The sequence below is a fragment of the Nyctereutes procyonoides genome, unplaced genomic scaffold (genome assembly GCF_905146905.1).
Source record: "Nyctereutes procyonoides isolate TBG_1078 unplaced genomic scaffold, NYPRO_anot_genome, whole genome shotgun sequence".
In the NCBI taxonomy this organism is placed as follows: Eukaryota; Metazoa; Chordata; class Mammalia; order Carnivora; family Canidae; genus Nyctereutes; species Nyctereutes procyonoides.
The window spans coordinates 28,751,064-28,882,939 of NW_026575132.1; the positions used below are offsets into that span (position 1 = coordinate 28,751,064).

The 131,876-nt window shown below is 42.9% G+C and overlaps 2 protein-coding genes across 2 annotated transcripts; one reads left to right on the forward strand and one right to left on the reverse strand.

The window, feature by feature from the left end:
- Positions 1 to 1,914: 1,914 nt before the first annotated feature.
- FARSB (phenylalanyl-tRNA synthetase subunit beta) lies at positions 1,915 to 68,889 on the reverse strand. The gene is made up of 17 exons (XM_055344971.1): positions 68,803 to 68,889; positions 62,132 to 62,187; positions 59,458 to 59,612; positions 57,600 to 57,669; positions 56,912 to 57,027; positions 51,517 to 51,667; positions 50,643 to 50,751; positions 49,680 to 49,750; positions 48,199 to 48,260; positions 47,241 to 47,292; positions 43,178 to 43,239; positions 42,326 to 42,533; positions 41,745 to 41,825; positions 38,273 to 38,365; positions 34,130 to 34,247; positions 23,486 to 23,641; positions 1,915 to 2,187 (listed from the first exon to the last, which is right to left on the reverse strand). Exons 1-17 carry the CDS (start codon positions 68,858 to 68,860, stop codon positions 2,036 to 2,038), a joined length of 1,770 nt encoding a protein of 589 aa, XP_055200946.1. The 5' UTR covers positions 68,861 to 68,889; the 3' UTR covers positions 1,915 to 2,035.
- A 14,656-nt stretch (positions 68,890 to 83,545) lies between these two features.
- On the forward strand, positions 83,546 to 116,584 carry MOGAT1 (monoacylglycerol O-acyltransferase 1). Its single transcript, XM_055345426.1, has 6 exons — positions 83,546 to 83,684; positions 100,068 to 100,246; positions 100,684 to 100,888; positions 105,071 to 105,245; positions 106,227 to 106,426; positions 116,208 to 116,584. Exons 1-6 carry the CDS (start codon positions 83,591 to 83,593, stop codon positions 116,360 to 116,362), a joined length of 1,008 nt encoding a protein of 335 aa, XP_055201401.1. The 5' UTR covers positions 83,546 to 83,590; the 3' UTR covers positions 116,363 to 116,584.
- The last annotated feature ends 15,292 nt before the right edge of the window (positions 116,585 to 131,876 follow it).

Consider the following 131,876-nt stretch of genomic DNA (forward strand, 5'->3'; position numbering starts at 1 on the left):
CCCAGGACACAGGAGGCTCCAGGACACTGAGGCTGCGGCCACTGAACGGAGGCTCCAGCCCTGTGGCACCGTGGGGTGCATGGGGAGGTGCGGGCAGGGAGGTACCGGGGTCCTGCGTGGCGAGGCGTGGCTGGCTGGAGAGCCCCCAACACCTGCAGCTCTTCTAGGGAGAACCCGACCCAACCAGGCTGGCGATGGTGTAGCAGTGACAGTGGCGGCAGGGGCGGGACAGAAGGCGAGCAAGGGCACCTTGGACACGCAGAACAGAGCCACGAGGGGGGGGGAGTGGGGATGAAAGGGGGGAGGCTGAGAAAGTCCCTCAGTCCCTCCCCGGCCATCCCTGTGGGGCCATTCCAGAGACGGTGACATCCAGGGGCGACGTCCAAGTGCCCTGCGCCGACCCGTTTGGATCCCGAGGAGCCGGCCGTGGGCGCCCTCCCTCGGCCACCCTGGTGTAGCCCCCCACCCGGCGGCGGGGTTCTGGGGAGCCTTGGGCTGTCCTCGGTCCCCGCGGCCAGGTCCCCGTAGCCAGGTCCCCGCCTCCAGATACCCGCAGCCAGGCGGGTCCCCGCGGCAAGGCAAGTTCCCGCAGCCAGGCAGGTCCCCGCAGCCAGGCAGGTCCCCGCAGTCAGGTCCCCATGGCCAGGTCCCCGCAGTCAGGCAGGTCCCCGCAGCCAGGTCCCCACGGCCAGGTCCCTGCCACCAGATCCCTGCAGTCAGGCAGGTCCCCGCGGCCAAGTCCTTACCACCAGATCCCCGCAGCCAGGCGGGTTCCCGCGGCCAGGCAGGTCCCCGTGGCCAGTCAGGTGCCCACGGTCAGGCAGGTCCCCGCGGCCAGGCAGGTCCCTGCCACAGGAGTGCGCGCCCACCGAGGAGCCGCCGGCGACCTCACAACATCGTGGCTGTTTTCCTGGAAGCTGCCTGTTTTGATTTTTTTTTTCCAGACTTGAATTTCTTTGGGGAGGCGTCTGTTCAAATCTTTAGGTACGCTGCATGCAAATCTTTGCGTGCGTGACAGCGTATCTCATTCCATGTCACTGCTATCAGGATCTGCCTACGACAGATTTGGGAGGAACAGAGAATAGTCTATGTTCACAGGTCTTGCAGGTTCACACCGCTGCCCTGACTCCAGGCATGTGGGGACTGGGTTTTCTTCGTAGTAGGCTCAGCAAAGCCCCATCAACTTAATTCTCACTTTGCATGACAGAAGAGCGAGCTAACAAAGTTTTACCCTTTGTGTTTCATGTCACCTTATCAGTCACTGAGAACCTCTCAAGCACCCAACTTAGCTTTTTTCAATCGGTATTGGAGGAGTCTTCTGGATCAGAGTCTAGAAGTAGCTAGGAGGCAAGACAAGACAGACTGACAGAAACTTTGCTGCAGAGATCAAGACTTCCCTGCAAGACAGAACCTAGTTGCTCAATTAAGTATTTAAAACCACGATTTTATGGTATTGATTACAGTAAGCTGTATGGCCTAGGGCAAAAATGATTTTTCCATGGTTTCCCCACGTTCACACTGCACTATCAGCATGTCGAACTCTGCCGGCAGGACATAGATGTGCTGTATGTGTTCTCCAGCTCAGGACATTAGTAAAAACACCCACTCACCTTCTAATGCTTGTGGGACAGGCTCTTCTTTCACTTTAAAATGACCTCGAAGTCCGTACCTGCCGGACCATCACCACTCGTGAATGGTTTCCCAATGCTGCATACACGTCAAGCGCCGAGAACTAACTAGAAATCTCCCATTCTCTCGTACTCGGCACCGTACACCCTACTCAGCTATCCTGTTTCATCAGTAAGACTCGGAGCCTGCATCCTCTGGGCTTTTCCTAGCGTGCACCTTAAGACACAGTGTTCCCATGAGCTGGCCTAATGCAGGGGGCGGGCGGCACTGACCCACGGAGCCAGATATGGCTTTCTCCTTTATTAAACATTAAAGCACAAATGGATGGTCCCTGCGGGGAGGACTACAGGACAGCAGGGCAGGAGGAGGGGATACTCGGGGAGGGTCACACAGCAGAGACCCATCTTCACAGAAAAGGCTCAATATTGATTTCCAGGGAGGAGCAGGGCATGGTCAGCTCAAATTTGGTGATGACATCAGGATGAAGGACCCCAAGCTTCCCGATGCTCTGACCCCTGGCCAAGATCTCCGCGCATCTCCCGGGGAAGAAAGCAGAGCCTGAAAAAGAGAAGAGAAATCAATGTTTCTCTTGGTAAACGTGTCAACAGACATTTAACACCTAAGGCTCACTAGTCTGTGAAAAATGACTTCTTTAAGCCACAGGCTAGGAAACCAGAGTGCTGTCCTCACACTTTCTAATCTTAAAAAGAAATATTTGATATTACAGCAAGGAACTCTTACAAGGAAAAGGCTAAGAGAAAGATCAAAGTCAGGGCCCTGTATGGGTTTTTGTTGATTGTGGGGTTTTTTTTTATTTTTAATCACAGGGCTCTAAGCAGGAAGGATCAAGAAAAGGAGGCTGGAGGAGCACAGCTGGAGAAGTCCTGGGGGAGCTCCAAAGGGAGGAAGGACAAAGGGGAAAGACGAAATGTAAAACTGATGACCTTGCATGGGAAGAACCTGTTCTGAAACAGGTTTTTCCATAGTCATCCCTGCTGGATTAAAAAGTCCACCCTGAACTCAGTTACTATCCAAAGCTCACTCTTTTCTACGTTATTACAGAGAGAAACACAATCTGCATGGTCCTCGGTGGCCTCGACCCCCATTCCTGTTGGAGGAAGCACCTCCTCAGCAGTTTCAGAGCATCGTCTGTAAAACCACAGCAAAGGCCAGCAGCAAACAGGTCTGGGCTGACCCAGAGTTACTTCAAGACACGCAGAAAGTACTCTTCCTCCGGGCTCACCAAACTGGTAACTGTTACTGAGGTTCAGGCAGCTAAAGACAAGCACTCGCCGGCTGGAGAGAGCACAAGAGTTCAACGCTCACTCCCTACTCAAGTTTTAAAAGAAAAAAAAAAAAAAAAGCTGACTCACTTCACTTGCCACCAACTTGAAAAGGGGCTCAGGCCCACAGCTCCTGACAGATTCAATGCAAACGTTTACTGGCATGAACTATAAATACCCAGCGGGCTGGGCCGCAAGCCTGCAGCTGCCGGTTCAGTCAGTGCATTATTTATGAAAGGATAAACTGCTGAGTCTCTACTACCGGCTCCAAGGTCAACATGATGAAGAAATCCAGCAGGGTGGGGGCGGCACGCTGCTCACAAGTCAGTACCAGCCACACCATAAAGACACAGGACCATTACACATACTTCCCAGTCAGCCCAGACGGATGTGTTTATATTCCCAAAAAACAGTTTTAATCATCATTCTGAAATAACTCCAGAGCTCCCCTCGGCTGAAATATAAGGTGGCCTGTTCCTCACACACACACTGCCCCCCCCCCCCAAACTAAGCAATTCTCCGCTGTCTCAGGGAAGCCAGACCTTCACTGAACTGCACCTGCAACTCCTATTTGGCTTTGCACGCTGCTCCACACTTGGGGGCGGGGCGGGGGCTGTGCGGGGGCTGTGCCGGGGCTGAGCGGGGGCTGAGCGGGGGCTGAGCGGGGGCTGAGCGGGGGCTGAGCGGGGGCTGAGCGGGGGCTGGAACACAGAAACCGAATGGCTAATGCAGAGCCTCAGTGACAGGAACTCACTGCACCTGATGACGGGGCCTATTTTAACACTATCAACACAAAAACCCAATTTATAAAACTTTCCCCCACCTACATCTCTGAATGACAGTGAGGCCTGTACAAAGGGCTGGTGGTCAGTGGGGTGACCCAGACTTGGGGAACCCTCCTCCCACCATCCGTCACCCCTTCCTACAGAACAAGAGCTTAATACCCTCCACTAAGTGGAAAAACCCACCGGCCTACTTTTAAAGGCCATCCAGAAAGGAAGCTTAAGACCTCCACTGGTAACCCTGCCATGTTTAAGAATCCTCACTGTGTATCAAAATCCTTCCTTTTTATCTACAAATTCCAATTTGATTGGATTCATTTTAACTGAAGCATAAAACCAGACTATTTTAGAATCTAAGCCAGATGTGCTAGTTCTAAACAATGTTAGCAAAATAAAGCTTAAGAGATAAGAACTTAGGATTTTTACTTCATAAAACAACTTTTGGAATCAGCACTTTTTTTAGCACAGTTCAGTTACATTCTTCTTTAGTGAACAAGCCTGATAATGCCATCTGTCCCTTTCTCCGGACATTTGGAGCACACTTGGCTTCAGGTCATTAACCAGTCAGGTACTCAAACAAAAATGTTCCTATCACTAACCGCAATTTTCCCTCTTTCCAAAGAAAACTGAAATTCATATTACACATTACTTAAAACATTCAAGTAGAGAGCATTTTAAATAACGCGAATACCAAAACCCTCAGCCCAGCGCACAGGTCCGTGGGAGCCACTGCACACCCTAGTCAGCCCCGGGCCAGGGCCCTTCCCTGCACCAAAGGGGGCCTCTGGCCTCACCTCCAGTGTTGATCCTCCCCTACGCACCGACATGTAAAAATTAAGTTCAAGAATGGATTTCTGTATAAACTTTGCTGAAAACTACACACTTCAGCCTGCGATGACCAGGATCATTTTCTTACAATTTTTCATTTCTGACAAGGTCAGATTAGGACCTAAGCACTTATGACCTGCTTCCTCTTCGGTCGGTTAGAGCAAGGCTACAGTTCGGTTCTTCACAATCACAAGTTGAGAGCGCACAACAGGGACTTCAAAGGCTACAGAGAGAAACCCGACGGGTATGGGCTAAAAACACGGAAAGAAAATATAGACTGTGTGGCTTAAACCCATCTTCGCAGGCAGAAACAAAGCGCTCCAAAGAAGGTAGCTGAGAGCACTGCTTCACTGCCGAAGCAAAGGGAACACAGCCGACCAAGCTAGCCACCAGCCCGAGCTCAGAGACCAGAGCACCTCCCGGCAGCAGCACAGTGCTTGGGCTCAGTAAGTCCGGCAGATGGATGGGTCGTAATGCTCGAGCTGGAACTGGATGCAACTTAAATCGGTCTTTCCAGAAGATGTCACGTCCAAAGAGAGGCTCAGTGTGGGTCTGGGCTTGTAAGAAACCAGACCCGGATGGCAGGCAGAGGCCACTTTAAACTCAACAAAAACCAAACAGGCACCTCTGGAGAAAGAGCAGCCTGCTGGGTCGGTCTAGAGACAAAGTTGCCAATTCAAGGAAAATCCTGTTGCCCTGTGAATGGAATTCTAAAATTCAAATTGTAAAAACTGTAGTTACTACTGTTCTTCACCTGCCTAAGCCAGAGTCCCTGGTTTGTTGTAAACGCTCCAATTTTCAACCTGTGCCAAATGCTGGCTGGCACAAAGCCCTGAGCCCACTTTTCCACCTGGTTCCCTACGCGGATTAAACACTCAGCTGTGCTGGTATCCATCACAGCGAAACGGCCTCCGACATGAAACAGACCCGGGGGAAAATAGTGCTCTCTTGCTGGAATCCATGTGGAAGCCCAGACAAAAGAAACATCAGTTAAGCACAAGCAAGAATTTAATTTCCAAAACTTAGTGGGGTGTAAGTAAGTCCCTTAATTAAAGCTTTTGTAGCATCTCCTCAAGGTCTGTAATTGTCTCTCTGTGCTCAAGCGGCAGGACCACTTTGAGGACCTTGGGGGTAATTCCCGGCCAGTAACGCAGCACAGCACCCAGTCTTTAGCACATTTTCTGGCTAATTGACCTTCAAAGAGTTTGTGAGCTCCTGCTCTTGCTCGTTGCCAAACACCTTTCACAGTTTCTTTTTGCCCCGTCTTTCTTTTCGAGTAATATTATAGGCCCAAAGTTTGGATAAGCTTTACACATCGAATCATTCCTATAATTTTATGAAGCATCGGAAGTAGAGGTTTAAGGCGGTAACTGAGCAGACCCCTAATCCCAACGCAGGACAGTGTTATCAAGCATGAGGCCCTCGATGCCTTAATCTTCAACCCCCTGCCATTGCCTATATTCAACTAATTCCTCTGGTGCTTTATGTTGACCATCTCTTACAATCATCTACGCATAATTTTATTTTTGCCTTTCTTCACATCACTAAGACATGCTTTGGGGTTCAAATATGCATGCTGTTAAGTCCCTGCAATCTGGTACTGAATCGCCCCAAATTTTCTCTGAATAAAAAGGTAAGAACAGGGATCCCTGGGTGGTGCAGCGGTTTGGCGCCTGCCTTTGGCCCAGGGCGCGATCCTGGAGACCCGGGATCGAATCCCACGTCGGGCTCCCGGTGCATGGAGCCTGCTTCTCCCTCTGCCTGTGTCTCTGCCTCTCTCTCTCTCTGTGACTATCCTAAGTAAATAAAAATTAAAAAAAAAAATAAAAAGGTAAGAATAAAATAAAAAGGGACAAGGAACTCTGGGAAAGGACTGAGTGTACTGCTCATACGTCACAGCAAATAGCAGAATCCATCACTGTCAGCTTAGTACAAATAACCCATATGCACGCTCCCAAACCCTGGGACAAAACACAAAATGCAGGATCCCTGGGTGGCTCAGTTGTTTAGCGCCTGCCTTCGGCCCAGGGCATGATCCTGGATCAAGTCCCACATCAGACTCCCTGCATGGAGACTGTTTCTTCCTCTGTCTGGGTCTCTGCTTCTCTCTCTCTCATGAATAAATAAATACAATCTTAAAAAAAAAAATACACAAAATGCATAGTCCTACAGATACAGGAGACCACTGCGCCAACTAGTGTGTTTTAAATCTAAGTGACTGATTATGTAAATGGGTAACGGGACAGGAACACCCGCTTAACAGGCAGATTCTAGGGCTGGCACCACCAAACCTGACCCCTCCTCTTCTAAGTGCCTAATTCGAAATACAGAGAGAGATAAAATAATCCATTAAGTGGTATAATAATCTAGCCTAGGAAAACACAAAGGACAAAAAAGTCCCCAGCATTCCATTCTGGGGTGAAGGGTGGGGGTCGGGCAGAGCTCAAGGGGCCGAGACTCCCTACACTGGACTCAGCGCCTGGTCTCCACCAGCGCTCTGACAGGCAGCAACCTTGACTGTCGAACTCTGCCGCCAGCACCTCAACCTCCCTTTCATTTTCTGAGTAGCATTAGTCTAAAGGAAGAGGACAGACAAAATATAGGGCCTCTTTTTAAAAACTGAACACACACGTACACCAAATATGGGAGTATGGGAGTTGTTCTCAAAGTTTTAGAGCAGGAGTTGAAGTGTCCCAGCAGAGTTCTACAAAGCGCGGACAATCCGAGAGGCCGGGGGGAGGCACGAGGCAGGCAACACATTAACTTACAAAAAAGAAAAAGCTGTAAGAATAGATGAGGAAGCAGCGTAACTATAGAGCTGTACACCCACACATTTTTTTCCCAATCTCAGTCCACTACGGGTTGGGAGAAAATATTTCTAACAAAGATCATTTCATTTGCAAGTGGAAACTGAGTAATTTCCAACTGGTAATATAAAATACCCATTTTCCCCCAGATGTATACAATTCTTCACCTTACATCTGAAGTGAAAATATTTATGGTACCTAAAAGTCTTTAAAGAGAGGGGACCTAATCCCTTGAGTTTAATGGCTATCTTTCATCCCTTTCGGAAGATCAAAAGAAAGAAAAAGCCCTTACACAACTTTACAGTGCTAATCCCAACACACCTGCAGACATCATTAACTCTTAAAGCGAAGGCAACCGGACGTGAGGGGAACCAGTGGCTACTTAACCCCACAGCACGGAACCGGGGAGGAAGCCTGTGCTCACGGCGACATCCTATCGAGACAGGGCATAGCAAAACCCCTACTGCAAATAAGGACTGGATCCTGGAGACTTTATTCTTAAGAAGTAATCAGCAAAGCCCAGACTATCTAGTCTTCTAACGAAAAGGAGAAAGGTCTTCAATAAAGGACCTTTTAAAATCAATCACCACAATCAACGATACATACTTAGAACTCCAAAGTTTCCGGTTTTACTTTGTACAGACAAATCTCTAACTTCTTTCCATGGTTATCACTTTTTAACGTTAACATCTACTTTAAAGTCGAATCTTATGTGCTTCTTATACACACATACACATATTTAAAAACCCAAAGGAGGTCAGCAATGTTAGAAGAATTTAAATGTGATCCATCCAATTCCAATTGTAAATCAGTCTCAAGTTTACTATTATAAAACCAAAGGATTTTTAACTTCAGGTTAAAGAGTGCCCTGTCTACTCATTTCAAAAAGTCCTATTCTAAAAAAATGCCATTATCCTGCATTTTCCTGACACTTAAATCATTTCCCCCAAATGGTCACATTTCTTAAACATTCATAGGATGGTTTTAGAGTAACAACATCAGAAACAAAAGGTATGGATCTCCTGCCTTCCTGGGCCAATAAAAGGATTCTTTTCTTGTTTTTCTACCTAATAAAATCCTTTAGGAGACAATTTCTCAAACCAAATATGAACACCTTTAAGAGTCTCCACAATTATAGTGTAACAATACTAATGATGATAACAAGACTATTGTAGGGCTAAGTGGGAAAAGAATGGGGATATGGACTATAGAAGACTGTACCTATAATTTCAAAGTTAGTTAACTTATTATTCAAATTGAGACCACTGGCCAACCTCACACGTGTAATTATGATGGATGGGCTTAAGTTTCAGAGTTAGATTTCTGCTAATAAGTAGGGAGGGCAGGAGAAAAAGGAAAGAACGCGGACACCGTTAAAGGCAGTCTGCCCTGCCTTCTATTCCTCTCCTTCTATCCCCAGGAAGGGCAGGGCCTCAGTCCCCGGGCAGCCCTGGCCGAGCCCCTGTGGACAGGCAGGGTACAGATGGGAGAAAGTGGAGCACAAGGGGATTAGGGGACTTGCCCAAAGGCAAGCAATAGTAGAGGCTCCAGAGCGCGCCAAGGTGCCGGCGGCCACTGAAATGGGGCGCCCTTTTGTGTGTGGCCCAGAGGCACAGATGGCCTCGAGGATAATGTTTTCAAACTTGTGGTCAAGCTGTCCATTTCATGTTTGCAAACTTCTGGTTTAAAATAAATAAACATAACTTAAGATGAAAACAAAAAACCAACCTGACCCACCTCTAACCTCATATCCAAGTATGCTCTGTAAAATTAATAATACAACAGAATACTAACGAAACCCAACAAAACCTAGAGCCTTCCAGGGAAAACAGAACTGTTTTTTAGACCTCACACAACCACAGGCACACTTAAAGACTAAATTCCAGATTCTTGAGACAAAGCTTGAACATGAGCAAATAAGCACCAAAGTGATGCCATCTAAAAAGGCAAGGACAAAGAGCACATATGTTAGAACTGGCGGTAGAGCCTGCTTTTGAAGCCTTGAAACTCCTGCAGACTCTGAACACTGGAAATGACTTCAGAGAAGATCTCGTCCATTTCTTTACTTTAGAGATGAGAAAATGGATACCAGAGAGGCTAAGAAAACCATACAGCCAGCTAACAGCAGAGCTGAGATTAGAAGCACAGTCTGTGACTTTTTTATCCGGTGCTAATTTTCTGAAGGGCAAAGGTGAAAATCCACCCTGTGTTTACTCTGGAGAGTATCTATTTCCAAAATGCCTTCCCAAACGGACCTGCCTCTCAACAACTCTATGATACAGACGGACAGATCCCATCATTCCCACTTTAGAGATGAAGAAGCTGGCACGGAAGGATTAAGTCCTAAATCATTGGAAGCAACATGCCAGGATCTAACAAAATGGACTCTTTCCCATCATTTTAACCAGTGTCTATACCATCTTGGGGTCTGTATTTCAACTTAGCTTATATTCATATGTCTAAAGACATTTTTAACATTTTCATCCTATGTGTCATAGTTTGCCAAACTGTTCTTATTTTATGTTGGAGTTGTTTCCAATTATCCAGTTATACACAGGGCTTCTATAGTACATATTGGTTTTTGCTCTTTCTTGATTTCTTTCCCTTTGCCAAAAGCAATACCACACACACACACAAAAAAATCCTTGTCTAGCTCATTATATATCAAAGTGTTAAACAACAGACTTCTAGCAATGGTAGTTGCAACAAACCACAAACTTAGACTAATAAGCATGATGTTGATCCCATCTCGCACAACACTAATTAGCAACTACTACTTATTTTAGTTCTACTGGTAGAGGGGGAAAAATGCTTCAAAGAAGCCTCGGAAAATAATTCCAAGAGAACATCTCTGTTTTCTCTGTTCAGAAAATATAAGTCAAATGAGCTAGGAACCTACAGAAATTAAGAGAATAATCAGACACTTTTCTCTTCTGGAAGGAGAGTGCCAAAGTACAGCGGCTGAGATAACAGCATTGATAAAATATCTGCTAGCTACCAGTGAGTATCCAACACATCAAAACAGGTCTTACTGTAGAAACAGGAAGTTCTGGAGCCGTTTAGAGCAAGGCCTTTTATCTGAGAGTTTTGCTCTAGTGTTTACTCTTTACGGCCTTCAACATCACTCAGAAGAAATAAAAATCCTGGAACTACAGTCACATGGTTTTCGTTTACAGTAAGGCAAGTAAACAGCTGCCTGTATTTGCTGTCATGCTGGGCAGTGTTGCTGTTCCTCACATTTCTCCTTTTCTTCCTGAATATGCTTTTCTTGCGTAAGAGCATGGCTGTCACCATGGCATCATTTCAGAGGGCGGGGAGATTTTTCTATTGCACTAAATTAACCCATTTTTGTTGTTGTTTTTGTTAATACCTGAAATTGTTACAAAGGGACCAAATTTCTCTTCCTTCATGATTAGAAAGGCAGCTAAAAATCAAAGCATCTCTTAAGTTCACATTGATATACATCAAGTGAACTGAAGTCAGATCCTTTCCTGAAAAGAATGTTTTTCAAGGAACAGAAGGGGACAAGTAAGAGTAAGAGGAGGGTAGGAAGCACACCCGAAACACAGAAGGGCTACAGGGACTGCAGCATGGTGAGGGCGAGGGGTTCTAGGTACAAGCTACCCACCTCACCCCTGGCCTGTGGAGCCGAGAATAACCCTCGGCAGGAAGATTACATTCCTGACCCCCAACCACCTGAGCCTGTAGGTCTCCAGGTGTTTCCAGGAAGGAAAGGGTGCCTGCATCACCCACATGACTGTTAGCATTGCCTTCTCAAATAGGTCAAGATCAGACCAGTGCCATTGAACATCAGTGTAACGCAAAATAAATCAAGATCCAAGCTCTCAACTGGGACCTTGGTGAAGTTAAACTGTCCTATCTTTTATATAAAAGCAGTGGGAACACCTTAAATGAAGGTCAATCTGAGGGATTCCTGCAATGATGTAATAGAGGATGAAGCTAAACGGCAGAAAGGAGTCTTCTCTAAATAAAATACGGGAAAGGACCTCTGGAGAAGACATATCTAAGGAACGTCTGATTACAGTTCTGCTTCCCCAATGCCCAAAAGTCCACAGTAAAATATTCGTTTCTCTTTTTTTTTCTTAAAGATTTTATTTGACAGAGCGCACGAGACTGCACAAGCCCGGGGAATGGCAGAGGCAGAGGGAGAAGCAGACTGTCCACTAAGGAGGGAGCCTGATGTGGGGCTCGATCCCAGGATCATGAGCCGAGCCAAAGGCAGACACTGAACATACTGAACCACCCAGGTGCCCCCACATTAATCATTTTTAAACAAAGCAGATTATGGATTAATATTTTTTTAAAAATCAGTAAGCATTAGACTCCCAGAATCTTGCTTGCTTTAAAAAAAAAAAAAAAAAGAAGAAAGAAAGAAATGAAGATATTTGGTCAGTGATTCTTAACCTTCTAATTTCCTAAACCAAGCTACTAGCTCCTGAGCAGTGGGAGTTACAACACAAACTATACCTTTTGGCTCAACTAAGCAAGGAGGGAGCAAGATGCAAAAGGTGCTGGCATTCAGTGGAATGACTCTGTTATTCTAAAAGAATAGAAGTAAACCACCATCACCACCCCCCACCCCAACCCCCAACAATCCCACAAATACCTCACTCTGAGTAAATTCCTTGGATGGGAAATCTGGTTACGAAATTGCAAAGTACTTTGAAAAGATGATAGATACCAACATTTGCTCCAGCTCCAGGGTAAATATGACCATATACAGAATCCTCTACTTTGATACATAATGCATTTTTGAACAGTTACCAAAAAACCCAAGTATAAATATACCATCAGCTAAAGGTTTTATAAACCCGTTATGGCAACAGTGTTTCCTTTTAGAATATCTCCGAATCTTATCAATACGATGTGATTAGGGCCACACTTCAATTTCTAATTACCTTTCTTTACATATAAATAAGACATGTATTTTAATGTTGGGAAAGACTGCAAATGAACTAAGAGGGCTGGGCTAATTAAGGAGACAATCATGCCAATTCTGTGGTTGTAAATTTCTTGAAATAGTTCCCAAGACTTGAATAATAAGAGGTTTTCTTTTCTTGAAGGAGTCTGATCGATTCAGATATTCTCAAGTTTCTCCTGTACCTGTTCAATCTAACTAAAGGACTTCCAAAAAAAATCATTCCATTTTCTAAAGATATCAAAGATAAAAGTTTAGATCTCTTCTATTCCTTCATGGATTCCAAAAGGCATTTACCATAAATTTAGGTTAAGTTAAATAGTACCATTAAAAAATTTTAAGAAGCACTGATAAATAGCATGTATCAAAATCTCCAAAGCACACAGAAAAAGCAAAAAATGGGATCTATTCCTCAAATGTACTTAGGATAAATTACAAACAGGTAAGAGGTTTAAATGTAAAATTATGAAACACTGGGATCCCTGGGTGGCGCAGCGGATTGGCGCCTGCCTTTGGCCCAGGGCGCGATCCTGGAGACCCGGGATCGAATTCCACATCGGTCTCCCGGTGCATGGAGCCTGCTTCTCCCTCTGCCTGTGTCTCTGCCTCTCTCCCTCTCTCTGTGACTATCATAAATAAATAAAAATTAAAAAAAAATTAAAAAAAATTATGAAACACTTAAGCACTAAAAGAAGCATGGGGAATTCCTTCCTCATCATGGAGTGGAGGAAACATTAGGATTCAAAATTCAGAAGCAGTAAGGAAAAAGATTAGCAAGTTTTACTATATAAAAACCTACATGTCAAAAAAAAAAAAAAAACGATAATTTAAAAACTGAAAAATGGTTGGACATAGGGGCCGCTGGGTGGCTCACTTGGTTTAGTGTCCGCCTTCAGCTCAGGTCATGATCTCAGGGAGCTGGGATGGAGCCTCACGTCAGGCTCCCTGCTCAGAGGGGAGCCTGCTTCTCCTTCTGCTACTTCTGCTCATGCCCTCTCAAATAAATAAGATCTTTAAGAAATGGTAGGATTTATATTACAAAGGGTTAATATCCCTAAATGCATAAAAAGTTTCTAAAAAGAGAGAAGAAAAAACCCAACACACCTAAAGAAAACATAAGCAAGACATATGAACAGGCAGTTCACAGAAAAGGAAACAAAATGTCCTAAAACATGAAAATGTTTACTTGTTCATAAGAGCACCAATTAAAACTACAGCAGACATCATTTTCCTCCTGAAAAGACTGCCCCCAAAATACAGAAGTCTGACAAGTCTGGGAACAAAACTCAAGGGAAAAAGTCTTCTTGCTGGTGCTCCTAGGTTTGTGTAATGTTAGAACACAAGTTCTCTGGGGTGGGGGGCGTAGGGGTGGGGGTTGTCACTAGCTAACAAAAATATGAATTTATCCTTTGTCCCAATAATCCCACACTTCTAGGGATCAGTCCCAAAGAAACAGTAGCAAAAATACCAAATGACATATGCACAAGGCTATTCATCGTGGCATTATTTGCAGCAGCAAAAGACTGGAAACAGCCTAATTATGTCCATCGAGAGGGAATTAATTGAAGAAACTGGCACTCTAGTACAGTGCTCTGCAGAGGGAAAGTGCCAGATGTCCATGTGTGGCTGCGGTGACCTCCAATGTAGATTAAGTAGAAAACAAGGTACAGAGCAGTATATGTAAAGTATCAACTTCCCAGTTGAGAATGTGGAGAATACACACACAGATTTTTAGAAACTACAGAAAGATAACTGAAAACTAGTAAAAACCATAACCTATACAGGCAGTGAGGGAACAGTGTGACGGCAACAGAAATAGAAGCTAGAATCCTTGGAATAGACTTCATTTTATAAGCTGTATCTTAAGTACAAAGAGAACTGCACATAACATTTAAATTGTTGTAAAAATAACATTGGTTGTCATTTTGAAAAACAGGTAGAGTGAGCAAACAACATAAGCTCACTAGGAACCAAGATTTTCAATGTAAAGAAGAGCTACAAATATAAAGCCAAGTATATTCAATAAAAATCCTCTAATCCTAAATATAAATTAGAAAGATGCATAAGAAATCAATGTTTTCTCGTTTAAAAAGAAAAAAATTTTCCCAGCCCTACACACCAAAGTCCTAGAAATGACTTCTTCAGTAGCAGTAAGCAACCTCAGCACCCAAAGATCTAAATTTGATTTCTCACTAAAAAGAACCAGGGCCACTTGGGAGATATACCGGCTTCCATGTCTGCCACAGAAAATATACGTGAGCCTGGAAATGTTTTCTACATTATCTCCGGCTTTAGAAAAAGACCCCTATATCCAAACATTTCTCCCTCTTCATTTTAATAAAAATCTCCTGACATAGGTTTCTCAAGACTTAAAGGCTTTTCCCTTTTCTTCCAGAATCTTTCAAAACCCTCAAGAAGCTGAGGAAGACAGAAATCCCCACCCCAGGGCCTGTGTGTCCCCCAGACCAGGAAAGAGAGAGTCAGCATGCAGTCTCAGAGCCTAAGTGGTTGGGGGGGGGGGGGCGGGGGTATCTGCAGGTGAGCAGGGCACAGCCTTAGGAGGCAGAGTGATGAGCAGAGCAAACATGCAGGGGAAAGACGAGTCAGTTCACAAACAGGAGCACTGCTCAAGTAAATTAAAAAGTTAGGAATAATGAGAGCCGGGTTTCCCCTCTGTTGAAGAGATGCACAAATATGGAACAAGCGAAGACTAGAGTGAACCCTGAAGGTCTGCAAGGAATTGGGGGCACTGCCATGAATGAACTTATCTCAAAATACATACATTTAGAAGAAAATGTGTGTGCATGTACATACGCATGTAACTCGCACCAACAGCAATAAACACACCCTAAATATTGGCTTTTACACACCATTCCCCAAGAAACAGAACCAGGAGAGAGACACGGGACAATGGAAAGTCCCAGATAAGCCTAGGAATATCTTCTTGTGCCCAAAGCAAGAGAGCGGTACTAAGGAATAGGAACATGTTGAAAGGATGCACAAGCCAGCTTGAAGGAACACTCACTGGCCAAACAAACTGGGGACAATGTGAGCATCACCATAAATGGTTATAATGGATTAAAATATTGAATAAGAAAAAAGGAGTCCCTACTGATACAAGTAGGAAGACACATTCAGAACAGGACATTTAAACAGTTTCAAAGTTCTTCCCACAAAATGTTCGCGATAACAGAGGGAGGAATAACTTTACAGGAAAGCCTAGTACTCACAGCCTCACTGATTAAAGTAGACAGCATCAGTTATGAAATAAATGGAGACTGTGTGCCACTTGAGAGGACTGCGTTGTTTCTGCAGCATTCCTCCAAAGATGCCTAACCTGAATCTAACAGTGAGGAAACCACAGACAACCCAAAAATCAAGGGGTGCACTAACGTAATCACTGGCTTGTGATGTTCCAAAGTGTCAAGGTCATGAAAGTCATGTAAAGACTATTCTAAAACCCTTCAGAAAGAGACCAGTGAGACATGGAGGCTGCAGACAACCCAGGAGTCTCCGATGGAAAGGATGATAAAACTTGCATGGGGTCTCAGGATTGGGTGGTGGTTAGCATTAAGAAGAATGAGGTTTTCCTGATTTTGAGGATTATATTGTGGTTCTACAGGACAACGTCCTTTGAAGGAAATACTGAAGCATTCCGGGTAATGGGGCATCAGGTGGTAACTTACTCTCCAACAATTGAGGAAAGACTGTATTTGTATTTTAAAATAAGCTTGTAACAGTTTCAAAACTTTAAAAAACAAAACGGGCCTTAAGTTATAGGATGCACCTCTGAAGGGTGCCTTCATCAGATTCTCAAAGTTAAAAATTACTGCCCCAGTTCTATACTTGGAAAGAAAAGGGAATACTAAATTTGAGTACATCAAGGGGAAATGGACATTTTGAAGATGGGTAAATTCAACATATTTATTTGCTTAAACCACATCTACTTCAAAAGAAGTGAGAGTAGTTGCTGGTTTTAAATAACTCCCAATTATTCCTTAAGAACAAACTCTTTTCAGGGCACCTGGATGGGCTCATCACTTAAGCATCCAACTCTTGAATTTGGCTCAGGTCATGATGTCAGGGTCCTGAGACTGAGAAAGGTGGCAGGCTCCTTGCTCAGCAGGTAGTCTAAGATTCTTTCCTTCTACCCCTCTGCACTCACTCACTCTAAAAATAAATACATCTTAAAACAAAAAAAAAAAACTTTTGCTTTTAGGCCACTCCAATAGCTGGATGGACAGATCTTAAGAAGGAAACAACCTACCTAAATATATGCATACATGTTTTGTTCTGTCATAGTATTTCCTACTGTTTTGGAAAACTCAACACCTTATTTCATTTTGTTCCTTTATTCTGACAAAATATTAGATATCATGGGGATCCCTGGGTGGCTCGGCGGTTTGGCGCCTGCCTTCGGCCCAGGGTGTGATCCTGGAGACCCGGGATCGAGTCCCGCGTCGGGCTCCCTGCATGGAGCCTGCTTCTCCCTCTGCCTGTGTCTCTGCCTCCCTATCATAAATAAATAAATAAATCTTAAAAAAATATTAGATATCATACATTATTTTAAAGTGACTGTGTTAAGGAATTGAGTTTATCAAAATAAAAGTCACTACCATATTATATTAACTCGTATCATTAACTCTCCAAATTACCAAAGAACTTAAGAAATATGAGCTGAATCAATGTTTTAGCAGATTTTGCCCTTTTAACTCAGTGTTAATGAAAAACACTCTGAATTTTGCAGTACTTGGAAGTGTACAACAGCATGAGATACCTGGTTTTCCTGAGCAATAAGACCTGGAGGGCCATCCAAGTCCTGACATCTGACTGCTGATTTAGGAGCAGCTGGACTCACAGCAATCATGTCTCATACTCACAATACACCACTCCATGTGACAGCAGGACCTGCTGTTACTAAAATCTTAGAAGCCACGTACCCTCTACCATATTTCCTGGGAACGGTCCAGGTCTTCATTAGCTGTTAAAATACACACTGGAAATAAATGCCAGTGGTTAGCAACAACAGCCTTCAAGACAAGATCCAACAGCGTCCATGAGATGAGCGATTGTGAAGGCGGCTGGAATGAAACCTCTCCACATGTGGACAGGAGAGGGGATCATCAAAACTGTGCTCAAAAGTCAAGAGTAAAGGGATGTAACAACTGAGAGAAAGAAAAAATGATTTTGCTAAGAGTTAATTTTAAAATGATTTAGAAGTTAGCTTGAAACATGAGATTCTATCATCTTAGAGCTGGACAGCACTTAATTCTGCCAAGGAGTTCAGGCAGGTAGAAATTAAAATAGATCTTGTAAGGTAGGATTGGTTTTATCTTTGAAAAAAGAAGACTCCAAATATCAATGGCTTAAAAAACAGTTTATATCAAAGGCAGAGTTAAGTGCTCCAGGGAAATTAGGCCTTTATCCTGAACGGCCACGTGTTCAGTGGACTACTCCACGTTAGCCCTACCTAGGGATTTATTCAGTAGGTTTACCTATTTTCTATCCACCCACCCATCCATCCATCCTTTTAATCTTCTGGATTGGCCAGAAGGTTGACATTTAGCTTACCAAAATACATCGCTCCTAGGATTCACAGGATAGTGTTTGTAACCAACACGCCACAGCATACCCACCATGTGCCAAAACCAGCGTACCACCAAAGTTTGACCAATGTGTCAAACTGCTACTACCTGAGGAAAGCAAAGCTTTCTTATATGTAACATGAAAACTGAGTAGTAAAAGGTACCCTAAAAAAAAATCCTCTAAACTTGCAGCATCTGGGCCCCTGAAATAAGGTAAAAATGAACTTCTTTGTATTGGGGCCATGGTCTTTTCTATAGAATAGCAGAAGCTAGGTTCTAGTTTGGAAGCAGGAAAAAAAAGGAATACAAGGTGGCAAATAGACGTTTTCCCTACTATATAAATAGCTGGATTTAAGTAACTCTGAAGAATGGATCCATTTACAGCCTACATGCTTATAAGGGTAAAAATTAGTCCTTGGGGGCAGAAAAGGAGGTATGAAGAAAAATCTTATAAATTACAATGGTTTGTGGCCCTCCAAAGCTGAACCCAACCTGACCATCTTACTCCCTAGTATTCAGTTTCTCTCACTAGGTTGTCTTGGGCATCATAGGAATAGCACCGACACGGAAGTTAAAGTAAATGTACGCAAGACCAGTCAGTACTACAAACCATGGCGATAGATGGCTGTGACTCTGTGACTGCAAGACTTTTTACAGATCATGAAGCCATGTGGACAGGTGGCCCGCACATGCGTAGAGGCCGATGGCAGCTGCCTTGAGGATGTTGTTCATGTCTGACTCCAAGAGCTTCTGTGCATGGCTCAGACTTTGAGGAATAAAAAGTTTCTAATTCAAAGTTATTCAGCACATCGTTAATTACATCATGTGCCAAAAGGAAAAAACAATGACAATATCTGACTACCAGCTAGTGATTTTCTCTCAAGGGAAAAGCTAAATTCACTAATGATTAAGAAATTAATTTCAGCTGTTTTACTTTTGCTGTAAAAATTTTTTAAATTTCAAAATGTGATTAATTGGCATATATAATTTGACACTATAGTTTATATAAGTAAAACATTAACAGTTATTCAGTAGATAGAACTTTTAACTTAGAACTTTAAGGTAACAAAAATTGTATTTGAAGGCTTGCCTCAAACATGAAAAAGTAGAGAAGCAGAGGAATAGGATTGTTTTTACACAGAGTAATATGGTCGGGAAGCTTAAAAACAATTCAAACCTTTTTTTCTTTTAAACTTAATGCCTTAAAAGAGTGATGCCTTTGTTGGTGGTAACTAGGTGTGGACACATCATATGGTTCCCCCCTTTATTCTAGTCCAGAACATTTGTGTAAATCAAACCATAAATGGAACACCTTTACTTCAACAAGTTGTTCAACAGATCTTCTATTTCCAAGCTCATGTTACACTAAAAAGCAGTGCGAAGACCCAGCAAACCTCACAATTTCACCCGTATTTTTCAGCATCTGAAATCCTTCACAGGTGTCCGAAAAGGTCATGACCTACAGGTCAAGTCAATGATCATTAGGTGTTACTGTAACAGAAGGGGCCTAAATAACCACTACTATGGGTACATATGGTACAGGATTAAATGTGCACATCACTTACACGGTTATTGTTCATTTCACAAAATGAATTCTGAGCAGCTTGAAAACTAGAATGATCAAAACTGAAAGTTGTAAAACCTGTCTCTCAGGGATCTTGTCCCAAGTTAACTGAAGTTTTCTGGAGAATTATAAATACATGAAAACTGAACTAGGTAACAAATTAAAAAGGGGAAAAATACACACCAAATGCAGCCTACTGTACACAAAGCTTACCACCTCCTACAAGAAATTATTTTTGCCACAGATTTGCCCAGCAACCACGTAACTGTCCTAAATACAAAAATGTTGAGTTTTTTTTTCTTGTCCAAAAGTGGTTTCTGAAAAGGATAAATGCATTTTGACATACATTATTTAGTTTGCAACAAACCACTAAAGAGAAAGAGCTGAGGGGAAGGTGAGAGGCATAAACATATATGCTGCAGTAATCTGATCAAATGCCATTAAAACACTGAGCTGAACCCTTCTGAAACCCTCAAAAGGTTCTATAGCCTGCTAAAAAGTTCAAGGTTCTTTTTTTTTTTCTCCTACCACTTAACTGCCCTTGTTCTATCATCAACTCTATAGTCTATCTCAGGCTATGTTAAGTGCAAACATGCTCAGCAAGTGAAAACTCAGACTAAGAGACCACAGCTTCTACCTCTGGCTGCAGTCATGAGCCAGTAGTGCTCCTGCACCACAGACTCGTCAGGCTGCAGAGAGCTACTGCCTTCATAATAAATAAGGTTACACTCCAGTGTCAACAGAACACTTTGGGATCAATGCAATGATCGATCAAATGAGCTTCCAGATTTCTCTCACAACAGACAGGGCCACATTTCTCAAAGGGGAATCAAATTCTGTTCCACTCACCATGACCACCATACAGCACAGCACAGCACAAAAGGAAGGTGGTGGCATTCATTAGAAAAGACAGAAGAAATTAGGTGTAACTGCCAATGAACTCACATTAGCAGGAATCTCTGGTGAACAGACTTAGCTCAACTATAAATGCAAAGCCACCAGGGATTTTTAATTATTAAAAAGTACACCATATGCCAGAGTAAAAGAAGACAACTCAGTAATCAAGAATGGTAGTTCTTAATCTGCTTCTATTCTTTTTGTTACTGTGAAGACCAATTCTTTGCAGAAAAAGCTATATGCAAAATAACAATAAATCGATGGAAATGATGTAGCCAAACACACGACTACTACCAAATTCCTGTGTTCACATATTTACTTAGGAGATCTATATGTACATCTACATGATCTATGTAATACATACATGAAGTTTTAGATGAATACCAGCTTTGCTACTGACTTTATTTTGACAAACCACTTACTTTAAGTGTTGATTTCTTTAACCATAAAAAAAGATCATGTTTGTCATCAAACAAAATAGACTTAGAAATGCCTATGAGAAATGAGGAACTATTATTTAGAATGACAGTAATTCATTTTGGTTTGATGGTTCTTACAGAAAGCACTTAGAAAAAAAAGATGTGGCCAATGCTGGTGATGGGGCAGCAGAAGTAAATACCTTGTTTTATTTTCCCAAAATAGCCAGTTTAGATATACTTAAGTATGTATTGGTCCAGGCCACCCATATACATAAAGAAGCTATACCAAAGCTTTTCAAACTCCTAAATCTAGGGCATTTCATAAACATAAAACTTTAAAACATTAGAATATTCTACTATGAAAGCCTAAATAAATTCAAAAGGAAAGAGAATATTGACTCTGTCCTCATACTAAATCAAAACCATAGTAACAACTTGGTCTAAAAAACTGAACATGAAAATCTACAACTACATGAAAAGGTTGAAGTTTATGAATGCATTTTCTAATAATAATAAAAAAAAAAACACTCCAAACCAAAACAGACATCTACATATTAGGGAAATTAAGTACTAAGCATTACATATTTTAACACCAAAACAATAAAGGATTTAAATATTATTATAGGCCTAGAATTATAAAAATCTAACTTTTAAGAAGATTGACACATTCTGGTTAGTATTATAAAAGGTTCCAAGCAGCACATATCGATGAAATTTCCCAAATGCTAAGTGCTGTAGCTCCTACCCTTCAAAAGTTTAAGTCAGTCTTCTCCTTGACATAGCGATGCCCGGTGCTGATGTTCCAGTCCACACCCTCACACTATAGTTTAGTATAGGCTATATGACAGTATATGCTCTAATACCTTCCAAACATTCTTTACCCCTATTCTCTATGCCACCCAACCTCCATACTGCTGCCAGATTAATCCCTCAGATGTATGGATCTAAGTCATATCACTTACTTGCAAAACAAAAAACAAAAACAAAAAACACCCACTTCAATATTTTCCCCGATTAGCTAAAATCCTTCTGGCATCCAGAACTCTAGCTGTAGTCTTAAGCTTCCTCCTGACCTTATAGTCAGACCACACTGACCTAGACCATGTTTCCCATTATACTTATCTTTGCTCATGCGGCCTGTCTTGCTTTCTGTCTCCACCTATTCCTTCTTTCAAATGCCCATCTGACTTCCCAGAAGCTCATTAATCCTCTCCCAGGTGCTCTCCGTTGCACTATTTCCCTCTTTGGAAACTTCAAGGCACTCCATTAATATAAAAGTTATACATAAGTATCCTATCCATAACAGTCTATGCTCCAATTTACCACTTCAGCTCTTTGCAACCTTTGAAGAAAAAAAATCAAGGACTCCTATACATGGCATAATCTGTTTCAGAGAACTGATTTTTATCCAGTTAATCTGTTTATGAAGGGAAGTTTCTAAGACTTCAGAAGGTAAAAAGATGTGCCACATCAGCTTTCAGGTTTCTATTCACTTGGATGACCGCATCTTGAAAGAGAATGCTAGAAGAGCAAAGCGGTGAATGAGTTAGTAAAGGCACTGTGAAGGCAGGCAAGTTGGTGCTGTAGGAGCAGCACTGGGCAGCAGGAGCCTTGACACGCAGCTGGGCTCACTCGACCTGCCCAGTCCTGGTTCCTTCACTGTCAAACCAGGAAATTGTACCTGCTCAACTCCAAGATCCAGTTCTAAACTCCAGAGTTCTAGAAGAATAACACGTTTTCATTGGATAATTACTAATGAGAGATGTGGAAGAAAACGTAACTCTCTGCCATATTTAATCTCTCAATTTCATTTAAAAAAATAACCAAAAAATAAATAAGTAAATAAATAAATAACCTCATACATCTTCAACCTAAAAGGCCCATGTTTCAGGATTATTGCATTTTCAAAATAAGTCTTCAAGTTAAAAAAAAAAAATCAAACCAATAAAGAAAATCTATGAGGACTAAGAAAAATCTAACAAACAAAAATATGTCCTCTAAACTTCAAACCACTATATGTGCCAACTAACACTTTTAAAAAAATGTTTTGTTAGAAATTTAAGATGCCAAATAATTATAAAAACTTGTCAGGTAAGCAGTAGGAACAAGTGGTCAAATATTTCTTTCAAGTTGTTTCTGGATCCCTAACAAAACAAAACTCAGATTCAAACTCTAGGGATACGAAAAGCAAAAACTTCAGAACTCCTCACATGATGCAAAGCCAGGTGCGTTAGTAATACATATACCCTATCCTGTTAGCCTAACTTAAACCCTCCAACACATTTTACTGCACTTGGGCTTTTATACAGGATTCTCACTCTTCCTCATTCAACCTTATGACTTAATTAACATGTGAAATCTCTCAGGATAATTTGTCAGGCTTTTTGCCTTAAAAGCTATAGACATGTAGCTAGCATTTGAGCAAATAATCAGTTTAGGTTCTCCAAGCTTCCAGTCTGGACTTCTGAGTTCAGAAGTCTCACCATAGCGCTGGTGGCTTGATGGTGCCAGTTACTGAGGGCTACCACACCCAGCTGGAACAAAAGTATTTTGTGTAGTACTAGAAAGAGCTCTACAAGCATTTCTCTAAGATGCTGCAGGGAAAAGGAATGTTTTCTGGAAAATACTAAAAATTAAATGAAATGAAGCTCTATTTCCCACTTCCCCACCCTAAACTGAAAAACTATCAAAAAAAGAGCCCTGGACCCTTCATTACATTATCACTAACTCTGGTTTCAGCTATCAGTCTTACCTTCTGATGCCTTGATCACATATCCGCCCTTCTTTTCACCAGGAGGGACATTAAGCAACTGCATAATTCTATCCAGTAGCCCATGGATTATCTCAAACCCAGGATTCTTGTTGTAATAAACAGCACAGAGATGCCTGTAGTTTCTTGCACCTACATCTGAAAAAAATAAAAGAATTGGCCACAAGGCCATAGTGACCATTACTTAAGAAAGTACTCTGGGGCTAAAAAGCATCTTTATGAAACTTAAGAGCTAGAGCAAATGCTTATCATATTGGGGAAAAAAAAAAAGACCATTAAGTTCAAAAAGTCTAAATTATATTGTTTAAAGAACACACATAGGTTGGAAAACTGAAGCGAAGAAGGGAGTAACTATCACTAAAGTTAGGAGAGTGATTACTCTAGGTAAAGAGTAGTGATATGATGGGGAAGAGCCTTACAAGAAGCTTTAGATACTGGCAATACTCTGTTAGTTTGGTCACAGTAATGTTTGCTTTACAGTCTTCTTAAACCATATGTTACATTTATATTAGTACGTACTGAGCTAAAGTTCTTCCATAGATTTATTCCCTTAGCCATTCCCATTGACAAAACATAAAAGGTCTCTTACCTTCCAGGTCACCAAATAAAACAAGGGTATTTTAAGACACTATTAAAGTAATATAAAAGTGAGCACATAAATGGGGTGAAAAGGGAAACTAACAACCAATTATCTTAGTACCTATCATTCTATCTCTAATCTTATTTAATTTGCAAGACAACCATGTAAAGTGGGTTTTATTATCCCTATAAAATAGGACAGGAAAAAAAAGATGGAGAAACAAAGGCTCAGAAAGATTTTGCCCAGCGTCAAGCCAACTGGTTAAAGCAAACTATAGTTACATAGCTAATAAGTTATAAAAGCAGAATTTGTCCAGTATTGACCGGCTCTACAACACATGTTCTTTCTACTAAACTCTGGAAATCTCTAAGTCTCTAAAGGATTTAGAGGAGAAAAACCTCTAAAGAACTTAGATGAAAACAATCTAAGAGCAAACTTAAGTATGGATATATACCTACTTAATATAGTCAAAGATGTACATTCTTGAACTGGTTTTGATAGGTCACCTACTTTAGTATTCTCAAGTGTTGTATTTTTGAAGTCCATTAACTATAGTTTCTAGCCATCAACAGGATTGTTAAACTCATGGAAAGTGTATTTGGAGTTAAATTTCTGACCCAACACACGTGAGAAATAATTGTTCTTGCCATGTAACATTTTAGTGCCTCCTGGGTTCAGGGCACTCCGCTCTAGGTATCCCTAGAGGGAGATGGTCAAAGCCTGCACAGGGCCTGCAGACTAAACCCTCAACAATTTCTGAATAAATGACTAAAGCCTAGAAAGGGAGGTAAGCACACACACATACTATTAACCAGGTCCAGACCCAGACAGTGGGTCACATTCGAAGTCAGCCAGCTGATGCTGGAAAGGAAGTTCTGTATCACTGTCACTATCATTTCCATTTGCAAGAGTGAAGAGATTTGGTATATCTAAATGCTCTAATTGAAGGTGTAAGAATAAAGGTTAATATTAAAACCAGGCAGGCATAAACCTCACTAAACCAACCACATGCATAAACTAAAATGAGGGGCTTGATTTCTCTGAAGGAACACACACGCTCACGTATACACGCATACTCCCTGAAGGGAAAAAAATGAAATGAAACAGAACTAAATTATCCCTTTCATATTACTGACTTGCTCCTGGGTATCTTTGCCATGTGGTACCCATTTGTTGGTGTCACATGCTTCCACTTTAACACACAGACATGTATTCAAACTACTTTGTTGTTCCATTTTTGCTGGGAGAGAAGAGCCCAACAGTAATGCCAGCTTTCAGACAGCTTAGCAACATACTGGAAAGCTTTGTGCCTTGAAATACTTCTTTCCTGATCTCCAAACTATGTAAAACTTACCTTTCTGATAAAAGGAGCAACATCTGGTTTAAAGACTTAGAATTTAGAACAAGTTGACGGATGAACTTAAGATAAAAAAAATATAGGACTTAAAATTATACTCTATTCAAGGAAGGTTTCAAGATGTTTGCATAACACACACACACACACAAATGAGCTATGTATTTCTGGACTCGATTCTCCAATATTAAAGAAAAGCTGCAGGGTTTTTAGGGCCTTGTAAGAAACTATTTAGGCTGCCCCTCCAACACCCACCACTGATTGGCCATTTATTCCACATTTCCCAAGTGTTACTACTCCCTCTAGACTTCCTTCCTCCCATCTTGCTGATATATCCCTTTTACTGTAGCCGAATTGAATTAAAGGAGGAAATAACCACATATTCAGTTCCACCCATTACTCCCTTGGAGAAACTGCTAGGTATAGTAAAATTCTCATTTCCTAGTATTTTGCACTGAGGGACCATATTACATCACAGGAAGTTCACTCACTGAATGCCACAAAGTAAGAACTATTTAAATTTCATGCCAAAATAAGGGTTTGTTGGAAATGCCTCAGTTCTTTAAAACTCAGTTAACAGACCTCTTGTGTCATGCCATCAAACAATCCTCCTTTTTAAATGGGCCTGCCAAGTATGTCAGCCTAAATTACCAATGTATTTTGCAGACTTCAAAGTACTGCCTGGAGAGGCTGATCTAAACCACCCAAAGGACAGAGGGGGGTGGCCGGCTACAAGTTTATAAGCTGAAAGAACACGCCAAATGATTTTTTAAAAGAGGAGGAAAAAAAAAAAAAAAAGAATGGTACATAATGTCCCTCAGTAAAGTAAAACTATTGCTTACAACTCAAATTTTTCAAATGGGCCCCTGCTTGGTGTAGATCCTCTTTCACTACTAAAGTACCCATGATAAGAAGCAAATTAAGGGTGTTAAGGTTATATTATTCTATATGGACAGCCTGGAAAAGGGCAGAGTCTTCAAGAAAACAACTCTATCTCTATTTTCATATTCACCTGAAGGCCTAAATATAGATGCCAGGAGAAAGGCTACTGAAAAACCAAAAAGGCTTCCACAGTAATCAGTGGCTGACAGCATGAGATTAGTAGTCTGTAGTCTGGCCAAGACTGAGAAAATAAAATGAAGCACCCTGATTTTTAATGCATTCTATCCAATCCATTTCTTTAATACTGGTACCTAAGAGATTATAGCTAATGTGGCAAATTTTACATATTTCCCTAAGAATTTCAATGTAATATTAAATAATTCACAGTAGCTACAAGAATCCTGTAAAGACATACACCCTAAAAACTAATATGTGAAAAAAGGAACCTTTATACACTGGTTGGTGGTAGGGCTATAAGTTTGTTAAAAAAAAAAAAAAAAAAGGAAAAGAATTTAAGACAGCAAGAATTTAACGTGTTTACCTATGGAATGACCAATCTATTTCTACAAATATAAATTAGTACAAGGGTATAAGGATATTCATTACAACAGACATGTTAGCAAAAACCTGGTAGCAACCTAAATATTCATAATAGTCTGGATTATAATGCAGCTACACAATGGAATATTACATAGCCATTAAAAAGAATGAGATGGACAGAAGGTGTTCATAGGGAAAAGGTAGGTACAGGACAGGTAAAGCATAACTCCCTCTGTGTGAACACTAGAAAGTTTTTTTTTTTTTTTTTTTTTTTTAAGATTTTATTGGAGAGAGAGACAGAGTGGACAAAGAGCACAAGTGGGGAGGCAGAAGCAGATTCCTCACTCAGCAGGAAGTCACACAAAGGGTTCAAGCCCAGGCCCTGAGATCATGACCAGAGCCCTCGCAGACACTTAACCAACTGAGCCAGCCAGGCGCCCCAACACTAGAAGTATTTATCTGTTATCTACAGCTATACAGGGAAATGTAAAATAAATGGTCGTATGTGCATAGAAAATATCTGGCAACTAATTTTAAGAAGGATTTGGGAGAAGTTGGATACGTGTACTTTAATATGAAAAGAACAGAATTACTCTTAATATATATCCATGAAAGTTTTAAAGGTGGCACAAATAAATTTAAGAACATAAAACTTAAGAATAATTTCCCTTAAAATTTCTGTATTATAAAAAAAAAATTCTGTATTATAACACCAAAGTCTAGGTTGTTTTTTATTTTGTAATGCTGAAAGCCAATAAATTAATGTGTGGGGGAGAATCTATGACCTTCTCAATGCATGAAGGAAAAAGTTATAACCTTATGGGTTGGCTTTTAGTTAACATAAACCTGGAATGGATTTTTATCTATTAAAAAAATATGATATGCAATGCATGACAGAGCATATTATACTCATGTTTGCAGATTTTAACTATGTGGAACTAAATGTACTAAAATAACTTTCCATATTAAAAATGATATTATTTACAATTAAGATGCCATCATACAGGAGAATGATGCTACTTCAAGTATTGTTAATGTCAATGTTCCTTACACCCATATTTTTTGGATTATTAATTAGAAATTCTACATGCCAAAAATATGAAGTAGTAAAATTAAATTAAACCAGACTGATGACATAAGCTCTCCTCAGAAAACTGCATTCCACATGTGGATGCTAAATAATCTTCCATTATTTGATGGCTACAGAATTAATGGACAGTTTCTCAGATCTTAAGCATTTCACAAGCTCACAATGAAAACACTTACTGAGCTCTTTATCAAGCAAAGAATTACAGAAAAAACTATAAAGATCTGGTCCTTATATTCAGTAGGTTACAATATATAACAGATCCATGAATGGTAGAAAGAGCAAACTGGAAGAACAAACCAAATCATAGAACAGTGAATTACTTATGTTCTATGCAGCCACGGTGGCCCAAGGAGGAAAAAGGAATTAGAATCTCATATATTGTGATTAACATTAAAAGATTTGATTTCCACATTTAAACAAGTCAGGGTAAAAAATAGATCACTCTGATTTAGAAAAACCTCAGGAAGGGGGTGCTGGGTGGCTCAGTGGGGTTAAGCATCTGACTCTTGATTTCGGCTCAGGTCATGATCTCAGGGTGGTGGGACTGAGCCCCACACTGGGCTCTGTGCTCAGCGGGGAGCTCTCCCTCTGCCCCTTCCCCTCCTCTTGTGCGTGTGCTCCCCCCTGCCCTCCAATAAATAAATCTTTAAGAAAAAAAAGCTTCAGGAAGAATGTGACATTTTAGAAACTACCAGAACAATCTGACGGGCAGATAAAATGCAGCTTATACCGGACTGTAGCAATGCTTTGGAGACAGCAGGAATGGTCTGCACAGGAAGCAAAGGCTTGGAGTGAGAATGCCTGCTAAGGCAAGTGAGGGAACTGTAGCCTTCCACGTCGTCAAGGGCCTGTAACCTACTACTCCATCTGCTAGAATACGAAAACTCAAAGTCTTCGAGTAGTTCACACTAAAGTGCGTGGTGATTTGACTACCAGGATTCTCTACAGATGTCGGTCAAACTGACAACTGGACGACTCTATCATGCTACCTTTAAATGACCTTATACCCTTTACAAAGCCAAACTAAGTTCTCTTTCTGAAGCTATGGTCCCTTTTAACCTTGGGCTCAACCCAGTGACGTGTTCTCTTCTGCCATCCCAGGGAGCTTCTAGGCATGCTGGCAGTCTCAGGGACCATCAGGAAATAATCCGTGGAGGCAGGATTCAATGTGCTTTTAATATTAAAAAGCCAGAATGTTGGACTTTGCAAAATATAGTTGCTTTTCTGGGCACACAGATTAGCAATTTATAAGTAGGTCCTTTGCTCCTCTAAAGTAATTTGCTATTTTGTTTATAGTTTAGTTATTCTTGACATCCAACGAAAGGATGGACAACTGAAACCAATCAATAACTCACACAGCAGCCTTATTTGATAGCTCCAAGGTTGCTTCTATTGACTTCCGTTATAAAGCTGAAAATTTACCCCACAGCAGAGTCCACATTTAACTTCTTGTTCCAAAGACACATGCCACCCTTCCCAAAAGGTATAAATCAGCTTAGTTGCCAGAGTCATGACTAATTTTTAACAACACTGCAGCAACTTTGGATCTTACAAAGATTTGCTCAACAAATGCAGTGACTGGCTCAGCCTCAAAGAATTGGAATGTGTCGGACTTCAAGTGGAAGTCTTAATATCCGAGAAGTGTGCCTGACTTAGTTGCTAAAGAGGCTGCTGGCCTGACAGTCTCACAACATGGACAGTCAACCAAAAAGTCCACCAGAGCATAAGAAACTGTCTGATGAGGTCAAGCATGAAAACAGGAGCTAGGAGGCTTTCATTTACACTTACAGGAATGTAAATCAAACAAAATTTGTGAGAGGCATATTGAAATCCAGCATAGATTCCTTCTTCGTTTCCATTGTGGAAGATACGCCTGCCTACACAAAACTGACAGGAGGCTGAGAGCCGGGATTTTCCTTAATGTTAGAGAACAAGTCAGTGGCAATTGTCACTCCTGTGTGCTATCAGGGAACCCACCTATAAAAACCCATTTACCAGTCCGTCTTCCTCAAGACTGGAAACTCTTTCTCTTATATTCCAACCAGACCCTAGCAAAGAAAAAACAAAACAAAAAACACTTTTTTTGCTAGTACAATGAATTAGAGTGTCCTGCTCACCCTTGCCACACATCTCTCCCCTTCTGAACCAGCACTTTGGGTATGGCCCCCACTAATGAAAATCGAGGATGTTAACACATTACTGGAAATCTATCATTTCACTTTTTAATGGTCTAAATTCTTTTTTCAAAAGTTTGAATATTTAGGAGGAAATGGCTAATATAAAATCCAACAGAAAAACGCTTACTGGTTTGAAAGGCAGTGAAATATATGTATGTGCTCCATTCATTCATTCAGGAGAAGTAGGTAATGAATGACTAAAAACATAACATTCCTGTTTTTAGTAAATTGCCCTATCAGTATATTTTGGTTTTGAAACCCTAAAAAAGATAAGCAGAAGTCAGTTAAATCAAAATTTAGGATAAAAATGAGTTCCGAGTGCCTCATTTTTAGTGTCCGCAAGGGGACATTAACCCTTTAATGGCCAGAAGTTTCCAAATCATTCTCGCAGAAAATTACCATAGACCAGGATGCTACGTATCCAGCCCTAGGGACTGCTAACACTCTAGCAGTAAAAAAAGACATGAAACAGTGCTTATAACATGGCTAGAACTTTTAAAAATGCAATTTCATTTAATTCTTACAAAAAATCTAGTTAGTGCTATTGTCATCCCCATTGCAACAGATGAGAAAACAGGCACACAGAAATTAAATAAACTCTCGAAAGTTAAGCAGCTCATTAGTGGCAGAACCATGACTCAAAACCAAGTACTCCTGCTGGCTGTACAGTCTTAAGTAAATCCATGATGTGTTATGCTGCCTTTCCTATAGAATCCTCTATGTACACTGAATGACAAGTAGGGAGTCCACTTGTACATATGTAGAATAATCCATCAGAAAAGCTATTTGTTATGACATAAAATCCAGGTCTACTTAAAGAGAGAAAACACCCCAAAGCAATCTTAGGTTTTTAAGATGGTAAACTTACTGAGCACACTGACCTCTTCTCATTCCTCAAATTTTACTAACAGGATAGAAAATTTTAAAGAAAATAAACCATAAGTACAAGACAGCAGGCAAAAATAATGTCAGATAAAAATGTTCCCATAGGGAAAACAGTGGAATAATCAAAACTAAAAACGCAAATAAAATAGGTCTGCTACAGAGACGAAAACTATTCCTTCTGATGAAACAAAGTGCAGCAGAAATGGAAATCTGAGTTAAAAAGTATACAGAGTAGGGAACCCTGGGTGGCGCAGCGGTTTGGCGCCTGCCTTTGGCCCAGGGCGCGATCCTGGAGACCCGGGATCAAATCCCACGTCAGGATCCCTATATGGAGCCTGCTTCTCCCTCTGCCTGTGTCTCTGCCTCTCTCTCTCTCTCTCTCTCTCTCTCTGTGTGTGTGTGTGACTATCATAAATAAATAAATAAAATCTTTAAAAAAAAAAAAAAAGTATACAGAGTAGGTTTCTGGGGTTATCACCAGGATGACTTACTAAACGACGGACTACAGCACCTGTGCAGCACAACAGCTTGCTCTCAACAGGCGAGGCTATCTACAAGCATGGGTCTCGGGGCAGAGTGGAGTCTATGTCTGGGCCTTCCCAAAAGACACGATAGAAAAAACAGTGAAGATATCCCTACCAAGGACTTCAATATAGTCAAGTGCTGCGCACTTACAGTGAAAATTTCCTATGGTAATCATGGGGACCCCAGCTTGTTCCTCACCCTCCAGACTCTGAGCTGCTTGCTTGTAAGCATGCCCAGCCCTGCAGAGCCCTGTAGGGAGCCCTTGCCATTAGGAAGGAGGCCTACTACAGAAATAGTACTATAATACTTCTGAGGAAACAGACTCATTTTGTACCTAAAAACACCTGCAGATTGAATGTGAGGGGATGGAGAAATATTTATTATGCAATAGATGTTACAAAAGCAAGCCAGAGTAGCCATACTTCTATCAGACAAACTAGATTTTAAACCAAAGAGTGTAACAAGAGGGGAGGAAGGGCATTATATCATGATAAAGGGGTCTTTCCAACAAGAAGATCTAACAATTGTAAATATATCCCCAACTTGGGAACACTAAAACATAAAACTTTTGAGGAAACTCAGTATAATTAACCCTACCCTATATTTATAAATATGCCTGGATCACCAAGGATCAAAACCTACAATTCAAAGAGCTAAGATGAAAGGAAAGGAGTTGAAGTTAACAGAAAAATTTGACACTAAAATTCTAACAAGTTCTTAGTTATCTGTACCAATGGAGGATTTGAAGAACAAGAACACTCAGAACTACTTATAGCTGGCCCTATAAATGTTTTCTGATTTCTACCACAGACTGGCTACCCAGAGAAGATTCTATGTAGATGGATAGTAAAATAAACTTTTATTCTCTAAGGATATATGCACAGAGACCAAATTCTGGCCCTATCTCTAAGTCCAAAATTTATGCAGCCTCGGGCAAATTACTACTGGTCTTAGTTTTCCTATATATTAGGTGGGGACAATGTCTTTTGGTCCTATCTGCCTCAAAAAGATAGATTAACAAAAGAATAACGGTATATTTTTTTAAATTCTTGAAAATTATAAAGCACCATACAAATGCAAGGCGATGCTGTTAACTGAAGACAAGGCTGCATCCTGGGGAGCAAATGGAATCCAGCTTTAGCTGAAAAGTTTGCTATGGAAGGTCCACATATAGTCAAGTGGCATGGCTCTATTACCTAAGATAGGCTGATTTACAGTCCATAGTTGTTGACTACTCAGGGTAGTCAGAATAATGCCATATTATCTTCTTCAGGAGAAGCTGAGAAAAAGGCCTTTGCTGTTGACAGCTGATAAAGAACACACTCCGAATTTTGCACTCTGGAGTAAAACTCCTGAATAAACATGGTTAGGACTTAGAGAGTTAAATCCAAGGAACCAGAGAAATACTGCCAGGAATTCAGTCATTTGATGGCACTGCTCACCAAGAAATGATCTCATATGCAGCTCCAAACAGACTTCTGTAAGTCTGACAGACATCTCTGGCAATCCGGTTTAAGTACTACTCTAAATATATGTCTATTAAAGAACCTCAGAGTTCAAAATGGTGGGCCAAGCAACAAGTCCAGCCTGTAGTCAAGACAAAACCTGGTAAAACACATTTACAATAACTATTACAAGAGTGATGGTGAATAGCCACTGCTAAACTGGAATGACAAGATATCTAATACTTAAAAATGATATGCACATAAACCTCAAGATAGAAGAAAATGTTTCATCGTACTTCAAGCTGAGGTTTTTTTTTTTAAAGATTTTATTTATTTGACAGAAAGAGAGCAAGCAGAAGCAGGAGGCATGGCAGAGGGAAAGGGAGAAGCAGGCTCCCTGCAGAGCAGGGAGTCAGACATGGGGCTCAAACCCAGGACCCTGGGATCAAGACCTGAGCTGAAGGCAGACACTTAACCTACTGAGCCACCTAGGTGCCCAAACTGAGGTTTTAATAGGGTTCTTCATAAATGTTAAGTTCTTTAAGATTTGTTTTCCACTAAAAGAAGAGAGAGCAACCAAATATCTCAATATCTTGCTTGGATGGATTTGTATCAATCATGAAATCTAAATTTATGAAACAATTGGGAAAATTTAAACACAAAGTGGATGGGTTATTATTTTTTTTTTTAAGATTTTATTTATTTATGAGACAGAGAGAGAGGCAGAGACACAAGCAAAGGGAGAAGCAGGCTCCATGCAGGGAGCCTGGTGTGGGACACGATCCCAGGACTCCAGGATTAAACCCTGGGCTGAAGGCAGTACTAAACTGCCGAGCCACCCAGGCTGCTGGATGGGTTATTTTTAAGAAACAAAAGTGGTATCTTTTATCTTTTAGATACACATATCTTTTGGAAATACATGATAAAGTGTCTGCTAGTGAAATGGTAAGATGTCTAGGAATTACATCAAAATAACATGGGGAAGTAGGCTGGAGTATAGATGAAAGAAGACTGGCCATGTGCCAATAAAACTGCTAAAGGTAGGTACTGGATTTATGGGGGTGATTATACTATTCACTTTTGTACAGAGGTGAAATTCTCACAATAAATTGCTTTAAGTGTACAAATGAAAGGTGACTCATTCTTACCTCTGCTAGAATCTTTGACTACGATGTCAGAGATTTCAAACAGCTTCAGAGGAAGGGGCATCTTCCGATTTGCAGCGATGGTCTTTAGGAGGCCAGGAAGAAGGGTAGTGCGTGCCACCTACAGGAGAAGACACGAAATTGCACTGACCAAATAACCCAAGCTAACTTGGCTCTAAGACAAGGCCAAAAGAACTCAGCTTCATAGTAATAGGACTCCTTTGGAAAATGCAATGTGTAAATATCCAAATCATTTATAATTTTCAATTCCAAGACAAAAGAAAACTGAAAATACTCTGGCTTCCAAAGTTACAAAATGAAAAATCATAAAATGTGATCAAAAACTGAGAAAATATTATAAATACAGTGCCAGTAGCTAGGATCAGTTATTTTAGCATCATATTTAAAATTAAAAGTTAGCTTTTAAGATTGCAAATATATAAATTTTCATATCGATTTATCTTATAAATTAAATGAGATTATAAGAAATACAAGCATTCAAATATATTAAATATAAATTAATCAAATCCTTTAAAACCATGGCCAGGGAAAATGTAAATGCAATTAAAATATAACAGTGAGAAAAGAGAACACAAATATGTAAGCACTAAAGAAATAAGGCAGCCACTAAGGGCAAGCTGTGCCTATGGTGTTCAACTTAGTACCCAAAGAAATATAAACATATATTCTACTTCTAAAAAGAAAAAAAAAAAAGAAAAAGAAAAACCTTCCCTGCTTCTGTCTTAAATAAATTTCTCACTCTAAGCTACAGGAGATAAGTCAGCTTTCAACACATCATGTTCCCAGAAGAGATTTATGAGCAGTGATAAGGCATCATTGTTAAGATCCTGGGCTCACAGCAGACACCAGCACCACTACACCCTTTGCCCAGACTACTGCATGAGCTTAAGCTGGTGTCCCTGCTTCCACTCCTGGCATCTTATGGCCTGTTTTCCACACAGTGATCCTTTAAGGCCTACATCAGATCACGAAACTCCATGCTCAAAACTCCAACAGCTTTCTATCATTCTGAATAAAATCCATGCCCTGCATTAGGTCCTACCTGAATGGCCCTGGCTACCTTTCCACCCTCCATACCTGCTGCTCCCCACAGGCTTACAGTGTTTCAGCCACGCTCTGCAAAACAGCGTTCCACCTCGGACCTCCACACCCCCTCCCTTCTTCTACAGCATACATTCTTCCTCTGGATTCACATGTGGTGGTCTTACTTTCTTCAGGTTTCTGGCTAATAGGTCCCCACAGAAGGCTGCTCTGACCACCTAGGCTAAAACAGCAGCCCTTCCTAGATCATACAGGCATAACAGGAAGCCCCGACACAGACACTCTGGTAGAATGTGTGTCTATGGAAAGAGAACACCTTTCCGATCTGGTCCCTCTACCACCTGCTGCTACTGGTCTTCAACTCTATTATTTCGTAAATATCACTCCCATTCACAGCTGGAGAGAAAGTGCTCAAACCACTTATACAAATGAAACTACAATGTTAAAAGAAGGCTTAACTTACTGGAATATAAATAAGCTATCTTTGTAAATAGGTTTTCCTAGTGTTCCCCACCCCCCCATTTGATAAATCAGCCTTACTTGCTTGTTTAAAAACTCACAGCAATACAAAAAATTACATCTGAATCCAATCATGCTTCTAGATCTACCCACCAATTTACTACAAACATAGGGACCACTGGAATGTATTTAACAAAATCCTAACTGTAGGAACTACAATACAAATGACTCAGTTTCTTCAATGAAGAAAGCACAAAGAAGACAGACACAGAGGGGACAATCTGTAGATTAAAAGAGACTTAAGCACATCAATTTTGACTTGGGATTCAAATGAAGTTCATACAAACTATTAAAAAAATTGAGATAACCGGGAAAATTTGAACAATGACTGGACATTTAAGAATATTAAGGAATACTATTGCTAATTTGGGGGAATGTGATTAATATTCTGTATTTTTTATCATTATAATAAAAATTTGTATCTTTTAACTGACATTTTTCTTTTCATCCATTCTCTAACATATCTGTCAGAAAACAGCCCCAAATTAAGAATTATGCAAGAGAAAGAATGGGCTTAGGCAATAAACTGAGTTACAAGCCCATAAACAACCTTACGTTTAACCATAAATAAACAGAAACCTGTTAGCCACATTAGTAATGGTAGGACATACCTACTAGAAAAGCAGGAGGGAAATACAGAATCTGTCTAGTCTAAAAGATGGGCTCATCTAACGATTTTATGCAAAAATACTGATTCTGAAAGTGTATTAAAACTATAGCTATTTATAGTATATTTAATGTGTTTCTGATTTTCCTTCCACTTAGATATAACAGAATACAGGATGTAAACCCTACAGAACATTACCACATTTAAGAAATCTATCAGGCTTGATAAATGAAACTGGGTAAAAAAGGAAAATTTGGAATCAACTCAAAAATTCAGTAAGATTTACTGAAAAATCCGTCTACCAAATGGATTTGAGTGTCTCTTATTGAAAAGAACCCCATGAGCATCTTTCAAGAGCAGTAGAAAAGCTAGTGGACCTTATTATTACAATCCTTCAAATTGGCGTAAGAATTCTTCCAAGTTCTGACCCTGAATACAGAGAAATAATTTATGTACTTGATGAATATTATCAGTTATTTCTTTAAATAGTAGTCTAGCCTAAATCTACCACATTAGTGAGGAGATTGAATCTAACTTTTAAAATTCCAAATTTTAACATTTTCAGAGCTTTAAAAATTTTTAGAACTTATTAAGACTCCATCCCCTACATTTACAGATGTGAAAAATCAAGATTCATAGAAACTATCTCAAGTCAGAGTTCACATATTATAAAAGCATTTATTTTCTCGAAAGCATTTCCTCCCAATTCTAAGATTCCCCTTGAATCTAAGCCAGTGTTAAAGAAAATCAAAGAATTGCATGTGTAAGAAAAAGAGAATGAGAGCAGACCAGTATGAGAGAGGAGATGGTTTGAAGTCCTTCATGAACAAAGACATTATAAACTATAAGAACAGCACTTAAAAGCAATTTCCTAATGTAGTAATGTATCATTTAACATTTAGAGTATTCTCACTGAAATATTCCTGAACTCCATGTGAAACTGCCATTGAACTAGAGGATTACTGTGGAAAAAAAATGGAGGCAGTATAGTCAAGAACTGAGGTTGCAACTAATTTCAAGGTAAATGACTTAATGGAGATGCTAGGAAAGGGCTGCTGACTCACAAAATGGGTAGAAAAGATGAAATCTGAAAATAGTACTAAAATCAATTGATTTGAAGTGAATAAAATGGAAAGTTCAGACAAGAGGGCTAGATAGCACAAAGGAAGCAAAACACAATTGTAAACCAATCAAGAAAAGATTAAAAAGTGTTAAGAATTCATCAACATGGGGTACCTGGGTTAAATGTCCCATTCTTGGTTTCAGCTCAGGTCATGATCTCAAAGGACCTAGGATAGAGCCCCAGTCAGGCTCCTTGCTCAGCAGGGAGTTTGCTTGTCCCTCTCCCTCTGCGCCTCCCCCCCCAAATTTGCTCTTTCTCACTTGTGCACACATGCTCTCTAATAAAATCTTTAAAAAAAAATTTTAATTGGGTGCCCGGTGGCTCAGTCAGTTAAGCATCTGCCTTCGGCTCAAGTCATGATCTCAGGCTCCCTGCTCCGTGGAGAGCCTGCTTCTCTCTTCCCCGCCCCCTGCTTGTGCTCTCTCTCATCCTATCTCTCTCAAATAAATATTTTTAATTAAAAAAAATTTAGGGGCACCTGGGTGACTCAGTCAATTAAGAATCTGCCGGCTCAGGTCATGATCTCAAGGTCCTGGGACTGAGCCCCACTCAGACTCTGCTTCTCCTTCTTCCCCTGCTCATGCATGCACACACTCTAATAAAATAAAATCTTAAAACAAAAAACTAACTCTGCTCCTTCCCGATGTGCTAATAATTTAAAAAAAAAAAAAATCTTGGAAGTCTTTAAAAACAAAATCCATCAACAAAGTTATGTAAGAACTATAATCTTATCCAAGAAGAGATTTTTAAAAAGCTCTAAGATTGTCATCTTAAGTATAACTTATGTACTGCCTCTCAGTATTTACCCAAATTCTTACCTACTTAAAATTCTCACCTGAAATTCAGCCGTTTTAGGATTACTAATGTGGACTGCCTTTGTTGCAGAGATGTCCAAACCAAGTTTATCAGCAATATCTTCTTGGGAGCACTAAGAAGTACATGCAACATAAAGAAAAACAATGACTGAACTTAATATACAAAGTATTTAATGCTGTAAGTCAATTTATAATCTCATAATAATGTAGATTCTTTATATAAAGAAGTTAATAATAAATACATCAACTAATTCAGGGCCACTGCAGATCTAATTTAACATGAACTCTTATAAGGAGTTCCACCTATGATAGAGAGGCAAGGGAAGTTTTTCACATGTTGATGGTACAACTGTATTTGGGCCCTTCGTAAGCTAGCCTTCCATTTACCTTTCCAGTCTAGTCTCTTACAATTAGTAACCCATTCTTCTCTGAATCTTACACTCTTCCTTACTTTCACCAGAAATGCCTTCTCCACCCTACCCACTCCCATCCCCCAAGGTCTACTGCTTCCATAAAAATATTCCGAATGACTCCTGTCAAACTGTCTCCCCACCTTGGTGTTCCTATGGCTTTGATTACCGTGATAAGCCCTGCTAGATCCATACTGACTTGTGGTAGAATGGTAAACTCAAGTGGCCCGAATTCTGCCCAATGTTCTTTCTACTTGATCGTTTAACTTCTTTGCATAGGGGCTTGATAAAGCTCTGAGCAAAAAACTCCTAAACTGCTCACGCTCCAAAAAAGAGAAAGATATCTGTGACACTAAAAAACCAGGATGACAGAATTATGAAAATAAAACTATTAGATGCATCACATCTAATAAATGAGTTAACAAGATAATGCAAATAAAGTACCTGGCACAAACCATGCTCAAAAAATATTGATGATTAATAAATTACTAAGAATAATCACATATTAATGCTAACTGTTGCAAAAGGAGTTTAAAACTTAACATAAAAACTGATACACCATCAGATTACTGAATGATTTTCCAACATTAGGGGATATTGCCTATCGCGCTATTCTACAAAGTGGCCTTCAAGGACTAGTTTGTTTTTCCTAGAACACACACACACGTTTAGATTTTTATGTCAAAGCCCATTCTAATGATTCCTGCTGAGCTCTCTTGGGAAGGATACTGAAGCTGCATCCAGGCAGAGCAGACAAGAGCTCTGTGATCTGTCAGGCTGCAGAGGTGGAGAATGGTGGCAGGCCCGCTGGAAATAATCAGATTTTCTCCCCAGCATGGAGGAGTTTTTATTACAAGATATAATGTGATTAATTAGGAAGTGCAATTTAAATAATGCAATCTATTCTCAAGCAGAACTAGTACTGTGTATGTAAAAGAAGTGTTCTACAAACTCACGGCAATGTGGGGTATCTGAGTGGCCTCATACTCCATGATGACAATGGAGGACAAGGGACAGATTAGAAGCAGTGTGAAATCAAGGTGACAAAGTGGCAGGAGCTAGCAAAAAACATTTTTAAATATTTTTAAATGTTAAAGTGTTTCTTTTAAAGTGTTAGAATATAATAGGTCAGTGAAGCCCATGATTTTTATAAATATTCTTATACTAAGGCTATAAGTAAATATTTAGCTTTAAAAGTGAGTTAATTTAAAATATTACAACTAGTATGCAGACATAGTAAAAATCATGATGAGATAACAACTACTTGTATTTGGAAAATAAAGGGCTACATTTTAGAAACAGCTCTGTTTCTCTCCTACAAAACTAGATATGAGGCTCAGAGATACAGAAATTTCAACATAAGATCTAAGTAAGAAAACTGTAACATGTAATGTAATGACATTGAACCTCTAGCACCCACTACTCCTTTTCCCAATGGTGATAATGTGTTGAGAGGACTTCGGACAGCCGGACAGATGGTTTCTGGTACTACTTGTGGACAGCTCAGCCACAAGCCTTAGGTACACACAGGCCTGGCCCGGAGTCCCTGGCCCACAGCAGACTGGCCGTAAGGAATGGGACAGGCTACCTACATCACCTGCTGTGTAAGATAGGAACACGTTCTGCAGGGTGCTGCAGGGAGATGGAATCACATGCATGAAGCCCTGGACAGAGGATAAATTCTCCCTGCAGAGCAGCCACAGTCAGGCAGAGTATATGTACACAGGGCCACATGGTCACAAAATCAAAACTCACTAGTTATATACAAGGGCAGGGAGGTACACACACCAATGTTTGAACAGCAGTTAGTTCTGGGGAGGAAAATAGGGTTGGAATCTAAGGGGAAATGGAGGGGACCGATCATGGGTTACTCTACATGGTTCTGTACAGGTTGAATCCTTTCAAATTAATCCTATGCTACTTAGTTCTTAAAAATGAAACACATTTCTCAGTACTATTTTCTCTATTTCATTGATGTTCACAACTGTACATATACATACGAACGGCATGGTACTACGAACCAAGCACACACTGGCTGAGACAACAGAAAAGCACTGCTCTAAAAGCCAAAAGGCTAGGACTCCGGTCCTGGTCCTCATGCTGTCCGTGTACACTTCATTAGGTTCTTCTCCTGTTGACCTCAGGCTTCCTTACTCCTACTCATGCCTGGCATACAACAGATGCTCCATAAATGCGGAATAAAGGACTGCTGAATCAAAAACATGACAACGCTGAACTAGAAGATCTCAAAGGTCCCTTCCGAGGTTAGCACCCTATGAATTACGAATGCTCAATCAAGGGAGAGAAGCTGCATCTCCTTTCCAACTACCCTCTCCCCACAAACTGGTAGTAATGTAATGCCCACCACCACGTTCCCTGTACATCTAAGATAGAGAAGTCTGTCTGGAGTTGAGTTGGAGGGAGAAAATGGAGTCGTTCTGCTTGTTTGGTTTTGTTTTTTGCCCTACATCATTACGCTGACACCTACTTGAACACTCCAGAACAACACGTCGACTCCTCACAAATGCTCACTACGAGAAGAGGAAACTATAAATGGCACAGGCTTTTTATTCTTTTCAAATGGTCAATCTGGTGGGGGAAGGACATTTCCTTCTTCTTTGTAATAAAATTCATTTCCTGATTTAGGCCTTTTATGTCAGCTTTCCAACTCAAAGCAAATGTCGTGAACATGTTCAAAGACAAAGAAGTTTAATGTGGAACAGTCCACAAACCCTTAACTAGGGCGGCATCTAGTGGGCACAGACACAACCAAATTAAGGCTAAAAATTCTAACTTCATCAATTTGGTTATGAAATTTATTATGAATTCAATACTTGACACTTCCTTAAGAGTACAAAATACACTGTTATCTGTCATTTAAGACTTTTGACCATGATTTTTTGTAACTAAAAAAGGAAACACTTCTTCACTAGAAACTGTACAATCTCAAGTAACAAGTTATTCTTCTAGAACCTGGAAAATTTTAGCAATCTATATGTTGTAAAGTCATAAGGAACCAGAGTACAACAATTCTGAGATTCTGTGTCAACAATCAGCTGCACAAACAGCACAGGAGACCTACCAGAGCAAAGGTCAGCGCTTCCGTGAATCCAGCAGCTGCCATGTCCTGTCTTAAGAGTTCTGTGAGTTTATTAAGAGGAAACTGAAAAAAAGATATTAAACTTTATGCCACCTCAATGAAATTTCCTGTAACAAAACGTGCATACAGAACATGTCATTAAAAGGCAAACCCTCTTCCATCCTTACTGATACTGCTGGTACACCACCCCACTCTGCCTCCCTCCCCACTACCCCGATTCTCCTTCCTATACAGATGGCACAAACCCCCACTTGACCTCTTCCCCACCAAACTACTTCTGCCCTCAGGCCAAGTTCGGAACATGAATTTCCCCAGTTCAAGATTCAAAAGGGCTCCAAACTTGAAACCTGTCTTTCTTCAAGTACTAGTCATCACAGGTTTTGAACTTACTCTAATCCACACCGGGCATCTGTTTTGTATCCTCTCCATAGCGAATGGCTCTTCATAGCAGAGCACGTCCAAATACTACTTAATTCCTATGTGCTGTTTTTCTGGAAGCCTTCCTGGCATTCAATAATCAGTTTCTAACAATAAGGAGTATTTATTTAAGGGTGCAATCTTACTTGATTAGCTATGGTGTAGGTTTTCGGGAGAGTCATCTGAATGTTGTTATAACCATAAGCAATAGCTGCATCTTCTACGATATCACAGGCATGGATAATGTCAGCTCTGGTTGGAGGGATTTCAATCTCAATCTGATTCCCATCACCTATTACTTCTGACTTTAAATACATCCTGGTTAGAAGCTTGGCAATATTTTCTGGAGTTTCTCTGAAACAGGAATGTACAATCCATAAATTTCACTGGATTACTTAAAATGTGCTTATATCTTGTTTTAAAATATTCCATTATCTGAAATATATTTTTTTAATTTTATTTATTTATTCATGAAAGACAGAGAGAGAGAGGCAGAGACACGGGCAGACGGAGAAGCAGGCTCCATGCAAGAAGCCCGACGTGGGACTCAATCCAGGGTCTCCAGGATCATGCCCTGGGCTGAAGGCAGGCGCTAAACCGCTGAGCCACCTGGGCTGCCCTGAAATATCATCTTTCTTTCTGAGTTCCATGATATCAGATACCCTAGCAGTTGATTTATTATCACTTACTCTGAAAAGATATCAAAATCCTAAGCATTCTTTCCGGATAAAGTGTTGTACATACTTTATTCTTTTTTTTTTTTTTAATTTTTATTTATTTATGATAGTCACAGAGAGAGAGAGAGAGAGAGACGCAGAGACACAGGCAGAGGGAGAAGCAGGCTCCACGCACCGGGAGCCCGACGTGGGATTCGATCCCGGGTCTCCAGGATCGCGCCCTGGGCCAAAGGCAGGCGCCAAACCGCTGCGCCACCCAGGGATCCCACATACTTTATTCTTGAATTCTCCCCAAGAGTAAATAAATGTTTGCAAACATACCTGATTCCAACTTTTTTGTTAATTAGATCAGCTCTCACTATTTCCTTTCGGTAAGCCAGTTCCTTTAAAAAGAAAAAGTTTGAGAAGCTTTCATGAGTCCCTGTCAGCTACGTTGTTAGACTAACTTTACCTCATCTTATGGCAGTTTCACTGCCCTCCCAAAAAACTGTTGTTAGAGACACTAAAAATAAACGTTTATGTTTCAAAACATTACAGAGGAATAAATCTGCTACAACAGGTTCATAACGGAACATTCTATTTGCTAGACAACTGGAACTGCTCAGAAATAGAAAATGCCAAACACTTTTCTCTCAGATGGCCAGTCACCATTCTCTGCAGTAAAACCCTGGGGCATTATGTCATTTCTAAGATGTTTATAAATCCTAAGGCTTTTTCAGTCTCCTCTCAAGCAAGCAGGTTTCAGGACCAAGAAAGAATAATTCAGATATCACCATGTACTATAAAAAAAATCACCATTATACAAAGTCCAAGTGTTACAAAGAAATTCCTTTCTTATCATTCATCCAGGTGGGGGAATGCAACCACGCCCCCAGACAGTCCTAGTGATCATCAATCTGGTCCAGGGGATGGTAGGACTGGGAGCAGCTCATAAATCAGTACTCATTCTCCTTCAAACAGTATATAACCTTACCATGTTAGGTAGGAACAAACATGTATAAACCCCAGGCTTTTCAGCACCTCTGCAAACATATCTATGAATGTTTATCATTAACTTACTCTCAAAAGAATAACTACCACTGGCAAAAAGGCTATAAATCTAAAACCCTGATCGGACTCAAGTCCAATGAGCCAGAGCCTTGCCACTCAAAATGCAATTCTGAAGCAGAAGTTATCATCACAACTCGAGAGCCTCTTAGAAATGCAGGCTCTAAGGCCCTAATAGCAGTGATACAAGACCTACTGAACCCTGAACGGAGGGTTATCAATATCCTGAGGTGCTGCGACAACACACTACGGCTTAAGAAGCATAAAACTCGATGCTAATGATGGCAACAGAAACTTTTACAAGCAGTTACATGAACAGTACGAGACACTTTCAAGATAATCTTAACCCAGACAACAGATACTATTAGATTCCTTATCAGTGAAGTGAGAATACTAAAGTTTTAGATGAATAAATATTCCTAGATCACAACAATGGTAAACTGCTGGACCCTGCTGCTACTATACTCCCAGTGCTTACAAAAATGCTTGGCAGATAATAAGTACTCGGTATATAGTTAATAAATAAATGTGTCAAGTAACAAATGAACAAATTAATGAAGTAACAACTTCAGGCAGCCTAATTCTGAAGCTCGCACCATTAACCATTGGTCTCTCTGGCTACCTACCCCGTATCTCCTCTGGTCCTCTTATTCCAAACTCCATTCTTTTATATGCAATAACAGAAGACTAGGAAAGAACTATCAAAGTATTTAGAAAAATATGCTATTTCATGTGAGGAAGAATCAGTTCCTCAAAGGATCATTCTATTCTGGGAGGACAATCTGAAAAGAGCAATTCTAATCTACATTCAAAAGGAAACAAATTAACAAATAACAACACTGATAATGGTACTCCTTTTCAGAAATCCCACTACTTCAAATTTACAAAAGCTCTTTATAATTCAAATGATTTCAAGGACTTACCTACGTGAGAAAAATGAACCAAATTTTAAGGTATCTCTTTCCTCCCCAAAGTACCTATTTCACTTTTACTAACACTTGACAATTCCTCATATTAAAAAGAAAAAAACTTTTCTCAAGTCAGACATCATTTTAAAATGGACTAAAAAGCTATCTCTGGCCAAACCAACTACTGCTGTGGTAAATCATATAGATGGCCACATTCTTCCCTTCTCTGCTGTACCCATGGCCTCACAATATGACACTTGAGGTCTTGGCATTTAGAAAAGGGAGTCTATTTGACCCCCCCCCCCCACTTGAATCTAGCAAAATGGCCAAGGCCAACAGGACACCTTACAAATACTTAAGCACTGGACTTGCTCTCATGCTGTTGGGAATCCTGCAACCACCATCATACAATGAAAACCAAGCTAGCCTGCTGGATGACAGACACTTGTGACTCCAAGGCTAAGGAGACTTGTGAGAGTAGAGGCTAGCCTATCAAATGGATGATTACACAGGAACAAGCCCAGGAGAGGTTGGCCAAAGCACACTAGAGCAAAAAAACTACCGAGCTGATCAACAGAATCATGATAAACAAATCACTGTTGTTTTACATCACTAAGTCTTGAGATAACAGTTTGTTACACAACAAAAGCTAATAGGCACTACAAAATTTTTAAAAACGGAGACTGCCCATAATTTCAGTTTTCTAAAGTTACAGACTTATTTTGAATTATGATCAATATTCCAGAATAAAATATGAAGCTAAATGCTCAAGATTTTGATCTTGGCAGGCTTTATCAACTTCAGAAACTATTTAAACAGTAGAAACGATTCCAGGCTATGAGTCACTTAAGTGACAGAGGAATAATGAAAAATCTAAAGAGTTTGAAGAATGGCCTCACTGAATCATAACCACAACTAAATGACTAATACAGTCATGTGTTGGAATAGCCATCTTTATATTAATAAAATCATCTTAGGAGAAGAAAAAAAACAGATTAAGAATGTTTTTGTTTTACCAAGATTCCATGTCTTAAAAATAATTGTGCTTACTACTTAGTCCTCTTAATACATCTGGAATTATTAGCTACAGTGATGGCCTTCAGCAACTGTTAATTCAAGTATCAACAGACTAATTAGATGCGGAGGGCTGAGTAATCTTAAAAGGGATGAGACTATAAATTACCCATTTAATTAATAAAAGAATAAATCAGAACCTGCACCCAGTGTTCATAGCAATAATGTCCACAATAGCCAAACTATGGAAAGAGCCCAGATTCATTGAAAAATGGATAAAGATGTGATATATGATGTGTGTATACACATATACACATGTATACACACACATACACATACAATGTATTCAGCCATCAAAAAAAAATCTTGCCAATTGCAATTACATGGATAGAACTGAAGGGTATCATGCTAAATACGAGTCAATCAAAGACAATTATATGATCTCACTCATATTTGGAATTTAGAAACGAAACAGGATCACAGGGGAAGGGAAGGAAAAATAAAATGAAATCAGAGAGAAAGAGACAAAGCATAGATATTCTTAATCATAAGAAACAAACTGAGGGTTGCTGGAGTGGAAGGAGGTAGGGGGATGGGTAACTGGGTGACAGGCATTAAGAGGGAACCTGGGTGGCTCGGTGGTTGAGCATCTGCCTTTAACTCAGGGCGTGATCCTGGGGTCCTGGGACTAAGTCCCGCATTGGGCTCCCCCATAGGGAGCCTGCTTCTCCCTCTGCCTGTGTCTCTCATCAATAATAAAATCTTACCAAAAAAAAGGAGGGAACCTGATGTAACGAGTACTGGGTGTTATAGAAGACTGATGAAATCACTGAACTCTACCTCTGAAACTAATAATATCCTGTGTGTTAATTAATTGAATTTAAGTTAAAAAAGTAAAAGTAAAATAAAAAGAATGTATCAGAGAAATTATGGCCACCTAATGCAGTAGTATAGTGGAGCATGTTGGGAGGTGAGCCCAGACTATCACCTCACTCCACCACTTAATAGTAATAGGCAAGCTACTGAATATCTCAAGATCTCTATCTCCATCTGGGAAAGGGCCGAGGGGATCCCTGGGTGGCGCAGCGGTTTAGCGCCTGCCTTTGGCCCAGGGCGCGATCCTGGACACCTGGGATCGAATCCCACGTTGGGCTCCCGGTGCATGGAGCCTGCTTCTCCCTCTGCCTGTGTCTCTGCCTCTCTCTCTCTCTCTGTGGCTAGCATAAATAAATAAAAATTAAAAAAAAAAGGGGGGGGGGGCGAAGAGAACATTCACCTTCATAGGGTGACAGGATTAAATCCATTTAATGCACATAGTATAGTGCCTGGGCATGTGGGTGGATGGATGGACAGACATGTAATGAGCACTCTATAACCATCATTATTACTAGTATTATCAAATCTTAAATACTTACTGGAAAGGTATAGGATTTTCCATTAGGAAAAACTACCTCAGCTGCTTCAACCCTTTAAAAAAAATTCAGAAATATTTTTTTAAAAAGGAGCTACAAATTCTAGAACTGTGTATGGTTAACAAGTCTCTCACTTGTTCTACAACAGTAACATATTCAATATTCAACATATTCAATCTATTCAGGTTCCAACACTGTCTGGATTAATCCTCTTAAATACACCACCCTGTATACTGTCCAACCCACTATGGCTCCCATAGCTCTTGAGGCAGTGCACATCTGACGTTTACTTCTCAGTGCTACAAAGCATGCATCCTCTATGTGCTCCCTGCCAACACGGATACACATGTTCCAGGCTTTACCAGGGTTGTATGTTACACCATGAAAGCTGGACTACACAACCACTAACAGGCAATTCAATTTAAAAAACAGACCCTGCCAATTTCAGTCCTGGGCTCTGCAGCGATACGGCTATTGAATTTTAATTAACATTCTGGAATAAACTATGATGCTGATACACAGCAAGGACCATTTAATTAAATATTTTAATTAAAAAATAAGCTTTGGAAAAAAATACAGGAATCCTATAGATACATATGGGATATATATATACTTCTCTACTTTTGTTTAACTGTTTGTTGTCTGTCTTTCCATGTTTACATCCTCAAATCCAATGATCCTTAAATACAGCTTAAACTTCATTGCCTCCATGATGTCTGCCCAGGCGCAATAACTGATCCAGCTAGCAATAACTTGCCCTTACACCCACAATATTACTGAAACTTTTTAAAGTAGTTCTCACATTTTATTTTAAACAGTTATGCATAGACCTTAGCCCCCCAAAGAGAGGATATGGTTCTAGTCACAGGAGCTGCATTTTTCATCTTTATATTTAGTTCAAGGTCTTAGTGCTTTGCCTTCAGAACAGGTTTCATTCAATAAAACCACTGAAAAAACTTACATAAACTGATTCTCACAATATTCACTGAACATGGTGACAATAACATCAAGAACTATTTTTGCCTGCAAAAAAAGAAAAAGATATTGTAATCTAAAAATACATTCTCTTCACTCAGATGAAGTGAAAATTTAGTCCTCAAACATCTAAAACATCTAAAAATGATGCATATATGTGTTCAAAAAAAAAAAAAAAAAGGAAGTGGAATAAAAACTTGTGAGCTAAAGTAGGCCTAGCCTTATCTTCAGGTGGTCTGCATTTATTCGGTTCTCTGAGAGTTAACAATCCATGACTGAAACAAATCATTTACTTCCCCTGGCCCTCTCCCTTGGGTTCACCAAGTTTCAAGAGAGACAAATGGCCAACACACACACACCCCTTATCAATCTTCTAGATCTCTACAGCCAGTTACCAGGCTCCTGGCTCAACCAGAGTAGTTGAGTAAACTGACTTGGTAAGTTCCTTACCACATCTTTGTACCGCATCTTTATTTGTTAAGTGGAGATTATAAAAGTTTCTAAAGCTCATTTGGTTATTATGAGGATTAAATGTATTAATACATGAGCAATGCCTAGCACATTTAAGAGTTGTATAGAATAAAATTTTAAATTGAAGAAATATTCTTAGGAAAAAAATACAGTAACCTTATTGGGATATATCTAGGCTTTACTTTTATACATATACTTCACTATTTAAAGATAAGCTTCAGGGAAAGTATCTAAGGTCTGTTAATACAGGACTTTTTAAAAAAAAATTATAAATAGTATAAGCTATATTTCTAGTATTTCTGAAGGTAAATAGGGCCATAAAAGTTACAATGGGGTCCAATCCTGTAAGACATACTGAATGCCATTTATGGCCCTATTTCTATAGGCCAGCCTTCTCCTGCCATTCAAGCTTATCTTATTAATTTGCTTGACTGCCACCTCACCCTATGCCTTGTTATCTGAAAAGAATCTTATGCTGTTAAAAAGTTTCATAGCAATCCAATCCAGTTACTAAAAGTGAGTGAACTAGTATTCTACATATTGTTGAGATCGTGTGCACAAACCCTTTATCAATTTTGCTAAGTAAAACTTTACAGGCCGTTTCATTTTTAAAAACTTATTACTAAGTACACACAGGTATCAAATTACTCAGCATTTAAATTAAGCCCACTAAGATAAAAAAAATTTATACAGCACTTATTCCATTCTCAGTCTTACAGTTAGGTATTAGCTGATTCTCCCACTAGAGTAAGTTCCTTGACATGAAGAAACATGTAACTCATTAAGTCACAGCACTGGAAAGACAGGAGGTGCTCATTAAAGATTTACTCATTAAATGAACACACCATAACCAGGGAACAAAATATCTGTATCTTCCTAATTTTTTAAATCCTGAAATACATTCCCACTTACAAAATAAACACTTTAAAGTTCAGCCATCTAGTCTTGGCCCTGAACTAAAATGTCCTGTCTGGCAGTACAAAGATAGAAATTTACCTTAGTGAAGTCAGTTCCTGTGCATTCAATGAATACATTTCTAGTATTTACAGTTATTTTGGAATGATTTCCTATAACAAACACAACACAACAAAACAATCAGTTTCAGAAATGTAGGTGCACTAAAAAGACCCCCAAAACAGAGAAACTACTTTTTCACTTAGAGTACAGTAAATAGACATCTCAGAGGTAAGGTGATAATGCAATATTCAAGCCCCCACTGCAATCAGGAGAATAGAGAGAAAATAGTAACAAGCCTTTACTGCATTCAGTGTGTCAGAGCTGCTCTGCCCAGCCCTACACAGGTTTTCTCATCTCTTCTCCACCACAACACTATGATAGAGCTGTAGGCGCGACTAAGATTCAGAGCTTTAGCTTGTTGACCTGATCACATGGTCTATTAAGCAATAAGGCTACGACCTGGGTCTGGATACTCTGAAGCTCAGGTTCTAAAGCTCTGTAACAGCTAGAGTTCAACCTCAAGGAGGAAGAGACTCCTCCCATTGTGAATCATCTCACCTCCAGGAGGGTCAACATCTAGGACTATGACATCCTTAAATTTTGTATGTACATCCAAGTTGCCTCCTCAAGAGGGTCTTCACAAAGGAGGTAACAGTTAAATTCTGTTTAAAAGTTTTAACTATAAAACAGCAGGCAAGGCAGAATTTGAACCTAACCAAGTGAGTCGTGGGCTAAAACCAAAATATCAACACTCTTTGGAGGAATATAACAATCTAGAGACTGGCACCAGTAAACATCTATGTGCTTATGATGAAAACTTAAACATTTAAAAGTTACATAAAAATCACCTGTAAAATGTTGAAAAGAACTATTACACTAAAACCTACAAAAACCAGAGATCGCAGATTAAGATTTGATTGAGCCAAGTCTAGAGTTCTATAGAAATGGTGAAGGATAAGAGAAAAAACAAAACAAAAAAACCCTGATGCTTAAATAACTCACCATTGATGATTGGAGGCATTGAAAGGACAACACCGTTGCTATCATAGATAACTGGATATAGGGGTTTATTTTCAATGATATGTAAATAATGTTTAAGGTGGTTGTCAGTCTGAAAAAATTAAGACAATCAATGTACTTCTAATGCTAATTAGTTTATATACTTATCTAGTACAAAAAATAGGGGGGAAGTCAGAAAAACAATAGAACAGTCCCATATTACAGACAGCCCTACATTTGTAAGATTTTCTAAATATTTCAATATCCTTATATACCTCATCTCCTAGTAGGGAGATATGAGAACATAGCCAAGTCGCTTTCCAGGAGTGAAAATAGATTTGCACTGATAAGCCTGAATCATCTCAAGCAAAACACAAACCATCACAAAACTGTTTACATAAATAGGAAGAAATCAGTGGGCAACTCAGGCCAAAGATAAAAGCTACTTTTTCTGAATGATACTCATTTTTTAAGCACCATTAAGTAACTTTGGAATCATTTTAACTCCCAGAATCTAAAATGCTAAATAGTAGGAAGTAAACACATCATAATACTGTTTCCCACAAAAATCTACTTAAATTTTATTCTTTATGTGCATGAGCTATAATTATACCAAAATACGAATATAATGTGGCATGTTCTACTTCAGTGGTTCTCAATTCCAGCTGTACATTAAAATCATTCAAGAGGTTAAAAAAGTAATAAAACTATGCCCAGGCTCCTCTCTACATCAAATGAAACAGCAGCTCTTGACTGGAGCATAAAAATTGTTTTTAAAAAGTACTCATTTACATCTCCCAAATTCCAAGACTTGACTTTGAAAGAATTTTCTTGATTTATGGAGCGCTATTTGCATAACATAGAAAAAACAATCTACCTTGTATATGTTCATCAGTTCACAGGCTGTATACTCCTTGGTCTTATTTAGAGGCTTGAATTTGATATCTGAAGGTCGCTTTGCAGTATATGTAAAAGGGCCTGACAAAGTGTCCAAATCATGGGTACCAATAGCAACCAAGGCTCTTTTCCTAAATGTTGAGGGAAAAAAAAAAAAAGAAAAGTTTTGGATATTCAAAAGCAGAAATTCTAGAGCCCAAAGACCTAGGTTTCTTACTGATATTTCCCTATAGTAGCCTATTACTTTAAAGCAAACTTACAAGAGTATGATGAACAAATTCTCATAGCATTGAAAGTAATGAGAAATTCTACAGCTAATTAAAACACATTATTTCAGTAGCTACAGTAAATTCCTTGCCACTATGCTTTCCCAAATACTGTGTTAATTAGGACATTTTCCAAGTGAACAACCCCTTTTTCTTTTAACCCGTTTTCTCTTAGGGTCCTCAAGTAAACAAATGTTTTGTTAGAATAAACTACTAAATTGCTGTTTTTTGGGTTTTGCATATTTTCCTAAATTTTCTGTCACAAAGCTGTATTACCTTAATCATGGAAAAAAATTAAGAACTGTGAATTACACTTATAATTTAATATGTAAGGGAAGTTCAAAAGCTATTAATTTCATTCTTTCTACAGTTTATGCAGAAAGGACTTAAGGTAATTTTAGGTACTTACAGCAAGTTAATATTAGGAGAAAAAGAAAAAAATAGGGATATAAAACAGAGCTAGGAACAATGTTAATACTAAAGCAGAATCTTTTAAAGGCATATAGCTTTAGCACACAGGGTCACAAATTTGGCTCTAAGATTTCTAAGACAATTCAAAAAAAAAAAAAAACTCGGTCAGAAATTATGGCTTTTCTTAAAATTTTATAAATTATGGCAGTAAGATTTCTTGGAATTAGCTTTAGGTGTATGTACAAATATATTTGCTTATCTATGCATAAGTACATATATACACCAAACAGATAAAATGCATTAGTAATCAAGGATTTTATAAAGTCCGTTATTACATGAGTTATGAAATAGTTTTCAAAATCTGTAAAGAATAAATCTTGGTCATCCTTCAAGACTGGTAACAAAAACCTTAATAAATATGGTTAACTCAAAAAAAAAAAAAAAACCTGTTAACAAGCACAAAAGCAGCACTACTTAGTGAGTTACAGCAAAGGTTGAAATATAGAGTTTGGTAAATATAGATACCAAACTCTAGATACCATTGTTTAGATACAATTGACAAATCCACGAATATGAAGGTCTGTTTTGTTTTTTAAGACAGTAACGGTGCCTTAATTCTAAAACAGTATTCCCATAAACGATCACTAAATCTCAATTTCAAACCAATCATAAAAATAAATTCGAGAAGAATCAAAGAGCTATGTATTTTGAAAAGCAAGAGACAAATATGCATATACTTACAGAAGGAAGCAAAAAATTATTCAAAGAAAATATAGGACAATATGTAAAACTGGAGGATATCATCCCTTGACATGACACATAAGAGTCATAGGAAGACTGATAAATGGGACTATCCAAATTGAAAACTTTGGGGGCACTGGGGTGGTTCAGTCAGTTAAGCGTCTGCATTCAGCTCAGGTCATGATTTCAGGGTCCTGGGATTAAGCCCCACATGGGGCTCCCTGCTCAGCAGGGAGTCCGCTTCCCGCTCTCCCTCTGCCTCCATTGCCCTGTTCGTAACCTCTCTCAAAGAAATAAAATCTTAAAAAAAAGAAAAAAAGAAAGAAAGCTTTATATACCCAAAGACTGCAAGAGTCAAAACAAACTGAGAAAATGCTTGTAATTTATGGATAGAAAAGGATTAATATCTCAGACATATGAAAATACAAAAACTAAAAATAAGTTAGAAATCAAGATTTTACCTATTGTACTGGCAAAAATTTTAAAGTCTAACTGTGAAAAGGCAGGAGGAAGCTGAAAGAATTGAGAACACTCAGCTGTTGCCAACTGCAGAGGTCCTACCTACCTAGCCAAGTGTTTCGAGTTTGAGTCTAGCTAAGTATTCAAGAGTCTTTGCCTGAAAGACAAAACCACTCCTCAGAGAAAAATCAAGAGCCTTATCCATAACATTCTGTCCCCCCTCATGAAGGGTACCTATGTATCCAAAAAGCAGTGGACATGAGGGGTACCCAGCTGGCCCAGTCAGAAGAGTATGCAACTGGGGTGCCTGGGTGGCTCAGCAGTTGAGCATCTGCCTTCAGTTCAGGTCCTGATCCTGGGGTCCTGGGATCAAGTCCCACAGGGAGCCTGCTTCTTCCTCTGCCTACATTCTCTGCCTCTCTGTGTCTCTCATGAATAAATAAATAAAATCTTAAAAAAAGCATACAACTTTTGGTCTCAGGGTCGTGAGTCTGAGCCCCACGTTGGGTGTAGCGATTGCTTAAATAACTTAAAAAAAAAAAAGCAGTGTACATGAGAACGGAAATGTGACAAAACCAGTCTATAAAAACCAATGCTAAGATGACCCAGATTTTCAAATCACCATATAAATTTTAAAGTTCCTACCATAAAAAATATTCAAAAATTATGTGGAAAAGATGCACAGAATAAACAGATGAGGAGAAAGAAAGGAAAAAGGAAAGGGGAAAAAGGAAAGGGGAAAAAGGAAAGGAAAAGAAAGGAAGCGAGCGGCCTCAGTGGCGCAGCGGTTTGACACCGTCTGCAGCCCCGGGTGTGATCCTGGAGATCTGGGATCGAGTCCCACATCGGGTTCCCTGCATGGAGCCTGCTTCTCCCTCTGCCCCCACCGCCAAATAAATAAATAAATAAAATCAAGGAAGGAAGGAAGGAAGGAAGGAAGGAAGGAAGGAAGGAAGGAAGGAAGGAAGGAAGGAAGGAAGGAAGGAGAGGGAGAGAGAGAAAGAGAGAGAGAAAGAGAGAGAAAGAGAGAGAGAGAGAGAGAGAGAGGAGAGAGAGAGAGAAAGAGAGAGAGAAAAAAAGAAAGAAAGAAAGAAAGAAAGAAAGAAAGAAGAAAGAAAGAAAGAAAGAAAGAAAGAAAGAAAGAAAGAAAAAGACAGACTTTAATGGATTCTAAGATAACGGAGGTAAAAAATTCACTGGACACTTCCAGCCAAGATGAAGTAACAGAGACTAGATTTACTCTCTTGCCCAAAACCACTATAAAAGGGACAAAAATCAGGAAATAGTTTCATGGGTGGCCCTGAACATCAGGCAATGAAGGGCAGCAATCCCTGACAGATAGAAAATAAGTGAAGTGAGCCCCAACACTGCCCCCAGCTTACTGCCTGGAGGGGTTTCCACACTAAGTTAGGAAAGATGGATAAGGTTGGAGCTCAGTGGACTTCCTAAGTTGACAGACATAACAAGAGTCTAGGGAAGCTAAGACAACTGGAGTTCACTGGAATAAGACTGAAGTGGAGAGAGCTATGAGAATTCTGGAAACTTGCAGAGGTTCCCCACCAACCCCCCCCAAAGTGTTCGGCTGAGTATTGATTAGTGCACGCAGTGAGAAAATTACCCGCAGCCAGAGAAAGACTCATCGGAGAAACAGTGTTCACGCAGACTGAAAACCTCACTACTTCATATGGGAATGGATCAAGTAGGCAGAAGAGTCTTGCCATAGAATTAGCAATTAGCACTACACAGAACATTGCTTAATCAATGGAGGGAAAAATAAGTCAATAAAACCAAAAGCTGGTTCTTTGAAAAGATCAATACAGTTGATAAACCTCTCCAGTCACCCGGATCAAGGGAAAAAAGACCAATGAAAAAGGTGGTATCACTACAGATACTAGATTATTAAAAGGATAGTGAGAACATCATAAACAACTTTATGCCAATACATTGGCTAACGTAAACAAATGAATAGATTTCTTGAAAAACACAAGTTTCCAAAACTCGTGCAAGAGGTTAATCAGGATTTACTGACAGGAAAGGACTCTAGCACACCCGAGTGTTAGGATGGGATTTATTTCTCCCTTTCAAAAAGCTTAGGATTTCCAGAAATACCACATAATCAGAGGTTAAAGCTGAATTGAGTAAATGCCTTCCAATTTACATAAAAAGATTCTTCAAATAAACTTGGTCCAGAACAGATAATCACCCTCAACCACTTACTAGCTTGTCAGAAATCTATTTTTTCTTCATTTGAGATTATATTTAAATTTTTGTTTTGATTACTAGCTAGCTAACAGACTTTTTTTATATAAGTACTAGGAATATTATTTAGAATCTGAAGAAGTTTCTTTTCCCACATAAACAAAGATGTTTCTGGAAATAGAGACCTACTGGTGTTTTATTTTAAAATATTCTACTCCAGAAGAAAATGTCCAGGGTCCCCTCCAATCGTGTCCCTAGACCATCACTTTACATAGAAGCCTTTTCAGTTTACCAAACTGAAGTTACAATAAAAACTTTTTCTATTTTATTCAAGGAATCTATAACTTAATCATATCTTTTGAACAGCATGAGATATGCTGATGTACTTCAGGACCAATACAAAAAAAAAAACCCTAATATGTTGGCTAAAGCTTAATGTTTATCAGTAAGTAAATCTAGAATTTCCATCAGGATTTCTTAAATACTGAAGTTAGTTTAAGGACTCCCACTGTTACCTTCCTTGACCTTGAGGAGTTCAGAAATTATATAGGTCTGAAGATCACTGTGTAAAAAGAGCACATGGAAAATGATGGATAGTAATGTTGAACAGTAGTAAGAAAATTCAGTTATTCAGAAGTCAAGTTTCAGGGCAGCCCCAGTGGCTCAGTGGTTTAGCGGTGCCTTCAGCCCAGGACCTGATCCTGGAGACCCGGGATCGAGTCCCAAGTCAGGCTCCCTGCATGGAGCCTGCTTCTCCCTCTCCCTGTGTCTCTTCCCCCCTTTCTCTCTCTTCTCTGTGTGCCTCTCATGAATAAATAAAATCTTAAAAAAAAAAAAAGTCAAGTTTCATCTGTAAATTCCTAATTATACTCAAGAAGTGACACCAAAACCAGAAATTTTTCCAAAAATGACAAGTCATATTTTAAATTACTATCATTTAACACTTAGTAGATAATCCACTAATAATCTGAACTAAACAACAAAAACACAACATAGAAACCAAGAAAATCTCTAGAACTAGATATTTCTTCTCTATATAGTACTCCAAACAGAGCTCTTATTTCTACATACATGTACTGTTTCATAACAGTAACAAACAGCTATGGGGTAAGATGTAAGCTTATTTAAATTTAGTTAAGCAAATTTAAACTCTTGTTATTCTCACATATTTAGAAATGTTCTGAAAAAACCTACAGAGGAAGAAAGGAGGGAGGGAGGGAAAGAGGGAGAAAGGCGTAAAAAGGAAAAAGAGGGGAAGCAACAGAGAAGGCAAGGGGGAAAGAAGATGCCACCACAAACCTGCAAATATTCTGATGTAATTTCTCCTGAAGTTCAATGAAGCTGTCGTATCGATCTTTAGTGAACTTTATGTTTCGGAGAACTGCTGCCACAGCATAAGGACGTATTTTAGCTGTCTGAAGTTCATTGTACCATTAGAGATTGTCCATACCTGGGCTTTTCTAATAACATCTTGTGAAAGAAAGTTAGCTGCATTCTGATACTATCGCAAATTCACAAACAAGCATATGTACTCTTTCAATCAAACATATAGTGGTGGCAAGAGACAGTCACCCTTCCCGTGCAATTTACATTTCAGTAAAATTTCTGAAAATTTACTCAACAGAAAAAATTATCAACTATGAGCAAACTCCTTACAGGCTAATTTTATCAAAATAATGTCCCCCAAAGTTTCTTTAAACTTTATTAATATGCCATAACTTAATCTATGTCAAAGTATTTTAAATAAACACTTTTTGTTATTTTCCAAAATGATTCAAGAAAACAAATGCTTTGCTTTCACCAGTAAATGAAAGGAACAAATTGATAGTTTTTAAGAGCTAGAGGCTAAATATAGGTCTATTTTTGTCCAAGTGATCAAAGAAAATTATATTTGGCAGAAAGACCAGTTTTGTTCCTTTCTCCTCCCCATCTTCTATACACAAAGGATACTTTTTAAAAAGGAAAATAAGAATCTATCCTTTATTACCTCTTCTGTGATTATCAATTTCTGGATTTCTCCATTAGGTGTTACCCGTTTATACACTGGAGCCTTTATCCTAAAAGGAAATAAAACAAACTTGATTTTTAACAAAAAATGGTTGGCAAACTGCATTCTGTGTAAAAATATAAAAAATGAACAGAGCTAAGACAGTAGGTTGAAGTTATAGCAAACCAGATTTAGGCTAAATATTAAAAACAAAAATCAAACTTCCTAACATTTAAGGTTGTCCAACAATGGTATAGGATGCCTCCCAGTAAGAAGTGTCCAGTCACTGGAGGGTCTGCAGAGGCTAGAAAAGCACCAAGCAACCATATAGGGGGCATTTACATCAGCTGAGGGGCTAGACTTATTAACTTCTGTTTTTAAAGATTTGATAGCCTTTAAAGTTTTATTCCAACCATGAGACTCTGAGCTTCTAAGGAAAGCAGGGTTTATTAAAAATACAGATTGCCTGGTCCCATCTGGATATACTGAATTAGGATATCTAAAGGAAAGACCCAGGAAGTGGTACATTTTGAAGGCAAAGTGCAGGTAATTCTTATCAGGAGAGACTGAGAACTACTGTTTTAATTCAGTGCTTCTCAAACCTGAACGTGCTTACAGTCAAGGGGGGAATCTGTTAAACCAGACTGATTCAATAGGTCTTGAGTAGAGGCTGAGATTTTGCATTCCTAACAAGCTCTCAGAGGACGACAGAGAGGATGCTGGTCCACAGACCACACTTTGAATAGCAACAGGGTTAAGTCACTTTCCTAATTCTGTCTGAGCATAAGAATCAGGTGCCTGCTAGGAGTAAAGGACTCCCATCAAACAGATTTGGAAAATGCACCTTAAGGGATCATCCCTGGCCCTAAAATATGTCACACACAGAGAAGCAACGGAGTCACTTTCCAAATTTTAACCACCTAAACCAAATGCCTAATTATCACCCTTTCACCCATACCCATCAATCACCCGAAACCTCACTGGTTCAGAGTCTAGCCCATCGGCCAGACACTCTCATTCTTTTGCAGCTCACCAGATGATAGGTCATCAAAACCAAAAATAATTATTTTTGATAAGTGCTCTTGTTTCACCTCTTCTTCACTTTATATATTCATTACATGAGTAGTTGGAAGGGGACTTAAAAATATCCATTATAAACCAGGAGGCTGAGGGGCGCCTTAGTTGGTTAAGCATGTGACTCTTGATTTTGGCTCAGGTCATGATCTCAGAGTTATGAGACTGAGCCCCGTGTAGGGCTTCACACTGGGGCATGGAGTCTCCTTAAGATTCTCTCCTCCTCTCTCCCCTTTGGTCCCCTCACTGGCTCGAGCAGGTGCACATTTGTTCTCTCTCAAAATAAATAAGTAAATAAATAATTAGGAGATTCAAACTACAGAGGCCACTGAACTTGTCCAGGCTTGATCAGAGAGCCATCGTAAGATCTTCAGTTTTCCAGTTAGAAACCTCTACTCCCAAGCTTCCTTAGAGTTCTTAAGCAAATAGCATATAAAGTTTTGTCACCTCTACTTTCCTCCCACCGTTAACAAATCAAATTACTCATGTATTTCAACTGGATTACTGAGAAAATTCACATGAATCCCCTTAACTTTTTTTATAGAAGGCCATAAATCATTAACTACTCCAGCTTTAAATAGTTCTCCAGATGGAAAGCTAGGACTCAAAATGCAAAATTTTAAATGGTTATAATCTGCATGAATCTTATTCTAACTCACCCTCTATGCAAACTTAAAGCTGTATACCTGCCCAACAATTTTTTTTCCAAAGACCTAAACAGGGTTGCTGATAATGCCAAGCAAAAGAAATCTGAGCAAAGTATTTAATAGACCTATTCTCTTACCTTTCTTTGAAGACTTGAAGTCCTCGAACCAATCCTTCCAAACATAGGAGATCGTATCTATTGGCAGGGACGTCAATTTTGTAAAGAACAACATCAGAGGCTCCCTCTGCCTTTTCATTACCTTGTTCCTTACTTATGATTTCTTTCTCAGAAGTCTAAAACAAGCCCAAAAAATAAAGCACAATAGATCTAAATTCTTTTGAAAAATTAGTTGTTAGTGCTCCAAAGTAGTAACTACAGGGGCACCAGGATAGCTCGGTTGAGCATCTGGTTCCTGGTTTCCGCTCAGGTCATAATCTAATGGGTCCTAAGATCAAGCCCAGCATCAGGTTCCCTGCTCAGCAGGGAGTCTGCTTGAAGGCTCTTTCTCTCTCTACCCCTCTCCCACTCACGTGCGTGCATGCACTTTCTCTCAAGTAAAAATACTCAATTTTTTGCTGAGTTCGGATATCTAACATCCTCACCACCAGCCAAAATCATGCCCACCACCTATTTTTCTAAGTAGTTTTAATGGGATATCACCAGGCCCATTTGTTTACATGTTAGCTGTTGTGACTTACATACTCTTAACAGCTGAGTTGTGATAGAGACTACACCACCTACCAGGCTTACAATACCTTTACAAAGAGTTTGCCCATCCCAGATTTAAAAGAAAATACCACTACCAAGTACTTAGAGCAGCAACAAAAAGTGTCAAAGAGGCAAAATAAAGATGATTCACCAAATAGAAGAAATTGGACTTCTTATAATGACTCTAAAAGCTAAATCCAGTAAGCACCCCAAGCCTAGAAGCAACAGGAGAATGAGTAATATTTAAAAAAAAAAAAAAAACTCACACAAAAAAAAACATCTGAAGAGATCAGACCTGTGGTGTAAATCAGAAGAGATTATGGCACAATGGGAAGTGATCTGATAATAGTAAAGGTATAGAGAAGTAAGAGTAAAGGTAACCAAGAAGAGAAGAAATACTAGAATAATTTTAATCCAGTAGCCAAAAGCTTAAGAATATCTCAGTCACCATATTATAGCAAAGAATAACAGATCTTCTCAAAGATAACCATTGGCAAGAAAGATAAGAATCACTACAACATACACCTGAGATACTATATGTCGCTTATACTTCAACTTAAAAAAACAGCAATTTGGGACGCCTGGGTTGCTCAGTGGTTTAGCACCTGCCTTTGACCCAGGGCGTGATCCTGGAGTCCCGGGATCGAGTCCCTCATCAGGCTCCCCGCATGGAGCCTGCTTCTCCCTCTGCCTGTGTTGCTGCCTCTCTGTCTCTCATGAATAAATAAAATCTTAAAAAAAAAAACCAGTAATTTTATTGACCTCTTTGAGCTTTATTTAAATTCTAATTCTTCTTCCTCCTTCTGCCTCCCTTCATGTTATGCTCCCATCATTGCCATCACAGGGAATGTGATGTTTCAGGAGGGACTCATAGGAAGGGGAGAAAATGTGGTAAGCAGAGAAATTAAGACATCTGAATTAAAAAAGAAAAAAGACTAGAACCTTTGCAGAAAGGACACACCAGCTTAAATCTTTCATTTCAGTACCTCAATTCATACAAAGACTGTATCTGAAAGCTGGGTTTGTGAGGGCTAACAAAAACCTTACAGAAATCAAAGACCACAGAAATTTCAGAGCTGGAAAGGATCTACAGAGATCATATAATTCATAGCCCCCACTTCATAGATGAAAAGGAGGCCAGAGAAGCAATGTAGTTTACACAGCTCGTAAATACAGGAGCTTGAATACTCAGATTTTCTGATATCCTGTCCAATGTTTAGATATCCTACAGCCTGAAATGTAAGTCTTATTAATAAGCAACTTAGAGAAATCTTAGCCAATTTCAAGCATAAAGATGCTCATTAACAAAAACAAACCCTGTAACATCAGTAAAAAAGCAGAAAAAAACGAGGCAAGTCAATGTATGTTTTTGTCAGCCTAAACCTCATAGTATTTTAACACTGAATAAATCAAATAGAAGGCTTAAGAAAAAATAACGTTACAAGAAAAATATAAAAATATTTGTTATAAATACAATGTCTTATGTAACCAATGATGTATTTTGCAAATAAACTTTTTATAAGTATTTTAATTAAACAACTAAAAGACTAGGAATATGCTTTATAAGGATTTTTATAAGCAACTCTTCAAAAAACAGATCATTTTACAAGGTCAGTGTCTACAGTAATGATTAGGAATGAATTAATACTGGCTAAACAGGAACAGAGGAAGGTGCAGGAGGGGCACAGAGGAAATGAAGGAGGGGGACCTACCAGCCAAGAAAGCATGAGCTCTCACTCTGGCTAAAGTAATGGTTCCATTGCTCCCCAGGCCTCGTTTGCTAATTAATTTGTAAAAAGGCACCTCACTGCCAGGGAGCACACTGCCATTCTGGGTTACTCAAGATGGTCTATCCATCTGCACAGCATTAGGTCAATAACTCAAGGTGACTGTACACAACTTAATGCATGAACCCTTTCTAAGACTTTAAAGAAAGCACCAGATACTCTAAGAACTGGAGCTTAGCTTCTGAACACCAAGAACACAGAAATCACCAGAGCCCACAAATGTTCCATCTTGCTCTAACCATAAGGTAACAAAATATAGTATACTTCTGAAAAACGCAGTTATACATGAAATATTTTTAAAAATATTCAATACATACAATTTCATCAAGTTCCAGACCAAATTCAAAACATAGTTCATCAAATTCTTCGTCAGCTGGAAAAAAAAAAAAGAGAGAGATTGCTAATTTTAATCTGCTCAGTTTAAATGAAAGTAGTAGGGATGCCTGGATGGCTCAGTGGTTGAGCGTCTACCTTTGGTTCAGGGCATGATCCCAGAGGCCCAGGATGGAGTCCCACATTGTGCTTCCTATATGGAGCCTGCTTCTCCTCTCCCTCTGCCTATGTCTCTGCCTCTATGTCTCTCATGAATAAATAAAATCTTTAAAAAAATAAATGATAGTAGATAAACTGCATTTTATTAATAACTGCTCTATACCAAGCATATTACTTACCAGGCATCAGCACCATTTTAAAACCAAAAAAAAAAAAAAAAGCAACCAAAAAACACACACCCCTGAAAAGAATTATTTAAGGGCTAATTCATTTAACAGCAACTACAGAATTAGGTTACCTACTCTGGGAAGTTCACATTTTCTTAGAAAAAGAACCTGTTAAATAGGTATCAAGTATAAAGTAGGCTCCAAAACACAGTCCTACACAATGGGATACGGTCACGTAAATCCTATCATTTAAAATTCTGTAGCCGGGGGATTCCTAGGTGGCTCAGCAGTTTAGTGCCTGCCGTCGGCCCAGGGCGTGATCCTGGAGTCCCGGGATGAGTCCCACGTCGAGCTCCCTGCATGAGCCTGCTTCTCCCTCTGCCTGTGTCTCTGCCTCTATCTCTTATGAATAAAATCTTTAAAAATAAATAAAATAAAATTCTGAGGCCTGATTGGCAGGCTTTGGAGATAGGCCAATCAGAGTCTGAACTCCAACTCACTCACTAGCTCTAAGAGCTTGGCACTTTATGTAAAATTCCTGACTCCTAGGCCTCATCCATAAGATAGCATTTTACAGCCGTTTATTTTTAGCATGGAACTCTGGGAAAGATTTCAATGACATTATGCAGGTAATGGATTGGCATAGCACCCTGAAACTAGTAGGTCTGCAATAATTAACAATTTTCTTCCTTGAAGTTACATCCTACTTTGCTACCTCAAACAGCATTTAGGGGGATTTTGTCGTTACCAAAAACTGAACACAAACCATCATCACCAGTATATCCTAGTGAGAAGCTGGTCTTAAGATTCTGACCTTCACAATGAACTTTAACTTAACACTTAAGAGTTATCTACTATATGCCAGGCATTGGACTAGGTGCCAAGGCTATGGGAAAAAAATTCCTACTCTAATAAAGAGGTCAGATGTGTAAATACAGTTAAGTGCAAGGTACAGAGATGGCACAAAGGAAGTAATCAGTTTCAGTCAGAATCAGCTAAGGCTTCACACAAAGGCTTGTGGGGGAGTGGGACAACAGCACAGCAAATTTGGAAAGTTCAATATGGATGAAGCGTAAGGATAAGGTGAGGAAGAGATACGATGCTCCAGCAGAAATATCGCACATGCCAAGGGACTTGCTCTGTCCCGCCTGCAGGCAGCGGGGGTTACGCCGAAGGATTTTCCACAGGGCAAAAGCACAGTTAGATCTGCATCCTAAACAACGGTAGCAGAACGGTGGATAGATTGGAGCAGGGAGGCTTCTGCAATGGTACATGTGGTATGGCAGTGAGGACTCTGCTGAGGGAGCAGCAGTGGGTCAGAAGGAGGAAGAATGTGAGGAATGTCAAAGGCAAAATCTGGAAGGCTCAGGTGCTGTATGGGAGGTGGGAAGGTTGAGAGCAGGAAGTCCAGGACTCCAGGCCCTGTGATCCCCACTCCTGGTACACCCTTGTGTGAAAGGAGGTCAGAAGCAGCAACACGAGTGATCCTGGAAGCATATTCCTCAGCCAGCCAAGCCTGGAAAGGACTGCAGACCCAGCTGACAGCCTGCCTGCAACCTAGTCAGGGCCCAGAGCCACAAGCACCCAGCTCAGCCACTCCTTGATTCCTCTCTCAAAACCTATGAGATAATAATCACTTGTCTTACACTCCTACGCACTGGAGTATTTTGTCGTGCAGCAATAGAGAACAGAAGTTCGTCCCTGGAAATGGAGTGCTGCCAGAACAAAACACGGGGAAAATACAGGGATGGCTTTAGAATCAGGGAGTGGGCTCTGAGGAAAGTGTAAACCAAAACCTCAAAGGTCTTGAAAGAGCTGTTACAAGAAGCCTCACAGTCTTTAATAAGGATGCAGGTGAGGATATGGAGGAAAGGGAGGTAGTGTACCAGAAACTGGCAAAGGAGAACCCTTTGCAGGTAAAGGCAGAAGTTTAGCAAGCGACGCTATTGACCAGTTACGTTTTCTACGGTCTGTGTATTCAACTGGGTGATGTAGCTAAGATTCCCAACAGTGCTGTGTCACCTTTTTTTTTTTCTGCTTATAATGTGAGAGAAGTGACAAAGTAAAGACCATTAGAAAGGAGCCAAGACTAGATGGTTTTAAAAATTCTCAGCCTAAGATGTAAAGCAGTGCTAAAATTCAGAAAGGACTTCTAAGCAAAGAGTAAATCCACGGCATTGCCAGGAAAGCACGTTCCAAAGATGAAATCAAGGATATGATTGCAAAATCTTAAGATTTTGGAAAAGCTTCGAAAAGATTAAAAGTACTATTCACTCACGTAAAAGGCACTATAAGGGTGTGCCTCACAAATTCAGTCACACAACTGAGTTTATTTTTCAAAGATTTTATTTAGAGAACACAAGTGGGGGGGGCAGAGAGAGGGAGAAGCAGACCCCCACTGGGCAGGGAGCCTGACGCGTTGCTCGATCCCAGGACTCTGGGGTCATGACCTGAGCCCAAGGCAGATGCTTAACTGAGCCACCCAGGTGCCCCATGCACAGCTGAATTTAATCAAGGTCACTATCAGCAAAAGCCCAAAGTACAAAACCCCTTATTTCGGAGATTTGTGAGTGGTGTGGCTATTCGCTAATGAAATGGAAACCAGCAAAATCCAATGAAGACCCACAATGTTTCTAAAGGAAATACATAGGCAGGAACATTGTAAGCCTGAACTGAAAGGGACAGAACAAAATGAAGTCTCAAACCACCAAAATTCCATTAACAAGTAACAGACTGAAAAAACTAATTCGATGTAAAGCACCTGCCTTCTTTCACCAAAATAATTAGGTCACTCAGCACAACCAAGAACCTAGAATACGACTAAAAGCCATGGATGATGATCCCAGGCCTTCAGTCCTACTAATCAAGAAGATCCAACAAGTGCCAGCTCAATTTCAGAACTGCCATGGACCGAGGGCTCCTCTGTGTTTCCCATTTTCCCTTTTGAAAAGGACTATGTATAGTTCTTACCCTACGCCTGTCTCACCACTGGATGGGGGTGGGGGGGCGATCACATGTCTCTCTTTAGTCTCTGAAACCAAGAGTAACTATTCAAGCAGCTGTACTTAAGGAACTACTACACCTAAAGAGCCTCATCCACACCTGGGCCCAATTCAGAGGAGATTCTGGATTTTGAGCTGTTGCTGTAATGGATGACACTTCTGGAATCCTTGGGAACGAGTGAGCAGATTTTCATGTGGGAGGAACAGAAGTCACTGGGGGCCAAGTACAGGCTGGTAGCCAGCCTCTAAAACTACCTGCCTCCAAAAAAAAATAAAAGTGAATAAAAAATAAAACTACCTGCCTCCTGGTATTCACTCCCCTGTGCAGGCCCCCTCCACCCTGTGCTTAATCAGTCTGTGTGACCTAAAGAACATTGGAAGGGATGGCATGTCACTTCTGAGACATCACTCTAACACTCAATTCCCTGCTCTCTTGGGACCTCTCACTCTGGGACAAATAAGCCATCCTAGGGAGACATCAAGGTGGGAGGCACTGAAGTCTCTGACCAAGAATGTGCAAGGAGCACAGGCCTGCCCACAAGTGCTCGAGTGAACGTGGAATTATATTCTCCAACCCCATTTAGGCCTCAAGAGGACCACAGACTTGGCACAGGTGGCTCTGGCAGTACTGTCAGCGATCACATCGAGGCAGAGCAGGACTGGAATTGAACAGTGATCACAAATCAGTTAACAAGAAAATAAGTGGCAAGAGGAAAACACCTGAGCAGAAAGGTGATTAAAAAGGTAGACTAAAAGGGATCCCTGGGTGGCGCAGCGGTTTGGCGCCTGCCTTTGGCCCAGGGCGCGATCCTGGAGACCCGGGATCGAATCCCACATCGGGCTCCCAGTGCATGGAGCCTGCTTCTCCCTCTGCCTATGTCTCTGCGCCTCTCTCTCTCTCTCTGTGTGACTATCATAAATAAATAAAAATTAAAAATTAAAAAAAAAAAAGGTAGACTAAAGAGATAAAACTGCCCCCAAAAAGCAAAATGACCAGAACAAAAGCACCTCAGAAATATCCCATGTAAGTAGATATGAAGGGGAAGCCAGTGACTGGTAGTAACAATGGAATTTAGGACAAAAAGCAAACCCCGGAGGGACTGAAGAAAAGGGGGGTACAAAAGAGTGAAATGAGGTATTATCTGAAGACCAAAAAAAAGAGGGCAAGCAGGGATCCCTGGGTGGCGCAGCCGTTTGGCGCCTGCCTTTGGCTCAGGGCGCGATCCTGGAGACCCGGGATCGAATCCCATATCGGGCTCCCGGTGCATGGAGCCTGCTTCTCTCTCTGCCTCTCTCTCTCTCTCTCTCTCTGTGACTATCATAAATAAATAAATTAAAAAAAAAAAAAAGAGGGCAAGCAGACCCATACTACTTGGAAACTAGATACTTGGCTAAACAGGCTTTTTCAACTTTAACCTTAACCCAATTAAATCAAAGGTTTCAAGAGAGAACACATGACATGTTAACTAAAGATTATTTCTGATCTGTCTTAAGTAAATCTCAGTATCAATCTTTCTGCCTGGAATTTTAAAGTCAGTAGCCGATGGATACTTGGAGGGGGGAGGAAAAAAAAAAAAATCAAGCTTGCCTGATGGTTCTCAATAAGAAAAAAAAAGGAGGGGGCAGCTGGAGAATATATCTAAAAACATCAGATGACAGAAAATAGATTGTCTTACCTTTTTTTTTTTTTTTAAAGATTTTATTTATTCATGAGAGACACACACACAGAGAGGCAGAGACACAGGCAGAGGGAGAAGCAGGCTCCATGCAGGGAGCCTGATGTGGGACTCGATCCTGGATCACGCCCTGGGCCAAAGGCAGACGCTCAACCGCTGAGCCAGGGATCCCCAAGTCTTACCATTTTAAAAAAACCTAGGGTAGGGATCCCTGGGTGGCCCAGCGGTTTGGCGCCTGCCTTTGGCCCAGGGCGCGATCCTGGAGACCCGGGATCGAATCCCACGTCAGGCTCCCGGTGCATGGAGCCTGCTTCTCCCTCTGCCTGTGTTTCTGCCTCTCTCTCTCTCTGTGACTATCATAAATCAAAAAAAAAAAAAAAATTAAAAAATAAATAAAAAAAAAACCTAGGGTATTTACTCTCCCAGAAATAGATACTTGGGTGGTAGCTGACCACGGCGGTCTTGAACGCGTATTTGCCACAAATGTCTTGTGCGACTCAGGCATACACCATTGGAGAGGAGAATGCGATTTACAGGAATGGGTTAAGAAATATAAATATGCACAATGATTAAGCATATCATAAGATGTGTAGGAAATTAGAGCTAAATTCAGAGGTCTAGAGTATTCAGGGACTCGCAGCAGAACCCTGCCAGGAATAATGCTTCAAGAATACGTAGCATCTAAATGCACACCTTCAGAAACGTTATAAAAGCTATTTGGGGCGCCCGGGCGCCCAGGGGTGGAGCGTCTGCCTGCGGCCCAGGGCGAGATCCTGGAGTCCCGGGATCGAGTCCCGCATCGGGCTCCCCGCAGGGAGCCTGCTTCTCCCTCTGCCTGTGTCTCTGCCTCTCTCTGGGTCATACACAAATACTATTTTCAGGTCACATGCTGAGAACCAGTACCTGTTAAACCGCCTGGGACTCCGCTACCATACTAAGCCCTAAAAGCCAAAAATGCCTGTCGGGCTCCAGCTGCCACGGCCCCTGCATAGGCCGAGGAAGGACCATGCGAAGCAGACCCGGCCTCCACGGCTGCATCCGCACGGTCCCCGATAACCGCACTTCCCATCTGCTCCCTTCTGAACTGGGGAGGTTTCCGGAACCCAAGGGGAGACCCCGCCCAGTAGAGCGCGCCGGTCGCTCGGCTCCGCCAGGTGCCCCTGCAGTGGTCCTGACGGCCTGTAACAGCCCAGAACCGTTTTACCAACGTGGTTAGTCCCCGTCGGCCGCCTCCTGGGTCACGGGCCGCGGGGTCCCCAAGCGCCCAGAGCAGGGCCGGGCACACGGCCGGGAGGGGGCAACAGGACAGCGGCGTCGCGGGCGGCTGCACCCCGCCCCCCCCCCCCGCCTCGTGGGCCGAGTTCCCGGGGCTGAGCGTCTGCCCCCAGCGCGGGCCCCGCATCAGGGGCCCCGCAGGGAGCCTGCCTCCCCCTCCGGGTCCCAGGAGGAAGGAAGATCCCTGACGAGACGCACGGAGCCTCTGCAGAGCCCTCCTCGCCGCACCGGGAACGCGCCCGGGGCTGCTCCTCCCCGCCCCCCCGCCCCGGGCACGGGCACAGGCACGCAGGTGCCCCGGGACGCGCCGCCGCACACCCCGCGGGCGTCCCGGCTCCCCGGGACACACAGAGCCGGGACCCGGGCCAGCACTTACTGTAGTTCCGGCCCAGGGCTTGGAAGAGCAGATCCCGCTTCACGCTGACAGTCGGCATGGCGAGTCAGGCCCCACTGCGCCTGCGCCCCGAACCCGCCGGGGCTCCTTCCCGGGGCGCCTAGGACCCCGGCGCCCGCTCGCACGGGCTGCCTTCAATATTGCCGGTCTTCTTCCAGTTGCTTCTGCCTCGTTTTTCATCTGGAGGCAAGTAAATTGTCACAATGAAACCCTGAAGATCCATCGGTGTTGTATGAATGACGTGCAGGCTCAGAAAGGAGACAGAATCGGATAGAATGTGCTACGATTCGACAGGCAGGAGAAAGGCCAGACTGCAAAGGCCCTCACGCTGCTCACCCGCTAAGGGCGGAGGACGCCACGCTAGTGGGCGGGGCACAAGGGGCGGCACGTCGGGGGCGGGGCCTGGGGGCGGAGCGTCCCCTCCGGGAGGCGGGCGGGTGGGCGTGGCCTGAGGCATCCCTCGGGAGAGCCTGCGCGCACCTGAGCTCCGGGAGCCGCAGGGACCCGCGCTCCGCAGCGGGGGCCTCATCCTCCGCGCTTACGTGCAGCCTCCCTGTGTCCTTGTAAGTCTTACACCTGGGTTTCAGCTTAGCGGCAGCCATTTGCAGGAGGCTTCCTTAGACACCTTTTTAGAAGAGGAAAAACTGACATTAGACAGTGCTGTCTGCTGGCAGATGCCGTGCTCCGCGCTCTGGCCGCCCTGAACGTCAGAGGCTCGGTGCCCCTTCCCCCCGCCCCAGGCCCCTGCAAATGTGGCCTCGCTTGGAAACAGTCTTTGCAGATTAAAGATCTGCACGTGGATTATCCTGGATTATCAGAACGGGCCCTCCGTGCAGCCACGTGCATCCTTTGAAAACGGAGGCAGATGGACATTTGACAGAAACAGAAGAGGGACAGTGTACCCAAGAGGGCAGAGATGATGATAATGATGATGTCGCTGCAAGTCAAGGAATGCCAGCAGCCCCGCGACACGGAAGAGGCAATAAAGGATTCTCCGCTGACCTCTGGAGCGGACCGATGGGATTTTGGGCTTCCGACCTCCCCAACCGCGAGAGAATAAACTTGTTTTAACCCGCCACGTTTGTGATTATTTGTTACAGGAAATACGCCAATGCAGGTGATCGTTATTCCCATTTTACCGCTGGTGAGACTGAGGCACAAGCACTGCGGTACCCGACCCTCGAGGCAGAGCCGAGGCAGTTTCATGGGGGAGACCTTCCCCTCTTTCTACCCTACAGGGAGGGAGGCCTCCGAAGCTATTCAGGTGAGGGCAGTAGGTGGGTGGCACTTAGGCTCTCTGACTACCATTCAGGCAGGCTTTCGCTATATCAGCTTCCCCCCATGACTGCAGGCAATCCCTTCCCAGTGCCCAACATAACAGATGGGCAGGGGCCCGGTCAGTGGCAAACATCCCCGCTGCCCAATAAAATCTGCCAAACTGGTACTCAGCTCTCCGCGAATACAGGCCCTCCTTCATTATTGCTCGCTGACCTGCTCTCCGCCGGGCAGGCCAAAGTGTTCTGTTACTGCTGAACCTCATTTGCCTTATTTATAAAGCAGGGATAGCCTACACCTTAGAGGATTATCCTAAGGATTACAAATACTCATAGGTGATTAACACAGTTCTTACCACGGAGGTCCTCGAAATCCGGCAGCTGTCCGTCATCTACCCTCCTGGCCTCACCAGGGCCTTCTCCTCTCCCCATAACGCCCATCACAGGCATCCTGCTTTTCATCTTTAACCTGCTCCAGGACTGAACATTTAGAGGATTCTAATGGAAAAGAGGAAACTGGACCACAAGTACTCCTCACAAGTGCTCAGCTGACTGATAGGAAAGATAGTTGGAAAACACTGAGCTAGTATATCACAAAATGCGTGGTAGGGCCAGCTGGAGAGCAGGAAGGAGATGGTGGCGTTTCCTAGAAATGAAACAGGCTGGCCAATCCGCATGAATAAAGTCCTCCTTGCATTAGAAATTAGGGAAAGGCAAGTTAAAATCATAATAAAATACATTTCCATACCTACCAGACCAGTAAAACCATAGAAGTCTGACCAAACCAGATGTTGGCAGGAATCGACAGTATAAATTGATGCAATCACTTTGGAAAATATGTGGAAAAGATGCCTTCCTTAGAAAGGCAGAACATGTGCGTACTTGACTACCGTTACACTCCCAGGAATATTCCCCAGAGAAACTCTTACCCATGTGCCCTAGGAGAGCGAATAAAAATGTTCAAGGTCACACTGTTCTTTATTTAAAAAAAAAAAAAAAACTGGAAACAACCCAACGTCCATCAATGCTAGTACACAAAATTAGGATAAATCCACACAACGAAACACCATGCAGCTGTGCAGATGAACTACAGCTGTATGTGTAAACTTGGATAAGTCATAAAAATAGAATTTTGAGAAAAGTGAATCACAGAAGCATGTAGACAGTATGGTGTCATGGATATAAAAATGAAAAACAGGCTAGCCTAGGGAGTATATTGTTAAGGCATGCATAAATAGATGGTAAAACTAAAAAAAATGGATGTAAATATGAGAGTAGTTTGGAGTGGAATAGAACAGATGTAGCCTGGGCATATTTCAAAAGCATTTCAAAACTATGGGTAATGTTCTAGGGGTGCCTGGGTGGTTTAGTCGGTTAGGTGTCTACCTTTGGCTCAGGTCATGATCCCAGGGGTCCTGGGATGGAGCCCCAGCTCTGCGGGGAAGGCTGCCTCTCCCTCTGCATTTCCCCCTCCCTGCTCAGGCTGGCTCTCTCCCACACTCACACTCTAGTTAGTAAAATCTTAAAAAAGAAAAAAAATACTGGAAAGGTTCTATTTTACCTAGCAGACCTTCATGGGCATATTTTAAGAAAGCTTTGTATGTTTTATTGGAGTTCAATTTGCCAGCATATAGTATATCACCTAGTGCTCATCCCGTCAAGTGTCCCCCCCGCCCCAGTGCCCATCACCCAGTCACCCCAACACCCCACCTACCTCCCTTCTACCACCCCTTGTTCGTTTCCCAGAGTTAGGTGTCTCTCATCTTCTGTCTCCCTCTCTGATATTTTCTACTCATTTTCTCTCCTTTCCCCTTTATCACCTGTCACTATTTTTTACATTTCCCAAATGAATGAGACCATATGATGTTTGTCCTTCTCCGACTGACTTACTTCACTCAGCAGCATACCCTCCAGTTCCATCCACGTGGAAGCAAATGGTGAGTATGGTGAAAATTAACAAGACAGGAAAGAAATTAAAAATGAAAGCAAGTGGGATCCCTGGGTGGCGCAGTGGTTTGGCGCCTGCCTTTGGCCCAGGGCGCGATCCTGGAGACCCGGGATCGAATCCCACGTCGGGCTCCCGGTGCATGGAGCCTGCTTCTCCCTCTGCCTGTGTCTCTGCCTCTCTCTCTCTCTCTCTCTCTGTGACTATCATAAATAAGTAAAAAATTAAAAAAAAAATAAAAAAAAAATGAAAGCAAGAAACAAGAATGTGGCACTTTTTTGAGGATGAAGGGGGACAAATGCATGGGGCCTTTAAACAATAGGAATGGTTGACATTTGATTTTATTTTTTTCAGAAAGACCTTTTTTGAAAAAACGTTTTAGTCTCCTAATTCTCTTGCTTTATAGATTCTGGGCTTTAGGTTACATTTTATACAGTCTTTCACCGCCTCAAGGATGTTTCATAAAAATCATGTGTGCTTCTTAAAGGGCTTGGATTTTTTTTTTCAAGGCTTTGTGAAATTTATTTACGTTTCAGAGCAAGTGAGTAACCAGCCTTGTTTTCAAACAGCAATCTCGTTAACCCAACACAATTTGCTAAGATTCTTTTTCCCCACAGATGTGAAATAACTTCTTTAGCCCATATTACGTTTCTTTTTTTAAAGATTTTAATTCAATTAGCCAACATATAGTACATCATTAGTTTCAGATGTCCGTCAGCTGCTCGTCAGTTGCATTTAACACCCAGTGCTCATCAGCATATATTACTTTTCTTTTTTTTTTTTTTAAAGATTTTATTTTTATTTAGTCATGAGAGACACACAGAGAGAGGGAGGGAGGCAGAGGGAGAAGCAGGCTCCATGCAGGGAGCCCGACACCAGGATCACACCCTGGGCTAAAGGCGGCGCTAAACCGCTGAGCCACCCAGGCTGCCCTATTACTTTTCTTTACACATTTAGGTGTTCTGCTGAATTTTCTCATTACCAGTACCTAAGTTCTAGTTATTACAGCTTTATAATGCATTTTAATATTTGGAAGGGTTAATGTATCATCAGTGTTAGAAGGTGAAGGAGGGTCAGTATTCCCCAGGCCAAGAAGGCACTTTAACAAATAACGAAGCTACCCATATCCATCAGGTTTTATTCAGGGTACCTTTCTGGGAACCAGGGCAGTCGAGCAAGCAATCCTAGTGGCAGCAGTCCTCCTCCTTTTAAATGATTAAAAGTTTGGAATCAAATGAATTACCCAACTCCTTATCAACAGTTTTCTAAACCATATTTGATATTTTCCAGAACTGTAGATTTATCGAAATGCTTTCTTCAACAACTTTTGACTTAAGGGATCCCTGGGTGGCTCAGTGGTTTGGCGCCTGCCTTTGGCCCAGGGCGCAATCCTGGAGTCCCAGGATTGAGTCCCATGTTGGGCTCCTGGCATGGGAGCCTGTTTCTCCCTCCGCCTGTGTCTCTGCCTCTCTCTCTCTCTGTGTCTATCATAAATAAATCTTAAAAAAAAAAAAAAAACTTTTGACTTAATAATTTAAAGTCAAAATGTTTTATTGTTGCCTCCGCTTTTTGGCAGGAAGGTTGTAAAAAGTGCACCGGCTCTCAGTTGATTCCGTAAAAATAATTTTAGAAAGAAAGCTTTTTCATCAGTGCTGTTAAAACATTACAAGGTTTATTTGCATAGCTAAAGTTGACTCCAGGATTTGTCTTCCCTTTATCTATCTTACAAAGGCAAACAGTGTAGTTGGGCTAATATTAACACCAGAGGCAGTAAGTTGAGAGCCGGATTGTATTGCACTTGCTATTCCTTTCCCGACTACACCTTTGCATTTTGTAGTGCTGCCCCCAGGGCCTGCAGCCTCAGCTTTTACAGAGCAAGGGACATGGTGGTGATGAGGTCAGAGGGCAGTTATCTAAAGTGCTGCCATCTGTGCACCAGGGACGCTCTCCTAGTCACCTCGAGTCATCTCCGCCCCTTCCGTCCAGCGGTGCCTCTGCACTTCAGGGAGGATCACGAGCCTTCCTGCATACTTGGCTCACGGCTCATGTCAACTTCCAAGGTGGCTCGAGGGAGGTCATTGGGCGGACATGAACAGAATGAAGGGCCAGAGATGGAGTCAGTGTTATCAACACCCATTGCTTTCTCTTGCAAAAATCCCTACCTCTCATGTTAATTTTTCTAGATACACTTCAGAATTTTGTCAGGTTTCAAAAAACTTTTGGGGCTATTTTATTAGGAATCAACTGTAATGTATGGATTAATTTAAGGAACTTTTTTTTTTTAAAGATTTTATGTCTTTATTCATGAGAGACCTAGGCAGAGGGAAAAGCAGGCTCCCTGTGACGAGCCCGATGTGGGACTTGATCCCAGGACTCTGATCACGACCTGAGCCTAAGGCAGACACTCAATTTTTCTAGATACACTTCCCCAGGACGTTGATCACGACCTGAGCCGAAGGCAGACACTCAACCACGGAGCCACCCAGGAGCCCCAGGAACTTTCTATCCAAGAACAGACTGCATGTGTTTTTGAACATGCCAGTCAGTGACCCACCTCAGAGCCCCTATCCAGCATTTCCCTCTGCCAGAATGTCCTTGTCCTCAGCCTCCTACAAGGAGAGCTCCCTCTGTTCATACAAGTCTTCTCAGATCTACCCCTGAATATGCAATTTATTATGCTTATTAGATATAAACATCTCTCCCTGCTAAAACAGAAGTTCCGTAGGGCAGAGATGCTCATGTTTTGTTCACTAATATACGCCAGGAGCCTCAAACAGTGACTGGCACAGAGCCGAGACTCAGTAAATATATGAAGTATTTTTTTCTTAAAGATTTTAAGTAATCTCTACACCCAACATGGGGTTCAACTCACAGCCCTGAGAGCAAGAGTTGCACACTCCACCAGCAGAGCCAGCCAGGTGTCCCTGAGGTTTGATAGAAATGCTTGGTGTATTTTGTTGTATGTTTTTATTTAAATTCCCGTTATTAAACAATGTATTATTAGTTTCAGGTGTACAATACAGTGATTCAGCACTTCCCTACCATACATATGCTCATCACAAGTTCACTCCTTCATCCCCGTTACCTGTTTCACCCATCCCTCCACCCACCTCCCCTCCAGTAACCATCTGTTTTTTTTTTTGTCTACAGTTAAGAGTCTGTTTCTTGGTTTGCCTCTTTTTCCCCCTTTGCTCATTTGTTTTTCTTAAATTCTACCTATGAGTGAAATCACATGGTACTTGTCTTTGACTTATTTTGCTTACCATCCTCTCTCTAGTTCCATCCACATCGTTACAAAATGGCAAAATTTCATTCTTTATGGCTAATATCCCCTTCTGTATATGTATGGATATGGATATGTGTGTATATACATATATATTCCATTGTGCATGTGTGTGTAGATAGGCTTCCCAATTGCCAATATATATATACACATACATATACGATGGAATATTATGTGTATACATTATATACACACACAGATACATATGTCACATCTGCCCTGTCCATTCATCAGCCAACAGATACCTGGGTTGTTTCCTTAAGGCATATTTTTTAAAACAGATACTTCAGTAGGAATAAATGGGCAAAGGAAATGAACAACCAATTTATTAATACAAACAAAAACAAAGTGTGGGGAGGGAGACAGAAATGCGAATAAAACCATAATGAAAGCAGAGAGATTTTCTCCAAAAACCCGGGCAGAGGTTAAAGAGATAAATGACACCACCTTGTGTTGGCAACAATGTAGGAAGCAGCCACCCTTACACACACCAGTCCGAAATATAAATAGTAGTTTGACAGTCTGAATCAAAATTTTAAATATGCATTCTCTTGGATCCTGAAATTCCACTCTTGGAAGTATTTTAAGGGAAGCAAGCAAATATTCTTCTGCTTGTAATATAAAAAAATCTTGAAATGACCTAAATGTCCAACAATATGGGCTGGATTAAATAAAGTCTGATACCGCTGTACAATAGAATAGTGTGTAAGCATTAAAAACGGTATTGGAGAACTACATTTTTTAACATGGAAAAAAGTCTACATTATCTGAAAACAAGTTATTAAACAATAGACTTAAAGTGATCAATTTATTTTTTTAAATGCACGTCATGTATGTGAGTGTGAAGAAACAAAACAGCTGGCGTGCTATATACCAAAGTGTTAATGGTGGTTATCTTAGTCCTTCAGTTTTTTTTCTTTAAATGTTTTCTTCCTATTAACATTTTTCTTAACAAGGGTTATCTTCAGATGGTGAGATTATTTCCTTTATTGTACCTTTTGTTTTTAACAGAATTATAATTAGCAAGAATACTTCTGTTATGAGGGGGAAAAAAACCAAGTTTATTATAAAACAATCATGGGCCATTCCCCTGCCTACTTACACACGTGTAGACAATCCAGCTAGTTTAGGACTGACTACGTGAGATGACATCCTGCATCCAGCTGTGCGACCACAATTGTTTTTTCCTGTAAAATGTGTTGCACATAGTGAAAGCTTCTGAAAGGATTGTACCACCTTCCTGGAATGCTTATGAGTCGGGCAGCAATTGGACGAGAGATGTTACGACGTCTGAAATCCTCTCAACATAGATCCTAAAGATGCAGTCCTGGGTCTAGCGGCCTTCCACTCTGGCAGCAGGCAGTGGTACGCCAAACACAAATATTGTCCATTCTCAGCCTCAGGTTCCTCATCCATAAAATGGAAACAGAACCTCAGCGGACGCCTGAGTGAGAGTAAAGTACCTGGAAACAATTTGAAACCGGCAAATTGTTAGATATTTATACCCAAGGTAACAACCCAGTGATCTGAGACCATAAATTTGCTCTGGTATTAAGCTTAGTAAAATTTGGGCTGATGATCCTCCAGGAGGATAAGACAGGGCTGTAAGCTCAGGCAATAGACGATACAATTCACCATGACCGCCCTTGTTTTATTTGCAGTATATCCGACACTGGTCCTGTTCTGGCTAAAAACTTGTATATCTTTCCTATAAATTTCCAGGACACTCGAACTCCTTTGTAGATTACCCTGAAACTTTTAGAAAGTGACCAAAGCCCATCATTCTTCTTGGGTTTCTATTGATGGATCTATCTGGAACCAGGAAGGTCTGCTAGACCTGCCAAGAGTCAGGTTGACCAGTACTGACTTCCCAATTGTCAAACCAATGGTTGTTTTAAATTGTATTTTAAAAATGAACTTGATAGACACTGGATATTATTAGCATCTCCTCATTCTCGAAATTAGTTTTCCTGACTCTGGACTCCTCTATTTAGCTCACTGGATTTTTCTATCATTGCTCTGTGAGAGAAAATACACGGTAGTGGTAAGAGTTCTTCTGTAAGTTAGTAACAGATTAAAACCTTGTATTAACTGCCGACTGAGACCTTGGACTAATTACTGATTACTGATAAGCCTCAGTTCCTTGTAAAATGAAGGTAATAATAACATGTACACCATAGAAATACCATAGAATGTCTATGCAAATTTTAAGAATAGTTCATGTAAGGTTCTATCACTTGATAAATATTAACTCCCAAAGCTTCTTCTAACTTTAACACTACCCTTCCCCCACCTTCACTGTAGGATACCCTCTGGAGTGATGTCTGGTGATCTTTTCCGCAGTCTCCGCTTCTGTTACTACCGAAACACAGATGGTGCCCATCCTAACCTCCAGCTCATCTCTTTCTTTTGTGCACATTTCTTACCAACTTCTGAACATCTGCACCTGGATGTCCAACAGGCTGGCATGTCATACTCAAACACTGAACTTTCTCCTTACCCCTAAACTTACTCTTCCTGGTGTGCTTCCTACCCTTCTCAAAGTCACCACCATCCACCAAGTCACCCAGGTCAGAAACACTTCACTTGACCTAACTCCTCCTTCACTTCTCTCTTCTAACTTGGGATAACCTGCCCAGCATGCACAAGGTAAACTTTTGAGTCACCATGCTACAGCAATGGAACCCTGCATCTCATGCAAGTGTAACAGGGGTAAACACTGATCCATCCTGGACCTGGGACCACTGGGAACTTGAGTTCCATATTATTCGATGGTGGAAACAGTAAGGGAGAAATCTGGAGCCGTTGGCGGCCGTGTTTCCCACCACTCAGAGAAACTCATCTGCTTGTGAGATAAAATGCTACTGACACCAAGAGAAGAAATAGTAGAGAGAAACCTAGAAGCTTGTAAAGGGCTACTCTTTTTTTTAATTTTTTAAAAGATTTTATTTATTTATTCATGAGAGGCAGAGACACAGGCAGAGGGAGAAGCAGGCTCCATGCAGGGAGCCCAATGTGGGACTTGAACCCAGGTCTCCAGGACCATGCCCTGGACTGAAGGTGGTGCTAAACCACTGAGCCACCAGGGCTGCCCTACAGGGCTATTCTTAAGACCCAGGTGTCTCCCTCCTCTTCCTGAAACTTGGTTGCTCAACTGAATGAAGTTCAGATGGATTAAGTGTGAGACGTGGAGGGTTATACCCAAGACTCAGGAGGTAAGCAGGTGCCCTGTAAGGCAGGACCCCAAACTATATTAAAGAGTTTGGACTTTATCTTAAGAACATTGAGAAGAAATTCAAAGATTTTAAGCAGACAAATAACATGACTGATGAATTTTTTTGGGAAGATCACTTTGAGTATATTATGGAGAAGGAATTAGGGGTCTTAGTTCAGAGGGCAAAACTCAAGGCAAGGAGCCCAGTTAGGAGGCTGCAATGACCCAAGGAAGCAATGATAGCAAGACTGGGGAAATGGCATGTGTCCAAAGAAAAAATAAATAACAGTAGACTAGAAGAATTAACAGGTCATATGCCAAGTAGCCATAAGTAACCAGAAAGATACAACCATGAGTGCAAGCCTACCCACTGGGTTGGATCTTCTTGGAAACTGGGAGTGGTGGAGCCTACTGTGCTATACCTCCAAGGACACTTCAGTCGAACACTGCTGACTGCCTCTTTCAAGAGCTGGCCCTTGCCCCAGTTGGTAGCAGTAGACCTTTCCAGTATCTTTCTCCTCATTCCTCCCTCACTTGGGTTGCTGGAATCTCAAGTAGGTTTCAAGACCAACTGAAAATAAAAGTGTGGGTGAGGATCACGAGAAGAGAAATCTGGGTGGCTACCAAGTCTCAATATCTTGGGAAGACTCCTGCAGCTCTGCCGTGTCAAATTGATAAAATAGAGAGGAAATAAGAAAACAGAAGGCCAGGGCAAGTTTCTTGAACTTAGTTCAAAAGAGTGTTAAGAACAGAACTTCTTGAAGGACATTCCATCGAAATGACCATTATGATGGCCTTCTATCGATGTTAGCCAGGGCTGGTCACTCTCAATGAATTACAGTAATCATGATGTTTGAGTTTCATGAATATGAGAGAGAGAGAGAGAGAGAGAGAGAGAGAGAGAGAGAGAATATTTACCTTTATGATGAATGTACCTTATGAAAACTGGAACAGTGACCTTTGTCCTAAACTATCCCCTCTCAGAACTCTCAATCCAGGAAGAATACGATTTCCTTTTCAATTTAAAAACAGGAACATATTAAGCTTAGGCTACAGTAAAATGTCATGTTGTGGCACAATATTCTCTTCCTGTTAGTAGAAATTACCTGTCTCGAAATGCACAGGAAAAAAAAAATTAAAACAAGGAAGTGACTTTAAAGTAGTCATTTCCATGGGTAGGTTTTGTAACCTGTGAGGCAATCTCAACCGTCATCCCCCTACTCCTTAACTAGAGCTGAAACCTAGAAAAAGGAACCTTGCCTAGTTGGAATCCCAGACCTCCAAGCGGGACAATGTTGACTTCCTATCCCCATGGTCTCCTGAGAAGTTGCCACAGCACAATTGTTTGATATATTTTTGTTGAATTTTTGAAAATGTATATGTTTTATTAACTCACATATACCCAATGCCAAACCCACAGTATGTGGTTGGTAAATATTTGATGACTGAATGAATAACTAGACCCCACCCAAACTATGACACACTGGTCCCCTGAATTCTTTTGCTCACTGTTCCATGCTTTCTCCTTTTCAATGCCATTCTCTCCCTTCCTCATTGCTATCATTTAAGAAACAGCACTGGTGCTCAGGCTCTGGGAATCGACAAACCTATTTTCAAAACGCAGGCACTTAGTTCTACTACTTACTAGGTGAACCATTCGTTTCACTTGTGGTTTCAAGTCCTTCACCAGTAAAGAAGAATAGTATCTAAACTGGAGAGCTCTTGTGGGGTTGACATTAGACGTAGCATCATAAAGCCTGAGCACAGTGCTTCCGAGGCAGTAAGCACTCAGCAACACTGACATATATGGTTTTTTAGCTGCAACCCCATTCAGATTTTGTACTTCTCCAAATATTAGCATCCCCCACACACACAAAAAAGGGCAAAATAAGCGGTGGCTTCCAACCTGGGTTTTGCCGAACCCTCAGAGCTGCTGAAACTGTTCGATGTCAATTCCATCTTGCTACAAAATACAGTCGCTCTGGGAAGGAGGGAGATGCTAGGAAGATGGGGAAACCCCACCTTCTTTTCCAATAAGAGAGGATCCACTTGGATTTCTTTAATCAGTTGGAGTTCTTTGAAGACTGAAAACAATTCGCCTGCTGGAGTAAAAGTTAGGAACCGTTATCGCATACCATGTTGCTTCCCCACATCTGTTTTAGTGTGGCTGTGAAGACAGCTAGTTCCATTTCCAGTAACTGGCTGGGTTTTCTTGGGCAAATCACTTCACTTCTCTCCTCTCAGCTCCCCATCCCTCGAAATGCGGACTTTGGAAAGATAATGTTGACGGTTCGTGTTTTCATGTTAGTTTTAGTTCTGGAAATCTGAGAAGAGTTATTCTGAAAGGCTTAATAAATTAGAGCTCACCATTTAACTCCAGTCATCATTTAGCTGTATTATCCTGGGGCACGATACATATGCAGACACGTGTTGAATATCAAATGAGCGAGTGATTTAATTGTTGCTGGAAACGGTGACAGGCTGTTGCACCGACTGCGCCCTGGTGGGGCCCGTGCTAGGGGACAGCAGCTGTCTTCTAACCAGCCGAGGGCCTGGGGAAGTGACAAGAGCATGACTCAGTAGAGTGGACTCCACAGTTTAGAAGTCTGGATGTCTTGCTTTCCCTATGACCCAAGAAATCGTAAATCCAATTAATCAACCAATCCTACTGATGATGTCACCCGTGCACATCCCAAGTCCACCTCTAGCCTCCTCAACTACCACAGGAGACCACCATCCCAGCGTCTGCCCAATTCCACCCTTACTACTTCCAATCTGTTCTAAAGGGGTGCTCGCTATTCCCTGTGACTGGAACGGGCACGCTTCTCTCAGGCACTGTCACCCATTTCATTCTATAGCTAGGTGTTATTTTCTGTTTCTCCTGGGAGGCTGTGAACCCCAGGAGGACAGAGACCTTTCTTACTGCTATAGCCCAAACCCGCTTCCCACCTCATGCCCACCCCAAGAAGCCTTTTCAAAAATAATCAACGAATGAATGCTCAAGGCTGAAACCACGTCTTAAATACTTAAATCTCATGTCATCAACACTGAGGGCAAGGCCGATGCAAAGCAAGCACGCAATAATGGATCGTCCCGTGTGAGACTCATTTAATGAAGGGATGGCTCTCCTCTCTGGGTTTTATTTTTAAAGACTGTTTATTTGACAAATCGAGAGAGCCAGAGAGGGAGAGGGAGAAGCAGGCTTCCTCCTGAGTGGGGAGCCCGATGTGGGGCTTGATCCCAGAACCCCGGGATCAGGAGCTGAGCCGAAGGCAGATGCTTAACCAACTGAGTCCCCCAGGTGCCTCTCCTCTCTGGGTTTTAGACAAAAGTAATTGAGTCTTTTCCACTCTTCCAGTTGTGTGACTTTGAGCCTGGATCTCATTAACTGTAAAATGAGCTAATGCTTATTTCACAGGGTTGCTCTAAGATGAGTGAAGGGTTCTGCAGAGCATCTTAGTGTGCCTTCCCAGTAACCCCACTAGCACTGGGGAAAGGTTCAGGGAAGAAGTCTAAAAAGAAGAAAGCAAATACTCAACTAGGAAAAAACAAAAAACAAAAAACCTCCAACCAGCAAGTCTTGTGTACAAGAAGTCACAAACAACTCCCTTGAAGTACCTTGTCTTGGTATAATCCAACTTGCTATTAAAATGTTGATGGAGGGATCCCTGGGTGGCGCAGCGGTTTGGCGCCTGCCTTTGGCCCAGGGCGCGATCCTGGAGACCCGGGATCGAATCCCACGTTGGGCTCCCGGTGCATGGAGCCTGCTTCTCCCTCTGCCTGTGTCTCTGCCTCTCTCTCTCTGTGACTATCATAAAAAAAAAATATATTAAAAAAAAATGTTGATGGAGAAAGGGGCATGGTGGTGGGGGTGGTAGTCAATTTTGTTTTGCCCTATTGCAGATCCCTTCTAGCAACGACTTGACAGCCGTCTGCCACTTGGAGTTGTTCAACTATGCGGTAAGTAGTATTCATAAGAGAAAATGCAGCAGGCGCTCACAACGACTGGGCAACTATTTGGAATCTCTTCAGAGCATCGTAACTGAAACCTCTCAGTGGCAAGTTTTAGGATAAAGAGTTGAATCCTAAACATGGCCCGCAAGGATCTGCCCTTTGACCACCATTTATGCCTCTTTCCAATCCTAATCTCCTCCTTGTTCCTGGAGCTCTCAGTCGGTTAGTTTTCTTTCCATTTCAGCCACAGGATCTTTACACAAGTGCTTCCCTTTGCCTAGACCCTCCCTCAGTTAACTAGATTCCCCTTGATAGCGCAAGGTCACTTCTTTAGAGAATGCCCTGACCTCCAGCCTAAGTCCCAGAATCTTCCTTCCATCATAGGGTTTCCCTTTGCAGTGATATGCCCAATCGTGTGGATATTTTTGCCTACGGCTCCTCTCCGCCCATAATTTGTACTCTAAGAACAGAATCAATGAGTGACTAGGCTCAGGGCCCGGAAAGTTCCCGGCAAGCGGTAGGTATTCAGTCAACAGCTGTTGAATAACCGAATAAATCAAGTTTCCAGGACTCGTGCGGGGATTGAGGACGCAAGCGGGAGGCCAGATCCCTGCCTCCCCTGTGCGCCCGCGGCAGAGGGCCCCGCGCCTCCTTGCAGCAGGTGGGCGCCTCCTCCACCTGCCCCTGCCCCAGCCGCAGCCGCAGAGTGTGCGGAGGAAGGGGTGGGTTTAAGGGCGGATGCTGGAGGCCATCCGTCCGCAGAACGGAGGGCAGGTCCCGGTGGGCGCCCCAGGCCCCCGCGAGGCCGCCCGCTGACCCCTCTCGCCACCCCCGCGGCCCAGAGCGGCGCGCCCACCTGCGCCGGCCCATGCGCCCAGGGCGCGCGCGATCCGCAGCTTCAGCCGCAGCCTCAGCCCCCGGCCGCAGCCGCAACCTCAGGCCCCAGCCCCCGCCCCCGCCCCCGCCCCCGCCGAAGTCCGGCCCCGCCGCCGCCTCCTCCCCGCCTCCCGGGTTTGTCCCGCCGGGGCCCAGGTCCCCGCGCCGCGGAGCCAGCAGGTGCCGGACGCCCGAGAGGGCGCCGTCCTCCCGCGGGCGGGACCATGAAGGTCGAGTTTGCGCCGCTCCACATCCCGCTGGCGCGGCGGCTGCAGACGGCCGCGGTGCTGCAGTGGGTCCTGTCCTTCCTGCTGCTCGGTAAGGACCGCGCTCGGCCGCCCCGGACCCAGCCCCACTCCGCGGGCTCCGTCCCGCCCTCGCCGACGGTCGCCGCGCGAGGACGCGCCGGGGTCCTCCAGGCCTCCCTCCGTGCACGCCGCGGCGGGCAGGTCGCGGGGAGCTCCCGCCCCCTCGGGGCTCCCCTTCTGGCTGCTCCCCCGCGTGCACGCGCTCACTCGGGGGCCCCCCTTCTGGTTGCTCCCCCGGGGCCCCCTTCTGGTTGCTCCCCCGCGTGCACGCGCTCACTCGGGGCCCCCCTTCTGGTTGCTCCCCCGGGGCCCCCTTCTGGTTGCTCCCCCGCGTGCACGAGCTCACTCGGGGGCCCCCTTCTGGTTGCTCCCCCGGGGCCTCCCTTCTGGTTGCTCCCCCGGGGCCTCCCTTCTGGTTGCTCCCCCGCGTGCACACGCTCACTCAGGGCCCCCCTTCTGGTTGCTCCCCCGAGGCCCCCTTCTGGTTGCTCCCCCGCGTGCACGAGCTCACTCGGGGGCCCCCTTCTGGTTGCTCCCCTGGGGCCCTCTTCTGGTTGCTCCCCCGCGTGCACGAGCTCACTCGGGGGCCCCCTTCTGGTTGCTCCCCCGGGGCCTCCCTTCTGGTTGCTCCCCCGCGTGCACGAGCTCACTCGGGGCCCCCTTCTGGTTGCTCCCCCGCGTGCACGAGCTCACTCGGGGGCCCCCTTCTGGTTGCTCCCCCGGGGCCCCCTTCTGGTTGCTCCCCCGCGTGCACGCGCTCACTCAGGGCCCCCCTTCTGGTTGCTCCCCCGAGGCCCCCTTCTGGTTGCTCCCCCGCGTGCACGAGCTCACTCGGGGGCCCCCTTCTGGTTGCTCCCCTGGGGCCCTCTTCTGGTTGCTCCCCCGCGTGCACGAGCTCACTCGGGGGCCCCCTTCTGGTTGCTCCCCCGGGGCCTCCCTTCTGGTTGCTCCCCCCGCGTGCACGAGCTCACTCAGGGCCCCCTTCTGGTTGCTCCCCCGCGTGCACCCGTGGCACACGACTGCTGGCCAGCTGCTCTGCGCTGAGCTGCTGCGGGCCTTACCTACAGCCACGGGCTCGGCTGGCAGTTACATAGCCTGGTGAGGCCTGGCGCGTGGGTGCACCCAGATGTAACCAGGACCCAGGTGAGGCCTGGCGTGTGGGTGCACCCAGATGTAACCAGGACCCGGCCCAGCCACGCAGCGCTGCTCTCTAGCCCCACAGAAGGCAGACATTGTCTATCCGCAACGCAAGTTACTACAGCTAACTTTTGCGTGTTCCGGAGCATCTCGGGGCAAAAAGGTACCTTTGTACAAGGAAGGGCTGCCCCAAATATCAGATGGGGTCGGGTGGCTTCTGTATGTAAAGAGCTGGACTGCAGGCTGTGTTCTAGCGGGTTCCAGAGTCAACTCCATCTAGAAGGAGGCAGTCACTAGATGGAGCCGGTGCTTGACCTGGGTGCTTTGTCCCCTGCATGTTTGTTCAGCTCTTGGAGTAAATGGGGGATGATATGAACGAGGGAGGAATTCTCAGGAACTTGCCCTCTTCTGAAGGCTAACGTCATTTGTGTGCCACAATGAGGTCATGGGTCGTCTGCCGTAGAGGCCACAGGGATAACAGTAATAAACTCATCGCACTGTAGACCTCTGCATTTTTGAAATGGTTTCAAATTTTTGTTTTGAAGATTTTATTTATTCCTGAGAGACATAGAGAGAAGCAGAGACATGGAAGGAGAAGCAAGCTCGTGACACGGAGCCCAATGCAGGACTCGATCTTAGGACCAGGATCATGCCCTGAGCCAAAGACAGATGCTCAACTGCTGAGCCCCCCTGGGGGGCGTCCCAGGTTTCACATTTTGAATGCCTAGGTCAAGTGGCTCTCCACCCTGCATTCACATTAGAATCACTGGAGGAGCTTCTAAAAATTTCAGATGCCTAGGCCCTGTCCATAGAAGGTCTTGTTCATCTGTTAGAGAATGGAGCCCATGCATCAATGTGGTTTTTTTAAAGATTTTATTTATTTATTTGAGGGGGAGATAGAGAGGGCAGGTGCGCACACAGGCGAGGGTGCAGGAGCAGGGGAGGGAGTAGCAGACTCCGTGCTGAACAGGGAGCCCCATGCAGGGCCCCATCTCAGGACCCCAGGGTCACGACCTAAGCTGAAGGCAGACACTTGCCTGAGCCACCCAGGTGTCCCTCAATATTTTGTGTATCTATGTAAATATATAAATATGTGTGTGTGCGTAAACACAGACTCTCCGAGTGACCCTAGTGTACGACTTACGACTCGGGTTTACTGAAAAAGGAACTTCGAACCGTTAACACATTAAGTCCTCCCAGGCCAGACTGTGGACACAAGTGTGCCAGCATCACACTCCATTTTGAACTAGAGCAGAGGAGCATTGACATAACACACTCACTGCGGGCCTGGTGTGTGCCGGGTCCCTCCGCGCCATACGCTCGTAACCCTGCAATCTTCACAACCACGCTCTGAGGCAACGGGTGTTGGTTCCTGCCCTCGTTGGACAGATGAAGGGACCGACAGGTGACATGGGCTGTTGGAGGTCACAGGGCTAGTGGGGGGCGGGGGCTGGATGCAAACCCAAGTGTTGCACCCGGGGTCCCTGCTTTCACCACTGTGCCACCTACTTGAATGGCTTGGACTCGGAGACTATCTTCCTCGCTGATCAGTCACAGCTCTGGTGGCCCACTGTCCTTTCTCTCGTGGCCTTCATCATGGCTTGTCATTACCGTCCTCGCCCGGAGGCAAGCTCTCTACCCCGTGTGTGTCTCGCTGTATTGACCAAGGGACCCTCACAGCCACCTGTAAGGTGGGTGCTACCCCTGTGGACCTTTTACAAGCGAGGGCGCTCGAGGTGGAGCGAGTTGCTCAAGGTCACAGGGCTCTAAGGTGGTGAAGCCACAGATGTCAAACGTGAATGAACTGGTGACTTAGGTTTATAACTAATGATTCTTAATTTGGGTCCGACTGGAGTGGCTTGCAGATCATTTAAGTGCTTTTATTGCATGAATCTGATATTTGTCTTACCAGGAGCATGTTATTTTGTACTCTATATTTTGGTAATTGTATTTTTGGAAACTTTCAAACACACGGGGGCGCCTGGGTGGCTCAGTCAGTGAAGTGTCTGCCTTCATCTCAGGTCATGACCTTGGGGTCCTGGGAACAGCCCCATGGGGGGGGGGCGTCCTGCCCAGCTGGGAATCTGCTTCTCCCTCTCCCTCTGTCCCTCCCCCTGCTCGTGCTCTTTTCTCACTCACTCTCAAATAAATTAATTAAATATTTTTTTAAAAAAACTTTCAAGCATACAAAAAGCACAGAGAAGTGTATGAAGTGTCCCATGCCCGTTACCTGGGTTTATAGTTATTTTAACAATTTGCCATATTAGTTTCAGCTGTGGTTTTTGCAGAACTATCTTAAAACAACTCCTTATATTTTAATCCCAAGTACTTTAGTAGGCGCTTGTAAAACTGGCTATTTTTTATGTAATCATATTACATGTGTAGTATAATCACTTAAAATCACTTGAGCTAAGTTCACATTTCCTACACTATGTCAAAAATACACTTTTATTGGTGATTTATTTGAACCAGGTTCCAAGCAAGACCCTTTGTGTTGCATTTGGTTTTTACCTGTCTTTTGGTTTGGAACTATGTTCCTGGTTTGTTTTCTTGTCAGAATAGCACCAGGGAAACCAGGTTGTCCTGCAAGATGTCTCTCCCCTTCAGGGTTTTCCCTGATCGTTTCTTTGTTGTGTTAACCTGTGCCTCAACCTCCTGTTTGTCTTCTATAGTGGAAGTTAGATCTGAGGCTTGATTAGATTTAGGGGAAGACCTTTGTGGCAAGGTCTCTTCCCACACCCTGCCGTGTGCTTCATGTCACATTATGTCAGGATGTACATCAAGTCTAGTTGTCCCATTAAGAGCGTCTAAGAGTAATCAGGGTGCAGGCAGGAAGTGATCTGAGGGCTGGTAATTGGCATGTGCAAACAAATTCTCCATTGACTGTTGTTGCCCTTTCACCTTGTGGTTTGAGTCTCCATCAGTGATCCTCGCTATTTGGACTCCAAAATTCATCCTATCCTTCATTCTTCACATACTAGCCAGAATTTATGCAAAGAATAATCCGCCCCCCCAATCATCTAGGGCCATTTGACTATACCCTACAATTCAATTCTTACTGGGAATGTAGGATAAGAACTTACTTACTTCCATTTAATTATCAATTTCAGAGGAAGGAGTCGATGTAGTAGCTACTTCCAATGGTGACAAGAGTCTTTATTAACGACGTTATTTTAAGATCTCTAAATCAGAATCTTGGCATGCATTTTCTTTCCAGGAAATGACTTTAAGCTCTTAGACATTGAAATACATTTTTGAAATCCCAAAATGTTTCATTTAGTCATGAAACCAAACACTCTTTCCTTGAGATAAATGTTAAATACCTGTCATCCAGCATTATAACATTGTATTCGTTTCAGGTGGATGACATAGGGATTTGATACGTGTGTGTATTATGAAATGATGGCCACCATAAGTTAAGTCTATCACCACACATAGTTATATTTTTCCTTGTGATAAGAGCTTTTAAGACTCACTCTCTTAGCTTTGAAATACAATACAGTATTGTCTCCTGTAGTGACCATGCTGTGTGTTACACCCCCAGGACTTATTTATCTTATAAATGGGAGTTGGTACCTTTTGACCACCTTCAGCCATTTTGCCCACCCCTCTGCCCCCTGCTTCAGGCAACCACCCATCTGTTCTCTGTATTTATGAATTAGTTTGTTTCTGTGTTTGTGTTTTTAGAGAGGGAGGGGAGCCTGATGTGGGGCTTGACCTCACCACCCTGAGATCATGCCCTGAGCTGAAGCCAAGTCTGATGCTTCACCAACTGAGCCACCCAGACACCTCTATGGATAAGTTTTTTTGTTGTCTTTTTAACATTTCACACACAAATGATATCATACAGTGTTCTCGGTCTCATCTATTCCACATAGCATAATATCCTCAAGGTCTCTCCAGTGGTATCACAAATGTCAGGATTTCCTTTTTTTTTTTTTAATGACTGAATAATATATATATATATATTATAGAAAATCACATTTTCTTAATCTATGGACACTTAAGTTGTTTCCGTGGCTTGGCCACAGTAGGCAATGCTGCAGTGAACACAGGGGGTGCAGATGTCTTTTTGAGACAGTGATTTTATTTCCTTTGGATAAATACTGAGAAGCGGGATTTCTAGATCAGCTGCCATCCAATCTTAATATTCAAGAACTGAAATGGTATATACTAGCTTGTGTGCTACCAGCCTGCTAGCTAAAAAGTGGGAAGCTACAAAAGAGGGAGCCAACATTTATTGACTATCTTCTACCTATAACAGGTTGTGGCAAAGATCACCAGGTTTCCTATTTATTTATTCATTTATGAAGATTTTACTTATTTATTCATGAGAGACGGGGAGAGAGGCAGAGATACAGGCAGAGGAAGAAGCAAGCTCCCCTCTGAGCAGGGAGCCCGATGCAGGACTCGATCCCAGGATCACACCCTGAGCCAAAGGCAGATGCTCAACCACTGAGCCCCCCAGACACCCCAGGTTTAACTTTTTAAGAAAGTGCCAGACTTTCTTCCCAAGTACTTGTACTATTTATATTCCCACCAGCAGCACATGAAGGTACCACTCTTCCAGATCCTAGCCATCACTTTATATAGCCATTTATTAAAAACTTTGTGAATAAGCACGCAGTAATGTTTCATCGTGGTTTTAGTTTGCATTTCCCTAATGGCTAATGATGATGAGCATCTTAGGCTTATTTGCTATCTGTATATCTTATCTTTGCAAGTGCCTGTTTAAATCTTTTGTCCATTTTTATTTTTTTTTTAATTTTTTTTATTTATTTATGATAATCACAGAGAGAGAGAGAGAGGCAGAGACACAGGCAGAGGGAGAAGCAGGCTCCATGCACCGGGAGCCCGACGTGGGATTCGATCCCGGGTCTCCAGGATCGCGCCCTGGGCCAAAGGCAGGCGCTAAACCGCTGCGCCACCCAGGGATCCCTCTTTTGTCCATTTTTAATTGAGTTGCTTGTCTATTGGGTTTAGACAGTTGGCTGTGTTCTTCTGGATCCGAGTCTTATCAGGTATATACTTTGTATAGAATTTTCTTTTTTTTTTTAATTTTTATTTATTCATGATAGTCACATAGAATGAGAGAGAGAGAGGCAGAGACACAGGCAGAGGGAGAAGCAGGCTCCATGCACCGGGAACCCGATGTGGGACTCGATCCTGGATCTCCAGGATCGCGCCCTGGGCCAAAGGCAGGCGCTAAACCGCTGCGCCACCCAGGGATCCCCTGTATAGAATTTTCTTACACTCTAGGGATTCTCGTTTCATTGTATAAACAGAGTCATTAGAAGAACAGAAATTTTTAATTTTGATGGAGTTCAATTTACCCATATTTTTTTTGTGAATGATAGGTTTGGTGTTTTATCTAGGAATTTTTGCTTCATCCAAAGTCAGAAAGATTTTTTTATATTTTCTTCTACGTGTTTTATAGTTTTAGGTTTTATATATAGGTTTGTGGTTCATTTGGAGTTAATTTTTGCATATGCTACAAGGCCTAAGTGCATTTTTTGCATATATATAATCCAGTTGTTCCAGCTCCATATGTTATTTTTTTTTATTTTTTTATTTTTATTTTTATTTTTTTAAATTTTTTTTTGTTTTGTTTTATTTATTTATGATAGGCGCACAGTGAGAGAGAGAGAGGCAGAGACACAGGCAGAGGGAGAAGCAGGCTCCATACACCGGGAGCCCGACGTGGGATTTGATCCCGGGTCTCCAGGATCGCGCCCTGGGCCAAAGGCAGGCGCTAAACCGCTGCACCACCCAGGGATCCCCAGCTCCATATGTTAAAAAAAAAAAACAAAATGTGTTCCTTCTCTGCTGTCACGCCCTTGTGTCTTTGACAAAAGTTAGTTATGCATACGTAGGTGGGTTTATTTCTGGACTCTCTGTTCTGTTCCATTCATCTGTCTGCCTATCTTGATGGCAGTACAATGCTGATGTGATTACTGTAGATTTATCATAACTTGTGGAATCAGCTCTTGTTAGCCCTCAAACCTTGACACATTTTTTTTCTTCCAGAGTTATTATCCTATAGATTCTTTGTGTTTCCGTTTGCACTTTAGAATCAACTTGTCAAGGTCCACACACAAGAAAATCTGCGATTTTCATTGGGATTGATTTTTGATTGAGATTAGCCTATAGATTAATTTGGAGAAAATTGAGATCTCAAAAATACTGAGTCTTCGCTGTGTGATTTTATTTATAGCAGAGCATGTTTAAGAATCACTTGGGGATTTTTGTTGAAATGCAAATTCCCCCAGAGACTTTGATTCTGCAGGTCTCAGGGCCATTACATTTTCTTAAACTTTATTTTGAAATAATTTCAGAAATACTCATTGTAGAAAATTAAAATTCTGGAAAATTACAAAAACTCTAATATTCCTTCATCAAATTCCCCAATTGTCAACATTTTACCATGTTTTCTTTTCTTTCTCCTTGCCTCTCTCTCCACAAACACAATTATTATTTTTTTAACTCTTTAAGGATAAGCCACAGACATGGTTTCTCTTTATTGTTAAGTACTTTATATTTCTTAAAACCAAGGGTACTCTCTTACATAACCACAGTATAAGTATCCAAATGAGAAAAATAACAGTGATACTGTTTAACAGTCTAATTCGTACATAGACCCTATTCACATTTCAGTAACTGCCCCACAAATGTCCTTTATAGCAAAGGAACCCACATGTTGTATTTAGTTGTCTCTTTTATTATAGTTTTCAGTTTGTAGCTATTCAAAGTAGTTGTGCTTTTTTTCAGATTGTAAACATTTCAGAAATAGCAAGAGCATGGAACTAGTTTCAGCAGGATCCTGTTAATTTATTTGCATTCATTAGGTGAAGAAGTAGGTCCAGTAATGGATTTGCTTTTAAGCAAGAAAAATGTAGTTCTGTCTCCCTAAAACTTTTTAAAAAGCGTGTGGAACAGACCCACATGTGAGGAATACTGAGCTGCACCATTCTGCAGAGAGGTCTGAGGTTTCTCTTTTAGCACCATCCTAAGAAACTCTGGGAGGTAAGTTCCCTTCAAGCAGGAATTTTAAAATCAGGGATCCCTGGGTGGCGCAGCGGTTTGGCGCCTGCCTTTGGCCCAGGGCACGATCCTGGAGACCCGGGATCGAATCCCACGTCGGGCTCCCGGTGCATGGAGCCTGCTTCTCCCTCTGCCTGTGTCTCTGCCTCTCTTTCTCTCTCTCTGTAGCTATCATAAATAAATTAAAAAAAAAAAGGAATTTTAAAAATCAGAAGAATGTTACCCATACATTCTTATAATTGATAGATGGCCCTGATTGTGTTTTGAAATATAATGCCTCAGGAACAGGAAAGAAAAGAGTGTGATGTGCTAAACTCTTGAGTTCCATTTTCTTCCTCCATCCCGTTACATGGTTAAAATATGTATAGGAAAAATTTGTCATAGAGGAAAAATGAAAACCTCTTGGATACAAGTGGGAAGGATACACATACAAATTACATGTTTTCAATTATGTAATTATTTAAATATTTAATTATTTCTTAATATTTAATCCAAGTAAAAAAACTTAAGTGGTTTTTGCAATATTTTTCTGATGCTGTTGCTCATGGAAATTTAATAGAATCATGTTCAAGATGAAAATATTCTTACATAAGTAGATTTGTTCTACAGTTTTTTCTTTTCTTTCTAGCGGAGCCATTTCTTTTTTAAAAAATAATCTTTTGAGTATAAGATAATTTGGACTAATTATTAGAAAAATTGAAAAGTGTAGAAGAGCTTTTAAAGACCCTAGGAAGGGGATCCCTGGGTGGCGCAGTGGTTTAGCGCCTGCCTTTGGCCCAGGGCGCGATCTTGGAGACCCGGGATCGAATCCCACGTCGGGCTCCCGGTGCATGGAGCCTGCTTCTCCCTCTGCCTGTGTCTCTGCCTCTCTCTCTCTCACTGTGTGCCTATCATAAATAAATAAAATTTAAAAAATAAAGACCCTAGGAAAATTCCATATTCTCATTCATAAGTAATTATTATTAATATTTTGGCATATTTTCCCCTCCTGTTTATTTTTTTAAAATTAATTTTTAATGGGAAGCCCAGGTGGCTCAGTGGTTTAGCTCCGCCTTCAGCCCAGGGCCTGATCCTGGAGACCTGATATTGAGTCTCACGTTGGGCTCCCTGCGTGGAGCCTGCTTCTCCCTCTGCCTGTGTCTCTGCCTCTCTCTCTCTCTGTCTCTCGTGAATAAATACATAAAATCTTTTTAAAAATTAATTAATTTTTACTGAAGTTATCTACATACTGGAGAATAAAACAAATAACGTTTTGGATTGAACTGTGTGCCATTGGTGTTTTTGTTTTTTAAGATTTTATTTATTTATTCATGAGAGGCACACAGAGAGAGGCAGAGACACAGGCAGAGGGAGAAGCAGGCTCCCTGCAGGGCCCCGATGCGGGACTCGATCTCAGGACCCTGGGGTCACAACCTGAGCTGAAGGCCGATGCTCAACCGCTGGGCCACCCAGGTGCCCCACCATTGGTGTTTTTGAAGGTCTCAGGCAGTCAGGGCTAATAACATTTATTGAGAGTTTCCCATATACCATCACTATTCTAGAAGCTTTCTGTGAATTAACTTTCTTTTTTTTTTTTAACTAAGTTTCTTTAACCAATTATTTTTCCATGGTATAAATATCACTGTCTTAAATTTTGAAAAACCGATAGATAGTTAAGCCTAGAACTTATAGGGACTTAACCAATTTATCTACATCAGGTCTTTGAAGAAGTGCCTATAAGGCAAAACACGTTATTAAGGATTCATCGACTTTTCAAATTCTGCCAACACTGACGAGCATCTGCCCCGGCTTAGACACTGCACGGTGCCCTTGCACGCGTACTTTCTGGCTCAGCGCCCTTGCACTGATTGTCGGCATCCAGGTGTGTGCACTGGGTCAGAATGGGTGGGAGCCGCAGGGGAAGAGCGGTAGTGCCTGCAGCAGAGGTGGCTTGTGGCCACCACCTGAGCCCCGAGGGGCCTCCCCCCACCCCAAAAAGTGTAGACCCTGCCCCGACTCCTTGCCAGAAGCCTTCAGTTCATGGAAAGAATATAATCTTCATCCCTGGTTGTGCTAGAACCCTTCTTTTCTATAAAGCTGGGGAAACCCCAAGGCAGCTTTGAAGCCAGAGGTGAGTGTTGAATCCATCATCCCGTCTGCACCACATGAGAGTTTGAAAGTCAAGACTGTTTCGAGGCTGCGGTGCAGGCTCCGTGAGGCTCCCACGCGGTCCCAGCCACGCAGCAGCGCTTCACCTGCTGTGATCACTTACATGTGTGGTTCATGCATTTCCTCCCATCTTTTAATTATGGAAAGTTTCAAACCTGCAGAAGAACTGAAAGAATAGTTCAGTAAGCATTTTTTTAAACCTGGATTCACCAGCTCTTAGAGTTTTTCTACATTTGCCACCGTCACGTTCTGTCCCTCTCCACACACTTTGTTATTGCTGCTGTTGAACCATTTGGAAGTGAGAAATTAAGCTGTAAACATCATGGTACTTCATGCTAAATACTATAGAATGTGCCTCTTGAAAACAAGGATTTTTTTTTCCTTTTTTAAAAAGATTTTTTATTTATTCATTCAAGAGAGAACAGAGAGAGGCAGAGACTCAGGCTCTCTGCAGGGGCCTGACGCGGGACTCGATCCCAGGCCTCGGGATCACGCCCTGAGTCAAAGGCAGACGCTGAACTGCTGAGCCAGCCAGGCGTCCCGAAAACAAGGATTTTCTTCATAATCACAATCCAGATATCATACCCAAGAAGTTTGTCAGTGATATAATAATCTTATTTAATATATGGTTCATATTCAGATTTCCTTAACGGTCTTCAAATTTTCCTTTAAAGACAGACCAGCTCCTACACCTTTGGTTTTTTTGTTTTTGTTTTTTTTTTAAGATTTTATTTGAGAGAATGAGCAAGGGGGACAAGCAGACTCCCCATTGAGCAGGGAGCCCGACAGGACACAGGCTCGATCCTAGCATCCTGGGATCAGGACCAGAGTTGAAGGCAGATGCTTAACCGATGGAGCCACCCGGGTGTCCCACCTCTTGTTTTTTAATCTCTTGTAACTCTGGTATTTTTCTGAAGAGCCCCAGCTGATTATCTTATAGAATGTCCCAGAGTCTGGACTTGCCTAATTATGTTGTCATGATTCGAGTCAGGTTAACCATTTTTGCAAAAAGATCACAAAGGTGAAGAGGCGTATTTCCCGTTAGGTCATATCAAGAGGCATCATGTCATTTTGTCCCTTTATTGGTGATGTTACATTTAACGACAATGCCCTACATTTTGGCCGAGCCTCATTTCTGACGTTTAGTACTGTTGAGGCAGGTGGGGCATGCGGCATTATTCACAGGAGCCAAAAGGTAGGAACTGCCCAAATGTTGAATGACGACTGTTGAACAGATGAATGGGTAAACGAATCGTCATATGGCCCATACAGGGGGACATCATTCAGCCCTAAAGGAGAACGAATACATACTCATACGATAGGTGCGCACTGATACATACTTCAAGATGGATGAGCCTCAAAAACCTGATGTTAAGTGAAAGTCTACACAAGCTTACATATTGGATCATTCCATTTCTATGAAATACCTAGAGCAGGTAAATCCTTAGAAACGTAATGCAGATTGGTGGTGGCTGGGGCATAAAAGAAGGGAATTGGAATAACTGCCTGATGGGTTCAGGGTTATATTTTTGAGTGATCTGAGTATTTTGCAACCAGGTACATGTGGTAGTTATACAGCATTGTGAATGTATTAAGTGTCACCAGATTGATTTCTTGAAAATTGTTAATTTATGTGAGTTTCACCCCAATAAAAAGTGAGGGGGAAGCAGCTTCCTGATGATGTAGAGGAAGTAGAATGTACGGGTGTGAGGTTATAATGGAGGATGAAAGATAGAGGCTGGCGAGGGGCTTTCCATTCAACATTAGCCTCAGTTGAAGCAACTGAAATGTCAGGCCTTCGGTGCAGCCTGGTTGGTGGATCAAGGCTGTTTTCGAAGGTATCAACCTCAGTTTTGAAAACTGCACATTGTGCTGGAGTAGACTTTTGTATCTTTTTGACCTCCAATTCAGGAGAGTCGTGTTACCTGGGATTGCTTAATGAGCTAAGAATAGAAAAGAGAGGTGATCTGGTCACCTGGTTTTTTTGATGTTTTCTTCTTTCCATCCGACTTAGGATCATGGGATTTCAAAAGCTATTTTGGTGCTGTTCATGATACGGAATATTAAAGAATGTATGCAATGTGTGGAGTGGGAGTTAAAATTAGAACAGCTCCTTTGGACTGCGAAGGATCAAAGTGTATCAAGTGACAGGTGTTGATGCTTGGTGATCCAGGGTTTTACTGACCGACTGTCCACTAGAAATAAATTGAAATGTGGGGAAATGTTATGCGAGATTATGTTTAGAGAGAAAATCTGCTAGAAGCCCATGTTTTCAAAAAGAAAAGAATGGTTGAATTGGTATTCCCAGTCAATGGAATGTCCATCAGCCATCAAAAACCATTTATGAAGAGGTTTTAATACCAGATTTATGATATGAAACAGTGTGAGGTCATCACGAGAGATACGATATGGAAATTTTTTTTAAAGATTTTATTTATTCACGAGAGACCCACAGAGAGAGGCAGAGACACAGGCAGAGGGAGAAGCAGGCTCCACGCAGGGAGCCTGATGTGGGATTCGATCCCAGGTCTCCAGGATCACACTCTGGGCTGCAGGCGGCACTAAACCCCTGGGCCACCGGGGCTGCCCCAGAAAATTTTTTTTTTAAGATTTTATGTATTTATTCATGAGAGACACACAGAGAGAGGCAGAGACACAGGCAGAGGGAGAACCAGGCTCCCTGTGGGGAGCCCATTAGGGACTCGATCCTGGGACCCCAGGGTCATGACCTGAGCCAAAGGCAGATGCTCAACCACTGAGCCACCAAGGCGTCCCCGCAATATGGAAAATTTTTTTCAAAATGTGATCAACCATGTTACGGAAACAACCTGTTCATAGGGGAAAAAAAAAAAAAGACCGCAAGGAAAATTTTAACAATACTTTTTTTTGTTGAGTGACAAGAAGGTGGGTGATATTTTACCTGCTTTTACTTTTTGCACTCTCTGCAGGTGTAATGGTGTAAAGGTGAACACGGTTGCTATAATGCTGGCGCCCGTTGGTCAGGTGCTTGCTGCGGGCCAGGCCCATGACGTCTCTACGTTTATTTCCCTGCAGTCCCTGGAGGCAGGTGATGTGCTGGGCTCAGGTCACAGGTGCAGGGATTAAGGTTCAAGGAGTAAAAGAACCCGCCGCAGGCCGGGCAGCTAGCTGCTCGGTGGCAGGTTCCAGCGTGAGCAGCCCAACTCCAGATCCTCGGCTGAACCGCCATCCAGGTGGCACGTTTAGTGGCTGCTGAAGAGACACGCGTTCAAGTAGTGCGTGTGGGGTTGGGTTCAGGGGAACGCTGACCCGGCAGCCGCGGACTCTCTTTCTGGATCTGCTCTTGCCTCTTCTTGGTTCAAATTAAGTTCGTGTGCTTTCGGTCTCAGTTTCTCTATCATAGTGAGGAAAACAGAAACCTCTCGTTTGCCTGATTTTTTTTTTTTTTTTTTTTTATGCCTCTGAGCCTGCTGCTGCGCTTGTGATAACAATTTGCTAGTTTACGGTGCTGTTGCCATGAGCTAAGACTAGTTTGGTTTGGTTTTAAAAAAAAAAAGCATATGGGTTTAAGAATTCGGCAGATCCAGGTTCAAGCCCTTTGGATCCTTAAAAAAAAAAAAAAATCGCTGAGCCTCAGTTTCCACATCTGCAGAATGGGAACAGGACTGTGCGCCGTGAGGGTTGGGAGGAGAGAAACAGACGCTGCTCGAGGGAGGCAGTCGCCGCCAGGAACTGTCCCCTTCGATCCCTCCTCCATCAAGCCTCCCCTGATATAGCGTAGAGCCCGGGGTGATGAGACCTTTCTGAGTTTCTTACACATTTTTTTTTTTTTTTACACATTTTAGTAAAATAAAGGGAACATTAACCAACAGTGGCGAATTGTCAGCCCTGGGCCCTGGGCAGAGGGAAGCAGGTGAAGCAAAATGAAATGATCCTGGTAGGAATGAGGGCAGAGGACACCGTGTTCGGCTGTGCTTCTGGGGCCGTGGAAACTTGGCCGACTGTTCCAGAATGCAACAGGACACCCGGGAGGGGAGAGGGCGCATCCTCCCTTAACCTTGCACGCGGCCAAAGTGCACAAACTTTGGCCTACCGTAGACAGAGCAGCCCGGTCCTCTCATGGGGGTCCACTCTGTATTTAGGTTAAACCGATACTGGGCTCTTTATTGATTTCTGTGTCTCCAGAAATATACGTGGGGTTATTTTTGGCAAAAAAAAAAAAAAAAATTCATTTCCCAAACTGTAATAATAGGTCAGGGTGCTGTTAATCAGGTACCATGATGGTTTGGAACAAAAGTCTCTGTAACACAGTTGACAGGCAGTAGGCAGGAGTTTGGGGGATGGAAGTCAGCTCCAAAACCAAGACTACAGCACGTACCGGAGGAGGAAGAGCCAAGGATACTCCTTACAGGAGCAGGTGGCATTTATTGAGAGCATGCTGTGTGCCAAGCTTTATGACTTTATGCTCCCCTTTCTCTCTCATTAATATAATTCTCTCTCCCTCTTTTTTTTTTTTTAAAGATTTATATATTCATGAGAGACACAGAGAGAGGCAGAGACACAGGCAGAGGGAGAAGTAGGTTCCCTACGGGGAGCCCGATATGGGACTCGATCCCAGATCCTGGGATCACACCCTGAGCCAAAGGCAGATGCTCAACCCCTGAGCCACCAAGGTGTCCCTCTCTTTTTCAAAGATTTATTTATTTATCTAAGAGACAGCATGCAAGTGGGGGTGGGTGGGGGAGAGGGAGAGGATGTTGAGCAGACCTCTGGCTGAGTGTTGAGCTGGAGACCTGGGATTCAATCTCAGGATCCTGACATCATGACCTGAGCCGAAATCAAGAGTCAGACGCTTCACTGACTAAGCCACCCAGGTGCCTCATATCTTTCTTTCTAGAAGTATTTTTTAGTGTCTAATAGCACAGACATAAGAGGAAAATGTCTAGCTTGGCTTACTGCATGCAGTACCTTAAGGCAAACATTCTCATGACGACTACCCAGGTCAGGTTTTGTCAATTCTTGCTTCATGTATTTGAAGTTATGTCAGTAGGTGCATAAACAATTTGGGTTTTGCTTTGTCATAATGAAATGTTGCAAGTCGTGATAGATGAGCTATGATATAAAGAGTTCCTCCTGGGGCAGCCCGGGTGGCTCAGCGGTTTAGCGCCGCCTTCAGCCCAGGGCCTGATCCTGGAGACCTGGGATCGAGTCCCACGTCGGGCTCCCTGCATGGAGCCTGCTTCTGCCTCTGCCTGTGTCTGCCTCTGTCTCTCTGTCTCTCATGAATAAATAAATAAAATCTTTAAAAAAAAAGGGGGGGGTTCCTCCTATGCTATTTCTGTCTCTGGCCATAGAGATCCTGAAAACAGAGTTTGTTGCTAGAATGTTCCTTCTGGGGGCACCTGGGTCGCTCAGTGATTGAGCATCTGCCTTTGGCTCAGGGTGTGACCCCGGGGTCCTGGTATCGGGTCCCACACTGGGCTCCCCGCAGGGACCCTGCTTCTCCCTCTGCCTGTGTCTTTGCCTCTCTCTGTGTGTCTCTCAGAATAAATAAATAAAATCTTTGGGGGAGAAAAAAAAGAATGTTCCCCCTTTGTGGGCACACAATTAACGGCTGCCCAGCAAGGTGAATACTTGTAGCAGGGACTCCTTTGCGTTCCTTGTTCAGCAATGATTCCTCCAAAAATTATGTCAGGGAGGTGGTATAGACCATGGGCTTGGAGAGTGGACTGTGGATTTAGAACAACCACTTCCTTTCCCTGGGGCTTGGGCAATTCATTCAACCTCTCTCTGCCATTTTTAATTCTTTGGAAAGGACTGTGGCTGCTCCATTGATACTGCAGCTGCATAAGGATTAAATGAAACTATTTCGGCAGAGCACACAATCCAATACTTGGCATGTAGGAAATATCCAATAAATGTTAAATGACCCTATATCATTGCTGTCTTGTTATATTACCTCCCTCGAACTGAGGCTCAGTTTAACACACTTTGTGAATTAAGTCCCCCTGCCGTGGACCCCTGATTATATAGTCCAGTGAGCAGATGCTAACTGACCTGACCCCTGAGGTCTTCCCTGTTCCTACAGCGCAGGTGTGCATCGGAATCATAGTGGTACTGATCGTGCACAACTATTGGTTCCTCTACGTCCCTTATCTAACATGGCTTTGCCTTGACTGGCGGACCCCAGAGCAGGGAGGCAGGAGATCCAACTGGGTCAGAAGCTGGACCGTTTGGAGGTATTTTAAGGACTATTTTCCAATTCACGTGAGTACATTGGTTTTCTGTAGTATTATTTGGAGCGGGGAGAAGAATGGAAATTTGTTTTCATCACAGATAGGTCAGGCTTTTCTCCTTCCAGAGGGAAAAAGCCTTTTTTCTTTGACCCAAGTGACTAAATGGGACCTAAGCTAAATTGACACCATTTCGAAGGCTTTGTGGAGAGAGAGAATTTTCCAAGGTCTTCCAGGTTTTCTATTTATTTCTATTAATTTCTCAAGTCTCTGGGCTCAGGAAACAGTTTGTAAATTTGGAAACAGCTCTAACCCAGAGAACAACACAAGTCGTATTTCCCGTTTCCTTTTGACATAAAAACTAATCATGAGATTGTTTTGTTTTGCTTTGTTTCTTACTGGAAACTAATCTGGGACTGTGTTTTTTTTTGTTTTGTTTTGTTTTGTTTTTAAACTCATTATATACTGTAGCTCATCAAAACTTGGGATCTGGATCCAAGTCACAACTATATATTTGGGTTTCACCCGCACGGAGTGCTTGTTGCTGGAGCCTTTGGAAATTTTTGTACGAATCATTCAGACTTCGAGGAGCTGTTTCCTGGCTTCACTGCGTATCTTCACGTGCTCCCATTTTGGTTCCGGTGTCCTCTCTTTCGAGAATATCTGATGACTAGCGGTAAGTGAAGGCAGGTCACTGTTCCTACAGCGTTGTCAGGTGGCAGGACTACACAGGGTGTTCCCTCCCAAACACAGGTTTACAGTTCCTTCGTCAAACCCTGTGTCTGCAGCCCTGTCTGGTGCCTCATATGCTGCTCAGATGATTCTAGGCTCCCCCGCTGGACTGGAAGCTCCAGGAGGACATAGACTGTGTCTTTCTTTTCCACCCCGGGTGTCTAGCATAGTGCCTGGACTCCACGAATGTCCAGTAGATGTTAATTCAATGAAAGCATATAAATTGATGAATGCATTTTGTGCATCCAGATGTGGGGAAAAAAGGATCCTGGGTCAAACAAGCGAGAGATTACACCTTTGGGGAGGCACTTTGCATGTGTTTATGAGCCTCAGAGGTGGGAAATGTCCTCCACATGCCTTGAAGCAATGGCTGTGTATAAACTAAGCAAACTTAACCTGTCTTTTTCTTCCCAGATTAACTATAACTTGGCTCAGAAATGAGTTCATTCTACTCTGCCCTCTCTGAACTAGTGGAAGACTCTTGATTAATGAAACCAGGACTCTACCAATTCCAGGAATAAAATTTAGCTGGGATGCTAAGAAGACACTCTCTGAGTGTCCCCAGAGGCTAAGCTTGAGTTAACGGCTCTCACTTCAATTTGAGGGGTTCAGGTTTATTTGGTTTTCCAACCTGACCACCTTCCTGACCCAGCGTGACCTGCAATACCTTACAGACCGCTTTATGTGTATGGTCATTGCGTGTGTTAATTATCATGGCCTCGCATTTCCAGAGTATAAAGAAAAGTTGATAGCCTCTTTTGGAAAATTTGTAATTTCAGGATGGCAAATTCAGAGATATTTCAGTGGCATATCCAGAGATAGAATTTTCCAGGGTCTTCCAGGTTTTGTTTCTTTCTATTTCTCAAGCCTCTGTTGTCATAACACACCTGATAGGAAATCACTAAGCCCCGGCAGACCGGGATCCCTGGCTGGGTTCTGTGGATGGACCTTCACCCACGTATGGCCCTGGGCTCTCTGTCCAGCCTGGCCGTCACTGCATCTGGCCTCTAGAGGGTGCACCGAACCTCCAAACTACCATAGGTGCCCACAAAAAAAAAAAATCCCTTCCGTGGTTTGTGGTCCTTGATTCGGTTATTTTTATAAAAGGAAAAAAAAAAAATTAAAGGGGAAGTTTTTTTTTTAATTTCAAAAAAGCACAGAAATATATCTACAGTATCCTGTTTGCGGATTCCAAGCCACAGATGAGCTGGGGGTAGTGGTAACAGAGAGCAGGTGTGGCAAATTTATGGCCCAAGAGATGTGGGTATGTGGGTACCCCCGCCCCGTGGCCATGTCACATGCATATGATCAGCCTTAAGAGTCTGCCTCCGTTTGGGGCCCCCACAGTCCCTGCCATTTGCCTGAGCTGCCATTTGGGATGAAACGTGCCTGTTCCCTCTGGCTTGTGACAACGTGCCATCTTCTCCTTTGTGCCATACTTGAGATACCCGAAGAGCTAAATAAAAACGTCCAGCCTTGTGGCTGGTAGAGCTTTAGGGAGGTCCTTATCTCAGCGTGTGCCGAGTCCTCCTTTATTTCCCTGGAGCCAGGTTGCTAGGACAGCCTGGGCCGCGGCGGCCCTTGACCCCCGCCCGTCTCGCTGCCGCCACGGCCTGAGAGCCCCCGTGTGTGCCGAGCCCGTGTGGCAAGGAGCCAACGGAGTCGCAGAGGTCCCTTGCGAGCAGCGCCTGCTTCGCTCTTACCCAAGAGATCTCTGCCCCTCGTAAGTCCGGCCCGTTCCTCTTGGTCCGTTTCGGTGACTCCGTCCTCGTCGGGGCCCACCAGGGCTTGCCGCGTGGTTGAAGGCCGTGGCCCTTGCCGCGTGCCTCGGGGTCGGCAGGGAGCAGAGCTCGGGCCCCACAGCCAAGCACGGCTCGGAGGAGCCGGTGTGAGCAACAGCTGGTAGATGAGACGAGCCTCGTGCTGGATGCTCCTCGGGAGGGTAGCAACTGTCTGTGTCACGTCATCACACCTGACACGGCGTCCGGCCTGTAGCAGGTGCTCAGTGAGTGTGTTGAACCAAGGAACAAGTGACGAGTTGACGTGGTTGCTGCGGGGGGGGGGGGGTCTATATGGGAGGAGCTGCACTTCTGACCTGGATGACAAGATAGGTGATGGTCCCGGTTTCTCCGAGAGGTGATGTTGCGAGAATGACATTGAGAAAGAGTGCAGCGCACCGGGTTTAGGAACATGGAGTTCGAGGTGTCTTTGAGTTACCAAGGTAGAAATGTCCTTGGAAGTATGGGAAGTGTGGAGGGGCGCCTGGGGGGCTCGGTGGTTGAGCGTCTGCCTTTGGCTTGGGTCATGATCCAGGGTCCTGGGATCAAGTCCCACATCGGGCTCCCCGCAGGGAACCTGCTTCTCCCTCTGCCTGTGTCTCTGCCTCTCTCTGTGACTCTCATGAATAAAATCTTTTTAAAAACTAAAAAAAATTTTAAATTTTTTATAAAAGGAATTATGGGAGGAAGACATCCCAGGAGATAGATTTAGGAGAGCTCGGCACACGTAAGTGTTAGTTGAGTCCACGTGTGTAGATAACATTAGAAGGATCACGGACCAAGAAGGAGCCTGTCTTAGTTCAGCCTGCTGTAACACAGAACTGTAGCCCGGGTGACGGGATATCCAAGATTAAGGCCCTGGCAGATCCAGGGTCCAGTTCGAGACCCTCTCTGGCTGAAGGGCAGCCATCCTGTTACATCCTCACATGACGGAGAGACAGCACCCTACCTCCCTCCCTCTTTTTATAAGAACACAGATCCCATTTGGGGGGCTATGTTCTCATGACCCCATTACTTCCTAAAGGCCCTATTTCTTAATACCATCCTATGGGGGATGAGGGTTCCAACATAGAGATTTTAGAGGAATGAATATATGCAGTTCTTAGAGCCCTAAGACCGAGCAGCCTTTAAGGATGGCCTATCAGCAGAGCCTAGAGAGGGACCGGAGGCGTGGCCAGAGGAGAGCCAGGGTCTGGTAGCCCCCAAGGCCCTCTTTCCAATGAAAGTAATGCCTCCAGCTCCCGCTCAGCGCACGCAGGGCAGAATGGTGATGCCTTGAACTCAGGGGAAGTTCAAACCCATTGAGACTCAGCTTCTCTGTCCTCACCCACCCCCGCCACCCTCTGCCTCCTTAGTAAGTGGTTGGTCACTCGGAATCCTGAATCATTTTCTATTCCCCCAGTAATAGGATCTCACAGTAAAATGAGCATATAGTTTTCCTTTGAGAAGTGAAGTGTGTTGTGTCTTAATAAAGCCTGTCTGACGCATTCTTGTATGACTCAAAGAAAATGGTTAAAGCCAAGAATGGGAGAAAATGATAAGACTTTAAAAAGCAATTATCTCTGAAATACAGGTCATGAGTGGCTTGTGTTTTCATTTTTACTCTTTTCCTTTAAGACTTCATGGTATTTTCCTCCAAGAGTACATAGTATGTTCAAAGTCTGAAAAGGAATCTTTAAGCGTTATTTTTCTGTAGGAAAATGCCTGGTACAAAGACTGAACAATTATATGACTGTCTTCAATAAACAATTCACTAAAATCAGACTAGACATTTTTGGAACTATGTAAAGATCTGGTTATTTGTCAAATGTCTGAATTTTTAAACACCATTTACACTATAAATCTAAGTTTGGGAAACAACCCGTATAGGATATCTGAAAACAGGCCCTTTTGTGTTCAGAAGATCCAGTGTAACCTCTTGGAAAGGATATGCTTTTTGATCCTGAGCCAAGATTCACCAGGGTGGTAGTGGTCAAGGTCACCATGTACAGCTATGCAGGTTGTACACTGAACAACTGCACAAGGCACCTTTTACTTATCATACAATATGAATAGAGTCCGTAGAGTTGAGCAAGTGTACAGCCCACCCAAATAGGTGGTGAATCTAATAACAAGTGACATTTTAACGACCTAACCCATCACCTGCCGAAATGTTAGATCTTACTAATGGAATATGTTACCAAAGATCTATCTGGCTGTGACAAAATTATAAATATAAGCTGTTCCAAATGTAAGCAGGCCCGGGAATTTTGTTAAATGTTCACTGACGTCAAAGAACATTATGGTGAAGAATATTTTCATTTTTAAGACACGCTAAATACTTAAGCCCTTTTATTTTCTTCATTAAGGGTCAGTCTCAGTTTCTAAGAAAAGTGTGTCCTATGTGCTGAGCAAGGAGGGAGGTGGAAACATTTCAGTCATTGTTCTTGGGGGTGCAGAAGAATCGCTGGATGCCCATCCTGGAAAATTCACTCTGTTCATCCGCCAGCGGAAAGGATTTGTTAAAGTGGCTTTGACCCATGGGTAAGTCGCTTCTCGTTTCCAGTACCTGGGGTAGAGAAGTTAAGGCATCATTAAATGAACACAAGAAATAAGGTAATTTTTCTCGTCCTTAAAGCAGACTTCCTCTTAGCTGACCCTACGGTAAAAGCAGATGTGGATGTTCGTGGAAAATGGGTACAACCGTCCCACTGAGGGAGCTCAGCCCCGTGGGAGCCAGAAGTTAAACTTACCTTTAAAGGCAAAGCAAACGGGGGGGGGGCCCAGGTGGCTCAGTCAGTTCGGCCTATACCTTCGGCTCCGGTCATGATCCCAGGTCCTGGGATCGAGCCCCACATGGGTCCCTGCTCCGCAGGGAGGCTGCTTCTCTCTTTCCCAGGGCTGCTCCCTGCCTCTCATTCATATTCATATTCTCTCTCTCTCTCTCTCTCTCTCTCTCTCTCTCTGTCAAATAAATAAATAGATCCGGACTGCCCGGGTGGCTTAGCGGTTTAACGCCACCTTCAGCCCAGGGTGTGATCCTGTAGTCCCGGGATCGAGTCCTGCGTCAGGCTCCCTGCATGGAGCTTGCTTCTCCCTCTGCCTGTGTCTCTGCCCCCCCTTCTCTCTCATGAATAAACAAATAAAATCTTTAAAATAATAAGTTAATAGAATCCTTTTTTAAAAAACAAAAATACAAAATTTTATATATACAGAGTATAAACGTCCAGCCCAATGAACAAACGAATCATGGCCCCAACGATAGGTAGAAAAGAAGCCTCCTGGGGCCTTGATTTTTCTATGGAATAAAATCCCACGAGACATTGACCTGCTAAAATACGTCCCCAAAGGGTTTCAAACAGAAGTCGGTTTCACTGTGTGGGATGTGAACTTAGTGGTACAGGGAGATGTGGGGACTTTGGAAAGTGGTTGGGATATGTTGCAGAAGTCTCTGAACAGAAGAAAATACTTAAATCTTTTTCCTTGAAAAAAAATGCATATTCTTCCCCCCTTTGTTATTTGTAGTGCCTCCTTGGTCCCGGTGTTTTCTTTTGGAGAAAACGAACTATTTAAGCAAGTTAACAACCCTGAAGGCTCATGGCTTCGAACTGTGCAGGAGAAGCTACAGAAGATCATGGGGTTTGCTTTGCCTCTGTTCCATGCCAGAGGGATTTTTCAATACAATTTTGGCCTGATGCCCTATAGGAAACCTATCCACACTGTGGGTATGTACATCGAAGACTAAAGGCTTGCTAGGATGAGTAGACGCATCACCTTAACCTTGAGCATCGTTATTGCTGCTGATTGCAGTGCTTATGCGAGAAAAATGGCTTTGGGTAAAGAACTTCCTGAAAAAGAATCCTGTAGATGGTAGTTGAGCCTCATTTACGGTATGCCTTTTAGCCAAGAAATGACTGCATTTTCCATTTGGGAATTGATCACTTTGAGGAATACTACTATTGAATTGCAGGGAGAATCCAATTTCGACATCGAGTTTCTAGTACTCTCCACGAGTCTGTTTCTCTGCCAGCAGATTGTAACATAGCAATTCTGTGATGAACACATTTACATCAGCCTATGAGTATCGGCAGATTTCTGTGTAACAGGTGTCGTCGTCATCTTTGTGTTCGGGTCACATGGGCACTGGCTTCTGTAGCAAGAGCACGTTGGGGGTCCACACGCTATTTTTATATGTATTCTCGTATGAGCTGAATTTATTTTAAAACGTGGTGCAGGGATCCCTGGGTGGCACAGCGGTTTGGTGCCTGCCTTTGGCCCAGGGCGTGATCCTGGACACCCAGGATCGAATCCCACGTCGGGCTCCCGGTGCATGGAGCCTGGTTCTCCCTCTGCCTATGTCTCTGCCTCTCTCTCTCTCTCTCTCTGTGTGACTATCATAAATAAATAAATAATTTTTTAAAAAAATAAATAAAACGTGGTGCATTGGGAGGGAATTGAGATGGAGGAGGAGGGTGATGGACTCTTGGTTAGGGCCGAGGGGCAGAGTCCTGAGCCCTTCCCATTACAAGTGACCTGGGGTGCGGAACAGGAGAAAGTCCCGAGCCGGGGGCTACGAGCACAGTTACCCGAGCTGTGTGCTTCATCTGAAACTGGAAGGAATAGTTTCACCACAGATGGGCCATTAAATGACATCCCAAAATTTTGTTTTCGGATCTGTTTCATTAGAATGGGATTTGACCCCCACCGTCAGGTTCTGAGAGCTTTGCATGGCACGTGTGGTCATGTGACACCGTTTATAAATGCCGCTATTTAACTCAAATGGAATGGTACCAGACTGTTCGATCAGTTCGTGTAGTGGGAACACAGAGATAAGTTTGCGATTGTGTTTTTCCAAGATAAGCTAGTTACGTTTCTTTGGTGTAAAATGCACTAACAAGGTAATCGACGTGGGTTAGGCCCTGATTTCTCTTTGCCGTAATATTAAATCGTCATTTCTGGTTCCTTATCTGCAAAGTCCTAGAGTTGACATTTTGGGAGATATAAGGGAAATTGAAAGACACAATTTTTGGGAACCTATAAGTTCAGTCAAGTGGAGCCCATGCACAGGCAATACATTGCAGGGTTGAAAGCCAAATGTATTTTGTGGATTTAAATGATGACAGTTATCCCCCTGGTGGGATTAAAGTTTAGTTTTAAGTTAAGTGGTTACCGTAGGATGCAGCCTGGTTATAACTCTACAGACAGATAATGAGCTGGTCGGGGAGTCAAATGGAAATGACTGAATCTGAATTCGTTGTTGAGACTAGAAAACCTAGAGCTCTGGTTTTCGTTCTTGCCTAACGTGCTTCTCTTCAAGATTTAGAATAAGGGAAAATTGGGACACCTGGGGGGCTCAGTGGTTGAGCATCTGCCTTTGGCCCAGCGTGTGATCCCCAGGTCCTGGGATTGAGTCCCACATCGGGCTCCCTTCAGGGAGCCTGCTTCTCCCTCTGACTTAGTCTCTGCCTCTCTGTGTGTGTGTCTCATGAATAAATAAATAAAATATTTAAAAAAAAAGAATAAGGGAAAATGACTTCAACGTGCCCTTCCACTTAGCTCCCAAATTACTTCATTGGAAATGCCATATCTAGTCTCTAGCATCCTCAGTCTCCTGCTATTATTTGAAGCCTTTTAAAAATGAAGCTGAGAATATGAATGTTTACATAAAATCTTAGCTGGCGTGCATGTGATCTCCTGGTGGTGAGTGGAAGTCAGATGCTTGAGAGCAGCCTGATGTGGGCCCCCCATGCACCGTCACACCCTGTGTGCATTTAAAGGCTTTTACTTGTGGGGAGCCTGGCTGGCTTAGTCAGTAGAGCACACGATGCTCCATCTCCAGGTTGTGAGTTCAAGCCCTACAGTGGGCTTGGAGCCGACTTAAAAAAAATAAAATGAAGACTTTTATTTGAAGTAACACAGAGGAGTATAGAGTATTGACAGTTCCATAAACAGAAACAAAGCTGGGATGCCTGGGTGGCTCAGCGGTTGAGCACCTGCCTTCAGCATAGGGCATGATCCCAGGGTCCTGGGATCGAGTCTCATGTTGAGCTTCCTTCTCTATGGGGAGCCTACTTTTCCCTCTGCCTGCTACTCCCCTTGCTTGTGCGCTCTTGTTCTCTCCCTCTCTTCTCTCTCTCTCTCTCTCTCTTTTTCTCTCTCTTTAATAAATAAAGTCTTTAAAAAAAAAAAAAGGGCAGAAGACATGAACAGAGGTTTCTCCAAAGAGGAAATACAGGTGGCCAACAGATACATGAAAAGATGCTCCACATCCCTCAGCATCAGGGAGATGCAAATCAAAACCACAATGAGATGTCACCTCACACCTGTCTGAGTGGCTAAACTAGAAAACACAAGAAAAATACGTGTTGGTGAGGATGTGAAGAAATGGGAACCCTCGTGCTCTGTTGGTAGGAATGTAAACAGTACAGCCACCGTAGAAGACAGTATAGAGGTTCCTCAAAAAGTTGAAAATGGACCTGCCCCATGATCCAGTAATTGCACAATTGGGAATTAAACCAAGACAATATGAAGACACAAATTGAAAGAGATACATGCACCCCTATGATTACTGCAGCATTATTTACAACCGCCAAGTCACCGAAGCAGCCCAGGCATCCATGGATTGATGAATTAAGAAGATGTGGCATATATATTCAGTGGAGGAGTATTCAGCTGTGAAGAGTGAAATCTTGCCGTTTGCAACAACATGGATGGAGGACAGTATAATGCTCAACATAATAAGCCAGAGAAAGAAAAGTGCCATATGATCTCACTCGTATGTGGAATTTAAGAAAAAAAAAAAAGAGAGAAACCAAGAAATAAATGCTTAACTGTAGAGAACAAACAGGTTACCAGAGGGTAATCGGTGGGGGGTGATGAGGGGAATAGGTGGTGGGGATGAAGAGAACGCTTATCATGATGAGCCCTGAGCAATGCATAGAATTGCTGACTCACTATGCTGTACACCTAGAACTAATATAATACTATGTATTAGCTATACTGGAATTAAAGTAAAAGCCTAACCCGGTGCATGGGGCCAGCTTCTCCCTCTGCCTATGTCTCTGCCTCTCTCTCTCATTCTGTGTGACTATCATAAATAAATAAAAAAAATTAAAAAAATAAATAAATAAAGTAAAAGCCTAAGTAAAAAAGTAAAAAAAAAAAAAGAAGAAGATACCATATATTTGGTTTACACATTATGCAAATAGCATACAATTTACATATTTTGTTATTGTCAGTTTATCAAAAGCTAGTAAGATGTTCCCATACCTTGTGGTTCATTACATAAATGATGGAAAGAAACTGATTTAAATATCACATCCATGGTGATAACCAGGAGGGATAACTGAAAGAAGTTTAGACTGTAAGAACCACGTGTAAAGAATTGCAGTTCCTTGGAATTGCTCTGTGTGTTTCTACAATATCGAGCTCCAGGAAAGCAGGGACTCTGCTTCATTCCTGGCACCCACAGGATAGAGGCTCAAGGCACATATGTAAACAAATCATTCTTCTCCTCCGTTTCCAGGTCTCCAACAAGTACACGTTAAACATTCTAAGGCAAGCTACCGTTCAATTCGCAGTGTAGAGCCAGTATGGGTGTGAGGATGCGAAGTTGCCTGTTTGGGGAAGAAAGTAAGAGAGGCAAGGAAACTTGCCATTTAAAGGGAGAAGATTTCATACATCCTAGTATATGTCAATTTTAATTTTTGAAAGTTCATGTTGGAAAATCTCAAGGGTCCAGAAAAGTCTCATGAGTAGGAAAATGAACCCCTGTGTACCTGCTCCCCCACTCACCAGCTGGTAACATTTACATTTACTACAGTTTTTCTCTCTCTAACGCTATAATAAATACCCTCTACTGTTGTTATTGCTCAACTGAGTATGTACAGACATCATGACGTTTGCTCCTGTGTATCTCCCCTAAGAGCAAGATGATTCTCTCCTATAATGTCAGTGCAGTTCAGGAAATCGGGCGTTGACAGATAGCTGTTAGCCAGTGTAGAGTGTGTATTTAAATTCCACCAACTGCCACAATAATTTCCTTCTTAGCTTTTGGGGGTTAGTGGGCAGGGAGGGTCAAGTGCTTCTTTTCCTAAACAGGATCATATGTTGCATCCAGTTTTTACACCTCTTCAACCTGCTTCCAGCTGGATTAGTCTTTCAACTTCCTTTGGTCTTCATGACACAAGCAGTGGGGAGGAATATAGGTCAGTGGTTTGTAGAACGTTCCCCAACTTGAGTTGGCGTGTTTCACTCATGATGACGCCCCACTTCTGTATACGTGGCAGGAATTCCACAGAAGTGGTGTTGTGTCTTCCTCAGTGCATCATATCAAGAGGCCCTTGGTGTCACTTTGTGCCATTGTGGGGGATATTCATTTTGATCACTTGAGTGGAGTGCTTGCCAGGTTTCTCTGCTATAAAGTTAAATCATAAAGATTTACTACAGTTTATATATGTAAATATATAATCTGTATCATATATGTATTTATCGAGACTTTTTGCTTTTCATTGATGAGTAACCTGGGGATAGTGTTACTTAGATACTGTGTAACTATTCTGCTTATCAGCCTTTACTTGATGGCTTTAATATCCATTGATAATTCCTGCCTGAATCAATTAAGGCAGTTACGGTTGCAAACTGGTGGTGGTCTAACTCTTGCATTCCTTCCCTATTAATCAACTGGCTCTCCCTCCTCCCAGTGTTAGATTATTTGAATTCTGGATACCCAGAGAGGCTTGTCGGCTGGGTTGACAAGGAAGGGTCTCCATCCTGTCCAGTCTCACAACTTCCACTGGCTTCATAACTCCTTAGTCTGCCTTTTAATTATGGATGTGATGGGTGTGTTTGTTTCATTTTTAAGCTTACGGCAAAACGGAAAAATGTAACCACTGCCATTAAGAAATTGGTTCTTTCCATTGTAGGCCCAACATGGTGGTAGTGGCTGATGCTCAGACACCAGCCACACAAAGACCTCAATGTTGACATTAAGGAGCTGTTTATCGTGCATTAGCCAGGTGTACAAAAGGAAGTGATGTGGGTTTGGGATCTGATTCAGGGTGACTTAGGCGGCTTCATTTCTCCTCCCCGAGCCTCGGACTTTCCAACTCTGGAGAAGAGACTGTTATAATTTTCCTGTCTTTGCCCAGGGTTATTCTGGGCATCAAATGACATGGTAGGTAGGAAAGCACTCTGTACACCCCAGGTGCTAGGAGATTATGGGGTGGTATATACTGCAGGAAGCTTCCTGGCCTGATTGTTGAGAGCTCTTAAGTGTGTTTCCATCTTTGTAAGTATTCTTGCCTTAGTGTTTGTCTGAATCAAATCATGGGGAGATAGGCAAATTCAGATCGTGAGACATTGTATTGAACAACCGGTCTGGATTCTTCCAAAATATTGAGGTCATGAAAGACCAAAAGGAGAGAGCACCCAAAGACACAACAGCTGGCATGGGGAAAACGACTCTAAGGATATCATTGAGATCATTCATCGAGTTTGAATGTGGATTCAGTACAAAATAATATCATGTAGAAGTGTGATGATGGTGGTGTTAGAAAGGACAGTGTTCTTGTTCTTAGGTGCTTCATGCCACAATATTTGGGGACGATAACACGATTGAACCATTAATGTCTACAAGCTATTTTCAAATGGGTCGACAAAATAAAAATAACACGTATGTACATATGTGCATGCGTGTGGCGGGGGTGTGTGTGCACACAAACTATTCAAAACTCCAGAGTCTAGAGGAAGAGTATGCAAGTGCTTACTTCGTTATTCTTTCTATAATTTTGAATTTTTTAACATAAAGACAGGAAAAGGAATGTGCTTTAATAGAATACAACTGGTTTGAAACCACTTGAGGACAAAAGTAGTCCATTATATTTCAAGTCATTATTGTTTCCTGATGGGAAGAAAAGAGCAGGCTAAGGGATTCTCTGAAATGCAAAGAAAGGAAGGGGTGCCTAATTTAAATTTGAATGTAAAGTAGGGATTTAAGGAGATAAAAATGTTCCGGGAGATTAGCATAGTGCCCAGTACAACCCATTAAGTATTTAATAAATGTTTTTGAGTGAGTGTGTGAGTGCTTACACACACACACACACACACACACACTCACACACACACAGACACACACACACACTGTCTTACAATGAGCATATTTGAGCCTCTGCTGTAAGTCAGGGGTTCAGTGAGCCCAGGTCTCATGGGCACTCACACGTTGACTCTTCCTGACCCCCGGACCAGTAGCCTCGCTTTCTCTAGTGTACAGCTGTGCAGCATCCAGAGAAGGTCTGATTCCTGTGTGAGACCGTCAGAGCCATAAACTTGGTGGCATTTTCAATGCTTAAAGAAAAATAGAGCAAAGATTCCTTATTGCAGAGGATCTACTCTTTGCCTCGATGAGAAGAAAATAATGCCCATTTCCAAACTCCTCTCCAGCTGTGTGTACACTGGCTATGAAGCTGCTCATTCTTCTTCTCAGGTAAACACGACACAGCACCCTAGAGATGGGGCTGAGGCTGCTCCGCGAGGCCGTAAGTGCATAACTAATCTTGAATTGCTGGATGGAGTTGGAAAATGGAACAAACGCTACCACCAGCTATAAAAAGCACCGAAACATAAACAGGGCCGCTATGATTCCTGACTGCCACAAGGAGATGTTGGCTGATTTTTCCAGGGCCAGGAGTTCATTTCCAAAAGCAGGCTGAGGCAACTGGGGTTTTCCCTTTGTGTTGTAAAAAGAGAGTTACAGGGCAATTTGCAGCTAATTTAGTCTTTAGGTTTGTTTTCTTTTCCTTGGCAGTAAAAAATCTCCTTTTTTGTAGAGAGAGAATTCTGGTCTCCTAGGGCTCTGGAGACCCTTCATAGATTTGCAAGTCTTTGTTTTGTTACCTCTGTCTTTAACCCTAAAAAGTAATTGAGAAATATTTCTTAATTTCTAATCCAGTTTTGGGGTTAGTGGGGGGGGGCAGGAGTACTGGCTTTACCTCCTGAATTCTGTGTGTGTGTGTGTGTGTGTGTGTGTGTGTGTAGTTTGGGAATTTCCAGCATCTCAGTTTCTCTACGTGTAAATGAGAGAGAGGCAAGGATGAAGCAGTCCATTTCACACTTTAAAAAGAAAGGTCTTATGATAAATTGAGTATATATGGGCATGTTTGAGCTCTCTGGAAGAACCATCTAATATATAGTGAACCCATTAAAAAGAAAAGAACAGGATTGAGATTAGCTGTAGGAGGGACGCCTGGGTGGCTTGGCAGTTGAGCATCTGCCTTTTTGGCTCAGGGCGTGATCCCAGGGTCCTGGAATCGAGTCTCACATGGGGCTCCCAGCATGGAGCCTGCTTCTCCCTCTGCCTGTGTCTCTCATGAATAAATAAATAAAATCTTTTTTAAAAAGCTGTAGTAGAGCTCAGAGGAAGTAAGACTTAATAATTCACAAGTCTTAATTAAAGTAAGCTGGGAACAACATGCTTCACCTTCTCAGATCGCTTTGTCTCTCTAAGCCCCCTCCCAACTCCCGCCAGGAATAGTTGCCCTTCACCTTGAAGCTATTTTTCTATACAACTGCAAATTTGCTGGTAGAGTGGCATTGGCTGGTAGATTCTCAATTCACATGTAGATTTCTGAGTGTTTTTCTTGAAACAAAAAGATCAGAGTTGGAAAGAGGCTTCAAGATCATTGAGTTCTACTTGTGTATCCTAGACATGTAGAGATTAAGGCCAAAGAGGAGTTCCTAGCTTAGTAATGCATTTGTTGGTGAGGGACTAGACCTTGTCTCCAGTCTCGCGCCTGCACCAGCCCCCGTTCCACCCCGTCACCGCGTTAGCCTCTCTTCCTCTGTATTTCCAACCACAACTGACAGCAAGACGTTTCCAGTTCATTATGTTGAGTGACAAAAGACTGATGTGCACTCTTTGTAAATTTGACATCCAGGCTATCAAAGAGACCTGTCTGTGAGAATCTTGAGGCTTTATCTGGTTAAAGACTTAGCAATTTGAGAATACTAATACTGCAGTAAGGTGATATTTATTATGTGTATCTATATATATCTCTCCTTACTGCCTTAGATGGATGGATGGATGGTTGGATGGATGGATGGATGGATGGAGATATCTTCTTAATAATGCATTTTGTTATGTATGTGTGTGTGTGTGTATCACTCCCTTCTCTGTGCCCCCTTACCTCCCATACTGATGTCATTTATCACTTTCTCCTTTCTCTGTGACTTAACATTTGCTTGGTTTGCTCTTGAACTCTCCACTTTCTGTTACTGACATGGATGTGGACCTCGCATGGAGCACAGGACAACCTAGGCTAGGCCAAAGGACGCCACCTCTCACCCTCAGAGTTCTATTTCCTATGGCCCTACTTGACCTATTACCCAAGTTAATAGAGGGAAGGAAGGAGCTCTTTGCTGCCCAGCAAGTTGCTAAAACCTGTCACAGGTTTTCAACTCTTGGCATCAGTAAGCAGCAGAGGGCGCAGTGAACAGCAGGGAGGACCCAGGAGAGCAGATGCCAAAGCCACGTGTGTCTTGTAGTTCTGAAAAATCTGAGACACCTCTAAACACCTTTTTAAATATGTAAAGAAGTTGCCAGATTAAATAATAATTAGTTGATTTTTAATGACAGGCAAGTCACAAATGCATCCTCATTGTAAAAAATTCCTGCAATACAGATAGAGGGAAAACTTCCCCGTCTCTACCTTCCTTCCTTCCTAGAGGTAATGGTTATCCGTCTATTTCTAGACTTTTTAAACACACTAAAGCTTATAATACACCTAAGAATATAAATATTTTTTCCATAAATGGGATCATACCATACTATTTTACAACTCTTTTTCCTACTTCATATGTTCTAGACCTCGATGTGTGTGTGTGTGTATGCATATAATTTCATTTTTAAAAAAAAAAACCTGCTGCCTAAGATTCTGTTGAGTGAATGTTCTGTGGTTTATTTAGTGAATTTTCTACTGGGACTTCTGCTTGGTTTTGTTTTCTACTCTTACCAACAATAGGATTCTTGTGATTGTGTGTGTTTTCTAATGCAGATTCTTAGCTATGAAGATATACATTCTTGAAATTTTTTTAAATGACATGAAAAAGAGAGCAGAGGGCCAGTGCCTCATGACTCAAAGAGTTTGCAGTTGGCGACAATAGGGCACTGTGGCCTGGACACCAGCTGTACCAGAGGGACAGTACCAGTGACATGCCCACACAGCTATGTCCTCTTACTCACAGCTGTGGTCAGCCCAGTAGTTCATTTGACTCGAAGTCAAAACCACCAGGGTACTTCCACTGCAGCAACTGCTGAGGAAAGTTCTTTATTTGTTATCAAATGGGATGGCGTGATAGTTGGAGACAGCCAGGGAGATGAACAAGGGATTGGAGCAAGCAGGCCTGACAGATTCTGATTGGCAGATCTTTCCAGGGCCATCCAGTAGAGGCAGTAGTTTGTGGTGGAGTGATTTTGTCTTCTTACATCTGATGTATTCTGTATTTTTGCAGTTGGCCGCCCAATCCCTGTTCATCGGACTCCGCACCCAAGCCCGGAACAGATTGAGGAGTTGCATCAGACCTATATGGAGGAGCTAAGGAAATTATTTGAAGCACACAAAAGAAAGTACGGTATTCCCGAGCATGAAACTCTCATTTTTAAATAACCGTACTCTTAGAAGACATATAAGAGGATGAGAGAACATCCCATTGCAGGATACATGTTTTAAATAAGGTGTTTTTTTTTTCTTTGACTCTGGAATCAAATTTGCAACTCAATGCAACTGAAAAGTATTGTTTATGGTGATGGATGTTGATGTGCACCAGGTGCAAATAAATAAAAATATAGTGGGTCAACTGGAGGAGAAGGTTGGAGATGGCTATAATAACCCTTCTAATAAGACTCCTCATTTGGGAAAGTGCAGTCATTTCACAGGTTAAGAAAAGGGTTAGAATTATTCATGTGCTCAAAAAAAATGACAGCTTCAAAAAAATAATTAGACCCTTTTACCAGAATCACAATAATTTAAGGTGGTGTTTCCACAAAGCGTGACAGCTCTTGCTTAGCACAGCTGGAACAGTTAGGAGACAGTGTGTAGACTAATTTTCCATACAAAGCTAGAGGAGATCGTTTCTCTCTCTCTCTCTCTCTCTTTCTCTCTCTCTTTTTTCTGCATGAGCAGGCCATTTTTTGGTGAATAATGTTACTTTGCACAGTTAGATAATATGATCCTTCAGGTCATGTCAACCACCACGTTTTTATACAACGGTGCAGAATTTCTATGCAGTTTTTGAAATAGGATGAATCTACCATCTGGAAACCCATGTGGATGAGAGCATGTCTCCTCATTTCTATTCGTGCTTAGAAATATTCATGCTTGTCATTTGCTTAGAAGTATGTTCGTTTGCTACAGACAAGGAGGTCTTTCGGGAGACCTGCTTCAGAACATTAAAATTCCGAAAGGTTTTCACGGTACTAGAAATGGTTTTAATTTTCTTCCCAAATGGCCTCTTTGAGTAAGAGCAGCGATGAAAGAAAGTGCTCTCTGATTGTGATGGGTCCAGTTACAGCGGGCTGGTCCGCGAGAGTGGGAACACTGCTCCTTCTGTTCACTGACCTCTCCCTGGGCCCTGGGCTGGGCACGAGAGAAGTACTTGTTTCCTGAATGTATTTAGAGGTGAACCCACAAACAAACTTTGCCTTAAGGTGAAGAATTTTTGAAACTATATCAAAGGATGAACCTTGTATAAGAAAAGACACGCTTCCAGAAGGAGAAATTGTACCGTCCTGTTGTCTTATGACCATGATGGACAAGACCACAGGTGAGTCGCTGAGGCCTAAGTCAGAAGGTTTCTGATCATCAGGTACTAAGTGTTAAGTCATTTATAATCCAGTAAGGAGGAAGAATGTCTAGTTTCCAGATGATCTCCCCTGCTACTTCTTGCTTCTCTACCTCCTCCACTCTAGGTCTTTGGGGGCCACTTCTCTGAGTGGTTCTGACTTCCTAGTAATAGATCTTCAGGCCTCTGATTTTTAAAACCTCAAGCCCTGGACTAGAGCGTGGACTGAGTTCAGCATCAGCCAAACAAAATGTCTTGAGTAGGAAAGCTTTTCACATGGAAAAAGTGAACCTCCTCGATTGTTCTAGTCAAGGTCATCTTGGCCGGCATCACTTTGGCTTCACACTGGTTGAGCAATCCAGGAGTCCACTGACCCGTGGCCTTAAAATGACATTGATTTTTTAATTGAAGCAGGGAATAGGACACAACCTATTTTTTAATAGATGCAGAAAAATTGACTGTAAATCCTTTTCTATATTATTCAACCCAGATGAAGTGTAAAGGAACACGATTTACAGAAAATGACACCCCAGCTGGTAAGGGGTCAGTCTTTCAAAATAGAGCTGTGAGAGCCAGGATAACCACAGCAACGAAAGACCTTCAAGTCATTATAAAACCCATGAATTTCATAGCTCTGGAGATGTTTATTAAGAGCTCACGACACATAGTCTCTTGTGATTGCGTGAAGGTCTGACATTTAATCTCATACTTGGTAGTGGGGGCCAAGCTGACCCCCCCAAAATCAGTTGGATCATCTAGGAAGCAGTTGAAGCCTGTATGTAGTAACACAGAAGCCCTGAAAATAGAGAAAAGTTTTGCTCTGATAAATTTATCTAGAATTTTGCCATTTTGAAAATCTAGACATCAGCAACTTTAATTTCAGCATCCCTAAATATGACTTTGGGGTACATATTAGAGATGTTATCTCTTTCTTTCTTTGGGTCTCCTGCAGTCTTTTTTTTTTTTAAGATTTTATTAATTTATTCATGAGAGACACAGAGAGAGGGGCAGAGACACAGGCAGAGGGAGAAGCAGGCTCCCTGCAGGGAGCCCGATGTGGGACTCGATCCTGGGACTCGATCCTGGGACTCTGGGATCACATTGTGAGCCAAAGGCAGATGCTCAACTGCTGAGCCATCCAGGCGTCCCAGGTCCCCAGAGGTCTTAATCCAGCCAGAAGCCCTTTCATAAACTTGAAGCATAGTAGGAAGTTCCTTATAGTCCTACAGATTGCAGGTGAAGTTTTTGTCATGAATTTTTGCTATAGCACAAAATGTGGGCCATGTATTGTATTCACTAATATTGTGTGACCAAGATCGCCTCTGTTAAAGATTCTCACTGACTCTGCAATCGCACATAAAATTTAAACAGCAAAGCAAAACAATAATGACAACTAAAGGAACCCGAGGGCACAGTAAGAGAAACTCTGCTAATTGCCTTGAGAAAATATGCATTTATGTCACTTGATCAGGACATTTCTCTCTCCTGTTTCTCTTGCATACTGGGCACAGGCTGAGTCATTTCCTTTGTCTTGCAGCTGGAAGTATTGAAATTATCCATATCCAGCTTAAGTCTATTACGTTCACACTGAAGGTTGCAGCTTCAGTGCCTATGAAGGCCAGCCAGCTGTGCTCTGTCCCGGGGCTACCATGGCAGGGGATGCTGCATGACTTATGAAAACCTTTCATGAGGACTATGGAAACAATCACAGTCCATATACTTCAGGGATGATGGCTAAGCCTTTATTATATGTATAGCATTAAAAGCAAAAATCCCGGGACACCTGGGTGGCTCAGGGGTTAAGTATCTGCCTTTGGCTCAGGTCATGACCCTGGGATCCTGGGATTGAGTCCTGCATCGAGCTCCCTGCAGGGAGCCTGCTTCTCCCTCTACCTGTGTCTCTGCCTCTCTCTGTGTCTCTCATGAATAAATAAATAAAATCTTGGGGAAAAAAAGTAAAATCCCTACCTTCAATAGAAGAGATGCTTTGGTCATGGAAAGCACAGGAGGCAGCATCTAGATGCAGTGTCCCTCCCTCTGTAACTTCACATCTCTTCCAAACTGCCTCGCCCACAATGCAAATTACCAAGGTTTGTGTTAAATATGAAAATGAGTTTTGGGTGCATTTACTCTGTTTTCTTTTCCTCTGACCAGAAACAGTGTTGATGGGATTTATTGATTCGTTGATTGGTTTGGTCAGTTAGTTGTTTTTTTCCCCCCACTAGCCCAAGGTTGCCCAAGTTCTGATACTGTATTTGTGTTTTTAAACTAAGTGATAAAATGTCTATTTCTGGGGCTGGAAGAGTTACTCCAAATAGGATTTGTATATCTTTTTAAAGGAAAAAAAAAAAAGCAGCTTTTATGTAACCAACTAATTGTGCCAGTTTCTCTGCGATGGCAAGTACAGAAGCGATTTTTTTATATTTAAAACCAAGGGATTTATCTAATATCCTATATCTGTTATTTTAATTAATCCTTCACAAACACCCACAGCCTTGTGCCTTTTTTTTTTTTTTAAGATTTTAGTTATTTATTGCTGAGAGACACAGAGAGAGAGAGGCAGAGACACAGGCAGAGAGAGAAGCAGGCTCTGTGGGGGGGAACTCGATCCCAGGACCCTGGGGTCACGCCCTGAACTGAAGGCAGATGCTCAACCACTGAGCCCTGCAAGGGCCCCTCCTTGAGCCTTAATATCCTATATGGGAAGGCGAAGGTCTATCTCAATCCATAGGTTGCTGGTGGGGTGATGGGCTCCTCGGTGGCGGGATCTGGGGGTGTGCGCGTTTGCTTGTGGCCCCCAGGGCCGGGCCGTGGGACGATGTGTGCGGGAGGCAGGCTTTAGAGCTAGAGTCCGGCGGTTTGTCCTTCTGCAGCCGAAGCAGCTGGGCCCCCTGGCGGAGCAGGGCGGCTGCTCCCCACACTTGTTGATTAACCTGTGATCAGGTTTGTTGACCTGACCCTGCATAGAACACGAGGGTCAGAACACAGAGTGTGACTAACGACACTCCTAAAGCGAGGGATTCAGCACGTCCGGCGCCAGCTCTGTCTCGCTGGGACCTAGAACAGCTCTTCCCAGACCAGTACAGCGCCTGTTGCTTCTCCCTTCCGCGGGGGTGGTTTGGTGTGTGTGCCTGGGTGGCGTCCAGGACTCCAGAGCGGGTGGCCCCCCGCACGGGCAGGGGCAGGCGAGGGGCTGCAGGCCAGGCGGTGACAGCCCGCCAAGGGTCCTCCCGCTAACACGGGGCAGAGCAGTCAGGTTACACAGGCAAGTGGCAGCGGGGCCCCTGCCCCCCTGCCGACGGCCCAAGCCCGTTCTGGCTCGAGCTTCCTCCAGCTGGTTGCACAGCTGCCTTTTTTTTTTTTTTTTATAGCTCTTAGATTCTGGTTAAGAATTCTCGTAGCCTCTCTTGAGAATAAAGATAAATCTGACCTCCTTGTGTTCCCAAGGGCTGTATATTCCTCCCCTACTCCGTTTCCAGACCAACTTGGAGCCTTCAGCCTTTCTGGTTGGATTCCAGCTGTCCAGAGGGGGGACAGTCACACGGAGACACCCAGAAAACACAACAACCGTGCTTGCTTTTTTACCTGTCGGGCTCCTGTTTCAAATAACCCTTTAGCCTCTGGTCCTCCACTGGCTGCTGAGGAGGCTCACTCCTTCCTCTTGGGAGCGGATGATCTCTGAAGTCCCCCCTGGCGCGTCTCTGTGGTCTCTAGCCTGGCCTTTGTACTGTCATGGTCATACCATCCAGTGGGAGATGGACGTTTATCCGTGGACTGCTTTTGCCTCCACCATCCTCACTTGGATTCCTCTGGCCGTGCAGATAGTTCAAAGGACCATCTCCCCTTTCGTAGTATATGGAGAACAGAAACTGCTACGGAGATTTCTCCAGCATCACAGCGACCTTTAGTCTTGGTGTTTCTAAGAAACGATTGAATTCTCTAAATAAAAATGGGAGACATGTATGGAAGAGGTTTCCTTCTTTATATCGCTCAAAACTGTGAAGTAACAGTTTATTTCTTGTTAAAATCTTTATAGGAGATGGTGAATGTTTATATTTTCTACATTGTGCGTGTTGCTGTATGCTTTCTAAAAGCTCTTGGTTTACAAAGGTTTGACCAATAAATGGGTTTTAACATGCCCCGGTTGTAGATGTGTGCGCGTGGTGTTTTCTCTGAGTGGAATGGTTTTCCTTTCCAGGCCTTTGTCAAGGCTGAAGCCACTTGGACTTGGGGACTGATGCGGGCGAGGGGTGTCGTGAGCTTTGCAGATTCTCTGCTGAAGAGATCTGGATGGGAGAAATGCAAAACCCAGCAGGGGCAAAGTAGCAGGGAAGTGCAGGTGTGCCGGGTGGAACAGGCCGGGCCATGGTCGAGATGAGTGGAACTTACCAGATACAGAAATGTTCAAAGATTGGTAGAAAAATTGACACAGTCCAAGCGAATCACTGCTGAGGGGGTTTGGGGTTCCTTTTGGGTGATGAAAGTGCCCTAAAACTGGATTGTGGAGATGGCACGCACACTCTGTGAATATACCACAACCTCCCAAATTCCTCTCTTCAAATGGGTGAATTTACACTACATGAATTATACCTCAATAAAGCCGTTTTGTTTTTTGGGTTCTTTTAAAGATTTTATTTATTTATTCATGAGAGACACAGGCAGAGGGACAAGCAGGCTCCCTGTGTGGAGCCCGATGTGGGACTTGATCCCGGGACCTGGGGTCACGACCTGAGCTGAAGGCAGACGCTCAACCACTGAGCTCCCAAGTGCCGCTCAATAAAGCCGTTTTATACACTCGAGACACTCAGGCGCCTGGCAAAATAATGGAAGAAGCTAAAAACTAAATTTTTCTCTTGATGTGTCAAAAGTGCAATCGTCTCCTTTGGATGCGTGCATGTTGGATGACAAAGTTTATGCTTTGATTTTTGAGACCTGTTGGCATTTCTACTGTTTGTTGTCAAAATAGGTGTTTTTGATACTCTTTTAAAATATTTTATTGGCTAGAAAACATGTTGAATTGTTATGGTGTAAAAATACTGCTTCACTTTAATTTTTCCCAGTATTTTATTAATACTGTAGTTAGAATAAATACATAATTACATAAATAAATACATGCATAAGTAAGACTGTGGTTAATACTAAGTAAATATTATCCTATAAAAACCATTAATATTTATCGACCACCTACAGTGTGCCAGGCACAGGACTAGGGACTTTTTTCTTTTTCTTTTTTTTTTTTTTAATTTTATGATAGTCACAGAGAGAGAGAGAGGCAGAGACACAGGCAGAGGGAGAAGCAGGCTCCATGCGCCAGGAGCCCGACGTGGGATTCGATCCCAGGTCTCCAGAATCGTGCCCTGGGCCAAAGGCAGGCGCCAAACCGCTTGCGCCACCCAGGGATCCCAGGACTAGGGACTTTATGTACATAATGACATTTGGCTCTTAAAATAGCCCAGTGAGGTCAGTACTCTTCTGACCCCATAGAAAATTGGGGTTCAGAAAGGCTAAGAACTTTGCTCAAAGCAACCCTCATGGCGGTGGTGGAGCTCAGATATGATGCTGGGTCCTCCGGCCAGAGCCCACGTTTTTGGACATAAGGCTCAGGAGCCCTGAGGTATCCACCATCTCTGTCACTAACTTGGGTAAGTGACCTTGACCTGTGGAATGAGAAGGTGGGACGTGGCTGCAGAGGTTCTTTATGGGTCCATCTCCTGGTGATTCTGCTCTAACGCCATTTACGTTTCTGCGCACTGCTCCCCTGCCACCACCACCACATGGACCCAGTAGGCAAAGGAGCCATCCTGAACAACCCTGAGGGCTGGTCGCGAGATGGCAGGGTGTTGTGGATGCTCTTAGGACAGAGTAAGAAAGTTCCATAAGTGGGCTAATACTTGTCAAAGTTAAACATTTATTTTTTTTAAGATTTTATCTATTAGACGGAGAGGGAGAAGCTGACTCCCCACTGAGCAGGGAGCCCCATGTGGGACTCGATTCCAGGACTCCGGGATCATGACCTGAGCTGAAGACTGACCCCTATCTGACTGAGCCACCGAGGCGGCCCCAAAAGTTAAACATTTAAAGTGTTAGATTAAGAACACCGTTTAGCTAAAAGTTTTGACTTTTGATATATATGTGTATGTATATTTTTTTGGTAGCTGTTACTGCATGAAGCATCAGCTGGAGAAACATGGTTTCTCCAAACCATATTTTTTTATTCATTTTCTTTCTTACACGTGTACATGTATGTGCATGTTCCCACATACCTCTTAAAAGTCATCTTTATGAAACAATCACCGCATAATCTTCCAAATTTAGGAAGAACCGCCTTCGGTTTGACATCTCCTTGCCGGCCTTCTCCAGTTCATCAACATCTTTAAAACCTCTAGATGGGAAGGAAATTTGATGTTTCGTTTGACCTGGCATGACATTTAATGCATAACGCTGAAGTAAAGAAATGCCATGATCACGCCTAGATTGCTTGACTCCGTGAGAGCAGGATCATATGATTTGTCATTTGAAGTTCACTTAACTTTATTTTTATTTATTTTTTTAAAGATTTATTTACCCATGAGAGACACAGAGAGAGGGAGAGGCGGGCTCCCTGCAGGGAGCCTGACATGGGACTCAATCCCAGGACTCCAGGATCACCCCGTGGGCTGAAGGCAGGCACTTAACCGCTGAGCCACCCAGGGATCCCCAAATTCACTTAACTTTAAAATAACTTGAAATGTTAATGTTAAAATAACATTGAAACTGTAAATGTAGAATGTTAAGTCATATCAAATAACTTGAGTGGGACTTGCAGAAGCATTTATATAGTACACATACAGAGACGTTGATACATAGGTGCATCTGCATTGCTGTTATTGAAATAATACTCAAAGGAAAATTTAAATTCCTGGGGAGAAAAGCAAATGTGATTCATTTGGGAAATAGCTATACTTTTAAAGATGAATTAGATTTTATAATTTGAATAATGTACAGGGGATTGAACCTAGTGCCATTATTATTGCAAATAAGTGCAGGAGATGTGACATAGTGACACTGTGTGATGTGTCCACAGGAAGCAGCACAGTGTTTCAAACCAGGACACGAGCCTATCCAGGCCTTTTTTTTTTTTTTTTAAGATTTTATTCATTTATTCGTGAGAGACTCACAGAGAGAGGCAGAGACACAGGCAGAGGGTGAAGCAGGCTCCCTACGGGGAACCCGATGGGGGGCTCGATCCCGGGACCCCGGGGGCCACGCCCTGAGCCGAAGGCAGGCGCTCAACCACTGAGCCCCCCAGGCGTCCTGAGCCTATCCAAGCCTTAACCGCAGTTCCAGAGGGAGAGGTGACCGGCTCAAGCACGGATGACCTTGGTGAGACCTTCACCCACATGCCTCCTCCCTTTTCTACCTTCTTTTATAATTTAGCTTTGTCTCTCCCCAGTGGCTTCTGCTTTATTCACAATCCAGGAAAAAGGAAAATAAAAGGAAGTGAAGGGAGGAATTGAATTGCAGGGAGTAGTGAAGGAACTCTCGCTTTCCATCAGAGGGAAGATCAAGGACAACGAAAGGTGGGAAAAGTTGAAAGGAAGCGGGGACCCTGCAGGGAGGAGGCAGGACAGCAGAACAGAAGGGCCGACGTCTCCCCTTTGTACACTTGACGTTCAAGGACCTTTCTCGTTCCACCCCACCATGTGCCCCTGTCCCAGGGCGTCTTCTGCTCGGTAACCGATGAGAGGAGCACATCTGGTGCTGCCTGGGGGAGAGATTATCTCGGGAATGGTATTCTGCGGAAGGAAGGTTATGTCCTCTTGGGGGCCCCTTCTTGGTGATGCGAAGGAGTGGTTCCTGCAGTAGAATCCAGAACTTTTCAGGACGCCTGGGGGGGCTCAGAGGTTGAGCATCTGCCTTCAGCTCAGGACGTGACCCCGGGGTCCTGGGATCGAGTCCTGCATCGGGCTCCCCATAGGGAGCCTGCTTCTCTGTGTGTGTGTCTCTCATAAATAAATAAAAATCTAAAAAAAAAAAAAAAAAGTCTGACCTTTTCTGAGCCCATCAGGCCACCATGATTAGGGTCTTTGCTGTCACCTGATTACCGCCGTGACTCCACTGTCGCCTAGACAGCTAGACCGTTGACCATCTTGGCTGGAAACGGTGGGAGCCCCTGGGAGCCCCTCTGCCCCCACTACTGTGGCAGGTTGACAGGTGACACAGGCAGGATCCAAAGATCAAATAGGCAAATGGACACAGTGGTCGGGGCGTCGGGTCTGCCCAAGTCTGGGGGGGCATCATGACCTCGGGCTGTGTTTCCACTATTCCTGTTGAGGGTTCCGTGAACCAAACCACCAGGATGATTTGGCCACGAAGCTGCCCTTGGGTGTTAGATGACAGGATTTATGCAAAGCAGCCTGCCCTGCTGGTCAGCTGTGGCTGGAGGAAACCGTTTGCAGAAGGAGCTGGAGACTTGAACTTTGGATTCGCTCTGAAGCTCTTACCACATCCTTTTGGCCTGACTTCATGGCCGGGCGGTTTCCTTTGCTGCATCTTGATAGGCTTAGAGACTGCCCCGGGGCCGCTATTTCAAAGGAGAAACTTCTCTTCCATCCAGCCTGTGATTTCCCCTGCCTCGGGCACCCGCTCCGGAACCGGGGTGCGGGCCCTGCCCCGGGGTGGGGGGGTGTTTCTGTTCATTCGCAGGCCTCCGGCAGGGACGGTGTCCGCCAGGATTCCTTGGCAAGAGTCCACCGAAGAATCACTTTCAGCTTTGTTTGCGGTTCGCAGACTCAGTTGGCATTTCCCGCGCCTCCGGAGATTCGGGGATCCTGGGGGGGAGGAGGCCCGGGTGCGAGGCGGGTTCCTGCCGCTCAAGGCAAGAAGTCTGGGCGCTGGAGGGCGACACCCGGGCCTCAGCTGGCCCGTCCTGATCAAGCGCTGACTTGCTGAGAAGACCGAGGCTGCCCTCTCCGGGCCCAGAGTCAGAGAACTCACTGGAGGGGGGGGGGAACACGAGTGTCACAAGAGCAGCACCAGCCCGGAGCTTTGGCTCTGGGAAGAGATGCAGGAGCAGGGTGTCTGGGAGGAGCTGTGGGAGCACGAGCCTCAGCCTGGCTTGCAGAACAGGTAAGACTCAGGGGAGCACCGGCGGAAGGGGAGCACCGGCACAGGAGTCCGGACAAGGTGACCAACTGGGCACAGTGGGCCTCCGGACGTTCCTGCTTTTAAGTGACAGCTCCCGTCCTGGGAAGGACCCTCCATGTAAGCAAAGGGGGACCCCCTGGCAGGAAGGCAGAGTGCCACGTGGCCCCCGTGCTGAGGCCACAGCTAGCAGCTCTGTCTGCCTTTGGGAGGAATGACAGGAAGGCTTTTTTTTTTTTTTTAATGCTCCAGGGGATCCCTGGGTGGCTCAGCGGTTTAGCTCCTGGCTTCAGCCCAGAGCGTGATCCTGGAGACCCTGAATCGAGTCCCACTTCGGGCTCTCTGCATGGAGCTTGCTTCTCCCTCTGCCTGTGTCTCTGCCTCTCCCTCTTTGTGTCTCTCATGAATAAATAAAATCTTTTAAAAAATAAAAAAATAATAAATTTAAAAAATACTCCAGAGGGGTGCCTGGGTGGCTCTGTGGTTGAGCATCTGCCTTTGGCTCAGGTCGTGATCCCGGGGTCCTGGGATTGAGCCCCGCCTCAGGCTCTCTGCTCAATGTGGAGCCTGCTTCTCCTGCCCCCCTCCCCCACTCATGTGCTCTCTGTCTCTGAAATAAAACCTTTTTTTATATTCCCCAAATGAGGGATCCCTGGGTGGCGCAGCGGTTTAGCGCCTGCCTTTGGCTCAGGGCGCGATCCTGGAGACCCGGGATCGAATCCCACGTCGGGCTCCCGGTGCATGGAGCCTGCTTCTCCCTCTGCCTATGTCTCTGCCCCTCTCTCTCTCTCTCTCTCTCTCTCTCTCTCTCTGTGTGTGTGACTATCGTAAATAAAAAAATAAATAAAATAAAATAAAAAATAAAAAAAAATAAAAATATATTCCCCAAATGAATGAGACCATATGTTTGTCCTTCTCCGATTGACTTACTTCACTCAGCATAATCCCCTCCAGTTCCATCCACGTTGAAGCAAATGGTGGGTATTTGTCATTTCTAATGGCTGAGTAATATGTTGGCAATCAAACTCCAATAAAAAAAATATATACAAAACAAAAATAAATTAAAAAATAAAAATAAAATTCTGAGTATTCACTTATAAAAATAAAATTCTGAGTATTCACTTACAAGGATAAAAATCATCTTTCCTACACAGAACATCCATTGAGTAGTAGAAATGAGCCATGATGGATACTTTTGCATCTTTGCAAAAGTTAAATGAGCACATTTAACCTCAAAACACAGTTTTTAGGCTTGTTTTTGTATCTTCCCCACTCCAAGTACCTTGGCCGACTTAACTGAGGCTGAGACCCTCAGTTGGAGTCCGAGGTTACGTGACCGTGATCAAAGTCCTTAAGGAACAGAAAGTTTCCCATGAGAAGCATTTGTCTGAATTATTCTTTCCACAGTGACTATTCCTGAGAGTAGGTTTAGAAAAACTCTAGATTGCTTCAAATCAATTCCAACTGCAGAGACTCCAAAAAGCATTAGATCTTCAACCAACCTAGCCAGGAAGGTAGCAGGTAGAAATGTCAACTTCATGCTTGTGTGGAGGCCAAAAATACCACCACACCTCCAGATGCTACATGTATGTGTAAGGCAGGAAGGACAAAGGTGTCCACTCTCTACTGTATTAGAAACCTTGCTATCCTTCCTATAATCCCTCTGGCAAGCTTTGCTTGACATCTCATTGATCAGAAAGGGGTCCCCTGGATTCCCCCCATCTACAGATATGGCTCGTAAAGTACCTACTGACTTTCCATTCTCTCGGGGGTCAGCAAACTCTTTCAGTCAAGACTAGGATGGCAAGCATCTTACCCAATAACTACTCAGCTTCATTATAGTGCAAAAGTAGCCGTAGATAACTGTAGATGAATGAATGTGGCAGTGCTCCAGTAAAACTTTATTTATGGACATGGAGTTTTGAATTTCATGCAATTTTCATGAAATATTCTTCCTTTGATCCTTTTTTCTTTAGCCATTTAAACTCTTCAACCATGGAAAGCTAAAACCATTCCCAGTTCACAGGCTATATAAAAACAGAAGCCTGACCCGATTTGGTTTGCGGATCCCAGAGGAGGGTGAGGATGGTTTTGGGGGGCACACCATAGTGCTGCCACAAATACACTCTACCTGGAATGTAGAGTAGTGGAAAGTGATGAGAAGCTCAAACTACCAAGCCAAACCTCAATTTTCCTGAGGTCAGCAAGCAAACTTTACTTCCAAATGTTCTTTGTCATGAACACATTAAACCTACCAGATGCCTTTAACTCAGAAAATCTGTATTGCTGATACCCAGGAGATCTTTATATATTTCTACATATTTTGTTTTAAATTGCCCTCTAATGACTGTAAAACTGGATCAGACCTACATGAGCAAACTCTAGAATGGAGTCTAGAACTATAACCAGAAAGTCATGGACTCTGTTATGCAGACATTTGCATAATTGCTCAAAGATCTGTTTGTCTGAGCTTTGTGAAAATTCAGAGAGAATGCCACGCTACATACTAGTTAAAACAGAGTGATAGATAGGTTGACCTAATGATTGTTCTTTTTTGAAACTATTCCTAAAACATTACCTTTTCATTCCCTTAGAAACATTCTGTTTGCTTTTGAACTTTACTTTTAAAATTATTTATCATTAAATGTATAACTATGCTGAGTAAGCATGTGCGTAAATACAAAAGTATTATATACGTAGACCCGTCTACATAGAATACAGCCTAAGCATAATATATGGACTACATATATATGCATCTCATTACATATATACTGTATACATTTATGTGCATAATAGCACTGTCTCCTTCCTAATTAGAGAAATTTGAGTAACGTAGCTGAAGAGCCTAGGGATTCAACATGGATCCAGATGCTCCAATGATATCATCAGGACTCAATCTTGCTCCACTTCTCTCTTGTCTCCACTCTGTTGACTTCACTGTCAGACTCCCTTGCAGGCACACACCTAACCAGGTCAGCACTCCCAAGGGAAAAAGAACTGCTCTTTTTCCTAGAATTGGGTCTCATTGAATTGACTTGGATCATGTGTCCCTCCCTGAACACATCCTGTGGTTAAGAGATTGGAATATGCTGACTCGCCTGGGCTCCCCTAGAGACGGAGAGCTAGCAGGGCCTGCTGGCTGGCTGAACCACGGACAGAGAATAAAGGATAAGCGGTTCCCCAAGGGAATCAAGGTGAATGGATTCCAGGAAGACAAAAACAATCATCGACCACGATAACATTAACACTTGACTTTTCACAAAGGAGTCAGGAAGAGAATACAGAGATGCAGAGGGCATGAATAAGAAATGGGAAAAACCATGGGAAAGCAGGGAAAGTAGTTTTCTGGTAAACTGGGCAAGGTCAGTGGTTCATAGTCTTGACCATGTAGCAGAAAAATCTAGGTGGTTAACAACAACCACAAAACAGATTTCTGCACCTTACCCCAGACAAATGGAAGCAGAATCTGGGAAAGCCTGGTCTGGGATGCTGCTGCTTTTTCCACCACCACAGGCAGTAGATACGCGGCTTATTTATAGACGTGCCTTGGGAACTACTGTGCAGGGTCGCAGTCGAGTAGGGCTAAGCTGCCTTAGCAAACCCCCCCGCAAACCACCGAGGCAGGGAGAGATTAATTTATTTCTCACATGACAGTTTGGAGTGAACAGTCCGGGAGGGTGGCTGTGCTTATGCAAAAGTAAAAAGTTCCTCCCATTTGTGCCCTGCCCTCCCCTGGGGCGTTGTCCCTGTTTGTGCAGTGGAAGCTGCCAGCGGGGGCCCCCCCACGTCCCAGCCCGCGGGGAGAACAGATGAGGGCACGGGGGCGTTCAAGCCAAGGCTCCCAGCGCACAGTCACTGCCATTATCATTACATTGGCCTGAACTTGGTCATTCGGCACAGCGGCCGCAGGGGAAGCTAGGAGCGCAGGCCTTCCCTCCCTAAGGTGTACATACACAGCTCTAATTCTTGCTTCTAAAAACACAGCCTCACACGGACGCGTGAGTAGCTAGGTGGGCCAGTGCCCGGCTGTGATCGGATGCCCACGGGTGAAACGGTTATTACTTTCACTTAAAGGTGACAGATTGGATTGCATTCATCTTCACTTCTTCGCGAAACTCCTCTGAAGTGAGAATAAAGGAATCAAAGTGGTGAAGAGTCAAAGAGAACAGGGGAGGAGTCGGGGGACCAAGTGATGTCAAAACGATTTTGCAAAATGGAAAACAGATGGGCAAGCGGTAAGTGGCTTGGCTCAGCAGAAAAAGCAGAATCTTGGGGCCAGAGAGAGAGGAGGGCAGAGCCCGGTCCCGAGCAATGATTCCCGTTTGCAGGATCTCGGGAAGGCCGTGCCACGGAGGGCGCCAGCTGGCTGAAGCCAGGTGTGGAGGGGATCAAAACCAGAGTCGCCAAAAATCTCTTTAAGGAACAGACTCTCAGGTTCCCTGCCCTAAGTCCAGCAGCTTGTCCATCCCACTACCTGAGCAGAGCACAAGTTCTGTTCTTGGAAATTCTAGAGAAATGTTCAGCCCTGGAATACCAGGCCCAACAGAGAGGGGTGGGGTGGTGAGGTGAAGCACTAAAGCAGACTGAGCGACAGCCTCCATTCTGAATGGGAATGCCCACCCTCCTTCCCACACCGGGTTCCCACCATCCATAGCAGCCAGCTTCCTGTCACCCCAGTAGGGGAATGGATGATTCCTCTTTGGGGAAACCGACCAACCCAAGAAAGAAGACCAACGGATTCCAATATCTGTGGGTCTCCATCTGCCACAATATACTGAGGTCGTCCACCAGCGAATAAATAAACTATTTACACAGAGCTGCTGTCAAATCGTTTTGACATCACTTTCTCCTCTGACTCTTCCCCTGTTCTCTTTGATTCTTCACCACTTTGATTCCTTTATTCTCCCTTCAGAGGAGTTTCACGAAGAAGTAAAGATGAATGCGATCCAGTCTGTCACCTTTAAGTGAAAGTAATAAATGTTTCGTTTGTTACTGAACAAACGTTCAAGAATCAGGAAGGCATTTCAAGAAAGGCTTCAATGGGAGATTTCACAAATGAGGAACATGAGAGGAAACTGGTGGAAGAAAATTTCAGAAAAGGGTCATTTATGCCTTTGGAGAGATGAGAGGAAATCTTGTAATAATAAAACAAGAACAGAATGCTATGCAAAGAAGAGTATTAGGAAAAAGAAAGTGACCTAGCTATAGAGCGTGATG

What these genes read in the sequence shown, in the direction of transcription:
- FARSB (XM_055344971.1), bottom strand. Translation starts at nt 68,860, where the DNA reads ATGCCGACTGTCAGCGTGAAGCGGGATCTGCTCTTCCAAGCCCTGGGC. An exon ending in CCTACACCATAGCTAATCAA is followed by an intron (nt 41,826 to 42,325) that starts GTAAGATTGCAC and finishes TCTTTTTTTCAG; the next exon opens with TTTCCTCTTAATAAACTCAC. An exon ending in TGTGATCAAGGCATCAGAAG is followed by an intron (nt 2,188 to 23,485) that starts GTAAGACTGATA and finishes TCTCTTTTTCAG; the next exon opens with GCTCTGCTTTCTTCCCCGGG.
- MOGAT1 (XM_055345426.1), top strand. Translation starts at nt 83,591, where the DNA reads ATGAAGGTCGAGTTTGCGCCGCTCCACATCCCGCTGGCGCGGCGGCTG. An exon ending in AGAATATCTGATGACTAGCG is followed by an intron (nt 100,889 to 105,070) that starts GTAAGTGAAGGC and finishes TTCTTCATTAAG; the next exon opens with GGTCAGTCTCAGTTTCTAAG. An exon ending in AAAGTGGCTTTGACCCATGG is followed by an intron (nt 105,246 to 106,226) that starts GTAAGTCGCTTC and finishes TGTTATTTGTAG; the next exon opens with TGCCTCCTTGGTCCCGGTGT.